This window comes from Pinus tabuliformis, chromosome 9 (genome assembly GCF_031772625.1).
Source record: "Pinus tabuliformis cultivar Carrire ecotype Pingquan chromosome 9, CPIR1, whole genome shotgun sequence".
Taxonomy (NCBI): domain Eukaryota; kingdom Viridiplantae; phylum Streptophyta; class Pinopsida; order Pinales; family Pinaceae; genus Pinus; species Pinus tabuliformis.
The window spans coordinates 2,017,825,562-2,017,969,740 of record NC_142307.1 but is presented as its reverse complement, the minus strand read 5'-3'; the positions used below and the strand labels follow the sequence as shown (position 1 = coordinate 2,017,969,740).

Below are 144,179 nucleotides of genomic sequence, written 5' to 3'. Positions count from 1 at the left end.
GTGCTTGCTTCAGCCCATAAAGAGCTTTCTTCAATCTACACACTTTGTGCTCTTGGCCTTTCTTTTCATAGCCTAGAGGTTGTTCAATGTAGACCTCTTCCTTTAACACTCCATTTAGGAATGCTGACTTCACATCCATTTGGTAAACTTTCCACTTGTTTTGTGCTGCTATGGACAACACTGCTCTCACGGTTTCCATTCTAGCAACTAGTGCAAAAGTTTCCTCATAGTCTCTCCCATACTGCTGCTTATATCCTTTGACAACCAGTCTTGCCTTGTGTCTTTCTATTTTGCCTTCAGTATTACTCTTGGTCTTATAGACCCATTTAACTCCAATGACTTCTTTTCCTTTTGGTAATTCAACTAAATCCCATGTCTTTTTTCTTTCTATGGCATTGATCTCCTCATCCATAGCTTCTATCCATTTCCTATCCTTAATTTCCTCTTCGAAATGAACAGGGTCATCAACATGACAATATAAAGCAAACAAAGAGTTCATACCTTCATTTGCTGCCTCTTGTTCATAAATGTCACTTAAATTTCTGAACTTTTTACCTCTTTCATTTGGTGTGCAAGTGCTTGAAGAAGCACTTGAATTTCCTCCTTTTGGTGTGCTTGGAGAAGCACTTTCATTTCTCCTCAAGGGTGTCCCTTGTTGTCCTTGTGTTGGTGCTGCTATTTGGGGATGTATTTCAGCCATCTCCTCATCATTTTCATCATGTGACAAAGAGCTCTTAACATTGACTGTTTTCTCTATGCTTCCATCCCAAGCTTCCTCCTCAATGAACTGAACGTATCCACTCACAATAAGCTTCTTGGTGGATGGGTTATACAACCTGTAAGCTTTGGATTCCTCACTGTATCCAATGAAAATACATTTCTCCCCTTTGTTGTCCAACTTCTTCCTTAGCTGATCTGGAATGTGTGCATAAGCCACACATCCAAAAACTTTCATGTGGGTGACTCCTTGCTTTCTCCCACTCCATGCTTCTTCCGGGACTTTGCTCATGACTGCTTTTGTAGGACACCTATTCAAAATGTACGGTGCATAATGTACAACTTCAGCCCAATAATCATTTGGCAAATGCTTTGCCTTTAACATACTCCTCGCCATATCCATGATTGTCCTATTCTTCCTTTCAGCAACTCCATTTTGCTGCGAGGTGTACCTAGTTGTAAACTGCTTATGAATTCCATTTTCTCTACAAAACCGTAGAAATTTTTTGGAGATATACTCACCTCCTCTATTAGTTCTCAGAACTTTGATATGCAGCCTGCTTTGGTTTTCCACAAGTGCCTTGAAATTGCAAAATTTTTCAAACACTTCACTTTTGTTCTTCAGGAAATAAACCCAAGTTTTTCTTGTAAAATCATCAATGAATGTTAATATATAGTGGCTGCCTGCAAGTGATGGAGTTTGCATCGGTCCACATAAATCTGAGTGAACAATTTCTAATGGTGCTTTTGCCCTTATGCTTTTCCCTGCTGGAAAACTTTCTCTGTGTTGTTTCCCCAAGATACAATCTTCACAAAGGCTGTCTGGTTTTTCTATCAATGGTAGTCCTCTTACCATTCATTTTTTGTTCAACAAGTTAAGACCTCCAAAGTTGAGATGTCCAAATCTCAAGTGCCACAACCAATTTTCATCCTTTGGTTCGCTTTGGAAAGCCCCTTGAGCCATTGCTGCAATTACTTCTTTATTTTTCAAATCTGCCTTCATTCTGAGAGAGAACATCCTGTTCCTTGTCATCTTCACTTCAGCAATACATTGTTTGCTGGGTGCTCTATCCATGATGGTGCATACATCATTCACAAAGAAAACATTGTAACCCTTTTGAACAAGTTGTCCAATACTTAAGAGGTTACATTTCATTCCAGGAACATAATAAACATCTGCTATGGTTTTCCTTTCACCTTTCTTTGTTAAAACTTTTACTTCTCCTTTTCCCATAACAGAAACTTTGTTATCAGTCCCAAGTGTGACTTGTGACTTCACACTTTGATCCAACATAGAAAACAGGGCTATGTTTCCTGTCATATGGTTACTGCAACCAGAGTCTAGAAACCATACATCTTCACTCTTTTCTTCAGCCATATTACAAGCTTAAAACAAATAATTTTGGTTGATATTTTCTCTAGTGAAATTTGCACTAGTTCTATTATTCATGTCATGTTGTTTCTTCCTACATTCATTTGCATAATGCCCATGGTTTTTACAATAATAACATTGGACATTGGATTTTTCATACCTTTGTCCTTGAGCATGATGTTGTCCACTTTGTTGGCTGCTGGCTTGGCCTTGGTTCTGATTTGGATTGCTGCCTCTTCCTTGAGCATTTGCTAGACTATTTCTTCCACCTCTATTTTGGCTTCTGCCTCTTCCTCTCTTGTTTCCTCTGCCTTGACCTCTTCCTCTTCCAAAGCACATCTGAGTCTTAAAGGCATGTTCTAGAGATGAGTTTTCATTCCTACTCAATCTCTGCTCATGTGTTATCAGTGATGCATGTAGTTCATCAACTGAGAAATTTGTGAGATCCTTTGTCTCTTCTATGGTGGTGACAATCACATCGAACCTTAAGGGTAAGATCCTCAATAATTTCTCCACAATCCTCCTTTCTTCAAGAATTTCTCCATGAGACCTTATCTGTGTGACCAGACCAATCACTTGTGTGAAGAATGAGTCAATATTGTCTGACTCCTTCATGCATAGATTCTGAAAATCTCTCCTCAGCAACTATAGTTTTGTTGTCTTCACTTTCTCCATGCCCTGATAGGCTGTCTTGAGGGTTTGCCATGCTTCTTTGGATGTCTTGGCTGCTACTATCCTTGGAAACACACTCGCATGCACTGCTTGATACAAAAATAAGAGGGCTTTAGAATCCTTCTTCTTATAGCTCTTCAACAGATCTTTCTCTGCCTGTGTCAAGTTATTAAACTCATCTTCATCTGCTGGCTCTTCAAATCCATCCTCAACAAATTCCCATAAGTCTTGTGAGGCAAGCAAAGCTTTCATGGTTATTGCCCAATAGTTATAGTTTTTCCCATTAAACTGTGGGAGCTGAGTATTAAAGATACCCATGCTAGTGCTCGCTCCAGCCATTCTTGCACTCTTCAAAATACTTGACCGTGTATTTAAAATCACTGACTGTCTTCAACAGTAACACAAAGATTAACTTGAGAAATACCTTGAATTTTTTTTTTTGGCTGAGTCTTCACTTTGCTGGAGAAGCTGCTGCAGCAAGAAATCCTTCCTTCAGCTTCTTTGACACCTTCAAAGAGCCTGGAAAAGCTCTGATACCACTGTTGGGAATTTTCTGTTTAATTCCAAAACAAAAAGGAACAGAGAACAATGCTCTGTTTTTACACAGGATCTTAACACAGAGAAGCTAAATTTTCTTTCTGAAGAACTGAGTCTTTCACACATATAAAAAACTTTTTGTATTCATTAATAAAAGACTGCCTGTTACAGACTTCTTCCTCTCACAGAGGGATCTACACAAAAACACTTTGGTTCCTCACAAAAAAAATTACTCTGTCTCCTTGCAAACTTTACTCTGTCTCAGCTGAAAATTTTTACACTACTGTGTGTAAAAATAAAACTTACATTTACTGCTGTAAAAATCTCTTACATTCGCTTGGTGATTCTATTGCATTTCATATGCAACTACAAGAAAAATAATTACCTTACAATTGCGCTACTGTGCATTCTCTTTTGTTTCAACGAACAACACAAAAATCCCATTTACGCTGCTGCGTCTATTTTTCATTACATTGCATATATGTTCTCTCAAAAAAACATTTCCCTTACCTTCACACTGTTGTGTGCATTACATCCAACCTGCTGGAAAAATTCTCCTTTCACCTTCGCTGCTGCGAGTTTCATGTTTCATTTCATATACAATACAAAACATAAAACAACCATACACTTTTACCTATCATACTCCCGTGAATAATTAAAAACAATAAAATTAAAATACTTCACCTACGTTCTACCAAACAAAATTAATTTCATTTATTGTTTTACTGGCGGTCAAAATGAAAACTTCAAGTTATGTCCATGGTGCAGGCCTGTATGTAACTTTAGTTTCAATCAACGGTGGTCAACCTTCCTTTCAATCGAACGGATATTGCTCGGTCAAACCACACGAGCATTATGCTCCGATGAAAAGAGATTTTGGAAAGTTGCTGTGGACACGCGTCAGGCAGTGAATGTGATCGGAGCCATTTGTGAAAATACCACCATTGCGAGAAAGGCGGTGCGATGGAGAACAGGCGGTTTTGTTGGAAAGTATGCGGTCGCTGTTCAACTTGGTACTGCAGTTGAAATTACATTTCAACATGGATGCCAAGTATTTCCGTGTCGGACAGGAATTTTTTTATAGTTGTTGGGAATATTGCCTTGTCAAGAGAATCAACACTCTGTAATATCATATTTCCAAGCATAGAATTATGTCTGAGCCCATATACAACTTGATAAAAGAGTCAGGGACCCGAGAATGCCTGTCATGAATATCCTTTCCATGGGAGCGAACAACCTCCACAAACCATATAGAGAAACAAGACAATCAAAAGGAGGCATAAAACTATATCCAATGTAACAACAGCTACAAGAATCCCCATTCCCAACTTCTGCATGAAAAGCGAACTCAAGATTATATGGATCAATAAGGTCGCTTCAGATAACCAGACAGTCATCAAGTTTTTCAGCTATGATTGTAGATATCTTTGAAGGGGAAGAGAGAACGCAAATCAGTCATCGAGTTTTTCAGCTATGATTGTAGGTATCTCTGGAGGGGAAGAGAGAACGCAAATCCAAAATGTGCAACAATGAGTAACACAATCCAAGAGCATTGTAGGTAAACACCAAGCATATCGTACGGTCAAACTCCAAAAGCTTGATCACACATTGCTTGGAGGGTGCTCCCTATTCCCAACTTTGTCCATCAAAAACTTAAATATACATAGTCGAGGGTGCCTCTTCTATTGCATCAATTTCAAATATTCCCTGTCATTATGGTTCAATATGCCTGGCTTCACTGAGCTGGTAGGTATCTTTCCATTGCAAGTAAATACAATATGGCCATCCTTAAGTAGATTGTAGATTTTCGGAATATTCCAGGATCCGACGGACATGGGCACAGTCAATTTTTTGACCACGCCCATATCCGTCGGATCCAGAATATTCCAGGAATCTGCAATCGAATTAAGCTCACCAAAACCGGCTATGGGTCGCATGTGCGAGTCATTTTATATATATATATATATATATATATATATATATATATATATATATATATATATATATATATAATGGATGAATACGAAATATCCTACATGGATATTGGGGAGGTACATTACATATACATGGCTGTTGGTATCACTTTTTCAAAAACAAGTTCCTCCTGAGCAGTCCGCAGGTCGTTTGGGTGACCTTAGGGCTTTGACATGGGTGCTCATGTGATTGAGCTATGAAATCTAGGCTGCGAATTTCTTTTTTGCATGTGATAACAGTAGGTCCGAAAGAAAAAGGCTAAGGCACAGGCTAAGATATAATAAGGCACCCCTTTAAGCATAGAATAAAAGAAAAAGGCTAACGCACAGGCTAAGATATATAAAGGCACCCCTTTAAGCATAAAATAATAAGCTCAATACTCAAATATTCTTAACTCCGACCTTGAAGAAGAAAATTTAAGTCAATAGCATGAATGTATGGGGAAAGAAAAATGCTATGTGATATCAGTAGGCACGGAAGAAAAAGGCTAAGGCACAGGCTAAGATATATATAGAGGCATCCCTTTTAAGCACAAAATAATAGGCTCAATACTCAAATATTTTTAATTTGCGACTTTGAAAAAAAAACTGAAGTCAATAGCATGAACGTATGTGGAAAGAAAAAGGCTAAGTTATATAGAGGCACCTCCTTAGCGTAGAATAATAGGCTCAATACTCAAATATTATTAATTGCAACCTAAAGAAGAAGAGTTTAAGTCAATAACATGAATGAATGAATGTAGATATGGATATTTAATAACATAAATGTGGATATATGTTTCACAAGGAGGGCATTTTACTTTTTTTTTTTTTAATAGTGTGAATTTTTAAAGACTTTGCAATGAGGGGTAAATTCCCACTTTATTTTTGACAATGCTAAAGGGGGTAGGCATGCAATTCTTCATGATAAACCTACTGGTTGTTTAATGATAGGTCAGGAACTTTAGAGAAGGGAAGGGAGTCTATCTTTTGTTTTGATTTCACCAAGTTTCATGATAGATAATTTAATTAGAAGGGAAGGGAGTCTATCTTTTGTTTTGATTTCACCAAGTTTCATGATAGATAATTTAATGAAAATTAAATTAACTCGCCTAGATTTATTTTAATTCCGTCTCTACCAAGTACAAAGAGGGATCAAATCTCTATTCACTTTAAAAGAGGTTTGCACGTCAAAAGATTTGATCCCTTTGAACATTATAGATCTAAAGTTAAGATGAATGTAAGATGATTAACATAAACATTAATGTAGTATTAGGTTAAAATGTGATTAAAAAAACATGATAACTTGTTAAAACAAACATTTTATTTATTATATATGTGATGTTAAAATAAATATTTTATCTCTTATAATATATATATATATATATTTTTTTTCTAATTAGATTGTTTTGTTGTTTCTATAATTGATTATTTATTATTTTTATTAAATAATAATAATTTGATTTAAAAATTGTAATACAATTAAACATATATAAAACTATTAAAAAAAAAAAAGAAAAAAAAAAAAAAAATTCTATTTCTTTATTAAAATTTACATAAATATAATTAATAAACCCAAAAATTCCATATCATCCTCCTCTAAAAGGGCTGAAAGGGCATTTACTAGCCACTCAAAGTTTTGCTAGGTTAAGCTTTTTGGGCCACTCCCATATCATCCTCCTCTAAAAGGCATCTAACCACTCAAAGTTTTGATAGGTTAAGCTTTTTGGGCCACTCTTTGTTGATTTGTTGTGGCTTTCACAGCTCCCTACTGATTCACTTTTTAAATAAAAAAAATATGCTTTTCAGAAAGCTAATGCAAAAGAGGAGTTATAGGTGGAATAATTTATTTTAATAAATTATTTAAACAGTTTGAAAATACTAACCCACTTCTTTCTCTTTATCCCATGTCAACCTTTTAAGAAAGCTAGAAGCGAGATGTTGGAGTTCTTGTTAGCTCCCGTGCACATTATTAATATAAGTATGGAGAATGCTTTCAGTTTCAATCCATTCCCTATCAATACACATGATTAATAAAATCTGCAGGTTTAGGACGAGAAGTTTGCATCTGTGGCTGATGATTGAGGTTTCAACAACTTGACAAATAAATCTTCAACATCCTTGGGGCTCGACCATCCATGCACTTGAGCCTTTACAACGTCACAATTCTCGTGAATAAGCTTCCACAGGGGATACCTGCCAGGAAAATTGATCAGCACCACATATTTCTTCGTACCCTGACAAACATTAATACCACGCCAGGAACAATGGAGACAGAAATTTAGTTCAATGATCTCACTTACTCTTTTCTAGGCAAAACGTGATCTCCATCCCTCAACTTCAAGGAAGGGCAGAAATCTCCACTCCCATCTCCCAGATAAATGAATTGTTTCTCATAAACCGATTCTCCTTGCAGTGACTTGTGCATCATCTCATGTATTGGTACTCCCTGCAAGACAAAACATCATCACCATGCAATATTTCAACAGCAGTTATTTGCATTTAGGGATTTGAGATGCATTCCACAATTAATTGATAATTTTTATTTAGATTGCAGATTCCAGAATATTTAGGAGATTTGATCATTTTTATCTAGATTGCAGATTTCAAAATATTTAGGAGATTTGACTAATAAAAATAAAAATGAAGTGAATTCACTTTTATCTATCAAATTTCCAAAATATTCCAAAAATCTACAATCCAATTACACTCATACTCCAATTATCAGTCATATATCAGTGAGGTGATTGGTCACTTCTTTGGGTATTTCTTCCTTGGGTATTTGGATATATTCATTAGATACATTATCCATTGCATCAGCAGGACAAGCCAAAGCAATAGGTACTCTTATTCAGATTACAAGTAAATTTTGAAATATACGAGTGATATTTTTGAAATATACTGACATTTTTTTTCCAAATTAAAAATATATTAATGGGGATTCAAATTTAAATTTGATAACTATAATTATAACCGCATATATACATATTGATAACTATAATTATAACCTCATATATACATATTAAACCCTATTGACATGTTTTAATGTATAGTAATATGCATATCAAACCTAAATTTAGATAAAAATACAACAATTCCTTAATTAAAAATATTCCAAGTAGAAACTCGAATTTGAACTTTATAACTATTATTATAACGAAATATATACATATTAAACCCTATTGACATGCTTTAATGTGTAGCAAGATACATATCGTGCTCTACTGTGCAGCAATATACATCTCAAACCCAAGTTTAGATGGATGCTCGCTAATGTGTAACAGAAGAGAAACATCAATACCTTACACATATTGGGAGGGCAGAGGGGGCAGCCATGAGGAGGCCCTTCAGTAAAGGGATGAAAAGGCTGAATCCTCAATCTCCCAGTCTCATCAACAAATGCGGGGTTCGTCTTAATTTCAGTAAAGTACTGGAGCAGGTCATGGGCTTGAAGAATAGTCTTTATGAAGAACATATTAGCATCACTCACGATTCGAAGTTCATATCTGCACAACAATAACAACCAAATTTAATAACCTGAAAACATGAGAAAGAGCAATAATATATCACAAAAATCTTCTATCCGAATCCCTTACATTACCTCCTTAAATTTTACTGTACAACTTTTATTCAGATTGCAGATTCAAGAATATTTATGAAATTCAATGGATAAGAGTGAAGCGAAACAATTAACTTAGTTCCTATCTATCCAAAATATTTTTTAAATTTTCAGAAACCTGCAATCTAGATAAAAATAAAAATGAACGATCATTACCCACCCCAAAGAGAAGGCGAATTTGATTGCTCTTATCATTTCTGGGTGCAGAGGAATTGTCTTCAAACTCTCTTCAATGTGGCTTATCGTCTTCCCCTGCTCGTGCAGCTCCCCCATAATTTTATCCTTACCCCACCAAACAATATACAAATTAATACTAATACCGATTGCAGAACTTAAAACCTACAAGATATAAAGATTAGAAAATCAATAGTAATTAGTTACCATGAGAGTATTCCATGGAAGTGTAGGGATCAGAGACTGGAAGAGCGGAGTGGCTCCAAGCTGTTCGATCACCCATGGATCGCTGTCAAAGTCTATTATGGTTTGATCAAAATCAAACACAATCACAGTTTTGCTACTGATCTCCATAGTTTCAACCCAAAACCCACTGCAAAATAAAATTCAAGGTAAAGCTGTTGGAAGAGAGGGGTATCCCCTGCGTGCTTAATATAGTGGTTGGCAGTGGAATGGGCGTTAAATTGTTGGAATCAAAAAACGAATAAGGGTCTGCTTTATTAAAAGGGTGGGCGTAGACCGGACGTTAAAACATGCGAATCGAAAAAGGAATTAGGGTTTGCTTTATATAGAGGGCAACTCATGTAGGGTCGACTGTAGGATTTGTTTTTGTTTTTCATGTTGGTTGGGCGTGCATGCTGTGCATGCCGCGGCATGCAATTCGTATGTGGTGTAGGCAATCAGAAGTCTGCAAAGGATCGGCGTTTCGCATGGAGCACGAGCATTGGCTCCTTGGATTGTGGGAAGTTTATTTTGGGAGTTTCCCTTCACATGATATGTAGTGGCAATATTATATTTTAAACCACGTACACGACCAGTTGTAGATTGTTGGTGTTGAGTGGAGGTGGCCATATAATTACCATTGATGTCTTTCTATTTTAATTTTTATTGTTCAGTAATTTAGTAGTTTGATTGTCAATTAGATTTGTCTAATAGTTTTCCAGTTACCAGAGTGATTATAACATAATAAATAAAATAATAATATTAATACTAAATTTTATAATTTCATTTATTATTAAATTCTTGAAAACCAAGTGATAAGAGGTGATATAGATGAGATTATAAAATATAACAAGAAGACATAGTTTAACTTGTAGTTTAGCTTTTATAAGAGGTGATATACATGAGATTATAAAATATAATAAGAAGGTATAGTTTAAATTGTAGTTTAGTTTATAAATGAAATAGTTTTTTTCTAGGGTGTTTTGTTTTTTGTTTTTAAATTTGGTGGAGATTTTTAAAAACTTGTGTTTAAGTAGTTTAATTTATAGAATTTAGGTGCTTGAGGTATTTTTTAAAGTGTTGAGTTTATTTATGTATTCGTAAAAGTATTTTAAATAATAAAAAATCACAATTTTAGTTGAAATTATCAAGATTCTAGTGAAACTATAAGTCGAGCGTGTTTAGAACCAACTAGTGTGGTTAGATATTTTAAATTAAAAATAAATAAATATATATGTTATTAAAAAAAATAGTAGTGGACAGGGTCACCATTATATCCATGCAGGGCCTACCTTGTGACCTTCCAATTAGCAAGATACTTAGCAACTAGAACTCAATCAAGTGAGCTAACCCTTGGAGCTGTCATTAAAAAAATTAATTATTTCTCAAAAAAACTATTTATAATATATCAAATGTTGTATAAATTTAGATATATATTGTTAGACATACATTCTGGATATTAAACATTTAAATTCAATAATATATATTTCAATCTGTACAACATTTAAGTTATTAATTTATGCATATTGTTTACTTGTGATTAATATTATATTTATAAACTATTTTTTTTAATTATAAATTATAATTTATATCTAAAAATAAAATCATATTTATAAATAATTGAAAAATTATGATTAAAAAATATATAAAAAATAATCATATATGAAATCTTAATTATATATATATATATGATTAAGAATATCTAAAATTATAGTTGGAAGTTGGAACATAAGTGATTGTGACTAAAAGTTAACATAATTTCTTAAAAATATTAAATTTAGAAGTGAACAATTATGACTAGCACAACTACCTTTAATAAATGTGGTCGATATAGGCTCATAGGCATATATCAATTATATGCACAACCAAATGTGAAGTAGAAGAAATAAGTTATTTTAACATTCTTGAGGCTAAAGATAGCTTATGGGACAGATTGCTTCTTCATCTGTTTGATGTATTCGGCTCTCTTTCTATGAAGCTTCACAATAAATGCTCCAAGCTTCTCGACAGACCCCTCACTAAATATATTATCCCAATATCTAGCTACCAGCATATCTGCATAACTTTCCCTGTTGTCTTTGAAGGCCTCACATTCTAAATTGAAATGTTTTTATGTTTCCACTTTTCCGGAAGAACAAAAAATGTACACTCTTTCCTCCCACACTTATTTTGGCCTTTTCCAGCACCCTATTTCACAACAGAGTTGTTGAGAATTAGTCCTTAACTGAGCAATAAGAATTTTGGCTCTTCAAGAGATATTGCCCTCTATATATGCTTTTGGTTGATGACTATGAGTGGGATTTAACACTTCAATATAGTATTTTTTTCTTTCTTCCTAGCTCCTTATCCCAAGTACGCTTGTGGAACTTATCCATAACCAAAGCTTTTATCTATTTGTTGTTTATGGGACATGCGTTCAAGAAAATACCCCATTTACTAAACCATTTGTTATTTTGCTGCATCCAATTTTTCTTTTTCAATTGCACAATTTGTCATTAAAGGCAACCTTAGGCCATCTACTCTCTTCCTTATGACTCGCATCATAGCAATTGATTCAATAGGAGTAACCCCTGTTTCTCTTAACAAGATAGCATAAGGAACTGCACTTTTAATCTTGAATTAATATGTAATCAAATGCTTCTGAATTTTCTCAATTTGTCTCCACTCCATGTCGGATGTACTACTCGCCCATAGTTCACAACCATAGAGAATCACTGGAATTACTAGAAGCCCAAAAAGAGTTTGAATGGTTTTCCAATCCCATAACTCTGCCTCTCTACACCTATTTTGAAAAGTATAAAATTATTTCCAAACCCCCAAAGTTCTTTTTTTTCTACAACCTTCCCAACTTAGATTTTTGTTGAAGTCAATTCCGAGGTATTTGTAATCCATAACTTCTTCCAAAATGTTGCCTTCAAAGTAGAACTTATGCTGGTTATGTTTTCTTTTCTTAGAGAAAACCACTACTTTCGTTTCGCTGATATTGACTTGCATCCCCACACTTCTACAAAAAAGCTCAAGGATAGTAACTGCTCTTGAAAACTAAGAGCCAATTTAGCAACCAGAATAAGGTCATCTGCATACAAAAGAAGTCTTATAACAAACTTGCCCAAATAGATACCATCACCCCTTGCGAATTGAACCACTCCTCAGTCTTGTCGATATAAAAACCAAAAAGGGTAGGAGATAGTGGGAAACCTTTCTTGACCCGATATTGCTACCAAAACTTTCAGAAATGCCTGCTTAAGTTCTAATTTTGAATTTCACCTCTTCATACAGCCTATGCACAACTGCTCTCAAATGTTTAGGAACCCCAAGTACCTCCATTCTCTGACAAAACTTATCCCTAGGAACCGAGTCAAACGCTTTTCTGAAATCAATAAAGCAACAAAAGACTTCTTCCTTTTTCTCCCAAACTTTTTCAATGATGTGCCTTAAAGTTATACAATGATCAACTGTGGAATGTTTAGGTCTAAAACCTTATTTCCCCTTAGCACACTTATCTCTTTCTTCGACCCACTCGCTAATTTTATTTTCTAGCATGCTTCCAAATAGCTTCGCAAACAAAGGGCTTATCATGATGGTCCTATAATTGGAGGGATTATTGACGTCACTGCTCTTGAAAAGAGGTATTTCCAAACTAGTTTTCCAATCTGTGGGGAGCCCCTATTGTATGATGTTGTTGAATTTTTTTGTAATGTGAGGTTCAAGGATCTTTGAGCCCCAATTTAGATATTCTTCTTGGAGTTCAACTAAGTCTTTTGCTTTTCAAATGCCCAACTTCTTGATACCCTTCTCTACCTCTTTCACCATGAAGAGTTCAGTATCAGTGTTGACCAAGGGGGGGAGGGTCAACCTTGGGATCCTACTCATAGAGTTTTCTTGCATACTCAAACCATTTAGAAGATGTAATACTATTTCCAATTTGTATCTTTTTCAGTTGGAGCTCCTTCCAAAATAATTTGGGATTATTTTTCCCAAGGAAGATTAGTTCTTCCCTCCTTGAAACCATGAAATCGACAGTTTTCCTGCATAATAGCTACTTGTAAGATTTGAGCTTTATTTTATCCTTGTTTAACTCTTTCCACATTCTCCTTTTCTTTTTCCATTCCTCGTCAAACCAAGCATTAACCGGAAAGAAATTTTTTTCAGGCTTCTTAATTTTTGCTCTTTTTCACTTTGCAAGTGTGCATTGAATTAAATGTGTTAGTTCATGACAATGAAGGTCGTGAATTGTGATTTTATCCTTCTCAAAGAGCCTCTCTAGCTTCATTTTGAAGGTATTACAATTTTCAGGAGTCAAAAGAATTCTTCCCTGTGGGAGATTTTGTTGCACATGTTGAATTTTTGACTCTAATTGTTTATTTCCAGTCCAAGAGAAACATAAATAAATTGGCTTGTGATCTGAATTTAAATCCCACAGCTGATCTCCAATAAAAAATTCCTCCATTTTCTCACATAAACCATGCGAGCAAATTACATAATCTACTACACTTGCTCCATTGTTGGCTTAATGGGTCCTGACCCAGGTTAAGAGTTAAGTTTGTCAAACAAATCCCTACACTATTGGCCTTTTTGGCATCAGTCCGCAGAGCACAGGCTGAAGTTTAACCCAAAACAATATGGGGGGATCCTGGAACCAAGTTTCTGCACCTAGAAATGGCTATGATGTTGTTTTATGCCCTAAACCTTCCTCCGCGTAGATTGATAATCCCTTGAGGCTTCGATATAACTCCCTCTTACTAGCCTATAAGCCTTCGTGAAGTTCTACGACTATCTTTCGCGGATGCTAAACAGGTGAATCAACCACTTACATGCCTTTGTAATCAGTCCTAAGTCTATTATTACCTAGATCAACTTAAGTGTATGATATCTTGAGCATACATTAAGATATTCTTCGTGTAAATAGATATTATTACTTGTGTTCCTATAACAATGTAAACCATGCAGAATCGCGCATCAATACAATATTAAATCATAAACCCAATATTCATCATAACATAAACGAATTCATTCATAACAGAAGTAAATGGGAAAAACACAGATATTTCCAGAATAATCTCTTTATTGATGCTTCAGATTTTCTTAGAGACTCAAGACTACCCTGCGCACTCAGTTGCAAGGGTCTGTGCACACAGCTGCAGACTCTACTCTAGGCCTCTGCACACACAGCTGCAGAGCCTCTCTTCTACTCTAAGACTGTTCGCTCTTCAATTCTAATGACCCATTACATTCATTCTTTGCTTATGACTCAACTCCCTTACACTCTCTAAGACTCTTCTTTTTATAAAATCCCATGGTCCGCAGATCATGGGTAGGTCTATACAAGTCGACACAACTTACATGAAAGAAGGGAAAATCCCTTTATGACACTTACTATCTACGCACTCCCCAACCATAACTTGCAGAGACTTTTCACTTTACATGACAAAAACTTTGGCTTTCTGCCCCAAAGCTTGACCGCAGGGGACCCTGTCTCAACAGGCCCCCAACACAAATATCGTGACTCGCACCCGAGTCACTCTGTTGGCACATATATCTTGCTACAGAGACCTCCCATCTCAAATTTCGCTATTGCTACCTCGGTCGCGCTCTGCATGGCTGCCTGCTTGAGCAGCTCAATCAGTTGCTCGGTCGTTGGTCCTGCACTGTCTTCTTTGACCTTCTGCTATGTGGCCTACCAGCTTTTCTTCAATGGAGGCAGTGATAACATATGCCTCTTCCAACCAAGGCCCCAATCTGGCCTTGAGGACCGCCTCTTTTCATTGCGTTTCCTCCACCTGTTCGAGTAATTGCTTCACCTCATGCAGCTTAGCCAGTCGCTGTGATGTAGCAATGGTGCGCGCTGTTACTCTTTCTTCGTCATATTGCTGCTGCAATTTCTGAGCCTCTCTATTCAACCTCTGTAGGTTAGGATCCTCCTACAGAGTCGTAACAACCTCCATCGACTATTCAAATAGCGTGGTGCAATCCACCACCGCGGCATCCACTGTCGCTACTGCATCCTTTATAACTGCCTTGCGCTGTTCTCTAACCTCTGGTGGAGTTGAAGGTTGTGACTTCAACTTGAGATCTATGATTTTAAGGTTCAGTTCAAACTAAACCTTGACCATATTTGTCTGTGCATCGTACACTCCTGCAGCCAACTTCCTAATCTTAGCTTCCACTAGTGCTTCTTCTGGGATATGCAGCTTTGGAACAGTTCTGCATGCTTCGACTACCACTGCTGCAGTGCGCTCATTCTTCTCCTGAACCTTCTTCCAGGCTTCTAGCACGGCTATCTTTTAAACGAATATATGTTCGTTGTTGACTTTCTGCTCGATGATCATGCTCAACGTGCACTGCTCTTGGGCTTTAGGCTCTTCAATCACACCTGCTTGTAGTGTGTGAAGGAATTCACTAGGGAGCATGGCCAAGTTGAGGCCAATATTCCTCAGCGCGCTGACAGTAGCCTTGTCATCTTCCGCCTCTGCACTCAGAGCTCCATCTGGTAGCGTGACTACCCATAGATCTAAGGATCAAACCAACTCTACGACTTGAGTGTTCCCCGGCGCCAAACTAGTTGATGTCGCACTGCTCTGTCCTGCACCTGCATGTCGTCTGGTTGTTTAGATCTACAACTCACACAGACCCGTTTGTATGGCATTGAGTGCCTGCTTCTACTGTTGTAGCAGTTTCGCGATCGTATCTCTTACCTTGTCTCCAATATCGTCCAAATCACCCTCCATCAAGGTGATTGGATCGAGCGATGATTTGGATGCCTTGGTCTTCTTTTGCTTCCCCTCCGTTTCTTGTTCTTTATGTCATTTTGCATGAAAAGGGGTGCTCTCGAGATTGCCACCTCCCTGTTCTGACTGTTCGTCATCCTCCGTTTGGGGTGAACGAGACTTTTGACTACTGTCAAAGTCGCACTCTTCCTGCTTCACTTTCTCCTTTGCGGTGCGATCTACTTCTACGCGAGCCTTCTCCTCAGTCTCCTTCTTTCTCTTTTCTGCCAACTGCTACACCTTCAGTCGAGCGGCTTCCTTTTTCTACTTTTCCGCAGACTTGCTAGTCCCGACGGCCAAATCTAAGGGTGTGTTTCAATTTTCTGGCCATCGCTTAGAACTTCAATGATAGCATCATCTATAGCTAATTAAGGAAGATTGTACCACTTTTGATCTGGATCCTTCAGCGCCCTAATGTACACTTGGTGGAAGTCCGCTTTGAACTCTACATACCCAACTAACTGTTCAAAAAAGGTTGGTGACAATTATGGCTTGTGGTTGATGGCTGCGCGGATGCTTGCCTCCATCCGCACCCAAAAGATTTTGCTTTTGCGAACCTACATAGCGTCCTTTGTGGCCCATAACAAAGCAAAATTTGCAGCTTCTGGTAAATCTGTCTAGATCGGAGGAAATTGGCTATCCTCTGGAAACTCCCATGCGACAAGCACAATTGATAAGAGTAGCCATGAATAATGAAATGTCCTTCTTTGGTCTTGTGCCTCCCTGCAGTTCACGAAGAACTCGCTGCACAGGTAGCATGTCCAGTTGAACTGTACGCCCTCCGCGCACTGAGCTGCTAATGAAACCACTAGTGCCGACACCTCATCTGCGTGACACTTTCGCATTATCTTGCCAACCAAAATTTGGGTGGCCACCTTCAATGTGGGGTCAGTAATACTAGAGATGGAATACCCACGTGCTTTCTTGACAAGTTTGAACTTGTTCTTCATCTTCTCGGTGAGGTCGCACTCGCCCATCTTGCCACCAAATGCCTTTGCAGGATTCAGTCCAGAGTGAGGGAGTAATGTGATCCTATGGATCAACATATCAGTGATTGGGATCAGCTCACCCAACCATAAGCACCCACCATGCACAAGGCACAATAACTGCTTGATGACCGTCAAGTTGATGGGTGCACGGTGGTAATGTGACACCGATTGGAGGTTCAATAATCCTACCTTGTTTACCCCCCAAATCCATTCCATTAGCTCCAGCACAATGACACTGGACTCCTTGTATAACACGTGCTTCATGAATGTATCGCTAGCCAGGTAGGGCAACGCTCAATTTCCCCTAAGTCCCAATCCTCAAGCTTCAGATGTGGGACGCGCGCCAAGCGCGGTCCTTCAAATGTTATGTTTTCTGGGAGTAGAGGGGTGTTTAGGAGGAATTGTCCCTCATTTGGGTCCTTTGGGACCTTCACCTTTCCCTGGCGCAGAGGGATGTACTCCGGCAGCTTCGAAATAGGGTCTACCCCCTCAACATCTATGTCTTTCGCACCCTCATCATCCTCCAAGTCTACCACTTTCCTTTATCCTACGCGGTGGGCTTTTCTTTCCACTGCGCCTGTGTAGCTGGATGTTTCCTGGGTGACTCGCGCACTGGAAACGTCTTCTTCTGTTTATCTTTATTGGGCTTGGGGACCTCCCTTACCGATGTAGTCTTCGGCCTAGGCGACCTCGGTGACTTAGGCATTGCTGCGGAAACCTCCATACTCACAACCTCAGGGGCAGCTCCCTTAGAGGAAATAGACCCTCTGGCACTAGTGGTCTCAGCAGGTGTAGACATGAAGTTGTTAATGAGTTGCTAGGTTTCCTCAGGTAACCTATCAAATATAGAACTAGCGACCAATTCCTTAAAGAATGCATGGTTCATGCACACCATACAACACGACACATAAACTCTCGGAATGCAAAGTGTCTCTCATTGGACGACCATCTATAATTTATAGGCAAATTCGAATTCAAATTCGACTGTTCCCCCCAAAAGCCGCTCATAAATGCTAGATTGGTGGCAGATTTTCAAAGATCTTACCCTTAAATTCAGCCTTAAATGCCGCCCCCCGCTCCTTTTAGCCATTTTCTGTTAGGGTCCCACCCTAACCCCCTTATTTATGTAATGGGATCACGTCATAGTCAAGAGTCAATAAAGCCCATATTAATAATTGTAAGTGGTTAATCTGCAATTAATGACGGAACCACAGTTAGTTGCAAATGGGCCGTAGTATTAGATAGATGGTATTAATAAAACCCACGGTATTGGCCTGTGGTATTGCATGTATGAGTCATATATAAAGGATAGAGACTCCCTGCGAGGAGCATCATGTCTTATTTTGTAGTCGAGCTCTGCTCTATTGGAGGTTGCCCCCTCGAAGAGGCAAGTGAACATTACTCTCTGAATAATAAAATCATTGCTATTCTGTGTTCTAGGTATCTTTTCTTCGCATATTTTGTATTTGGGTATCATTTTGCAGGTTAAGAGCATAACAAGTGGTATCAGAGCATTTTCCAGGGCCGGTGGGATCTCCATTCTTAGCAAAAAAAAATTTGCTAGAGACGTGTTCTGGCGTCTTTAAACCACGGGATCTGTCGTTGAGCGCATAAACCTGCGAATTTGGGGAGGCATGCACGCAGGAAATACAAGAGGTGGTCACGTCTGTTGGACTCCCTTGTAACCCCTGTGGGTACCCCTTCGAGTAGTAGCGCATTAGACAGAACCGCGCACGGATTGTCTTCCACGTACCCTCTGGGTATCTCGGAAGCCCCCTAGGCTCCCTTGAAACCTCACCATAGATAAACCGTCGGCCGTCTTGCGGCTACAGTACACCAAGAACAGCACTCGGGGAGATTACTCGCCCGTACGATAGGGTAGTCGGGTTGTACGGCTAAGGGTACGGTCGATCCTCCTTAGTTAGAGCCCTAAAACATTGGGTCGAGTACTACTGCCAGACCCTTATGTATATTGCGATCTGTAGCACCTGACACTCCTCAAGACCATAGTTCCCTTTTTCTATCGGGGGATCACAGCATCTCTTCTAGACCCGCTTGTGCAAAGGGGTGCAGCAGCAGACATCAGTCTCGCAGTCTCGAGTTTGCAGATCAGTCTGTTCCGCCATCAGATCCGCCATTCAGATCTCTCAGATCCACCAGATCGGAGTTGTTGTGAAGGGTTCCTATACCGGGGTATAATTTTTGCAGGAATTTTGGCCGCATTAACATTTTGAAGATTTGCCCACTGCAGTATTGATAAGGAAGGAGTAAAACTCCGTTAGGAGTTTTCAGAGAAAAAACAAAAAAAAAATTGAGATCTTCCGGGGCGCTTATTGGTGATCTAGCCCATCAGAATCAGGACGACGAGCTGAGCACGGTGGTACCATTCAATTATTAGTGAAAAATTTTAAGCGGTCCCAAATTTTCATCAGGTTGGTGTATGGTAGAAACTAGAGCTCAAGCGATGGCCAATGAAAGGATGGACAAACTTGAAGAATCCATGCACACCCTCAGCCTTCAGCTTACCGGACTATGTAGCCAAGTCACGCAACTCATCCCGAAGGACAAGGAGCAAGCCCACGAGGAAGCGTATAATGGCAATGGATACAATGAGGGTGAGTCTAGCCACTCTCCTCACGTCTGGCACACCCACCAACCACCCAGTCAGTGACCTCCCAAGTTGGATATGCATAAATTTGACGGTTCTCACCCGTCAGCATGGATAGCACAAATGGAGCAGTATTTCAAACTGAATCGTATCTTAGATGATGCAACTCAGCTTATGTTGGGGAGCATGTACTTGGACAATGAAAGGTGGCAATGGTGGGAATGGCATCAACGTTGCAATGGACCTTTTAGGACTTGGACCCAATTTACAAAAGCTCTTCAAGACTGCTTTGAACAAGAGGACTCTTTTTTGGGTCATCTTACTAAGCTCCGACAGACTGGTACAGTGGATGAATATATTACAGCTTTTGAAGCCTTAGCCTTCTGCACTTGGGGTCTCTCAGATGCGTTCTACACGGAATGTTTTATCAGCGGTCTTAAAGAAGCCATCAAAGCTCAAGTCCTACTGCACCACCCCCCCACATGGACGGAGGCTTGCAAGGTAGCTCATAACGTGGAGCGTGCATTAGCAGCCCAATACAGTCGCCCAAATTTCTCCGCTAAAGGTCGCCCCCCACAGGCTCACAACACGACTCAAATACTTAAGGTCCAAAAGGTGTCACCTGTGGAAATGGCCGAAAGAAGAAAGCAAGGACTATGTTACTACTGTGATGAAAAATACTCCCCAGGTCATAAATGCAAGGAGCCCAAATTTTTTCAAATAGATGCCACTGACTACAGCTCAACAGAGGAAGATCCACCACTTGAGGACCATGAGGCGCTAGAAGAAGACAACCAAAAGGAAAATGTCCTTGACGAACCAGTTATTTCGCTGCATGCGTTGGCAGGGATTTCTTCCCCTCAAACTCTCAAAATCAGAGGTTTTATTAAACATCGCCCAGTAGTAGTCTTGATTGATAGTGGAAGTACACATAATTTCATCCATCAAAAAGTCGCAGAAGCAGTGCATTGTTTTGTATGCGCAGTTTCTAACTTCCAAGTTCAAACTGCGGATGGAGGCACAATGAAATGTGAAGGCCGCTGTGAAAATGTCAAACTTCAAATGGGGGATTATCAGTTGACAACCCACATGTTTGCCATACACATGGGGGGTTGCGACATTGTCCTCGGCGCTGAATGGCTTCGCACTCTTGGGCCAATCACAATGGATTTCCAGGAGTTATATATGAGTTTTAAGCAGAACAACTACACACATACCCTCCGTGGACTCCAGGTGGGAGCCCCCTCTATCATTAGCTCGCATAGGATGGAAAAATTGTTAAAAAAAGGGCAATCATGGAGTTGTAGCTCAATTTAATGCCATCCAGGCAATCGAAACAAAGCCTCTGCCAATTCATCCTGAGATGCAACAGATTTTAAATAACCATCTGTCGGTCTTTGACAAGCCTCATGAGCTTCCACCCTCGCGAGGGGAACATGATCATAGCATCACCTTGGTTCCAGGGGCCCAACCCCCAAATGTGCGCCCATACAGATATCCGTTCACCCAAAAGAATGAAATAGAAAAAATCATCAAGGAACTTTTGGAAGCAGGTGTCATTCTTCCCAGCATTAGTCCATATTCATCCCCAGTGGTCATGGTGCTCAAGAAAGATGGGGAGTGGCGGATGTGTCCCGACTTCAGGGCCCTCAATAAGTTGACAGTCAAAGATAAATTTCCCATCCCGGTGGTTGATGATTTGCTGGATGAACTCAATGGGGCTCAATTCTTCACTAAGCTGGATCTTCGCTCAGGCTACCACCAAATTCGCATGAAGGAAGTCGACATCCCCAAGACTGCTTTCAGAACTCATGAAGGCCATTATGAATTCCTGGTCATGCCATTTGGTCTTTGTAATGCTCCCTCTACTTTTCAGAGCCTTATGAACCACATTCTCAAACCATATCTCAGGAAATTTGTCCTTGTCTTCTTTGATGACATCCTCATCTATAGTTGCACTTGGGCCGCACATCTTCAGCATGTAGTTCTACTCTTGTAACTGCTCCGCAAGCATAAATTATTTGTCAAGATGTCCAAGTGTTCGTTTGGCATGGCAGAAGTAGAGTATTTGAGCCACATTGTGGGGTGTGAAGGTGTCAAGGTGGACCCCAAAAAGATCCAGGCAATGCAGGAATGGCCTCAACCTAAGACCTTGAAGAGCTTGAGAGGATTTTTGGGTCTCATAGGCTATTATCGTAAATTTGTCTGCAACTATGGTCGCATAGCGAAGCCCCTCACCCAAATCCTAAAGAAAAATTCATTCTTCTGGAATGCGGAAGCACAACAGGCCTTTACAGCTCTAAAAAATGCCATGTGTTCCACTCCAGTCTTAGCACTCCCTCACTTCACCAAATCTTTTGTCATTGAATGTGATGCTTCGTGTACAGGTATTGGGGCGGTCTTCATGCAGGAAGGGCGACTGTTGGCCTTCACAAGCCAACAACTCAGTGGGAGGAATCTGGGCCAATCTACCTACGAGAAGGAAATGATGGCCATCTTACATGCAGTCGAGACCTGACGACCTTACTTATTGGGGCGATGTTTCCAAATCTGCACAGATCATCATAGTCTTAAATATTTTTTGGAGCAACACCTATCATCCCCACAACAAAATAAATGGCTAGCCAAAATGCTAGGATATGATTATGAGATTATTTACAAGAAAGGGAAAGACAATAGTGTAGTAGATGCATTATCTCGCCAATTTGAGGAGGAAAGTACTCTGCTAGCAATTTCCCTCCCCATTCCAGAATGGATTGAAGAGGCTTGCAGGGAATGGTTTTCACACCCCGGGCTCTCCCAACTCATTTCTCAATTGCAGGTAGATCCAAATTCCACCAAGGGCTACTCGTGGCAGGATGATATTCTTCGCTACAAGGACAGAGTCATAATATCACCAACATCCACCCTCAAAAGTCGCATTTTGGCAGAATTGCACTCATCTCCCATTGCAGGACATTCGGGCTTTCAGAAGACGTATGCTCGCACCAGAAGATCATTTTTTTGGACAGGCATGAAAAAGGACATCCTTACTTTCGTAGCAGAATGTGATGTCTATCAACGCCACAAAGGGGAAACTGTCAACACACCAGGTACATTACAACCATTGCCCATTCCGGCATCAATTTGGACGGAGGTTTCTATGGATTTCATTACAGGTCTTCCAAAGTCAGGGAACAAGTCAGTCATCATGGTGGTTGTGGACCGACTGTCGAAGTATGCTCATTTCTGCGCCCTACCCCACCCGTTTACACCAACTTTGGTTGCTCAATCTTTCATGGATCAGATCTTCAAATTGCATGGCATGCCCACTTCTATTGTGTCCGACCGCGACCCGATCTTCACCAGTAATTTTTGGCAAGAACTCTTCAGAATACAAGGCACTCGACTCAAACTCAGTACTTCCTATCATCCGCAAACAGATGGTCAAACCGAAGCCGTCAACAAATGTCTAGAAACCTACCTTAGGTGTTTCACTTCAGAAAAGCAACACCTTTGGGTACAGTGGTTACCTCTGGCTGAATGGTGGTATAGCACCAACTATCATGCCACCACCAAAATGACTCCCTATGAAGCAGTATATGGTCAACTCGCACCTTCACCTACTTCGTATCTCAAGGGATGCTCAAAAGTACAAGCAGTGGATCAACTCCTACAACACCGCGCAACCATGCTCGCCCATCTTCGAGAGAATCTTCATCAAGCTCAGAACCGCATGAAGCAACAGGTAGACCAACATCGCTCAAAGCGCCAATTTCAAGAAGGGGATCAGGTCTTTTTACGGCTACAACCATATAAGCAAACATCACTCAAGGACAAGGGGTGTCAGAAACTCTCTCCCAAATTCTACGGACCATATCAAGTACTTCAGAGCATTGGAGAAGTGGCCTACAAGTTGGCCTTGCCACCTACTGCAAAAATCCATCCAGTTTTCCATGTCTCATGCCTCAAGAAAGTGATTGGGAACAATTGTAGAATTCAGACCAGTCTACCTGAATTGGACGAAGAAGGGTCCATCTGGCTTCAACCCGAACAGGTCCTAGACACATGAGACAAGCAACTGCGCGGCCGCATGATTAAGGAAGTCCTCGTCAAATGGAAAGACACCTCTCCCGAAGATGCAACTTGGGAACCAGCCACTATTCTTCAGCAGTTTCCGCAGCTTCAGCCTTGAGGACAAGGCTCGTCTTAAGGGGGAGGGCATGTTAGGGTCCCACCCTAACCCCCTTATTTATGTAATGGGATCACGTCATAGTCAAGAGTCAATAAAGCCCATATTAATAATTGTAAGTGGTTAATCCGTAATTAATGATGGAACCACAGTTAGTTGCAAATGGGCCATAGTATTAGATAGATGGTATTAATAAAACCCACGGTATTTGCCCGTGGTATTGCATGTATGAGTCATATATAAAGGATAGAGACTCCCTGCGAGGAGCATCGTGTCTTATTTTGTAGTCGAGCTCTGCTCTATTGGAGGTTGCCCCCTCGAAGAGGCAAGTGAACATTACTCTCTGAATAATAAAATCATTGCTATTCTGTGTTCTGGGTATCTTTTCTTCGCATATTCTGTATTTGGGTATCATTTTGCAGGTTAAGAGCATAACATTTTCTTACTGTCAAATCATGAACGGTGATGATAATGGTCACTTTCTAGCTACACTGCATGGTCTCTCGTCCTATAGTGCAACTCTCTTTGCACATCTGCTAACACTGTGACACTCGTCTATTCCACGCATGCCCCTCATCGCGCAACTCTACAACCCAGGAAGTGTAGTTTATAGTCTCGTGCCTCCTTACAGCTTCTTGGAGCACTAAGACTATGCTACCGTCATATAGTCATCTGGCCAGATCCCCGGTGTATGGCTTCAATTGGCTACCATTTACCTTTCTGGGAAATGGATCTCCATTCAATTTCACAAGCTAAACTGCTCCACCATCGGTAATCTCCTTGATCACATATGGCCCCAACCAATGCATCTGAAATTTTCCTGGAAATTTATCAAACTTGTTGTCATATAATAAAACTAAATCGTTTACCTTGAAGGTGCGCAGTTTGATGTGCCGATCATGCCATGCCTTTTCATGCTCCTTCTGAACTTGTTGATGGAATCCAACCAAGAATCTATCTTCCTCCAACTCTGTCAGCTACGCGAGCCTTTCTTCTAAGGCTCTGCAGTCCACCATTCCTATGAACACCACTATCCATAGGCTAGGCACAATGTACTCCATTGGCATCATAGCTTCTATGCCATAGACTAGTCAAAAAGGTGTATGTCCAAACAACTTCTTACAAGTAGTTCTATAAGCCCATAACATCTCTAGTACACACATGTCCTAATCATTCCTCTGCACATTGCAAACCTTTGTTAGCACATTCTACAATATCTTATTAAACGCTTCCACCATCCCATTAGCCTGAGGGTGATACATCGTGCTCTTTTGATGATAAACTTGGAATTCTTCTGTCAGCGTGCTGATCGTTTCATTAAGGAAGTGCGTACCATGATCACTCATCAACACCTCCAGGTAACCGAACCTGGTCAGCACATATTCAAATAGGAACTTCACTCTTGTTACCCCAGCACAATCCTTGATAGGCTGCGCCTCTGCCCGTCTAGTCAAATACTCAATTGCTGTGATGATATACCATGCACCCGTCTTCTTTCTTGGAAGCTAAATCGGTCCTACAAAATCAATTGCCCATTTTTCAAATGGCTGCAACAACACTTGCAAATTCAGAGGCAGCTCATCCCTCCTCAATGGCCTGCCCATCCTCTGACATGCATCGCATGCCCTACAATATGCTTTTGAATCCTTATGCACTTTTGGCCACCACAACCTAATGCATTAAATCTTCTACGTTGTTTCTTTTCCTGCATAATGGCCTCCCTCATCCCCTCCATGAGCTTCGGCTAGGATGCTGCTTCGTTCAAACTCAGGCACATAATGTCACAATATCTCATCCACTCCCATCTTATACAAGTGACCTGCAATAAGAGAAAAATATGTTGTGCGCACCACCAATTCCTTCTTCTGTTGACTAGTGTACCCCTCTGGAGACGTTCTCATAGTCAAGAAGTGGATGATATCTACAAAATTATTGTCTACTACATGCACCAGAAAGATTTACGCGTTAGGTAGTCCTTCCTCCAAATTAGTGGGCTCCTTACCTGTTTCAATGTGCAACAGATCATCCGGTCTTGCATTCAATCTCCCTGGCTTCACAATGACTTCGAAATCATATTCCTGAAACAACAACAACCATCTACATATTTACCTCCCCAACACAGGCTTGTTGACCAAGTATTTTAATGCAGAATGGTCTATATACATCTTAAAGTGTCCTCCTAACAAGTAATGCTTGAACTTCTGGAGTGCATACACCATAGCCAACCCTTCACACTCCATTGTCGAATAGTTCTTTTCAGCCTTCGACGACTTCCTTCTTGCAAAGGCTATGGGGTGATGTATTTCTCCTTCACCGGCTTGTGTCAGTATTGCTCCCAGCTCAATACATAACGCATCCACATGCACATGAAATTCCTTCTTCCAATCTAGGAAAACTAGGATTTGTGCAGTAACCATCTTTTATTTTAATATTTCTAGGCTCTGCTGACATTCTTCATTCCAACAAAATGTAGTGCCCTTCTTCAACAATTTTTCCATTGGCACGGTAATCTGAGCATAACTCTTCATGAACTTTTGATAATAACCAGTATGACCTAGTGTTGCACGCAGTTGTTTAACACTTCTTGGCGCCTCCAAATTAACTATAACCACGATCTTAGCTAGCTCCACCATTAATCCTTGTCTACACACTACATGACCCAACAAGATTCCAAAAGGGACACAAAATAAGCACTTTTCAAGTTTAGCGCGATCTGATACCTCCGGCACGTATCCAACATCAAGCGTAAACTAGCTACATGGCTTTTGACAAATCCAAACATCGTCCAATCATCAAAGTATACCTCTAGAAACTTGTGAATAAACTCTTTGTACGCTGCAATGACTACGCGCGAAACAATTGCTGACACATTCTTCAGTCCAAAAGGCATTACAATATACTGAAAGAATCCCCACTCAAACATGAAGGTAGTCATACTCTTATCTTCTGGCATGATCTTGATCTGATGGTACCCTGAGAAATCATCAGTGAATGAATACGCTTCTTATCCTCCTACATTATCCAACACTTCATCGACGAATGGAGTTGGAAAAAGATCATGTACGCAAGCGTCATTCATCTTCCTGAGATCTACGCATATCCTTATTTCTTCCTTCTGCTTCTTTTCCTAAACGACCATCAAACTTACCTAGTCAGACTCCTCCATTGGTTCAATGAAACCTACTACCAAAATTTTGTCCAAATCTAAGTGGAACTTTTCCTTATACATAGGATTAAGGCGATATGACCATTGCTTCACAGGCTTCGCATCTGGTTTCAATGTTATCTTCATTACTCCTAAATCGCCTATTATCCCTTTCAGGTCTGAAAAATCTGTATGGAACAAATCCTGCTACTCGCGAGCAACTCAGTGACCTTATCCACCATAGCATCATCCCAGTAGTCCCCAATCTTCACAAACTTCAGCTCCAACTCTGTCCCAATGTTCGCTTGTCAAGTTTTCAGTGGCACGGTGATATATGGATTCTCTATCTGGGGCTCCCCAACTTTGCAATGGTGTCCTGGGTGCAGGCGATATGGACAAATGGACGAAACCTGATATAATTTCTTCTAACACTGCTGAATTTCTCCTTCTTCTTGAATTGGTGTATCAGTCATCTAATGTTAGCTTGACTGCTTCATGGGTTTTTCCTTTTGATCACCCCCAACCTCGTTATCGGACACAAATCATGCCATAGGCCTGTTTTCCTCTACCGAGACTATAATCCCATAGGAATTATAAAAATAGACTATCGTTGCTTTAAAACAAGGAAAATTCATTTTAAACGCAAAATACACAGTCAACGAGCTTTTGTTCCAAAGGAACAGAATAACACTTTCAACGCTTTAAAACCACTATAGTGTTAATTCTAAAGAATTACACTATCGGCATAAGATTTCAAAGAAATGCGTTATACGCAATTAACACTATCGGCAGTTAACTATCGGTCCTTCCAATGCTCCTGCTTTAAAACCACTATAGTGTTAATTCTAAACAATTACACTATCGGCACAAGATTTCAAAGAAATGTGTTATACGCAATTAACACTATCGGCGGTTAACTATTGGTCCTTCCAACGCTCCTTTCTCTAATGCAATAACACATAGTATTATTGGAGATCGCAATCGGCAACTCCAATATTCTAAAGGCTTGGCTCCTCTCGCTCTGCCCTTATGATGCAATAAGCCTCACAGACCTGACAACCTATTCACCCTACTCTATAATATTTCAGTTTCGAGCTATCAGAGTTTCGGACTTCGGTGGTTCCAAAGGTCTTTCTCGCTCCACTTGTGGTTCTGCGATGTGATAATGGTTCAGACCCAATACGGGTAAGAACTAGATTTAATAAGATATTAGGTCCAGAACTCCGTTCAAGCTAAGTCTTTCACGGTTTTCCTATGCAAAACAGAGTTTCCGCAGTGGAATTCAACAACGCATGTAAGAGGAACAGGCACACCAATATGGAAGGAAAACAACCCAATAGGCCTAAACTTAAGTGTTAATTGGAAAACAAAGGCTGAATCACCATTAATAAAACTCAGAATAAAAGAACCGAAACTGATACACGCATAAATACCAGTGAACAGAGAACCGTAAGTTCAAATGCACAGAGAGAATTCTTCAAAGATCACAATGCTTCCGAGATCAACTAACTCAAAGAAGTCTCGTTATTTCCTTTTCAAAAGAACAGATAAAGCCCACTCGGTCCTTATCCCTTTACAAAAGCATGCCAATTACATAAAATGATTAACGCAATTATCCATAAAGCTTACTACAACTTATCCATAAAGCGATTATTACAACATGATCTTATTCTTAAATTCTATCCCTATCCTAAAGTAGAAAAGCATGGAAATTGATGGCTAGAGGACCCCACTCCTTTGCCTGTAGATTTTTTTATTTATTTTTGGGATAATTTTGAAGATTTTTCCCTCCAAGTCACATGCTCCTGCATCAGACTCCTGAGGACAAAAATCTTCATGGGCTCCTATCCATGAGCTCATCTACAGAACTGCCTAGTTTCTGTAGCATGTTTTCTGTAACCCAGGTAGCTTCAGCGGTTGGCTGATCCTTCCATTTTACCAAATACTAGAAGTACTCTCGTCCCCTTGTTTTCTTAAACACCTTCTTGTCCAGAATTCTTTCTGGCTGCAATTCCTTTGTTGTGGGTAACTGTTTTACCCAGTCAATCTCTTGGTTCTCTTGATCCTTTTCTGTATCATTTGCAGTTTCACCTTCATACTTGTACAAGTCAACAACATTGAAAATTGGTGATATTCCAACATCAGGGGGTAACTCAATATCATAGGCATTTGCAGAAAATTTCCTCAATACTCTGCACGGTCCAATTTTCTTGAACTTCAATTTGTTATACTCCCTCTTTGGAAACCTCTCCTTTCTGAGGTGTGCTAAAACTAGATCTCCAACTTCAAAGTTCACCTCTCTTCTTCTCATGTCTGCTCTGGTTTTGTACTTGATGTTACTATCCTATAGCTGTTGTTTTACTCGTTCATGTATTACTTGCATTTCTCAAGCAAAATCTTCTCCCTTTGCATTTCTCATCTCATCTTTTCCCAAGTTTCTTAACTCAGATACTCCTCTTGGATGCATTCCATAGAAAATATGGAATGGACTCTGTCCTATACTCCTATTAGGTGAGTCATTATATGCATATTCAGCTTGTGCCAACACTTGATCCCATTGCTTTGGATGTTTTGTAGTAAGACTTTTTAAAAGATTGCCCAAACTCCTATTTACAACTTCAATCTGTCCATCAGTTTGTGGATGATAGGCAGAGCTGAAACTTAGTTTAGTTCCCAACTTCTTCCATAATGTCCTCCAGAAATGTCCAACAAATTTGGAATCCTTATCTGAGACAATACTCTTAGGCAACCCATGCAATCTTACAACCTCCTTAAAAAACAAACTAGCAATGTGAGAAGCATCACTAGTTTTATAACATGGAATAAAGTGTGCCATTTTTGAAAATCTGTCTACTACAACAAAAACTGAATCATTACCTCTTTGAGTCTTTGGTAAGCCCAAAACAAAATCCATACTTACCATATCCCAAGGCCTATCTGGAATTGGTAATGGAATATACAAACCTGTGTTTTGGCTCCTTCCCTTTGCATATTTACAAACTTTGCAAGTTTTCACATACTTCTCCACTTTAGATTTCATTTTCGGCCAGAAATAAAATCTATTTAACTGCTCATAAGTCTTCTCTACACCAAAATGTCCTGCAAGTCCTCCACTATGTTTCTCTTTGATTAAGTTCTCCCTCATAGAACAGTTTGGTATGCACAACTAATTTCTCTTAAACAATAGTCCATCTTGTAAGAAGTAATCCAACCATTTACTCCTATCCACCAAAACAAGATTTTTACAAGCTTCAAATGCCTCTTTAAAATCTGGATCTATTTCATACAATTCTTTAAGAAAATCAAAACCCAACACTTGGATTTGACTCTCTTGAAATAATACACTTCTCCTACTTAAGGCATCTGCAACTTTGTTTGATTGGCCATTTATATGCTTCAAGACAAAATGGAAACCTTGAAGATACTCTACACATTTAGCATGTTTATGGCTAAGCTTTGGCTGCTGCATAATATACTGTAGTGCATAGTTGTCTGAATAAAGTATGAACTCCTTTGACATTAGATAATGCCTCCATTTCTTCAATGACTGCACAACTGCATAGAACTCCTTATCATAAGAAGAATACTTTTTCTTTGAATCATTCAGCTTTTCACTAAAATAAGCTATAGGTCTATCTTCCTGACTTAATACACCTCCAATAGCTTCTCCGCTTGCATCACACTTCACTTGGAAAGGTTTACTAAAATCAGGTAGAACCAAAATAGGCTTTTCAGTGATCTTCTTCTTTAACAACTGAAATTTTTTTCTACTTCAGCAGTCCATCTAAATGGTTGTTTATCTTTCTTTATGGTCTCAATAATAGGAGCATTGATCTTACTAAAATTCTTTATAAATTTCCTATAAAAACTAGCAAGACCATGAAAACTTCTTACCTCAAAAACAATTTTAGGTGAAGGCCGCTCCATGATTGCCTTGATCTTCTCTAGATCCATCTTGAGTCCTTCAACAGAAATGACAAAACCCAAATACACTAGCTCTTCTTTCATGAATGAACACTTCTTCAAATTCAGCAATAATTTTTCCTGTTGTGGCCTTTGTATGACATAATTCAGATGTCTCATGTGCTCATCCTTAGACCTGCTGTAAACTAATATATCGTCCATATATACTATTACAAATTTACGAGTAAACTCTTTAAGAACTTCATTCATGAGTCTCATAAATGTACTTGGTACATTTGACAACCCAAAAAGCATTACTCTCCACTCATACAATCCCTCATTTGTCTTAAAGGCAGTTTTCCACTCATCCCCTTCTCTTATTCTTATTTGATGATACCCACTTTTAAGATCTAGTTTTGAAAAATACTTTGCTCCACTCAAGAAATCCATTAAATCTTCAATTCTAGGTAAAGGAAAACTGTACCTGATTGTAATTTTATTGATGGCTCTTGAATCTGTACACATTCTCTAGCCTCCATCTTTCTTTGGACTCAACACTGTTAGTACTGCACAAGGACTCAAGCTTTCTCTGATCAACCCTTTGTCAAGCAATTCTTGCACCTGCTTCCTAACCTCTTCATTTTCTGTAGGAGTCATACTATAAGCTACTTTGTTAGGTAGACTTGCTCTAGGAATCAAATCTATATGATGGCTAATTCTTCTAATGGGTGATAACTCATTAGGAAAATCATCAACAATAATATCACAATAGTTCTCCAAAATTTCTTGAATTTCAATGGGTAAATCAGAAACTTTAGTAGAAGATTACCTTGGGCTTGCAAATTACAGCAAAATTTACCTCATTCTCTTCAATCTGCTTCAACTATTCCTTTCCTCCTAGTAACAGCGTTTTTGAATCAGTCTTCCTTCTTGATGCATCTTCTTCTTGCAGAGGCAGCAACGTATGATTGACACCATCCTTTCTAAACTTGTAGGTGTTTCTTTTCCCATTGTGCATAGCTCCTCTATCCTATTGCCAACGTCTTCCAAGCAATATGTGACACACATCCATTGGCATCACATCACATACAATTTTATCTTTATACTTGCCCAACTGAAACTCCACTTCACACTGTTCATTCACTAATAGTTGATGTCCCTTTTGTAGCCATGACACCTTGTAAGGTGTTGGATGTTTCATTGTTTTCAGCGTCAATTTCTCCACCACTTTTGTAGAGACCAAATTATTAGTACTACCACTATCAATAATCATCTGATAGCATTTCCCTTAAACTTTACACATTGTTCTGAATAAAGTCTTTCTTTGTGATGGTTCAACTATCTCCTTTGCTGGCTTGAGCAAAACTTTATTAACTACCAAAGATTCTCCTCTCTCTGGTATATTTTCTTCTTATATCACTACTGTTGTTATTGCTTCTCCCTCAACTTGAGCAACAATGGCATTTCTCTGACTTGTTTCTGCTTTCTCTGGGCACTCAAAAGCTCTGTGTCCCAGATTGTTACATCTGTAACATCTTACTTCTTTTCCTCTTTCTCTGCCTCCTCTTCCTCTAGAAAAACTCCCTCTGCCTCTTGCATCACCTCCTGTGGGTGCATGCTGGGTTGGGTTGCTGCTAGCTCCATCTTTAGGTGTTGTAGATCTTCCTTGACTTCCCCTTCCTCGGAAAGTACCTCTACCTATGGCAGACTGTTTCCTTATGAGTTTTTCATCAGCTCTCAGTGCCATCTGATAAGCTTCTTCTACTGTTTTAGGAGACAGTATACTCATCTCATCTTGAATGTCCATCCTAAGACCATTGACATATCTAGCCACCTTCTCATCTATATCCTGAATTTGTCCAGCTCTTATGCTTACCTTATAGAATTCCTCTGTGTACTCTTTCACTGTCATAGATCTCTATCTAAGATTTTGCATCTATCTGAACAAGGTTCGCTGACAATTACTTGGTAGAAACTTACCTCTTAACTTTGCTACCATCCGGCTCCAATTCTTGATAGGTTGCTTTCCAAGTATCTTTCTTTCTGTCTGCACACCATCCCACCAAAGCACTGCATGGCCTTTTAACTTGGTGACAACAAACTTTACTTTCTTCTCATCTTTTGTTTCTTCATAGTCGAAGAATTTCTCCATGCCATTAATCTAGTCTATCAATTCTTCTGGATTCGGTCCTCCTTCATATATTGAAACCTCGGTCTTTGGCCTAGCTGTGGATCTCAAAACTGACTGGAAGAATCTCATCTCAGGAGTAACTGCTACAGCTTCCTCCTCTACAGCTTCAACTTCTGGCTCACTAACATCTTCATCATCTATATTTCTCCCTGTTGTTAATGCATCCAATCTAGCTTGCATCTGTTGCACAGCTTCCATCACTTCAGCATGTTATATACCTAGGGGGGATAATATGGGGTACCAAGGGAGGTACCCAAGGTAATAATGTAATAATGGGATGGGCCATAGTAATAAATAAGGTGGTTAACCCATGTCATGTAAGGGACCACAAGTAGTTAATAATAATGTAATGGGCCCATGGTATTAGTTGATGGTATGAGGGAACCATGGTAATGACCCATGGAATTGTATGTATGAGGCCTATATAAAGGTTAGAGACTCCACATGGAGGATATGAAGATGAATAGAAGTATTCTTGTATGAACAGGCATATGGCTTGTGGAGTGTTCTCCTTCCTTAAGGAGTGAATGTATGGTGTTGCCCTACCTTAAGGGTTTGATAATAAAGAAGCTTTTCTATCTATTTCTATCTTGTTATTCTTGGGTTTATTTCTGTTATCATATATCTTTTGGATCAGATCTACAACAAGTGGTATCAGAGCTCTTTCTTGGGCAAACCGTGGAGAATTTTTTTCATTTTTGCAGGGATTTTTTGGGTGGCGAATTTGCAGATCAGATCTGTACATTTTGGTGTAAGATATGCAGAATCTAATTGCAGATCTGTATTCCTTGTGCAAAAATAGCTGATTTCAAAAAAAAAATCAGTTGAATCGGAGCCCAGATGAAGAAGATATCGCTGATTTAAAAATCAGTGGGGTTGTAGACAATTTTCAGGGCAGCGATTTTGCGGCGCAGATCTAGAAGTCCTGGTGCCATATCTGCAAGATCTAATTGTAGATCTGGAATCTTTGTGAAAAAACACATGATTTCAAAAAAAAAATCAGTCGAATCGGAGTCCGGATGAGGGAGATATCACTGAATTAAAATCAGCTCTTCTTGTAGAAATTTTGGGTGACGGCGGGAGAGTAGCAGCGCAGATCTGAAATTTCAAGTGCCTGGATCAAGATTTCTACCACATGGGAAGATGCAGAGAGGTTGTTCCATTTCTAAAAACAGGTTATAATAGAGATTCTGAGCAATATTGACGGATCTGTGACCATTTCAATTTTTCACCAATATTTTTGTGATGGCGGGCCTAGATCGGAGTTCGAGGGATTTGTATAAATTTGACGGTTCTCACACGTCAACATGGCTAGCACAAATGGAGCAGTATTTCAGATTGAATCATATCCTAGATGATTGGACTAAGCTTTGGGAGGGGACCATGTACCTGGACAATGAACGATCGCAATGGGCGGAATGGCATCAGCGTTGCAAGGGACCTTTTCAGAATTGGGATGCCTTCAAAAAAGCTCTTATAGAGCGCTTTGACCGTAAATCAAATCTTGTGGATAAGCACACACAGACAGACACACAGCCTATCAAAGCTTTTATTTTTACAGGAAAGAAGGAAACCAAGGAACCAAAAGGGTTATTTTTGGCTGGTATCTCTGTATTGCAGGTTCATGGATTGATTCAGAAGGAAAAAATCATTGTGTCTATCAATCCGAGTTGCAAACAAAATCTTATAAATGTCAACTTGGCAAAGAAATTGCAAGTCCCAGTAAAACAAATTGAACATACAAAGGTTGATGATAAGGATGTTCAAATCTATAAGGATTTGAAGCTTTCTATGGATAAGTATGTGTTTCATGGTGATTTTTATGCTTCAGATATGGATAACATGGATGTTGTTTTGGGATACCCTTGGATGGAATCCGTGGGTACTATCAATATTAATGTGCAGAAGAAATTCCTGAAGCTATGGTATAAAAAGAAGAAAATTACATTACAGGATATTTCCATCCATAAACAGGTAGAACACATGGAGGCTGAAGCAGAAGATGTTCAAGGGACTGACATATCAGATGATGAGCAGTTGATGGTCGACAATCAAACACAAACAGAGGCTGAAGAAGAAAAGGTTACAGGTGATGATACATCAGAGGAGGGCTCAGTGGTTGAAGTCATATTGAAAAAGAAGACACCACAACAGGCACCACAACAAGGTGAAGTAAAGAAAAAGCCATCGTGGGTTAAAACTTCAACATATCATCACCCACATCACCCAGCAAGACAACCATCAAGATGGCAACCAATTAGCCACATGGACAACAACCCCCGCATGACAGATCGAGAGGAGCGAAGATCCACCTACTACACATCCACACAAAAGAGCTACCACAGTCAACTTCCATCTCAAGCGAGCGAGGCACCAGCGAGATCGAGGGTTCACCTTTCTCTTGGATGGCTAGATGCACGTGCATGGTACCAGTGGACTACTCTTTTGAGTAGATCTTATTATTTGTGTTCTTCCCATGTTTCGGGGACGAAACATGCTTAGGGGGGTGGAATGTTATATACCTAGGGGGGATAATATGGGGTACCAAGGGAGGTACCCAAGGTAATAATGTAATAATGGGATGGGCCATAGTAATAAATAAGGTGGTTAACCCATGTCATGTAAGGGACCACAAGTAGTTAATAATAATGTAATGGGCCCATGGTATTAGTTGATGGTATGAGGGAACCATGGTAATGACCCATGGAATTGTATGTATGAGGCCTATATAAAGGTTAGAGACTCCACATGGAGGATATGAAGATGAAGTGAAGTATTCTTGTATGAACAGGCATATGGCTTGTGGAGTGTTCTCCTTCCTTAAGGAGTGAATGTATGGTGTTGCCCTACCTTAAGGGTTTGATAATAAAGAAGCTTTTCTATCTATTTCTATCTTGTTATTCTTGGGTTTATTTCTGTTATCATATATCTTTTGGATCAGATCTACAACACAACATTTGCAACTGGCCATCCTCTTCCACCATGTGTTCATCCTCTTCCAACTCTGAAAGCCATATTAACTTTCCTTCTCCTGCTTCTGAGATTCAATTCAGTGTCAAAAAGTTGCTCTGATACCACTAATGGTGTCCTGGGTGCAGGCGATATGGACAAATGGTCGAAACCTAATATAATTTCTTCTAACACTGGTTGAATTTCTCCTTCTTCTTGAATTGGTGTATCATTCATCTAGTGTTAGCTTGACTGCTTCATGAGTTTTTCATTTTGATCACCCCCAACCTCGTTATCGGACACAAATCATGCCATATGCATGTTTTCCTCTACCAGGACTATAATCCCATAGGAATTATAAAAATAGACTATCGTTGCTTTAAAACAAGGAAAATGTGTTTTAAACGCAAAATACACAGTCAGTGGGCTTTTGTTCCAAAGGAACGAAATAACATTATCGGCGCTTTAAAACCACTATAGTGTTAATTCTAAAGAATTACACTATCGGCACAAGATTTCAAGGAAATGTGTTATACGCAATTAACACTATCAGCGGTTAACTATCAGCCCTTCCAACGCTCCTTTCTCTAATGCGATAAAACATAGTATTATCAGAGATCGCAATCGGCGACTCTAATATTCTAAAGGCTTGGCTCCTCCTGCTCCAGTGTTACGATTCGATAAGCCTCGCGGACCCGACAATCTATTCACCCTGCTCTATAATATTTCGGTTTTGAGCTATCGGAGTTTTGGACTTCGACGGTTCCAAAGGTCCTTCCTGCTCCACTTGTGGTTCTGCGATGTGATAATGGTTCGGACCCGATACGGGTAAGAACTAGATTTAATAAGATCTCAGGTCCAGAACTTTGTTCAGGCTAAGTCTTTCATGGTTTTCCTGTGAAAAACAGAGTTTCCGCCGCGGAACTCAACAATGCATGTAAGAGGAACAGGCACGCCAATATGGAAGGAAAACAACCCAACAGGCCTAAACTTAAGTGTTAATTGGAAAACAAAGGTTGAATCACCATTAATAAAACTCAGAATAAAAGAACCGAAACTGATACACGCATAAATACTAGTAAACAGAGAACTGTAAGTTCAAATGCATAGAGAGAGTTCTTCGAAGATCAGAATGCTTCCGAGATCGACTAACTCAGATAAGTCCCATTATTTCCTTTTTAAAATAATAGATAAAGCCCACTCGGTCCTTATCCCTTTACAAAAGCATGCCAATTACATAAAGCGATTAAAGCAATTATCCATAAAGCTTATTATAGCTTATCCATAAAGCGATTATTACAACATGATCTTATTCTTAAATTCTATCCCTATCCTAAACTAAAAAAGCATGGAAATTGATGGCTAAAGGACCTCACTCCTTTGCCTATAGATTTTTTTATTTATTTATGGGATAAGTTTGAAGATTTTTCCCTCCAAGTAGCATGCTCCTGCATCACGCAGTGACCTTCTGTCTCTGGGATATTAATGTTCCTTGGATCCTCCTCTTCTTCTTCAGCAATCACATTGCAGCACTCCAACACATGGCATAGCTGGGTGGTCCAATCTGGTTGAATCAAATCCAAGGGATCCTGAGAGATTCTGAAGATCGTTGCTTTGACCTCCTGCAGTGCTTCATTAATGCACTCAATCCATCTTCAAAGCTGAATGTCATCAGGAATCTCTGTCTTAAAATATCCCATTCATTTGTGCCATGTAGGAGCTCTATTTCCAAGTACCAATTCATTCGTATCACGTCTAAAGTGTGACAGAACAAATGCACCCACTCCGGTTGCATTTTTGCTCCATAAGCATCAGTGCATTTTTCCAAGTGGTCGCGCGGATCACTCCCATCATATTTCTCTGTCAATCACACCTTTGGACAACCAAACCGCACCGTCATTAGTCTTTTGTAGTTGCACCATCCATCAAAATTGTCTTTATGTGTACCCCACCATCTTGCAGGCGTAGCGCGCAGCGCCAAGTCTAAGGCTTGGAAGCGATGCTTCTTTGGCACTTCCCTTTCAAATGCATCCAAAATTTTATCAACGTCAGTTAAATCATCATAATAAGGCAAAATTCTTACCTACAATGATACATAGCACAACGATTTGCTCATCATGTTACAATGTAGCATAGACACTTCGTGTAATCGATTCTGGCAGTGTTCCAATTCTTCATCTGAATCTGATGTGTAGGAGCTTTCGTGGTCCCATGCAATAGGTCCATTTACTGTCGAATTCAACCAATCTTGATCTCATGTCGTTATCTTATAAATCTGGTCCAAATCATCATCACTTTCGTAATCGCAGACTGGTTCAGTATAGCGCGGTCTTTCTGCAGGGTCCAAAGGTACTACTACAGTGAGTGATTTTCTTTCAAATTACATTGTCTACTTCTTCAAGTTGATCACCCCGTTCATGTCGATATCTCAGTCAAACCCGATGAATGCGGGATAGGGATTGTTGTCATCGACAATCTCTATTACTTCGAAATTTGCCAACGCGCTCGTGCCTTCAATATCGACTATCACTCCCTGCAATCCTCCCATGGGGATAATCCTTTGTTGATTCACCATCCTTAATTGAATAGAAGAACACTACAGCGCAGGTCTCCCCATTTTCTCCCATGTTCATTTCGGGAAAACATTCGCATTTGACCCAAGATCCGAAATAACTTGGTCCATTTCATATTCTCCTATTTGCGCAGTGAGCATCATCTACACTCTGTTCTTGCCTTATTTTTACAAATTTTCCTGACCACGTGTGGTCCCTCAGGAGCATTACTAGCACATTTATTGATCAACTCCTGTAATCCCTTTACGGCCTTGCTATCACGTAGCAACTTCATACAAGTCTCTAAAAAGGTAGTAAGCATGGATGTGTTCATTCCTTCAGACTGCTTATCCTGACTTCCTGAGGTAGAAGCTTCAGCGAAGATTTTCTTTGCTTCCATGAAGGTTTCCTTCACGCACTCCAAATCAAAGCCAACCTCCTTTTCTGGAGCTTTGTGGACCCATTCACCTTCTTCAGAACACTTTCCCTTATCTTCACCAGCCATCATTCCACTTCGCAGCACAATATTCACATTGGGATGCTCTTTGCAGGGTTCGCCCTCATAATCTATAGGTTCTATATAGGATATTGAGGCTGCATCCCCTTTTCACGCATCTTAGCTATTAATACAGGGTAGTCTTCTGTTGCGTGGTCAAACTAGGTACAGTATCGGCACGACAAGCGCATCGGGTTCGTGCATTCTCGCGCATGGTGTCCTAGACCTCCACAATTGTAGAAAATAACTTGTCCCCGACCTCGTGCAGGTTCGCCTCTGCCTTGGCTTCGTTCGTGCCCCTGATATCCTCCTTGTGCTCCCCCATCACCCTGATCCGGAGGCCAAGTTTCTATCTGCATTCGATACGCAGGCGTTATTTCCATCATTAACTCGTAACTACGGAAATTGCACTCCTCGTGACCTACTAATTTGCAGAAGTTGCAGAAGAGCTGTTGCTGTGTCTGTACAAATTTCTGCAGCAAGTGGTAATTATCTGTCGCATGTTTCCCAACTACCTGACAGATAACACACCACAACGCGGGCCTTGTACTTGACCCTGCTTGTGCTTCCTGCCTTAGGGGCATCAACGCTCCTCCTGCAACATAATTCGCAAAGACAGGGCAATGATCTTTATCATGCCCTTGACTCTTACATTTCAAACACCAAACTTCTTCGTGCACTTCTGGCCATGTTGCTCTATCCTTCTTCGGACTCTGGAATTATAGGCAAAGGTTCTGCAACTTCGCGTGAATCTGCAGAACTCCCAAAGCAGTGCCTTGAATTGGTGTCTTGTGCAGTCTCATCGCAATTTCCAAGGCCTCTGCTTGGGTCCCAATCTTTTGTTGTGATAAAGCAACCCTTAGATGAGGCAAGAGTGAAGCCACAAACCATTCACGATGCTGCCCATCCGTAAGATTTATCTTAGCTTCATAGATCTTTCACTTCAATCTCTGATCCAACTCCCATGGTGTCTTTCCAGGGTTCATCATGATCTCCTTGAATCCAACGATTGATTGCGCTTCAGACTTGGGCCTACTGAATACCTTATTCAACGCAGTCTGAATGTCTGCCAACGCAGCCATCGGGTTATCAGTGAGTACTTAACGTAACATGTTAGCGCATGTTCCTACAAAGCAGTAACCAAACATTGCTTTCTTCATCTGATCGTCTGTAATGCCCTGGGCTTCCCACACAGCCTTTGTAACAAACCAAAATTGGTCCAGGTCCTCATTCCCCAAGCCCTTGAAAATGGGAAATTTTACTGAATTTGTCATATTGAATGGTGGTGGAGGTGGTGGCGGTGTGGGCGAAGGTGTATGCGGTGGAGGTTAAGATGGAGGTGGTGTGGGTGGATGTGGTATTCTCGGGAACCCCCGCCTTATTAACTAGATAGTGCTCTGCGAAGAATCCTGCTACTTCTTCGTTGTCACTCAAAGGAGGCTTGATCAGCGGGCTATATTCAGGTCCTCTTCCCCTTCTATCCCTGAATAAATTTCCACTTCATGTAGCTCCAAACATCAAGGTAATTGCATAACCCGCTTTTCACACAAGAGAATTTTAATCCAAGTATTCAAAGATCTTAAATACTTACCTCATGGTCCTTTGAAGAAGTGGCACTCTGCTTCGTTGTAGTTGATCGAGGTATCGACCGTGAACTCTGTCTCAAACCCTCTGAGGATAAGATCAAGCCAGTGATCGACAGCATGTGCGATCTTATCTTCAGAGACTTCCAATCTTCGCACTAACTCCGGGGTCCAAACTATTGGACCGTCAAGCCTCTACCTTCCTTGGCCGTCTGCAAATTTAGCGATCCACTCGTATAATTCGATCGGGAAAGAACTGAAGAAAATTTCGTGTATCTCTGTGTACAGATAGCTGTCCAACCATTGTTATTTTGTCAATTGCGGGTTCCTGTTCTCTTGTGCCGCGAATTCCTGGATATTTCTATCCAACTAATCTTCAATTTCCTTCTTAGTTGGATTCCAGTGATGCGACATCACACTCTCTTTACGCAGATCCTGGCCCTAGCAACGGAACCATTTGTTGGCTTAATGGATCCTGACCCAGGTTCATAGTTAAGTTTTCCAAACAAATCCCTACGGTATTGGCCCTTTTGGCATCAGTCTAGGGTGCGCGGGCTGAAGTCTCACCCGAAGCAGTATGGGGGGATGCTTGAACCAAGTTTCCGCACCCGGTGATGGTTATGATGTTGTTTTATGCCCTGAACCTTCTTCCTCGTAGATTGATAAGCCCTTGAGGCTTATCGATATAACTCCCTCTTACCAACCTCTAGACCTTCGCGAAGGTCTATGACTGTCTTTCGTAGACCCTAAACAGGTGAATCAACCACTTACGCGCCTCTGTAATCACTCCTAAGTTTGTTATTACTAAGATCAGCTAAAGTGTTTGATATCTCTAGCATGCATTAAGATATTCTTCGCGTAAACATATATTATTACTTGCATTCCTATAACAATGTAAACCATGCAGAATCGCGCATCAATACAGTATTAAATCATAAACCCAATATTCATCATAACATCAATGCATTCATTCATAACATAAGTAAATGGGAAAAACACAGAGATTTCCAAAATAATCTCCTTATTGATGCTTCAGATTTGCTTACAAACTCAAGACTACCCTGCGCACTCAGCTGCAAGGGTTCGCGCACTCAGCTGTGGACTCTACTCTAGGCCTCTACACACACAACTGCAGAGCCTTTCTTCTACTCTAAGACTCTTCGCTCTTCAATTCTAATGACCCATTACATTCATTCTTCACTTATGACTCAACTCCCTTAGACTCTCTAAGACTCTTCTTTTTAAACAATCCCATAGTCTGCGGATCACGGGTAGGTCTATACAAGCCGACACAACTTACATGAAAGAAAGGAAAATCCCTTTATGACACTTACTATCTACACGCTCCACGACCATAACTTGCGGAGAATTTTCACTTTACATGACAACAACTTTGGCTTTCTGGCCCAAAACTTGACCGCAGGGGAACCTGTCCCAACATCCATTGTAAGTATTGCAAGTGAAATTACCGAACTTTGCCCATCTAGTCAAGCCATTACAAATGACTAAATCAAAGGCCCCACATAGAGTAAGCAATTGTTCACCAAAGAGATTGCAACCCTTGTCCTCTAAAATTCTTTCCCACTGATGATTACTCTCTTCTGTAACCCAAATAGGGTCGCAATCATCTTTACAACAAATAATGCTATCTTTCTCACTTGCAGTGCTAGCATTGAAATCACCCACTATAAAAACTTCACCTAGATATGAATAGGTTGCAATATCTGCTTTTAAGGCTGCAAATGGATCTTTGTGGTCAAGCCCTCTACCTTTGTATATTTTTGAAACTTGTGGTGCAAAATAGCATGTTGCAATTCTGATGTGGTTTCCATTTTTTGATATTTTAAACCAAATGAATTGCTTATTTGAGTCATCTTTTTCTAACTGAATGAGACGACCTCTTTCTCCTTTACTAAAACCATGATACCTTGGTGCCCTTTGCCATTCCCTACTGCCTTGTTCCACATTTCCATCTTCCAGTATCCTTCAAACAAATGTGTATTGCACCCTTCATGCTCATGTGTTTCTATGAGGCAAACTATGTCTTTATCTTCTGCAATAGGCCCTAAACCAAGTCCTCGTCTCCATGTATAACCTCTGCAGTTCCAACAAACTAATCTTAAGGAAACCTGGGTATGACTTGATTGTTAGTTATTTTGACATGTAAGACTCACATTTGAGTCTTTTTCCCCGCTTTCCCATACTGAACTTGCTTCCTGATTTCCTGTTGAAGAGTTTGTTGCCTCTTCTTTATTACCATCTTGCTGCTTTGTTTTGGAAGGAAGTCCAAATCGCGCTATCATAGCTTTGCCTTTATAAATCCATGTTCTCTTGCTGCCCTACCCTTTAACATTTCCTCCCTCATTTCCTCTTGTTGTTTTATAGTTAAATCTTCTTTTAAGAAAAAGCAAGAACCCCTCAAGAGATGCTTCTTGCTTAGAATGATATATTTATCACGCAAGCTAGGCATGATGACTTTTATGGGCCTATCTCTATCACCGTTAAACTTACCCACCCTCCATGCTTCGCATATTTGTCCTTGCCATAGCAACTTGTCTTTCAAGAAGTATCTTACAAGGTCAAGAGTACATTCATTTTTCCCATAGTCTTTCACCCCATTAATAATTATGTTCGCTGCTCTATTTTGTCTTTCCTTGCCTTCTCTATCTTGCATGTTGTCAACCTGGATGTTTGTTTCTCCTTCCATATTAACCAAATTGCTAATAACTTGAGCCGAAGTTTTGGAAACTTTGGCGAAATCTCCTTTCCTTTCTTCTCTTACTTTCTCTTCATGGTTGTCTATTTGGGCAATCATTTTCCCTTTATCCTGAGATGATTTCACATCCACCACCTCTGTACTTTCCACTACAGATTTCTTTATGTTTTGCACATCTGCATTCATGCGTTGCCATTCTGTCTTCCCTATCAGGAGAGCTTCCTGTAGCAATGCCACTTATTCTTTTAAAAATTTATTGCTTTCTGCTAAAGCAGCAATGCCACTTATTCTTTTAAAAATTTATTGCTCTCTGCTAAAGCCTTGTTCTTAGCTGTTATTATATGAATTTTATGTTCTCATTCCTGCACTTTGGCTTCTAAAATCTCCAACCTTTGTTTTGCATTTAACAATTCTTTCACATAGAGATCAGGTGAGAGGTGTAGATGTGGGACTATATAAGACAAAATCATCAATGACTTTTCCTCTGGACTTCTTGTTGCCACGTGCTTGTAGAGGGCACTTGTTTGAGTGCTTCTTATGAAAGGATCGAGTACTTTCCTTTTTAGACAATTTTTTCCTTGTCTGCTCCCATTTTAGACGGACTAATCTTCATTTTAAAATTCCTCGATATTGTTTAGCATTAACCCAAACCCACTTCCAAGCTTTGGAGAATGAGGCAATTTTCACTTGTCCTAAATTATTTGTCTCCACATGTTTTGAAATTTCTTGTCCTATTGTCATGTTTGAATGCATTTGTCGTCCTACCTATTTCTAAAAAGATATATGTATATAAAATGCCAATATTACTTCAGACTGCTCCCCGTTGTTTAAGTTATCGCTGCTCCTTGTTTAGGCTACAAGCTGCTCTTTGTTTGTTGCTCGATACTTATGTTGCATAAAAGCTCTATGCTCTCACACTGCCTTTCAATTTTCATTGTTCACTGCTCTCACTGGTTACCAAGCTGTTCACATTGTTGTCCATGCTGCGCGCTACTCGTCAATATTAAAACTTCAAAGATAAAAACAACAACCAATCAGACGGCCATCCTTCTTAACCCTCGCTTCTCAACGATCCCAGCGTGGTTAAAGCACACCACTGTTCAATTTCTAAGAGCTTGTTTTCAGTTTTCAAAACTAAGAGCCCACACCAAATCTGATACCCGCTCCAAAATGACGTGCAAGTGAGTCCAATCCGTTTGATGGGCTTCGATACAAACAAACTAGAAAAAAGAAATGAATTTTCGCTTGCAAAATGTGCGTGGAAACGTAGGAGACGCCCACGGTGATAAATCTGTAGCAGTTGTTGGGTGATTTGTTTCTTCAGGCTCAGTTCCACGCGATAAAATTGATACGGTGGGATTTCTGACTCAGACAGTTGAAGTTTGATTAGTAAGAAATCAATCACGATATTCCTTTATGCTGCCCTCCTCACCCATCTTCAAGTAACCCGCACACTGAAATCAAGGGTTTGCAACTGCATTTCTTCTATTTTCTTCCGCACCAAAACAGCTCCTTGATCAATTTATCGTTTTCCCCCAATTCCCTCGTCAGGACAACTTGAAGTTGAGTCTCAGCCACCAAAAGCATTGCTGCCGAACGCAACAGGCACCATCTTTGTTGCGCTAAACCACAATTAGTATATCTACCTTCTCATAGATTACGCTCCGCCAATTCGGTTTTGTTCAGTAACTGAACCTACACTGCCACATTTCTCAAAACAAAACATTTACATATTTCCATCTATCACTCTGCCTTTAACATTTACAGTCTCACACCAAATCATTGTGCCTTTAACATCTATGTTGGACCAGCTAGGGTGATCGAAGAGACCATGGAAGTTGGGTTGCCTAGTGATATAACCATATTATTAAATATGATTGACATGAACCGATATATGGATTCAATATTAACATTATTAATAAATATATAAATCTAATAATAATTATATTATAAAATATTATTATCAATATATTATAAATATAACCATTATAATAATTATTATTATATTTTAATAATATGACAATATTATTGATATTATAAATAAAATAGACTATTAATATTATAATTCCAAAGAATTTATATTAAACTCTAGGGATTTATATTAAGCAGAAGAAATTTATATTATAAATCTAAGGGATTTATATTATATGCTATTGATATGGAATTTAAATTTTTAATAATATTATTAAATTAAAAATTGAAATGATGTATTATTAATATAAGATTGGGAATTATGAAGGTTTGTTATTAAAATTTAAAAGATTGATATTTTAGAGAGTATGATCTCTTTCATGTTAGAACTATAAGGCTTTTTGGTTTGCTTTTTGTTTTTAATAATATGTTGTTTTTATAATTTTTTAGAAATAGAAATGGATAATTTTTATATGAAAAATGAAACCTTCAATACATTACCATCACTAAAAAAATTTAGAAAATATAATTCCTACTTGTCTTAGTTGTGATGCTTTCTAAGTAATGGAGTTTGTTCCTATTCTTTAGGAGTTGTTTAGATCTAGATGTTTCTTAGATGGGTGAGTGGCTGAGATATTCTCTCAACCAAGTGATTGTGTCCAAGATAGTTTGCTTATTTTGAGACAACACTACATGTATTTATGTAACATAATTTGAATAATAGATATGATTGTTTGGTATCAGAGCCTATAGAGTAACTCCCTCACATGAGGGGGCCTAAGGGCATAGGGAGAGTAGAATATATTTTATATAGTGAATGTTTTGTCCACCATCCAATATTTTAGTGTGTGTGGTGCATGTTCCTTATGATGTACGTGCAAGTTGCATGGGCGTTTGCAAGCTGTTGTGCCTGTGAATGAATTTTTGGAGCTGGTCACTACTACATGTAGGGGGGTTTTAAGACAATATTTGAGTCAATTGTCTTAACTTAAGACAAAATGAAACTTGTGTATTGTCTTAAATATTGTCTCTAAGCGGGTGTCTCAAAATATAATGTCTCAAAAATTTGTCTCTATAAAGACAATATAGAACACATATTATTATTGTCTCTATAAAGACAATTTGATTTGTCTCTCTAGAGACAATTTCATTTGTGTCTCTTTAGAGACAATTACATTTTTGTCTTTTTAGAGACAATTCCATAATTCAAACTATTGTCTCTCTAGAGATAATATAAAAAATTATTTAAAAAAAAATAAATGTCCATAATTCAAACTATTGTCTCTTTAGAGACAGTGAAAAAAAAATATTTAAAAAAAAATAAATGTCCATAATTCAAACTATTGTCTCTCTAGAGAAAATATAAAAAAAATATTTAAAAGAAAATAAATGTCCATAATTCAAACTATTGTCTCTCTAGAGACAATATAGAAAATCATTTAAAAAAAATAAATGTCCATAATTCAAACTATTGTCTCTCTAGAGACAATAAAAAAATTTATTTAAAAAAAAATAAATATGCTCAAACTATTGTCTTGGATTTGCTCCTGCCAAAAATTATTTAAAAATAAATAAATCTGCTCAAACTATTGTCTCGGATTTGCTCCTGCCAATCTATCTGTGTATCCATCTCTATCTACCTATCCATCCATCCATCCATTCAACTATATGCATGTCTGGATATACATATGTAAGCCTGCAGATCTATGTTTTATAGTGTGTGCTCTCCTAAAATTTGGGATATGCGTACACATTGCGTTTATAGGGTGTGCCTTGGGAAGTATGTATCCATTTTGACTTTTTCTCCATCTCATTTGCAAGGAGAAAAGATACATCGAACTGGTTAACATTAAATAACAAGGACTTGACAATTACTGTACAATAAATAAACTATGCTCATCCTGATTCAGGGACCAAATAAATTCCCTGGTCCATTAAATCAGAGAAACATACACCAGAGAAAATTCAGGAAGGTGCATCCTCAAAACTGTCAGCGCTCTAGTTGCACCTCTGCTTCAATTAGGTCTTTCTGAGCTTTCTTCCTACGATAAAATATTGGGCAATCACGACTGCAATAAGGATAGGACATCAATGTAAGTATAAAAGAGATAGTAATTGTAAAAAAAAAAAAAACATCCTATTAATTAAAAACAAATACATGATCACACAAATGTTATAAAATACATCCATAATGTAAATTTAAATCATGTTATGAAAATGTAATACTTGAAATACAACATTCAAAAACCTTGTGCAAAGAACATCTTGGTGCAGAGAGCCTTGGCACCGCTGACATTGTGTCCATAGTTTACCAAAGAGCATTTCTAATTCCCTCACTGACATTGATCAAATATTAGTGTCATATGATAGAAAATCTAGGTGAGAACAATAGACACAAGGCCTACTTTAAATTCTCCAAATAAAGAGTAATGGTATTAGAATACCAGCTTACCATTTGCAACTGTTTTCTGATACAATTCTGCTTTTCTTCCTTTGCAATGTGAACAAAGTGTCTGATCTTCTTTGTTGCAATGGCAACATGAAATCAGGTAACATCATGAATTTCATTATGAAGCAACCTAACCAAACATTCTTATTATAAGAAAGCTAGGCAGTTTCTTACAAGGAGAGCAAGCATGGAATCATGCAACCTCATAGATTTTTCCACATCAAAAAGATGAACCCTAGTAGCTTTCTAAAGCACCAAACTGAAATAATAGTTACTCTCAATTGTGCACTACTATAAGCAAGGAAACCACATGCAGGACACCCTCTACTTGTATTAACTAGATACCTGATAGGTGTTTTACAACCAATACAACTGAGTTGTTTCTTGGCAAATTTCATAATTCCACTATTTGAAGGAGTTGATATGGAAACTGCTCGTGTGTGACTACCATGAAGAAGCTCCTTGCTTGCATTCTTCAAAATGGGCTCAAATATTCTCAACAGCGGCTACAGAGCAAAAACAGGCACTAATCAAAAACACTTAGCTGGAAAGAATTACTATCTATCAAGATATATTTGAAACACTGGTGAAATTTTCAAAAAGAGCATAAACTACAAGTGATGATGCTTTGGTCTTTCACCTTGCTCAGTTGATTCTCCAGATAATATTGTGGATCAATAGGGATGTTATTCTCCAGTACGTAAATTGGATCCTCAGATTTCTCATATGCCTGAGCCCAAGTAAACACATTAGTCATTATATCCATAATCCCTCTGTAAATTATGCCTCCAAATAAAACATAACAAAATAATTAAAATAACCATTTTTTAGTGCAATATCGAGACTTATGCTGAGTACGGAAGGGGTTAATTATTACCTTGGCACATTTTGCAGCCTTTATGATGACATATGGAACACGATCACCCACAGTTGGAGCAGTTGCAGCATCCCTCTGTAAACCAGGGGCAACTTGGCTTTAAAACACGACATCAATTTAAAAAATCCAACAATGGACTCATTGTCAATAAAAAACAAAATATTACAAGAGTCTTTAGATGCACTGCAGTAATAAAAATAGAGAGATAGGATTGAAATGGAACCAGAAGGCATTGCACCATTCATTATACTTGTTCTGAGAAGTTATTTCCAGTATTTACCTTCCGCATGCGCTCAGCTAGTTCCATGTGTGCTGCCTTGACTGCATAATCATCTCCAGTCTTTGTCAAACCTTGACTCAACAAAGAGATTGTTAGCACAGGAAAAAAACAATGCCCTTAAGAATATGCTGATAGCCTTGATAAAGGATATGACCTGCAAACATCTGTTCCTACCGCAGCTAAACAGTAATCAATTTTTCTCAGCATGAGATTAAAATGCAGATATATTATATATTGCCATGTTTTGATTCTCTTCAATTGTATAAGAGCCTCCCTTGACACTTCTTCCTCCCATTGCTAGCAATAAATATTGACTGAATCCCTTCCAAGTACAGAATGTAGGGAGAAGAAACATGACAGACTTAAAAATGAAACTTCCATGGCCTGCCCCAACTAGGTATATAGTATATACTTCTAACACTTGAAACCAGGAATATGTAATAAGTGACTTGCTCGCAATGTAAATCTCCTCTTCCCCCTATCATATTTTCTCCATTTCAAAAGTAACAAATGGTCAAACAAATTTGGTCATAAACATGCAGAAGGATTCAATGTTCTCACCTTAGTTATCACCAAAAGTGACAAATCCATTCTGTTCATTAACAAGTTAGAAATAGTGTTCTTGACATACTGCACTGCACCAGGTATGTCACGATCAATGAGTATTTTGTGAAGGCACTCTGTAACCAAGTTCTTCACCAGTAGGCAATTGTCCCTTTGCACTGTTTCAATGCCTGTCGATATGGAATATTTAAAAGATCAGGAATATTTAATAATTAAGAAGGTATCAAATAAATTATTTTTCTAAGAGCATTTTGAACCTTCACAAACACTAAGGCCTGTCATTGAAACAAAAAGATCAGGTTTTTCACCTTTAGTATCCATTTTGTCATAAGCATATGGCTTTGTCCACAACAACCCAGCATATCTTTTCTTGCTGATCAACAAGTATGGGTAGTATATTTTTTCAATTTCTAGTTTAATAGGCTGCATAAAAGCATATGTTAAATAACACACTGATTAGATGCCAAAGATGCACCAAACAGATGCAGATAAGCCACAGAAAAGCATAACTAATCATCTTGTCTTGTGCATATTTACAAAGATCTCATGGAAGTGGAATGTCAAAAGAAGATTAGTTTTAAAAAGAAAGGTGATATTAAAACATTCATCCCTACAAAAACATCATTAACAACTCTAGAGGCTTCACGGATATTTAAAATTCTTGACACTGTACCTTTGTAAATGTACCACTAATATAATCTGAGGCTTCCCTCCCTAGCGTCATGGCCTCTTCTATATTTGGTACACCAAACTGTATCATAACTGAATATGTATCTCCATATACAACCTAGATTCAAATATAAAAATATAATATCAAGCTTTACAGTAGAAATCTTGGTTAGGATCAGATCACCCATTATGATTTCAAGAACTTGGACTATCACCAATACAACAAGTGTACTTCCTATCATTACTAATCCAATTCAAAGGTTAAAAATGCCTTTAGTTGCTAAATAATAGCCTACCTCAGCATTGTACTGGTAACCACCAACTATTGTGAACCTTTCTTCAACTAGCCTCTTTGTATGCTCTATCATTTGACGGCCTGACAGGTGGAAAAAAAATGAGATGATTAATGATATGAAATTTTAAAACAATACGTAAAATTGATATTGTCTGATGGAACAAAGAATGTGTCAAAATATCAAATTGGACTTGTAATCAAAATATAATAAGAGGGCCTAAGCATATCATCTTAGTTGTACAAGTACACATGACTAATTAATGCAATTCAAGAACTCGATCTTATTTGTACAAGATTTTCAATTACAGTTCATACCCAAAACATTATGCCAGGAGGAAGAAAAGAATTACATGGATATAATTGATGCCCAAAATAATCAATGTGAATGGCTGATACATGCATATATAGAATAAGAGATGACTGCAAGCATCTCTATCTTGTAAGTAAAAGAAGCACCAATAACATTACAACTAGGAAAAACAAGGGGAGAATCAAGGTGTCCATGGATTTAATGTTTTTTTTCCATGGAAGAACTGTGAAATTACCATAGCTCATCACACTCGACGAAATCTCCAAACAAGGCAATTGCCCAACAATGGCACTAGTAAACCCATAAACTGAATTCGCACTGATCTGCAAGTGCACACAGTCAAAACTATTTTATGCATTTCACCAGCATACCTAGTTTTACTTTTATTCCATGTCCAAGCCATAATTAATACAGACTTGACAAAGCTGTAATTACCTTCAAAGCCAATTGTGAGCCGTCCAAGACAGCCTTTTCAAAAGGATCTTTAGCCTCCTAAACAAGATTACAGGAAATTAAAAACTGAGATGCTAAGTGGAAAAAATACAAGCATGTAACATGAACATAGGAAGCACTTAGTTCACCACCTTTAGGTCTGCCTTGGCTCTTTTCCTGGCAGCCAGTAACTCTTCTAGGATCTCTGGTAATATGCCCTAGGAAACAGGGAAAAGAGCATTCAATTTAGCATCATCGAAAATGGTCAGCATATGATGGTTAAAAAGTAAATAATGAAATAAGTATCAGCATAGTGTTTGACATGCAAAGACAATAAGGTCTTATCATCCTACTTTACTTTTAATCCTTTCTAGTAGCATAGCTTCTGGTGCCTATGTTAGTGTTACAATGGTACAACTATGCATTATACAGCTGGGATGACTAGGACATTGTATTGGGATCTCATCCACATAGCAATTTGACCGCTGAAGTCTACCATAGATGTTAGGGAACCTATCTACTTTTTGTACATTGACGAATCAACCAAATCTGAATCTGAATCTACTTTTTGTAATTTGACTCCAAGACTATTGAAGATTGGAGAAATGCACTTTTTCGTGTTGCAGACATTAGTGGTTTCGAGCTGGAGGCGTGCAATACTGGGTGAAAACTCAACCTTCACTATCAATGATAATATTTTATGTTTGATAAATAGACATAGACGTTTGTTTCTCATTGTTATATTTATTTTCTTCTGAATAACTAGCAAGGAGCTGGAGATGGAGCTGCTAGATAAGGTGGTTAAATGTCTATCAGAAATAGTGAAAAAGCCAGAGTTTCCCATGGCCGATTATCCAACAGGCTTGAATTTTAAGCTTCAAGATTTTGAAGAGACAGTCCTGTTGCAGCAACAGCAAAGGGGGAAATCTCAGATATTGGGGATAGTGGGGTTAGGTGGCGTAGGAAAGACAACTTTTGCAAAACATTGAAAAAAGATGAGATTTTAACCCTGTTTTTCATGTGGCTCCATACCTTTTAAAATTGACAAATATATTTGGTGTAAACATGTTGAAACCTTTGCACTACTCTACTAGGAATGGAAAAGAGTATATATCAAGACTATTGCATACCAAACAACTAGTACCAAAATGATAATGTTGATTTCACTAAGTTCTAAACATTGAAAATAGATACAATGAAAAGACAAGCACCTAACTCAATCAATATTTCCATACTATTGAAATATATGTCCCCAAAATCTAGACTAAATGACCTAAATTCACTACCCAGTGATAGATAGAGAAATAGGTACTTTGAGGCCAAATGTTTTAGGAAAAAACTAGATGATAACATGGGTAAAAGTATGGAGAATATTGTGAACCCATATGTTAGAAAAATGAGATAGGGAAACTTGTAGTAGAATTAGTGTTGGTAATCTTCCAGTATGAATGTCACTAATAAATTTAGCTCCGATTGTACTCAAATGTTTTTATAAATATCCTCCATAATATTCCAAGGAATTTAATAAAAAGTTTTGAGATCAGAACTAGTTTCAGAAATCAATTTCAAGAGACAAAATCCAATAGTCGTAAGAATAAAAAAGACAGTCCAATTCCTTCCTTGTATTTGGGGATTAACACTATCTTCAGGTTGAAATAAATTTACATTTTTCCAATTCCCAAGTGAAATTTCAGATCCATGTTAGAAAATTTGTAAACTCAAATACATGTAACCAGTATGATGTTTGCACCAAAAGAGCCTAGGTTCCTTCTACAACATTCATGGAAATGAGATGAGCCATCATCTCTTTCATGGAACATTAAATAAGGAAACTAACACAATCTCATGTAAATCAAGATCTAGAATGCACCTAGACATAGGAAACTCGAGGATGAATATCTATCTTGAGTTCACACAAATGGTCGATGTATGCATTATTGTAACTCTAAATATCCAACCTAAATTTAAATAGATTTGGCTAATGTATATGTTAATTTATAGAAATGTACTTCAAAGAAAACCCAAGTGCCTAGAGAGGCGCTAATGACATAAAATTGAAAACCCAAATCATGGTTACAATATTTAAATATAAAATGCTATGTTTTTTAGTTTGAACATATAAAGGAACTTACAAGCATATCTTGCATGAGAAGTGTGGGAAGAGGTTTGAAAGAGGGAAATATGGCATCATTTAAAACAATTCTTTTCTCAGAAACCACTGCATGCAGATTGTTGCATCTTTGAAGCTCTCCTCCTTTCCATTGTCCAGAAAACTTCATAAGCCATTTTTTCCATCTATACATAACCATCCTGAGAGACGAAAATAAAGATGGGACTAGACCTTCCATGTACTACCAACTTCAATTCTGCCCATTTTGTGTTGAATTCATGGAAGACCGAGAGGCCACAAAATTGGTGCAACCTAAATTTTTAAAATGGGTTTATGAGCAAACTACAGAAAAACCCACAACAGATTGAGAATGAGTAGTTATGTAAGTATAAAGGTCCCCAGAATACAAGGTTCCCATTGATAAACAAAACGAAACCTCAATACCCTTCGAGGGGCTAATAATAAGGTAGAAAAGCCCCCAAAAATTTAGATTGAGATAGTAAATTGGATTATCACAAATTTGTCTCATAATCCATGATTCAACTGTAGAAAATTATAAGTTTCTTCCATGGAAATAAATCGAGTACTGCTGGAAACACGAGAAAGAACTTGTTGACTCAACAATAAGGTAAGATGAACAAAACACATCCAAAAACAACCAACTCCATCGAAACCTTTCGAGAGGACACGCGGGATTCTGGGGGGTGCTGCTTTGGAGGTCTGTAGTAGCATATGTAGGAGGATCAGCCTCGTGACATTTCTCTAACATTTCCCTGAAACGTTTCATGACCTCCTCATACTTATTAGGTGGATCAAAGCCGTGGAATTTCTCTAACATTTACCTGAAAATCCTCATGATCTCTTTATACCTATTGAGCGTAAAATGGGCCTTCATTAAATGATTAAAAGTCAATGTACTCAGTGTCATCTCAACCTTGTAGATGGTTTTCAGCATATCGAACCAGGCTTCCATGTCCAACCTAACAATGAGTGCTCAAAACTATGTTATATGTAACGAGATTCCATATAACACCAGGTTATTTAATAAATTTACAAAGAGAAACAACATTATGCCCTAATAAACATTATTTCCCTAAATTTACACTCAAATTCAGGACGAAAGGGTTAAATGTCTGTCGGAAATAGTGAAAAAGCCAGAGTTACCCGTGGCCGATTATCCAATAGGCTTGAATTTTAAGCTTCCAGATTTTGAAGAGACAGTCCTGTTGCAGCAACAATAAAGGGGGAAATATCAGATATTGGGGATAGTGGGGTTAGGTGGCGTAAGAAAGACAACTTTTGCAAAACATTTCTTCAATATGAAGAAATCATATTATCACAGATCCTACTTTTTATTTGAAGTTAGAGATAGTGCAACTAAAAACTCTTTAAATTCGTGGCAGAGAATACTTCTTAAGGCCAACATCTTTGCAAGGGAAATACATCAAATTGAAAGGAAAATACTTGTGGAAAATAAACCCTTTGCTGTCTTCCTTGAAACTTCTAGCTCAGCTTCGAGTTCCTTTGTAAAATAACAGTGAAAGCCCCAACATATAAAAACTAAAACAATTTAGTGCCAAAAAGATTTTCGACCTCTACACCAAAAAAGTTTCAGTGGTTTCAGTGGTCTTGTTTCCATTTTAAGATGGCCTAGCCCGCTGTTTCCTGCTATTTCCCACCCATGTCTCCCACTTTTAATAAGAATGAGGGTCTTAATATCTATCTCCCGCCACCCACGAATAAATGAGTATGTACTCTGCTGTCGTTGGGCCTCATGCCCTTAATGCCCATCACAGAAACCCTAGTCTCGTGGCTTTAATAGATCAATAACTTAACACAAGCGCATTCTTGGCAACAAGACTACAATTTCATAACCAAAACCAAAAGTCTGAAAACGAGGAATTATTCCTATGAGTTCGGCCCAATCCCTCTGAGTTATTATAACAAAACCCTCAGCCTTAGGCCAGAGAAACCTTTTAAAAATACATTACAGGGATAGTATTCTGTCTAGTTCATGGATGATGGATGTTAACTAATATCCCTAGCCTAGTTCGACAAACAAACACATACCTAGTAGTGGGCGCCAAGAAACTGGGAGACCCAACCGCAATTTGGCATGACTCCGAGGACCCACACCATAGCCAACCAGGGTTGCACATTCAAGTAGAAAACAAGATGAGTATGTGATGACAAAACAAGAGAAAAGCTATAAAACTCAGAAACTATTTAAGTTTAACACCTAAAATGAATATGCACTTACCTAAAGAGACTATCCAAGCTAGAAACCCTTTCTAAAAACAGAGACTGTGTCTCAGTGCACATTGTGTTATACCACTGAAAAGAACCAATTTCGAAGGCAACCAGAAGTGAGCAGCTTGATCAAAGGCAAACTGTGGTGAGGTAAAGCAACGGGTAGAGAACCATAACAGAGAAAGATAGAAGTGAACCATTTGAGGACTCGACGGACTAACACTCACGGCTCGACAACCCTGAGAGATCACCTCAAGGCACACAATGTACCAGGATCTAACACCACGACTGTTGGATTTGGAAGAGGCATCTGCACCATAGAACCGATGCATATTCCCACGGAATGATTCCAACTGGAGGCTCCTTGGCAGTCAAACCATGCATAACCCTAGGAATACAACAACTAGGGTACCAACTGGAGGCTCCTTGGCAGTCGAACCATGCATAACCCTAGGCATACAACAACCAGGGTATTAATGTAAGGTTGAAAGGAGGCGGTATGGCCATAATTGCCATAGCACTTAAACATTTATGGAAGGTTAATAAATAAATCCGGTTCACAGTGTCGTCATCTTTCCGGCGTTAATAGAGAAAGCGAGAACAACTCAGGGAGAAAAATTCAAGCCGATCGCATTTATTGGACTTCCTTCCAAGGGTCTCTGTAGCACAAAATCTTTGTTTCATTGGCAGAGTAAAACGCTCAGTAAATCAAATCCTGTTAAGTCTGAAGTGCCTTTAATTATGGCATCTACAAAAGCTAGGAGCAGTAGAATTTAAATAAGGAGGAGGTGCGTCCATGTGTAAGATGTACTGTGAATTGCGTGGATGCATCGACGCGTTTCTCATATCATTTCTACAGAAACCTGTATGTTGTATTTGATAGACATGTACAAAATTGTTAAGACGTAGGATTAGGATATGTGGTTTCGTTGGCACCTCTCCATAAATTTAATGTCGGTTCCACGTTCCCGTTTGCTCTTTGCGTTCCGTTTACTCCTTGCCTGAGAAAGGAGACCTCCGAACACACGGGGAAAAAATAAAAAATCACCTAAATATCCACTCGGTGGTACGTTCCCGTTTGCTCCTTGCGTTCCGTTTACTCCTTGCCTGAGAAAGGAGACCTCCGAACACATGGGGAAAAAAATCACCCAAATATCCACTCGGTGGTAAACCCTTATTAAACTATTACACGTATATTAATTTTAAAAATTTAGCAGACAACTTTGTTATGTGATTTTGTAAAGAAAATTATATCAACACTGCATATTCGTTAATTTTTATTTTAGTTTTAAATATATAATAGAGTTTTGTAAAATCTAGATTTGTAGGGTGGGTGTATTTTAATTGTTTTATATTTTGAATTTTTATTTTTATTTTTTTTAAGTAAGATTATATGTCCTTTTGAATGTATAAATGGATTTAGGATTTGAAAATTTCCAAGATATTTGAATTGTGTAGACTATAACATTTCCCATCACCAAATTCTTACCAGTATTTCCAACGGATTTACTAATTTCCCCACTGCTAAAAGCCCTTCTGTTGTAATTCCCCCCTTTAATGTGGAGCATTTGCAAGAAAGAAGGGCACATTTTGTCCAGTTGCTTAACAAAGACACATCTCTGGAAGACCCCCCTTTAATGTGGAGCATTTGCGAGAAAGAAGGGCACATTTTGTCCAGATGCTTAACAGAGACACATCTCTGGAAGACTTGCGAGACAAATCCAACAGTGGAAAACTTTGACAGATCCAATGGTCGAAAATGAAAAGGTAGACGACGGGTGGTGGCTTAACTCATTCAAAATGTACACCTTTGGTGTAAAAAAAATATCATCTGCTATTTCTGGTGGCAAAGCGGACTGGCCTGCCCTGATGTGCACAATTTTGAATGATTGATTGGATTTTATTATATAAATAATTGAGAGAAAAGAAAGATAATAATTTGTATAATTTTGATTAAGGATTTATTTTATTTTGGGAAATTTATTGACAAGGTTTAGTTTGAATGATTGAATTATTATAATATTTATTATTTTGAACCAAAATACAATTCTTTCAATTTAACATTTCTAGTTTGAATGATTGAATTATTATAATATTTATTATTTTGAGCCAAAATACAATTCTTTCAATTTAACATTTCTATCGGCCTCTCTTTGCACCTTTTGGAGCAATTGCTAGTAAAATATCAGGTTATACGTTAAATCACACCAATAAACGTGAAGTTGCCAGCCGGATTATGGAACTTACAGTCATGTATAATGGTAAATTATATATGTGCTGAAAAACCATAGTCCAACATTTCATTGCAATTTAAATTAACGAATTACGCCATGTTCTTTTGAAAGTGAATAACCATAATGCTATTGGTAATTCATGGATTATTATTAATATAGACAAATTTTATTTTACTATAAGTTACCTTATTAGTTAGATGTGTGACATTAATACTTTTATTGTTTTTATTGTACCATTAAAAATAATAAAACTATGATTGAAATTACACTAATTTTATATATTTATATATTCTCTATCTATTTTACTATTTACACTCAATTTAATAATAATAATTAATAATTAGCACATATTTAACTTTATATATTTAGTTTATTTTCACTTATCTTAATACTTAATATATTTTAATTTAAATCTTTTATGTTAAATTTATTAATAACAAACATATATTTAACTTAATTTGATTTCTTATAGGTTTAAGAATATTAAATTCCATAAGAATTTTAAAATGTTATGTTATTTTACATAGGTTAAGGTTCCATAAAAATAAGGTTTGAAGTTGCTTTTTTGAATTGACTTATTATTGATCTACTTGTTGTACTATAGGTAGTGTATCTATTTTATAGTAAGTAATCATTGTACAATAGGTAGTGTTTAGTAATTTTTTAAGGAGCATTCATCAAAACAAAGAAATCTAATGAACCATAATAAATATCTTTTTTATTGAAGGGATTTTATCATTATAAATTACCAAAATGTAATTTGAGTGACTAATAAAATTCTACTATTACAAATAGATAAAAAAATTCATTCCACATTCATATACACTTCAAGGTGGAATGTGCTATTCTTTAGTAATTACACCTTATTATCTTGACATCTTTGCTTATGTAATGACTATCAATCCTTCACTCTTTATTTGATTATTGTGATTTATTGTAATTGTTTTGCATGTAAGTAAATTATTTAAATAGAAATGCCTCCAAAAAGGAAGAGTCAATCAACTAATTTTTTTTTATGTATATTTTAAAACATCAAAGACTTATAATGTTAAAGATATTCCATATATACCTCATTTGAATGATGATGCTAATGAAGATATGAATGAAGAGTATTTTGTTGATATAGAAATTCTTGGCAATAAAAAGGAAGGACACGATGGTGGATCTAATAGTTCGAGGAGGAAGGCCTTCTCAAAACGTGAATTCCAAGAAGAGTGGATGATAAAACATCCTTGGGTGTATAGTATCAATGTTGAATATCACAAGACTCATATGAAGTGTAAAATTTGTGAGAAATACAAGGCTCAAGGTCCATGGGGTATTGGAGATGGATTTAATACGATTCAATATGATGTTGTGAGAACTCATGCAAAATCCATTATTCATCAAACATCAACTCAGATAAATTTGTATGACACTGAAAGGTTTGAAAATCCCATTAAAGAACACATAGTGGCTATAAGTGAGGCTAATAAGGAAATGGTCAGAGCTACCATTTAGTTAGCATATTTTATTGCAAAAAAGGTATTTCAATTTTTACTTATGAAGATCTTTGTCATATTCAAATGCATCTATAGACGCCTAATATGCCTTCTCGAGTGGAGTATTCTTCCTACATAAATATAAAAGAAGCTACTGAATTCATTCACTCTATATCAAATTATCTTAAAGAGGTGCAAACTAGAAAAGTGTTAGAAAATCCCTTTTTCTCTATAATGTTAGATGAAAGTATAGACAATGGTTTGGAACAACACCTTGTTGTGTATTCTACATATCTAGATTTAAAAGGTTTGGGCCCTCCAGTCACACAATTTATGAAAATGATTATTGTTCCTAGTGGAAAAGGAAAGACTATATATGATACCATCATTAATTTAAAGGAAACAAGGTAGTTGGAAAATGAGAAACTAATAGCGGTTTCGACTGATGGTGCTTCATCTATGGTTGGATGTGAAAATGGATTTGTCACACTACTAAAGAATGATTTAGCCAATTTGATTGGCACTCATTGAATTTCACATATTGAAGCACTTGTAGCATCATATGCTTTGAAAAAGATACCTAAGTATTTGTATGTTGAGACAATAACAAACAAGGTATACTCATGGGTTGGAAATTGTAGTGTCCTATCTAGGGTGCTAGATTAGGCTATATTTATTATCGACCAGGGTCAGTAAACTTCGAGGCATGCGTCTACAATCTATAGACATAAAGGATTCCTAACTAAGTGTTCGTGATGGTAGGTTACAGAACTTCCTTACGGAAGGTTGAGGTATGCTCCCTATCACCTGGACACTCAGATCACTCAATTCATCTACCTATTTTAAAAACACTGTGTATTACTTAAACCAAGATTTCAATCCCCTTACGAGGATGCTGTGCATAAAACCCCTGTTCAGTGAACACTCAACATTCAATGTTTATCATTCATGAAAGATTGAAACATACTAAAATCATAAGCACACTTAAAATTCAAATATATGAGAAACAGGGTTCATGAATATGCTTTTAGAAATAACGAAAGATCAGATCCCTTACAGGATACAATTCAACGATCTCAGCGATGAATCCTTCAAGCTATCATCATAAACATTACTCATACAAATTTCTAATTAAATCAATGAAAACATAAACCAAACTCTAATCACTGTGCATACTATTGAATATTCAGAAGTTGCAAATGAAATGAAATGACAGTATACCCATTCCACGCAGGGCCCGTCCGCGTTTCAAAGGTATACTGGACTGTGCTCAAGCAACTATAGAATCAACGCAACAATGAAATCGTGACTGCAACCATGTTTTTGGTATTAAGTTCAAAAACTCTGTTTTCAAAATGATACAATGATAACCCTTACTAACAACACATAACTGTGTTTACATATGTTTTACAACGTTTACATTTCGGAATGAATGTACATTCGTTATGCGGTTGTTGCCGCTTTTGCTATGGCATAGTTTTTAAGTTGTTTCCATTCTGAACCGATTCCAAAAAGGAACAAAACTAAATCGGTTTAGAACCCTATGCTGTTGCTGCTTTTGTCGCCAACATGTTGTGCTTTGACCATCATTGACCGCGCATTCAGGAGCGTTGGTTCTGCTGGAGGATAGGTGTTTGTCCATGCTTGTACATTCTATTTTTCATCCCTACCCTTTGCTCTAGCTTAGTTGTCATGCCATATGTCAAACAATAAACCAATTACAGGATGTTGCAACTTCCTGTAGTCTTTTTATCAAAAATCCCTAATTCTTTAACATAAAACTCATAAATCAATTCTAATGCATTTAACAACTATAATATTGTTAACTAATCAATTTCAAGGGGTCTAAGAGATGTATGAAGGAAAAAGGTAGGCAAACGATGTGTTTCAAGAGGAAAAAGGAGGTCAAGGAATGGTACCAACATCTCTCCCCGACTTAATGAATTAGCATGACCTCATGCTAACCCCGATGTGCTTCCTTTGAACTCTGTCCCTGCCTGTACCTCTGCTGCCTTCAACAATGTATCCACATTCTTCTTCACCTGCGCATCTTTCTGACCATGGAGCTCATGCTTTAAACTCTTGTACTTTTCCTTAAGGACCTTCTTTTGGTTGTACCATTTAGTGGCCCACTTACAAATATCTGTTTGTTCAGCTTCAGGTTCCTTAATTTGTTCCCTTAACTTTTCTTTTTTCTGTTGAGTCTCTTTACTCTGTGCTCTGAGCATTTCATTTTCTTTCTTGATAACTTTTTCCAGCATATTGGCCTCCATTAGTTCTTCCTTTAACTTCTCAATTTGCTTCTCCAGTTTCTTATGTTTCTTTATGGCAGGTGGTGAATCTTTTTCTTGCCTGTTATTGCTTTCAACCTCCATCTCAGCTCCTGGTCCAGGTTGTGAGTGGGCACTACTTTCAATATCTATCGGCATAGGTGCATTTGATTCAGGCTGGTCCTCTTGTAGCTGGGCCTTTGATGTTCTCCTGGTTCTTCTTGAATAGGTGGTAAAAATTTTATCTTGCTCTGCTTTCCGAGCATCCTCTTTTCTCATTTTCCTCGTCCTTATACTACTAACAGGTGGAGGCACCTTGCTTGCTTTGTGTATAGGAATTTCTTCATCGATATCATTCGTAAATCCTGAGTTTTCCTGTGGTTCTTCCTTCTCCTCTTCGTCTTTAATTTGGTTAGCAGCCAAGAACTCCTTCCACGTTTTCCCTCTTTTCTGTAATTCATACTCAATAAGAATTTTAATTAGCCCAAAGTGATATAAGCTCTTGTTGGATGGTCTTCGACATTTTGGTTAGGCTTTGCAAGAGGAAGTATGATAGACTGATAACACATTTCCCTTTCAAATGTAACAGTAACTTGATATGGTACAAGTAAACAATACTGTAGCGGCCTTCACAAGTTACAAACTTTTGGATGATATAGACCATCTCGTCCCAGGGATGCACCAGCTAACTCCTTGGGACGCCTTTCTTCCAATTAACGGATGAAACCCTGGATCTGGACATAAATTGAGTCCATGATTTCTCTTTAAATTGCTTTGTCTTGAAGTACTTCTCCCCTTCTGGGCTGATCCCTAGGGACTGAGCTATGGTGTCTTCTGAAACTCTGAATGAAAAATTACCTATCAGAGCTTTCTCTCCGTTGAATGTAAAAGCGAACTATTTGGTGACCTCTTCATTACTTCCACGAAATTTCTCTAAAAAGGGCAGCCACTGTATTTCTTTAAGAATTGAAATGCAATCTTCGTGATACTGGGAACTGTCGAATATGCTTGGTTCGACCCTATTGGTCATTTTGGCAGAGAGTTGTGCTCTAACTCTTCTTTGTTTATGTTTTGCAAATTCAACAAAGAAGTTTTGATTTGTTACCTTTTGTCTTCCGCCCAATACTGCTGACCTGGTGGCGTCCTCGGCTCTTTAACACTAGCTCCTTTAGTAACCCAAGCGATGCTCGATTGACTGTCTTGTAATTATGGTGGAGGTCGAACCCAGTTAACTACATTTTCCTTTCGTGGCGCTTGCTACTTTCAGTCTTTACTGTTGAAGTCACAGGAGTCGAATGCTAACATAGAACAACTGAAAATGATAATGAAATAACCGGCTTAACTCAATTCATAACATATTCATCTTTTGAAACAGAGGAATGGCTGTACTGGTCGTATGGATGCCATCATAGAAGCACTAGAAGCATATATGAAGTACTGGGATATGATTTCAGGTAGTCGTTTGCATCATTTGGCTTCGTCGGGTGGTTAAATCATAATTCGGCCGTTTCAAACATAATGAACAAGCCCGCATGACATTTGGTTTCCACACAATTCACCACGTGTCCTGCTTCTATTGGTACCCGGCCAAATAGAAATGTTGGGATGGCTGTAGGGTCTAATTGGTTGGTAACAGAGATTGAAAAGGTGATATGAGAGGGGATTAACAAAATCATATAAGTATGAGATGGGTTGGAGTATTGGAAGATGATAGGGATTAACAATAGGATAAGGAGTGATAGGTATGGAGGTGTCTCTGAAATTGATCGTAGCAGTCACAGTTATTAAATTTAACATTAAAAATTAATCTAAGAATTTAAATGTTAAGAATAAGGAATACATTACACTTTTGATGGTTGTTCAAGCGTTGCATTGGCATGCTAGGTAGGACAAGTCTCTTTTGACTATTCTTTGTTGTTCATAACAGGTCCCCTGAGATAGATTCGAATGCAACAGGTCCCTCTGAGATCTAGAAAATGTTCATGCAGCTTCTTTGAAATCCGGAAAAAGAACTATATGTATACAGGTTCCTTGTTGAAACTCGATGAAGCTTTGTTGAGGTAATCTTGAAGTAACAGTCTCTTAACAGGTCCCTTTTATGTGTCTTGAACAGGTCCCATTACTGCTGGTGTTGGTTACATGGTCTTCTAGACAGAACAGGCCCCCCTGCATAATGTTTTTAACCAGGTCCCTCTGAGATAAAACAATGACAAAACAACTTCTTTATTGAAATCTGGAGTGCTGAAACAAACTTCTTTGGAAATTTATAGTGAGGAGATAAGAAATCTTTAAGAATTTACAATGGGGAGATAAGAAAACAAAATGCTGATGCTTCTCTCCCCCACTAAAGTTTTGACTTGTCCTCAAGTCATTATTCAGTTGATAAATCAAACAGGAAACAAAAGAAAAGGAATTCTTACCCGCCAACGAATTGGTTTTCAAGTAAGAATTCGGGGTTAGAGTGTGCCAGAGTCTGGTTTTCACATCTAACCCATTTTTATTATTTTTTTGTTGTGTTTTTTTTTAGATTTTGTTTTGTTTTGTTTTTTTTTTTTTTTTTTTTTTTTTTTTTTTTTTTCTAAATTGAAATGAAATGAACTAAGGCAGGGATACTGCAACTGGAGGCTGCAGTATCTCAACCTCTCTTTGTTGAGATACTGTTTGGAGAAAATTTTGCTTGCTGATGGGCTTAGTGTAAAGTTTCAGGCGATGACCGTTGACAGTAAAGTAATGACCTTCTCCATCAATAGTTTTGAGCTTGACTGAACCATTGTCGTAAGCCTAAATAATTTGGTATGGGCCCATCCAATGTGTGGTAAACTTGGCTTTATGATCTCTGAATTTAGAGTCAAAAAGTAAAGCCCAGTCTCCTTCCTTGAACTGCTTCTTCTTGATATGTGCATCATGCCACTGCTTCCTTTGTTTTTGCATGAGGATTGTGGTTTCCTCTGCTTGCTGCCTCATTTCATCCAGCTAGTTCAACTGCTGAATTCTTTCTTGTTGTGATTGGTCCAGGTCAATTTGCAAATCTGCAGCCAGTTTAAAAGTATGTATTTGAAACTCAATAGGAAGCATTACCTCTTTGCCATACACCAACTGATATGGTGTAAATCCTGTAGTATTTTTCCACGTAATTCTGTAAGCCCAGAGTGCATCTTTGAGCTTCTCTTCCCAATTCTTTCTGTTCATTGCCATATTTTTAGTGATGATCCCTTCCAAAGTTTTGTTTGTGGATTCCACCTGCCCATTGGCCTGTGGATGGTAAGGTGTACTTCTTCTGTGCTTGATTTGGTATTTGTCTGTGATGTCCTTCACTAACTTTGAAGTAAATTGAGTACCTTGATCAGTCACTATTTCCCTTGGTACTCCATACCTTACGAAAATATCTTCAAAAAGGAAATTTACCACTGTTTGTTCGGTGGCTCTAACTAGTGCTTTTGCCTCAGCCCACTTTGTGACGTAATCAGTACATACTAAGATGTACTTCTTACCATTGGAGGTTGAGTTAATGGGTCCTATAAAGTCTAGAGCCCATTTTTCAAATGGCTCTAGGTGAACTTGGGGCTGAAGTGGCATCTCATCTGTAGCTGTTGGCCTGCCCATTCTTTGGCAGCTATCACAACTCTTCACGTACCTCTTGGAATCCTTAAAAATGGATGGCCAGTAGTATCCAAGACTAAGAATTTTGAATGCTGTTCGCTTAGCTGCAAAATGCCCACCACACGGTTCATCATGGTAAGATTTTAAAATATCAATTATCTCATCATTTCTTACACATCGTTTAATAATCATATCATAACCAGTGTAAAATAAATCGACATTAATCCATGAGTATCGAGCACTTTGTTTGACTAGTCTGTTCTTTTCCTTTAGAGTAAAGTATGGAGGTGTCCTTCCTGTAGACAAATAATTGGCCAAGTCAGCATACCAAGGATTCACTATGGAAATTGCAAATAAATTTTCATCTGGGAAAGAATCTTCAACCAGAACAACCTCACCTGGATTTTGCAGTCTAGAAAGAAAATCTGCCACCTGATTCTCTTTACCTGGTCTATCTAACACTGTGATGTTAAATTCCTGTAACAATAATAACCATCTGGTAACTCTGCCACTAGTTATTGGTTTATTCATTAAATGTCTAATGGCAGAATGGTCAGTATGTACAAAGACTTCATAACCAGTTATATAATGTCGGAATTTATTCACAGCATATATGATGGCAAGTGTTTCCTTTTCTGTGACTGTGTAGTTTGATTCTGCAGGCGTTAGATTTTTGCTAATGAAATAAATGGCATAATTACAAGATTCCTCTTTTTGGCCTAATGAGGCACCTACTGCAGTGTCAGATGCATCTGTAAAGATATGAAATGGTAGGCTCCAGTTAGGCCCTCTTAAGACTGGTGCGGTTGATAACTTCTTTTTGAGTGCTTCAAATGCTTGTTGGCAGTTCTCATTCCAGTTGAAAAGTACATCTTTTGTTAGAAGCTTAAACAAAGGTAAAGCTATTTTACTAAAATGTTCAATAAACCTCCTGTAATAGCTTGCATACCCAAGGAAACTTCTTACTTCTCTTTGATTCTTTGGAATTGGCAAATCAACAATGATCTGGATTTTTGCTGGATCAACTTTAATGCCTTGAAAAGAAATATAGTGGCCTAATACTATCTCTTCGTTTAACATCATAAAGCACTTTTCATTGCTCAGGGATAGATTAGCTTCAATACATATTTTCAAAACTCTTTCAAGGTTCTCTAATGCATGTTCAAATGAATTGTCGTACACTGAAAAATCATCCATGTAAACTTCAACACAATCATGAACTAAATCAGCGAAAAGAGCTAATACGGCTCTCTGAAATGTAGTTGGAGCGTTGCAAAGTCCAAATGGCAAAACATTATAAGCATAAGTGCCCCAAGGACAGGTGAATGTGGTTTTGTCCTGGTCTTCTGAGGCTATCCTGATCTGGTTGTAGCCACTGAAACCATCAAGAAAAGAGAATGATGATTTCCCAGCTAATGTGTCTAATACTTGGTCAATAAATGGTAGTGGGAAGTAATCTTTGAGCGTTGCTTTGTTCAATTGTCTGTAATCAACACAAATGCGCCACTTACCATTTTTCTTGGGCACTATAACCAATGGGGATACCCACTGACTATCAAAAATAGGATATATAAAATTAAATCTCAACAGTTTTTGCAATTCTTCTCTGACAATATCCTGGAGCATGGGGTTCATTCTTCTCTGTGGTTGCCTCACTGGTTTGATAGTACTATCTGTATAAATATGGTGAGTGCATGTGTCGGGGTGAATCCCATGCATATCGGTGTAGTCCCAAGCAAATGCTTTCTGATATTTTCTCAATAGTTGAGTCAATTTCTCTTGCTGAGATGAGTCTAGGTGACTGCCAATGTTCAGAGTTTTCCCTGGACTAATCTCCATGATCTGACTCTGTGTGTTTGTGATGGATTGAACTGGAAAAATATCGTGGAATGTGGTTTGCAAAGATTGAATGGTGCATGTTTCTTGAAAATTTTGGGCTAAAAGTACATCTGCAGCATGATATTGGTCGTTTCTCAAATTTTCGGAAATATCAGGTTGAGAAAGGAACAATTCTACCAAATCATTATTATTTTGTTCTTGGAAATCATAGATTTGGTCGATGCTAAAAACAGATTGTACTTCTTCTTTATCATTGTATTTATCATCAAGCCATAAATTGTGTGTTACTGCTGGTGATTGTGCCGATGGATAAAGAGTGAGTTGTTTTCTTTCGGTCCCTCTTGAAATGATCATGTTGCCTGATCGACATCCTATGAATGCATCAGCAGTCGCTAACCATGGTCTACCAAGAATGATAGGGTGCCCTCCTAAATTGGATTTGGGTTGAAGAACTAAGAAGTCCACTGGGTACTCCCAAGAGTCTAGTGAAACAATTATGTCCTCCAAAATCCCTTCAGGAATCACTTTAGATCTATTAGCTAGTTCTAGAACAATCGTTGTGTGTTGCAAATTTATAAGCTGGAGTGTTCTCATGGTTTCAAGAGTCATGACATTTATTGTGGCCCCAAGATCTATTAAAGTGTTTGGGATCTGTATGTTGTTAATGATTGTAGTAACTCTGGGGATACCAGGATCAACATACTTCTCCATTGAGATGGTATTTGTCATAAGGCCAGCTAAATGTCCTATAACATGAATGGTTTGTGGATCAATCCTTTTCCTAGTGGGCTTCTTAAGGCACATTTCTCTGATTGCTTTAGTATATATGGGAATGTCTTTTATGGCTTGCAGTAGCGGAATTTTTATATAGACATTCTTGAGCTCATCTAAAACATCAAACTGTGGTATAGACATTGGAAGTTTCATTTGGACCAATCGGTCTGGAAAAGGTGGATGCAATGGTTGCATTTGCTTATCTTTGGTATCATCGTTTAGTTTTCTTTGATTTGTCGTTTCGTTTTCATTTTCTGTGTTTTCTTCTTGTTTATCAGTTATTGGAGAATCTTTGTGGAGTACCTTACCAGACCTCAAGTTGATATTTTGCAAGGGTAGTGTGGGATATGAGGTTCCCTCTTCTACATTGTAGGTTGGCCTCTCTGCTCTGTTATTTGGATTTGGGACAGTTTGAGCAGGAATTTGAGTAGGTCTGGTAGGTTGTGAGTTAGATGGAAATTGTAGTTGTGGTGGATTTATTGATGGAGGAGCAGGCAGTGCTTGTTGAGTAGGTTGAGGTTAGTAAACAACTTCCTGCTGAGGATACTGCTGATATGGTTGAGGATGTGATGAGTATGGCTGATGATATTGTTGATATGGCTGCGGATATGGTTGGTATGATTGAGGATATGTATGATATGATTGAGAGTATTGTTGAGATGGTCTCCATTGTTGCTGTGGGTGATTTTGGTGCTGCCATGGCATGGGTACATTCCATGAATTCTGAGCATACATTTGATCATTTACAGGAAATTGCAAATTTTGATTTGGAAACATACCTTGAGGTGTTGGCCTTGGCTGCCATGGTCTCTTTGTGCCCATGTAATACACATTTTCCATCTCTGCATTAGCTGCCATATTACAGTTCTGCAAAACCTTAACTTTAGGACAATTAAATATATCATGATTTTCAGTACAGAAGGCACAAACTTGGATGTTTTCTAATGGGCAGTCTTTTAAGGCATGTTTCTTCCGGCATTTTGGGCAGAAGATAGCCATTATCTGATCTTCATCTTCTTGTTTCTTCTTAGCTTTTAGAGTGTCAATTTGGTTCCCTAAGGTGCTTAACAGATCTGTTTTAAATTCTTCTAACAGATTCCCTATTTCAGCCCTTGTGACACTTGCTGAAGCAGATTTTGTGACTTTGGATGACAGGGTTCTTTTGCCAATTTTAGCTTTGCTCCTTGAATACTTTTCGCATAATTCAGCGATTTCTTCAAAAGGTAAGGTAGAAATGTCACCTTTGCCCATCAAATTAAGATCATCCATGTATTCCTCTCGGATGCCTTTCAAGAATATTATGCGAATCAAATCAAGAGGCATACTTTGGTGTTTGGATTTTTGTAAGTTGTAGACAAACCGTTCTAAGTATTCCTCTAAGGTTTCATCCTCTTGTTGGCTCATTCTAAAGATATCATCTTTGGAATCTTTGGATCTACAATAAGGTTGATATTTCCTTAGAAATATTCTTCTCATGCCATCCCAATCAATTATCGCATGCTCACCAAGCCTCATGAACCATCTTAAGGCTGATGCCTTTAATGTTGCTGGGAAGAGTCTAAGCCTATGGGCATCATCTGTGTAACCGTATGTTCGACATACAATGTCAAACTCGAACAAGAATGAGTCTGGGTCTTCCGAAGCCATACCATAGAAGTTTGGTAGCACGAATGGAGGTATGTTTTTCATTTTGATCTCATCATCCTCTTGTGGTTCATGAATAGGAAACTTAAAGGTTGACTCTTCTTCATCTCTTTGTCCTTGATTTGGTACTGATCCATCTCCTTCCTCAGCCATTTTAATAGGTTCCTCTGTGTCGGTGTCACTTGTTTTAAAGAGAAAATTAAAGAAAGATTGTTCGGTCACTGTGCTACTTTCTCCTTGTATAGAGGATCTAGGAAAGATTTTCTTCTGCGATTTATGTGCTACTAAAGTTTGCCTTTCGATGAGAGTAAGTATTTGCCCTGACTTTTGTTTATCCTCTAATGCTTGTATGGTGACTTCCTCAGCTGGTTTTGTATTTCCTAAAGAGTCTGCTCCTGATGATAGGTTAGTTTTTGGATGGGGGGTTTTTATGAATCTACCTTGATTATCTCTAAATCTAGGCATAAATGAACATGATTTCTAAATCTATGTTTTTTCTCGTTTTTGTTTATTGAATTTTTTTCTTTTTAAATCCTTTAACTACGCCTCCCCGGCAACGGCGCCAAAATGTAGTGTCCTATCTAGGGTGCTAGATTAGGCTATATTTATTATCGACCAGGGTCAGTAAACTTCGAGGCATGCGTCTACAATCTATAGACATAAAGGATTCCTAACTAAGTGTTCGTGATGGTAGGTTACAGAACTTCCTTACGGAAGGTTGAGGTATGCTCCCTATCACCTGGACACTCAGATCACTCAATTCATCTACCTATTTTAAAAACACTGTGTATTACTTAAACCAAGATTTCAATCCCTTTACGAGGATGTTGTGCATAAAACCCCTGTTCAGTGAACACTCAGCATTCAATGTTTATCATTCATGAAAGATTGAAATATACTAAAATCATAAGCACACTTAAAATTCAAATATATGAGAAACAGGGTTCATGAATATGCTTTTAGAAATAACGAAAGATCAGATCCCTTACAGGATACAATTCAACGATCTCAACGATGAATCCTTCAAGTTATCATCATAAACATTACTCATACAAATTTCTACTTAAATCAATGAAAACATAAACCAAACTCTAATCACTGTGCATACTATTGAATATTCAGAAGTTGCAAATGAAATGAAATGACAGTATACCCGTTCCATGCAGGGCCCGTCCGCGTTTCAAAGGTATACTAGACTGTGCTCAAGCAACTATAGAATCAACGCAACAATGAAATCGTGACTGCAACCGTGTTTTTGGTATTAAGTTCAAAAACTCTGTTTTCAAAACGATACAATGATAACCCTTACTAACAACACATAACTGTGTTTACATATGTTTTACAACGTTTACATTTCGGAATGAATGTACATTCGTTATGCGGCTGTTGCCGCTTTTGCTATGGCATAGTTTTTAAGTTGTTTCCATTCTGAACCGATTCCAAAAAGGAACAAAACTAAATCGGTTTAGAACCCTATGCTGTTGCTGCTTTTGTCGCCAACATGTTGTGCTTTGACCATCATTGACCGCGCATTCAGGAGCGTTGGTTCTGCTGGAGGATAGGTGTTCGTCCATGCTTGTACATTCTATTTTTCATCCCTACCCTTTGCTCTAGCTTAGCTGTCATGCCATATGTCAAACAATAAACCAATTACAGGATGTTGCAACTTCCTGTAGTCTTTTTATCAAAAATCCCTAATTCTTTAACATAAAACTCATAAATCAATTCTAATGCATTTAACAACTATAATACTGTTAACTAATCAATTTCAAGGGGTCTAAGAGATGTATGAAGGAAAAAGGTAGGCAAACAATGTGTTTCAAGAGGAAAAAGGAGGTCAAGGAATGGTACCAACAGAAATTTAGCAAAGAGAAATAATAAGCTCATTTCCTTATTAGAGATAATGGAATTAGAATCCTTGCAAGTTCTTCAAATCCATGGGATTCTATGGCTCTCTATTTTTAGTGTGTAGAAGAGAGAAAGAAAGAATTCATTGTATCATAAGGCAAGGATTTGTATCATAAGGCAAGGATTTTTTTAATTCAATTTTGTTTAAAAATGCTTGTTGGTGTTTTGAAGGAGTTGAATAATCTAAACAAAAAATTTCAAGAAGATAATGTGGATGTCACATTTCTTGGAATAGCTATTAACCATGCACTAAATACTCTTAAAAGATATTTTTGTATACCAAATTCTTTTGAAGAAGGTGTTTTACATCTTACTAAATTTTTGAAAGACTTCAAAGATGGTTTCCTTGAAAATGTTGACAAAGAGGGGAACACCCATAGACATGAATTTTTGTATATTTCAATCCATGATGAACAATTGTCACAACTAATGGTAGCTTGCATTGAGGGCTCCCTTCAGAGTTGCATACAACTTACAAGAAATTATGTCCAAGCATTGATTGAGAGTTTCGATTCAAGATTTCCAGATCTTCATCTTTTTAATCCAACAAGTTTGTTTATTCCTTGTCATTACCCGTCAGATATTTATGTCAGAGAAAATAGTGTAAAGCATTGGCTTGAAATACTTTTTCACATTTGCAACATAAAACATGTAATGAAGGTGAAAATGTACTAATGTTTGATATTACAACTTGTAAAAGAGAATTATATCAATTTATTGACGTGGTTTATTTGAATAGAGAAAGATTCTTAATGGAAGATGCATGGAAAGTATTTTCTCAAACAAAGATTGGCACTTTAGGTATCCAAATATGCTAAAATTATGGCAAGCAATGCTTGTCATACCAATGAGCACCGTCGCATGTGAATGAGGGTTCTCCAAGAAAAATATGATCAAAGATATAAGGATAATAAGACTATCAATTAACACACTTGATGCATTGATACATATATCATTAATAGGTCCTAACACGACAGAGGTGAAATGGGAACAAATTTATGAGATTTGGCAAGTTGCAAAGGAAAGAAGGCTTTTTGACATGTGAGGATTATTAAGTTATATGTTTTTTTACTTTGCACAAAGTTTATGTATATATATATATATATATATATATATATATATATATATATATATATGACTTTTGTTGTCCTTTACTATATGTATATTTTTGATATGAAATTTTAATATTCTTTGTGTATTGATGGAAGGTGGAATACATTCATGAATAATTACATGGATGATGGCTACTATAAGAAGAAATTGAAGATATCATTTGAAAGTTTTTTCATGTGCTATTGTTATTGGTTGATGACACATGAAAAATGCCATCAAGTTTGAAAAATGTCCACATCTTACCAACCTTTTAGAAAACGTAGTAAAAGATGTGATGCATTTGGATTGAATCATTTTGGTACTATGGCATAGCTTTTCTCCCTTTATGCTTCTCAAGATGCATTTAAATATGAGGAGATTCTTTTGCACAAATATTCAATTCCCCTCTTTCTTTGGCTTTAATGCATACCTTTCATGCAACTAGAGGCATTTCATTGCTTTCATTATCATTGGAGCAATAGAATTTAGAAACTTGTAAGTTGTGACATTATTTTGGTGTAACTGGATTTTTTAGTAAACCATCATTTAGAATAGTATGTATATGTATCAATTAATAATTTATTTCCTAATTCCTTTCTCTTATTGGATGGATTTGAAAGCTAAACGTTGGTGGCATGCTATTTTTCCTTCTTAGGGTGTCATATATTTATATTTTGTATCAAATATTATATTAGATAATGTCAAAAATTATCTTTGAATTTTCATGGAACTTAGTATTATTATGAATCTAAATATTTAGGTGACATAATATAATTTTTTGGTTTTAAATGATGATTTAAAGATATGCAATGGATAACCATCAAGTATTTTACCTATGACTAATTATATACTTTCAATAAGAAAATGCGTTCTTCTATGCTGAGTTCACTGACATTTATACTTCTCAGATTCTTAACTGAGATGATCTCAAGGGCAAGACTCCTTGCCTTGGTGCAAAGGCTTCTAACAGTCGAGTCCTTATCCTTAAAAACCTTCCGATTTCATGCCAACCAAATATTCCATAGCATATTGCGGGGAAGAATGTCCCAGACTCTCTTCACTGTGTTATTTTTCCTGTGCTGCCAGGGGTAGTTTTTTTTCCATTTGTAAAGAATTTCTCATATGGTGTTTTGGGTGTTCCATGGGATTTGATTGTTATGAGACAAGTTCCTCCAACAGTTGATGGCAAAAGGGCATTCAATAAAGAGATGATGCATTGATTCTTTAGCTGCTAAGCAGTTAGGACAACGAGAGGGGCCATTAATTCCCCTCTTTTGCAAATTTTCAGCCGTGAGGGTTTTCCCTTTGAGGAGGGTCCAGACAAAAAGCTTGATTTTTGGAATTGCCTCGGATTTCCAAACCACCTTCCAGTGGTGCCAACTTGGCATGGGGTAGCTGATGTTGCAAATATAATGGTGAGCAGCTTGGATGGTGTAAGAGGATCCACATGGGTCCCAACGAAACACATCAAGATCGTTATTTTTGACAAGGGATATACTATGCAAAAGGGATTGAAGGACAAAAAGACTTGCGTTAAGACTATTGGGTATGGCTAGGAAGGCCCAACCTAACCAAAGAAGGGTGTGAGGATCCCATTGGGAGATCTGGTCCAGGTAATGAATGCCTGTTCTTTCAAAAAAGGAAAGGATAGGGTGGACTCCCCCCTGTCTGTTTATTGGCTGCTGACCCATGATTTTGTCTGCTCCAATATTGATGCTTGCACCTCCCTTGGGGATTTTTGAAGTATTTTGAGCAATTAGTGGAATTTCTCTCTTGCATAATCGCCAAATTTTGGAGGATTCTCTATTGGGAATATCTCAATCAAGAAGTTGTTGTCTAGGAAAATTGAGGTATTTAATTTCCAGAACTTTTTTCCACCATGCTGGGAGTCCAGTAATGAGTCTCTAGACAATTTTTCCTCCAAAGGCTAAATTGAGAAATTTAGGAGATCTAATTCCAATACCTCCTCAGTCTTGGGGTTGGATCACCTGCTTCCAATTAATCAAGTTGAATTTCTTTTTATCATTTTCCCCCCCTGCCATAGGAATTGGTGAAGGACGATTTCCATTTTGTTGTGGAAGGAGGCCGGAGCTTGAAGAAGAGAAAAATGATATAGGGGGAGAGAAGATATACCTGACTTAAGAAGAGTGAGGCAACCAGCTGGGTTGAGCCAAATAGATCCCCACTGCTGCACTTTTCTTTTCATTTTGTCGACTACTGTGTCCCAGACTTCTGCTCTCAAAGGTCCAGCACTTACAGGCATGCCCAAGTAAGAGAAGTGAGTCAAATCATACTTGCATGTGACTCCAAAGATGATGGCGATATTGTGAAGCACCTGTACTGTTGTGTTCCAGCCATATATGTAGCTTTTCAAATTATTTACCATTCCACCAGAGTAGCTCATGTATTTGTCAAGGAGAGATTTGAAGCGCTTGGCTATTGTGGTGGAGGCCCCTCCAATCAGTAGGGTGTCATCGGCAAATTGTGAATGATTTATGTTCTTGACCCCGTCCCCAAATTTTATTCCTGTGATTAAGCCAACCCTCCGGCTGAAGTCCAGTGCTCTGCTGAAGGATTCAGCCATTAGAATGAAGAGATAAGGTGAGAAGGGGCAACCTTGTCGGAGGCATCTGGAGGATTAGAAAACTTCTCCAGGTCTGCCATTTACAAGAGGGGAGATCCATGGCCCCAAAATGCAGGCTCGAATGAGGTTGAGAAAGCGGTCATCAAATCCCATCTTCTTCAAAGCTGCCAAGAGGAAGGAGTGTCTCACTCTGTCAAATGCATTGGCCAGATCAAGCTTGAGGATAAACCCTTTCTCATTTCTGGTTTGACTCGAATGGATGGCTTCTTGCACAAGTAAAATGGAATCAGTTATTTGTTTGTTGGCTAAGAATCCCCCTTGATTTTCGGAAATGAGAGAAGGGAGCAAAGGCTTTAGGTGGGTAGCAATGATTTTTTTCAAGATTTTATAGGAGGAGTTACAGAGTGATATGGACCTAAAACGAGCAAAGGAAGATGGCCTATTTTCTTTGGGGATGAGTGCTAGATGAATAGCATTGGTATATCCTCCTATTTTGCCTTTTCTTTGGATCCAATTGAGCATTTTTGTCAAGTCCATTTTAATAATTCCCCAGAATGCTCGATAAAAGCAGATGGGAAAGCCATCCGGTCCCGGGGCTTTATCAGGTTGAAGAGTCTAGATTGATCTCTTGATTTCCTCCTCATCTATCTCCTTTCTTAAAATGTCATTCATTTCCCTACTTATCCTTGTTGGGAGATGCTGCAATAAATCTGTATAATCCTCTGCTTCCTTTGTTTCAGTTAGCAGGTCCCGATAGTTATCTGTAGCAGCTCTTTGAATGGCTTCCTGAGTGCTTTGTCTATCACCTTCTGCATCTAGTATGGAGCTAACATTATTCCTTATCTTTCTGGCTGTCGTTTTCTTGTGAAAAAAAACTGAGTTCTTGTCACCCCCTTGTAACCATAACTGTCTTGACTTGAGCCTCCATTTTGTTTCCTCTTCTCTGTTAACTCGGTATAGCTGTAAGTAGAGTTCATTTTCCTGCTGTTTGTTCTCTTGGGAAAGGCCATTATCCTCTATTTCTCTTTGGATACTCTCCAGATTTTTGTTAATTTCTTTTTTTACCTTCTCTGGTTGTTGATACTTTGTTTTAGCCCATTCTTTGATGGCTTGTTTTGTTTTCCCTAGTTTTGTTTCCCAAATGAAACCGGGAGAGCCTTCCATATGCTAAACTAAACTCTAACTCCTCCACCTCGAATTTATTAAGTAATCTAGGTGACACAAGCCATGTCACACAAGTTAACGTCATCCAAGTTGTCCGTTGATGTGGAAAATCGAATTTTTTCAATTTAATCAAGGAAAAATCAAATTGATAATTTCTTGTTGCATTTTTCAACACATAGTTCAGTGGGATATATTACTTTCACTATGAACTTGGCATAGTTCACATGTTGAGATCATAAGTTTTTGGGACGATGTAGTTCTATGTGTTGTGTATATAAAGAATAGGTGTCCATCTCTTGCTATTAGAAACAAGACTCCCTATGAAATGTGGTATGGCCACATTCCTTCTGTGAGGCATCTCAAGGTTTTTGGTTCCTCCTGTTATGCCTTCATACCTAAGCAACAAATAAAAAAACTCATGGCAAGGAGTCACAAATGTATCTTCATTGGGTAGTCATACCTCCAAATCATACCATCTCTATGATGAAGTGAATAAGAAGTTTATAATATCTAGAGATGTGCTCTTTCTTGAGTCTTCCAATATTGACAATGTTGTTGAGTGGCAACTTAATTGTTTGAATAGGTTCAAACATGAAAAGTATTTTCAAGAGTTTGATAGTGATATTCCACATCTCATTCTCTTAGCTCTATACTTTCTATGAAGAGCCTTGAAGAAATCAGGTTGAAGGAAATTCCTACCCTTGCTTTGTTAGGAAAGAGCTAAGAGACTACTAGTAGCAGGTAGCCAACTTTGATAAGTAGTGAGGGTACATGCCAGGTACAAAGCAAGGATTAATGAAAAGGAGTGTACTAACTATATACATATCATTAAACATATTTCATCCCACATAGGATGCCTTGCATTGTGCCTGGTTAGTCGTAAGATCACGTTGGTCACAACCTCTGTAGCTTAAATAAACAAGTGGTGTTTCTCTTCATCTTCTAAGCTATGTAATAAACAAGTGAAAGGGAGCAAGACACGTACAGGAAACAATGGAATGACTTTCAGTTCTTGCAACCATGCATTGCATTGAAGACAGAATGATACGACAACGATAAGCAAACTTTTAAGCTACAATAAGAGGTGTATTTCAAAATATGTGCTTTGTTTTCCATACCTAGCCTCCAAAGGGTTATGCATCAGATGAAGTCTTCATGCGGTCCCGATATTCTATCATACCTTGGGTTCCTTGGTCTGCTTATTTTTATCCTCAGCTCCTTGAGAGTCATCTATCATGTCATCTTTCTTTGTGGCCCCTGAGAGACATAATTGTATATTTTCAGCGAGAAGTGACCGTTGCGGAATGAGACCCTAGGAGGAAACATTTACAAATTTTTAGCTGGATGAAAGGCACTACTATTGGATGAGGTTGTGGGAGGACACATCTATGCAATTTCAGGATGCAAGGCAGACTGGGTAGTCAAGGGAAAGAACTGCACAGTTTCTGGAGACATTGGGTTCTAGCTGAGGGAAGGACATTGGAGGAAACCACTCCACAGCTTTGAATGCTAAGGTAGGTTGGGATTTGTGTGTGTTGCACAATTCCAGTAGGCAAGGGAAAATCTTGAGGGTTACGTATGTGAAGTGCGCAGTTCAGGAAAGTTGGTTGAGGCTAGGTTGATAAGGATACTCCGAAATTTGGCTAAGTGTGGGAGTAGTGGAACTGATGTGAACAATGATAAAACTTGACTACGATCACACACTTGAAAACTTAGCGATACAACATAGACCATCTAGAACATATAACACATACTTCGCTTAATGAAACAATGTTTGTGGCATCTTACGACAAGTGTGGCTCCGATGATAGACTTTGGGATGATGATAGATTGTGTGAAATGAGTTTGAAACATGTCTATGTGGTGAGGACAACCCATTCTCATAAATATTTCCGCTTGAATCAAAACAAACCTCCCTTTGCATGACAAGCGATAACCCACATGCCCAAAGATGACAGATTCTATGTAAAAATAAAAGCATGAATGACTCTTAAAATCGAAAAGGGGAGATTGAGATCATGATCAACTTACAAATAAGTGACTAAGGAACGATTGATCACAATATCCATATTAGGCTCCAAAATTTAAGTGCAAGCCAAAATTTTCAAGGGTGTTGCGACCGCTACAATTGAGACTTCACCTTCTTGGTAGCTTCTTTTTCAACCAGTGCCTTGAGTTCTACGAACTTGGAGAATGTCTCATCTTTCTTCCACATGAAAAATATCCAACACTTACGTGAGAAGTCATCAATAAAAATGACAAAATATTTGTGTCTAACAGTGTATATTGTCGAGAAAGGTCCATAAACATCATAGTGGATCCTTTCTAGGACTGCATGTGCTTTGTTGTCCTAATCATGGAATGTGGATTTTATGTACTTTTGTAATGTACATCCTTTGCATATATCCTATTGCTTAAGTGCTCCTTTAGAGAGGCGAGTGGTTATTTATTCTATAATATTCAAGGTACCATGATACAAATGACCAAGTATTTTGTGCCAAAGTTCATCGACATCGCGACCTTCACTTTCTCCACCTTAGTGCTTAATGTAGCACATTCTTCCACATCTAGCTTATACAGGTTCTTCACACGAACCCCGATCTGCTTCACCTGCCCCGTGGCTATGTGTCTCAGGAATGCTTTTCCTTTGTTGAATATCACTTCACAACCATGGTAAACCAACCACTCAGTGAATGCTAGTAGACAGACCCCTAATCCTTTACCTTTACCTTTTTTTACTATCGCCTCATATTGAAATTTTGAAGACAAAATATTTCTTTTCTCTTAAAAAATTGTCTTAAAGTCCCCCTCTGTGTAGTAGTGCCGAATGCAACAATAGACAAGTTGTCTCTAATCGTATCAGCATATATGAAAGGGACAGAAGAGGAATTGATGTCCGAGAAATCTTGTCAGTAAAATTTGTCGCGTTCTTCTTAGTCAACTACCCCCACAAAACAAAGAGCCCAACAAATCATTGTCTTTATATAAGATAACGTGAATGGTAAGTAAAATAAAAACCTTGGTATAGGCGCAAGACAATAGTTGTCTACAAGCTGGCCGACTTAGGGCGCACTGTCACAGTCAATTTTTCAGTTGTAATTAGATAATATCATCTTAAATTGATATGTTTGTGTCTTAATTGTTAATTGTATTAAACATAGGTTTTTTTTTTCTAAGTAGTATTGATCTATTAATATAATACAAAAAAAGTTACAGAGAAACCTGATCTCAGAGATGTTAAGCATCAATCATCATCACAAAATGCAACTGTTGGTATTGGACTACCCCAACAGAGGGGAAACCAATCCAAGAAGCTTTGAAGACTACCCCTGTTATGGGGGAAACCAGCCATTGAACCATAATAACTATTTCAAAGTAGACCTTGGTTTTCCAAAATGAACAAAGAGGAATGTAATCCTGAACCAAAAAGACAGGGACATAACCAAGTAGCAGTATGCCATTTCCACCTGGTAGAGAATCAACTAGAGAATTCAAGACACTTGGCGTGAAGACAGAACACATCCAGACCACAAAACCACGAATCATAGAAACATATCCGCCTGCAAGCCAGACACCTTTGTGAGAGACCAAAAACCACAAAGTGAGACGAATCCACCCAGGATCCGGAGACCTTTGCATGAGGCCAAGTGTTAGGTTGGTGGTTCCTCCGGAGCTGACTCTTCCTCAATCCGGCAGGCAAACTGATACCAATCGTCATCCTCTTCAGACGCACCGCGACCTTGAACAGTTGGAGTATCTACAGTGCCTTCAGCATCCATCTGTCACTTACTAGCGTCCCCAGCTTTATCTTTGTCATGCAGAGCCTTACTGCTTTCACCTTGCTGCTTGTTGCTGATCCCATAACTACCTGTCTCTTCCCTGTTCTGCTTGTTCCCACAACTGGACAGAGTAGCTTGCATCACAGACTCTTCCTTGAAAGAAATTGTGATGGTAGCAGTGATTGTAGGCCTATTTAGTGAACTGCAGAAACGAAATTGTGTGTTGTGAGGGCCAGAAAGAGGAGGAAGTGGGAGATCCACAGTGTGGACAGCATTGTCCCTCCAACCTCTCCCACTTCTGGTATTCGGGTAGCTATGAGTGGGGTTAATGAGTGAGTTGGGAAATTCAGTAGTTGAGTCTGGGGAGTCAAAGGTGGAACTAGTAGAAGCTCGCGAGCGGTTAAAACCTCCACGCGAACCTCCACGCCTACTGTGCATGCAGTGCCTGAGGCGAGCCATGGCTGAATTGACAGTGGAAGAATTGGAATGAAGACGACGATGAGTAGGAGCAAGGGTGGGAGAACCACAATCAAGAAAATAATGACGGGAATGCGAAAAATGAAAACCATTACCAAAATCCTGACAAGGGAGAATTAGGCAGCGACTGCCTGTAGCAGTTCTGAAACACGGTTCAACCGCTTGTGGAGGACAAACACCATGGAGAAGGGGAGGAGTAAAAAAACAGTTTGCAGGGGCCATGATGTTGAAGGAGGTGAGCTCGTCACAGCTTTCGGAGTCAATAAATGTCACCTGTAAGGTTTTTTTAATGCATCTGCGATGAGCTCTCAGGACGAAGCACTTAGCCAGATGGCTTCCCAGCCCGTCGGTGATCTGTCTTGTCATTTAAATGCCGTTGTTGACACCCGCATCTGGGTGTGTTTCCTCTGCATTTTCCCTTTCCTTTTGCACTAGATCATTGAAATCCTGCAATTGATGAGTATTGGCTATAGTGCCAAGAGCTCCTACATGAAGAGTCTTACCACTTTCAAAGCCAATGTTTGCTAGGAGGTCTGCTACTTTGTTACCATTCTGACAAGTGTGCCTAATGGTAACTGCTCTATGAATGAGTAGCCACTGTTCAATCTGTTCTAGCCTTTCCGCCAATCTCCAACTGCTACCCACTTTATGTGCTGGAGTTCCCTGTAAGATCTGGTTGATCATGTTAATTAAGATCTGAGAGTCCCCTTCAATTATGAGTGGGAAGAATCTATTGTTCTGAGCCAAGAGAAGTCCTTGCCAAATTCCTTCTAATTCGACTAAGTTGTTTGTATCCCAACCTATTGACCCCGTGAATGTTTGGAGAACATTGCCCTTGTGATTTCTGAATATTCCCCCAAATCCTGCTTTACCTAGATTTCCCTTTGACGCTCCATCAAAGTTGAGCGGTACCATGTGTGGTGGGGGTGGAGTCCATTTGTTAGGTGTATCTCCAGAGGGAGGGATTTTCCTTAGGTGTACCTGCTCATGGTTCCATTGAAGGTTCCAGTTCAGCCATATATTTTGTTCCTGTGGTGTGGATGGGAAATCATCATCAAGCCACGTTTGGAGCATCAAGGTTTCTCATATGTTTTGACATATATTGATCCATAGAACTTCTATGGGAGAGGAATGGTCTTTGATGATGTGGCTATTTCTCTCTTTCCAGATTGTCCACATTAGGAAACCTGGTATTAGCTTCCATAAGGCATTTAAGATTTTGCTTTTATAAGGGTGAGGTGCCCAAGAACGAATAGTGTTGGTTGAATTCTCCTTATTTCGTCCATCTCTTTGACATCTGAAGCTAACCTTCTCCCAAAGTCGGGTTGCTAATAGACATGAGTTTAGGAGATGTTCCTTAGTTTCTTCTACCTGTTTACAATTTGGGCAGATTGAAGGTCCGTGAAAACTCTGTTTCCTTAGATTATCCCAAGTAAGGATTCTATTTTGGCACAGCAACTAGAGAAAGGTGGAGATTTTTGGCCAAATTGGTGGTTCCCAAACTTTGTGCCAAAGGATATCCTTGACAGTATGGTCCCTTAGTATTATATGACATGCTTCCCAAGAAGTGAAGGTACCTCTCGTTTCATAACCCCATCTGATGATGTATTTCTTATTTGATTGGTGAATTTTCCTGTTTGAGAGTTCTGTATCTAGGCTATCTTTGATGGATTGCGTGGCTTGCCCAAGAATGAGGTTCGATCATAACCATTGCCTATAACCTTGGTTGTGAACTTCCTCCCAAAGTTGATTTACTTTGATCGTCAGTTGCTCTACCAAATCCTGAAGCTGGTGGGGCGTGAGTAGGTCCTTCAATTTTGGTCTTTGCTTCCAGGAGAACTCCCAAAACCTCGCATTATCTCCATTCCTGATTTCCCAAAAACTGTGTTGTTGGATTAGATCTTTATGTTTTTTGGCAGCATTCCAAATTAGAGAGCCTGTGCCAACTTCTTTGAGCCGAATTAAATCATCCACTGGTCTATTATGAGCATACTTAGCTGTCCAGAGGATTTCCCAAGGAGTATATGGGTTCGAGAGCCATCTCCACCAGATGCACACTCCCATGACCTCGTTGCTATGCTGAGGATCCCGTAATCCAGTGCCTCCAGAGGATTTTGGGTGACAAACTGTTTCCCACTTTACCAGAGCCCATTTTCTTTTTTGTTTCATATTCCCCCATAAAAAATCTCGTTGAAGATTTTTGATTGCTTTAAGAACCCATTTGGGTGTTGCCAGGACCGTGAAGAGGTAGAGCGGCATAGATTATAGCACTGCCTTGATTAGAACTAGGTGACTTGCCATATTGAGAGCTCTGAAGGTCCATGAAGAGATACAGGCTTCTAGTTTTTCTAGGAGAATTTTCCAGGATGAGTGCTTTAAGGCAGAGGCTGTCATTGGAGCTCCTAGGTATTTGGAGGGCAGAGATGCAATTGAGAAGCCCAGAATTCTGGCTATGGAGGCTTGAGTGATGGGAGGTGTGTGAAAGAAGAAGACTTGATATTTTGATTTGTTAATGCAGGCGCCAGAGGCATCCGAAAAGTCAGATAAAATTGATTTCAGCTTACGGGCTTCCTGGACCAAAGGATGACCAAATAACATATTGTCACCCACAAATTGCTGGTGGGTGAAAGCGGGGGTATTATGGAAAGAAAGGCCACGTAATTGTTGGTTTTGAAGGGCATCTTTGATGTAACGTCCAAGACCTTCCGCCATAATAACAAATAGAAAGGGTGAGAGAGGGTCCCCTTGTCGGATACCTCTGGACGGGTGGAAGGGGGTGGAGGGGGTCCCGTTGACAAGAATTGAGAAAAAGGTAGAAGTGATGAGACTCATAATCCATCTTACCCAAGGGGGGGTAAAGCCAAAGGCTAGCAGTATTTTTTGAATATATTTCCAGCTTAAAGTATCGAAAGCTTTTGAGAGGTCGATTTTTAGGAGCATACCTACCTTTTTGGTTTGCTTTAGGGAGTGAATGATTTCATGAGTGAGAATTATGCCATCGGTGATCTGCCTTCCTTCCATGTAACCTGATTGCTCTAGTGATATAAGAAGAGGAAGTAGGGGCTTGAGGCGTGTGGCAATCACTTTAGAGACAATTTTATACAATACATTGCATAGTGCAATAGGTTGGAATTTGTCCGGAGTCTAGCTATTCTCCTCCTTAGGGATGAGGGCGATGAAGGTGGCATTCAAGGATGGAAGCATCCATCTGTTAACTCTGGAATCCTCGACTACTTTCCAGACTTCCTCCTTGATTAGATCCCAGAAGTTGTGAAAGAAGTCCAAAGTGAAGCCGTCTGGTCCGGGTGCTTTCCCAACTTTGAGTTGTCGCATAGTTGTCTCCACTTCCTGTAAAGAAATAGGCCTGAGGAGTATTTGATTGTGTTCCTCAGTTATGATATTAGGAATAATCTTGATGATCTTCTCTATAGTTGGCAGCCGATCAGTCTCTGTTTCTTAATGCACCCTCCGAAAGTGGGTGAGGAGTTCCTGTTCTATATCTTCATGCTTCTCTAGATGTTCCCCTTGTCGATTTTGGAGGTGAGTAATGTTGTTCTACATTCTCCGTTGGATAGTGGTATGGTGGAAGAAATTTGTATTGCGTTCACCCTCTTTAAGCCATCGGATCCTCAATTTTTATCTCCAAAGAATCTCTGCCTGTCTTGTTGTTTCTGAGATCCACATTTGTAGTTTACATTCCTGTTCTGCTATGGTTTCGGATCTGCCTTCAGCTATGATTCTCTGGTGTAATTTTTGCATTTCTTGTTCAAGAGTGTTTTGTGCCTGAAAGATATTGCCGAAGGTAAAGTGATTCCACTGTTTTATTTTTTCCTTGATATGTTTTAGCTTTTGTTGGAGCTTGTACATTTTTGCACCTTCTGGTGGTGTGAAATTTCTCCATGTCTCTGTTATCAGGTTATGAAAATCGGGGTGATTCAGCCAAAAGGCTTCAAAGCAAAAGGGCCTACGAACATTGTCTCCCAGTCTTCGCCAGTGAAGCCTAATAGGCCAATGGTCCAAGCCAGAGAGTGGAAATATAGAGGCCAAGAGATCCTCGCCAAGATGTATTGCGTTATCAGAGATCAGGAATCTATCTAACCAAGATGCAATTTGGTGGGCATCTACACGCTTGTTGTTCCAAGTATAAACGCCATTGTTGAATTCCATATCTATAAGCCTGTTGTTATGAATATAGTTTTTGAAGTGCGTGCTTTCACAGTCCAACTTGATCTGTCCTCCTCTTTTTTCCTCCAATCTTGTAATCATGTTGAAGTCCCCTCCTGTGATCGAATGTGGGTGGGATATTTCTGAGTTGATCTGAGTTAGGGTGTTCAGTATGTCTACTTTGTTTGTTGCCTCTTGGGGAAGTAGACATTAGTTAAGTGTCCATGAACATTTGTCCCTGTTAAATGAAACTTGGCTTGAATAAAGTGCTTACTGGCATGTATGTTGGTAAGTGTTATAGCTCTATCATCCCAAACAATGGCTAGCCCTCCTGAGGCTCCCATGGCTTCCATTGCCACTTCTTTGCTTCCTGGCCACGCTTTGGCAAGGATCTGATCCAACATTGTGGAATTACACTTGGTCTCCTACAAGAAGAGAATTTGAGGCTTTTCTTGTTGTAGAATGTTCTTTATTAATCGTCCCTTCCCCAGGCTGTTGAGCCCTCTGATGTTCCATGAGATGAGCTTCATGATTCACGATTGGGAAGGGGATTATAGTATTTGGTGAGCTTGGAGTATCTTCCAGATTCCACCAGAATCTCCCCTATGCGGATGGTTCTCTGAAGATCAGTTTTCCGTCCTTGTTTCTTGTTGTCTTTGAAGATATTTCTTCCATCCCACTGACTACTAGTTTGAACGCCTAATGATCTTTGCTTCTGTGCTCTTGAGAGAATTACTTCTAAGTTCTCTAGCTGTCGCTCAAGAATTTTGCCATATTCCTTTTTCTTACAAGCCTGTTCAAGTCCCAGTATATCTAGATCTCCGATGTTGAAGCTCTCTGGTTCCTCTTCCATGTGTTGTACTATTTCCTACTCTACCTCTGTATCATCTACAATCGTGAGCTGCATCTAAGTGCTATCTACCTCCATACCTTGAGCAGTCCTTTTCTGCATGTTACTGGGAGAGGGCATTTTGGTGTTCGCGGGTTGCTTAGAAGTGAGGGCTTTCTTTGAGCTTGATGGAGCAGAATGGGCGGAAGTCTTAGGAATGGCTTCAGGTTGTTTCTGATTATCTAAAATATGAACCTTTGGCTTGAGCAGGATTTCAAAGCTGTTTCTTGTTGAAGGTAAGGAGGTGTTGGTGACAGGTTTTTTGACTGAGGTAGAGGGCTTTTTATGGGTCTTTTTGCGATTGGGAACTTTTGTGAACCCATCCGAGTCAGATTTGTCCATTGAAGGGGTGGTCATGGATTTCATATTGGAGGGACAGTCTCGGAATAAATGGCCCAGGGTGTGGCATTTTTGATAATGGAATGGTACATGCTCGTAATCTATTGTTTGTAACCATTCATAATCATCATGGTAGAGGCTTACCGCGTCCGGGAGAGCTTTGTTGAGGTGCATGTATACACAGATCTGCACATAGGAGGTGTATCGCTTCAGCTTTGTCTCCTTTGCCACTTTGATGAATTTGCCTAAACCATTCCCATTGTCTCGCAAAGATTCCTCGTCCCAATACTCCAGAGGGAGAGAATAAAGGCGCAACCACACCGGGGCCCAACTCAGATCTTCTTTGTCCGGGTTAAAGCGCTCGATCCATCCTCTTAGGTATAGCCCTGCTGCATTGAAGAAATATGGTCCTCCATCCAATACCCTGTTTCGATCCTCTAGACAATTGAAAATGGCAGTAAAGAAGCCCTTAGGCCCTAACTGCAGTGTTATGTGCCCTTTTGGCTTCCATTTGGCTACGATCCAGCCGTGCAAAGCTTTCTCCGTTGGCCAAAGGCCTATGAACTTTCCTATCAAAGCATGATCCCTCATAAACTGGATCTGAGTGTTGATGCACTGACTTGGGAGCTCAATTTTGGGTCTGTCAACTGCTGCCGGTTTGCAGGTGTTTAACGTCACTCGTGGTTCTTCATTTGTGTTGTTATTCTTTGGCGTATTTTCATTCTCTGTTGTTGTATCTTCTGGATGGTCCATCCTGACATTTTCAGTCTATTGCAGGCCGTTTTCCGTATCAGCAGGGGGAGGCATCATTTCCGCCCCCTGAGGGGTTTCCATTGTGCGATAGTTGTTCCTTATTGTGTTGTAGCTGCCTTATGGCTGAAGGTTAATGGCAAAACAACGTAGTCTGTGAAGGTCTGCCAGTTGCAGAGCAGCATCAAACCCTAAGCGCTCCGCTCTCCATTTTCTTTCTTTTTTGACATAAGCAGTTAGTTTTTATTTAAAATTCAGCAAATCAGCTGCCGAGGACTTTAACACTGAAGCCCTGTATTTCCTTGTTACAGTCAGCAGGGAAATAAGATTTTGCTTTTGAATAGTCCATTGAATGAGTTACATTGTGAATGCAGATAGAGGCTTGAAAAAGAACTTGAATTGGTTTCAGAATGGTGCCTTGAAATTTCGTTGCTTTTCTTTCCGTGACGTAGCTCTGCTTCCTAGCTTGCAGAGAGGAGATCCAATGCGCTGGAGTGCCGTATCATCCCAAGAATCACTGTGTTTTCTTTTTGAAATGTCTGTCAGAGTGTTATATAGTGTTCAAGAATGCCAAGAGTGGTAAATTGGCCTTGAAGAGGCCCTCGTGCACTCCCCAACACCTACCCGGACGTAGTAGTGAGTTCCAATGACGAACAGAGATCGAAAATGCCACGGTTGCATTCTGAATTTTCCCTTGTGGATGAGTCTGTGTTTCCTAACAGCAGCCAACTCAAAATGGTTCGGTCCCGAAGTCTGGATAATCTGAATCAGCAAAATGCTCAAAGGAACAGAGGCCCAGACAACTCCAAAATTAAGGAATGTTGCAGTCCGATTCAACATCATTTACTAACAGAGATCTCCTGCTCCTGAGAGAGCCTAGGTTGGCTGCCAAGTCTGCCTGTGAGTTTAACCTCCTCAAAAAACGATAGAAGGAGATTTTGTGGAACTTGGGCAACAGTAGTCTGATTTTTTTTAGGATGGTGGCGAACTGCACCTGAGAAGGGATCTTTTGAGAGTTCATAGCCTGTATAATTAGTCTAGAGTCTCCAAAGACTGAGATGGAGAGGATATTCCTCTTGATAGCCAGATTTAGACCCTACCACAGAGCAAGAGTCTCTGCTCTGTTGTTTGTTTCATGCCCCAGACCCCAAGCAAAGCACAACTCAGTTGAGCCACCTGGGCTTAAGATAACTCCCCCGCCACCTGCCTTTCCTGGGTTACCTTTAGAGGCCCCATCGAAGAATAGGCAGTGATCATCCAAAGCAGATCTCCATTTGATGAATTCCTGTTCTTCTAGATGAATTTCCCAATGATAAGGGGCTTTAGCAGGAGGAATGGATCTATTCTGATGATTTGGAACAAGCTCTTTTAACCATTGATCTTCCTCACTGTCCAGAATCATGCCATTTCTTATGGTGGGTTTGGTTTCTAAGGCCTCCCCCAACAGAGCTTTGATCTTAGTGATAATTCTGACCGGGTTACAACTCTCCTCCCTAAATATTTTGTTGTTCCTCTCCAACCACAGTTTCCAGCATGTGAATTTGGGGATCCACATCCATCCAGTCTTGAGAAGGCTTTTTTTGGAGAGACAGAACGGGGATAACTTGGCCCAGTTTCTTAGCAGGTCCTGAATATTTCCTGGAAGCTCTATTTTGTCAGGTCCTAACATCAGGACACCCTTCCAAACTTCTTGAGCAAAGGGGCACAATAAGAACAGGTGGTTAGCCATTTCTTCATCCAATGCACAAAGAGGGCACCTGGAGGGACCTTCCATTCCACACTTCCTCAGGTTATCTCTAGTGAGGATACTTTTATGCGCCAGAGTCCAGCAAAAGAAGTCAATTTTGGGGAGAGCAGGAAAAGAACAAATAAATTTCCATTGAGTTGGCTCTGGGGGGACGCTAGGGACAACCATAATACTTTTTTAACCTTCTGCTACTGAATGAGAGCCTGAAAGAGAACCCCACCCTCTTTTGTCCTTAGAAGAGGCCTTTAAGGGAGATTTTCCTTGGAGAAAATCCAACAATAAATTGGCTTCACCATCCAGCCAATGAGGGACCTCCCCCAAATTCAAACCATCCCATAGACTTTCTGCATCATTTTTCCAATTGGAGATGTCCCAAAGGGTTTCCATATTCCCGCCCTGAAGCCAAGCTCTAATATTTTCCAGTTCTGCCATCTGATTCAAGGGCTTTTCTCCAAGAATCGAATCTTCCCAAATTTTTATTTTTTTCCCATTACCTGGGATCCAATAAAGCTTATGACTGAAAAGTTTCAAAGCTATGAGACAGAGTTTGAAAACTGGTGATCCTTTGGAAATTCTAGGAGGCTGGTCCAAGCACCTCAAACGCTGCCCATGAAAATATTTTTTCCACAGAACTCTATTGCTCCAACTAGGATTCCTAGAAACAATGTTCCAAAGGAGCTTGGAGCCCAGAGCAAGATTTTGGGCTGCCAAATCCCGCATTTAGAGACCTCCTTCCAAGAATGGCTTCTTAATAGTGTCCCAATTAACTAAATGGAGCCTTCTTCCATTATTTTTCCCTCCCTCCCACAAAAAATTTCTCAGGAGACCATCCACTTTACCAATAAAGGTTTTAGGGGCTAGTAGAATGGAGTTCTGATAAACTAGGAGACTTATGAGAACAAATTTCATAAGGATTACCTTCCCAACATTATTCAACCATGAGGCTCCCCAAGCTTATATTCTGATTTTTAGCTTGTCTAGCAGGGGCATCCAGTGAGCTACCTTAGGATTTGATTTGAAGATTGGGATCCCAAGATACTTAAATGACTCCCAGGTCAAGGTTCTTTCCATTTCTAATAGGCTTGCTATGTCTGTCAAATCTTTGATCGAGCAATTCCATCCATAGATCGTGCTTTTTAGATAGTTAATCTTGCTGCCCAAAACCTCCCTATAAATGTCTAGCTCCTTCTTGAAGGTTCTAGTAGAATTTATGCTAGCTCCTCCAAGCAATAATGTATCATCAGCAAACTGGGCATGATTTATGTCTTTAACATTGTGAGCCATTCTCAAGCCTGGCAGAGTTTGGATCTGTTGACAGTAGTCTAGCTGGAAGCTGAGCACCGAAGCTTGAATGGTGTAAAGAAGCGGGGACAAAGGGCAACCTTGTCTTAGCCCCCTCAAGGCCTAGAAAAATTCTGTTGAACGACCATTAACCAGAGGCACTATCCAAGGGGAGGCAATGCAGGGTTTCACCCAAGTTATGAGAACTTTTGAGAAGCCAAATTTCTCCATCACAGAAAACAGTAAATCATGTCTCACCCTGTCAAAGGAATTTGTCAAATATAGCTTAATCACCATGCCTTTCTCTTTTCATTGACAGCTTGAATGAATTGCTTCTTGCACCAGCACAATATTGTCAAGAATCTTTCTCCCTTTTATGAATCCTCCTTGGTTTTCAGGGATGATGACCGGCAGAATTTTCTTAATACGGTTGGCTATTATTTTTGTAATCAGCTTATAACTTGTATTACACAAAGAGATGGGCCTGAATCTGCTGAAATCGGTGGTGCCTTTGTCTTTCGGAATCAAGGCAAGGAAGGCCGAGTTGGTACTGCCTCCAATCTTGGTGCAGGTCTGAGATTTACGGATCATTCTCAGAAGGTCTTTTTTAATTGTAGGCCAGCAAGTCAGGTAGAACCTTGCAGTGAACCCATCAGGGCCCAAGGCTTTATCCGAATCCATGCAATCCAAAGCTTCTTTAATCTCATTCATACTGATCGGAGCAGTCAGCATAATATTTTCAGAATCTTGAACACAGTGAGGAATAAGATCAATCGGATAGGCTTGAGAATCGATAGGAGGGTCTTCCAGGGCAGAGTAAAGATCTTTGAAGAAGGAGTGGGCTGCTCGCTTTATGCCTTCAGAATCTTTAACCATAGTGTTTTGATAGTGAATTTCATTTACTGTTTTGAAGTGCTTGTGTGCTTTAGCTTGGTTATGGAAGTAGCTTGTATTTTTGTCTCCGGCCTGTAACCAAAGAGTTTTGGACTTCTGTCTCCAGAACTCTTCTTCATCCCTACTTGCTCAATGGAGATCCTTTTGCAACTCTACTTCTTTTTGAAGAAAGATTTGAGTTACATCGGAATTCTCCATTGTTAATTGATGGCCTGCTAAACTATCATGCATCTCCTTTCTTTTGGCAGTGGGCATTTTCAACCTTTTAGCCCACTCCTTGAGCTCCCTTTTAAGTCTCCTCATTTTTTCTTCCCACACAAAGAAAGGGGATCCTTGAACTTGTCGGTTCCAGGCCTTGAAGACCACCTCCTGGAATCCTTCTTGATGAATCCATAGAGAACTGAATCTAAAGGGAATGGGGCCAAGATTTCCATCCAAGGAGAGCTTAAGCAGAATGGGTTTATAGTCAGAGGTGTAGTTCGGCAGAATTTTAGAGGTGGCCATTAGACCACAAGTCAAGAAGGAGGATTGGACTAGAAATCTGTCCAGACGAGCAGCAATGTGGTCGGGGCCTATCCTTTTGTTTGACCAGGTGAATTTCCCAGATGTGGACTTGATATCCTCTAATTCCCAATCTAAAATGAGGTCTTCAACCCATTCTCTAGCTGGGTCCCTAACCAGCGAACCCCCCTTTTTCTCTTCTGCAGCTAGCATAACATTCAGATCACCTGCAATAATAATATTTTCTGGGTTGTGCAAGAAAAGATAGGACTAGAGTGAGTCCCAACAATTTTTTTTCTCAAATGGTAAGACTGGAGCATAAATATTGAACATACTTACTTGGTGGCCAAATTCTTTATGGAGGAGCTTAGTGAGTAGCCAATGGGGGCAACATTCTTCGTGAATCAGATCATATTTGGAGCTGTCCCAAAAGGAGGCAATCCCTCCAGAGGCGCCTCTGGCGCTGACTGCTCTCCCTTGGCCTTTATGCCAGAATGCTTTGCTTGCTTGGAGGAGTAGAAGGTCCTCCAGTTTTGTCTCCTGGATGAGAAGGATTTCAGGTGAGTACATCCTTACAATGTCTTTCAGAGCTTCTTCTTTCAACCTGCTGCCTAACCCTCTGCAATTCCAGGAGACGTATTTCATTATTTACTGGCTTGGAAGGTTGTGGCTCCTTTTGGAGCCTGACCATGCTTGCGCCTAGATCTGGTATTCATCATTCCTTTGAGAGTTTTCTGAGAGCCTTGGAGAACATCCAGATAAGTTTGTTCCTCTCTCTGTTTCTTCTTGGAATTTCAACCCCTGGCCGACTTCATAGGAGTGACTTGCGAGCTGTCTGAATCTGAGACTCCATCTTCTGAATCTCCCTCAGAATCGGAGCCCAAATTGATGCATTCCTTTTTTTCTTCTTTTTCCCCTTGTTCATCCTCTGATGGAAGAAGAGTTGACTTTGCCTCTGCTTCTTTCACTTTCTTCGACGAGTCTTCTAGTTCCTCTTGGGTTCCAATGGCATCTGTCTTTACCCCAGAGGAAGAACCCTCTTTTGGAACTTCTTTGGCTTTTGGTTTAGGATGGGGCTTCACCAATGGCCCTGAATTTTTCTTCTCAATTGGTTTTGGGACTGCCTTGCCCTTTTTGATTTCTTTCCATCCTTCTTCATCCACTTTGTCCCCGGTTGGAGCTTTTAGGAAATTTCATTGGAAGTGTCCATGTTCGTGACAGGTTCTGCATTTGAAAGGCAGTTGCTCGTAATCTAATTTTTGATAGTGATGCCATTCTCCGACTGTAAGTTTTACCGCTTCGGGCAATCCAGCTTCCAGATCAACTTCCACACAGATTCTTGCGTAGGGATATTGGCCCTTGTTATCTGCTTTGTCAATGAAATGGCCTAGGTCATTTCCAATCTTCTGCAAGGTGTGATAGCTCCAGCAATGGATCGGAAGATTGGGAAGCCGGACCCAGATCGGGACCTCTTTAGGGGTATCAATTGAGGGATCGAATTCAGGGGTCCACTTATTAAGATACAAACCCTGATTTTCCATAAAATACGGACCGTTTTCGAAAACCAAATCTCGATCTTCTTTGGAGGTGAACAGGAAAATGAAATACCCTATTCCGAAAACATAGCAGATCACATTGTTTTCCAGCTGGGGCCTCCAGTTGCGTTGGATCCGGTCAGCTATTGTTTTTGTAGAGGGCTAGCATCCCATAAATTGTCCTACCAACCCTCTGTCAGCCAAGGCTAGGGCGATTTTTATCGGTTGGTCTTTTGGCAGGGCGATCTCAGGAAATTCCTCCAATATTTTGATGAATTTCGGGACTTCTGAAATCAAACGTTTCTTCCCTTTCTGCGAGAGCAATCTTCTGAATGCTTCTTCTGAAGAGATTGGTGGGGTGGGAGAAGGCTCCCCACCCCCAGGCGCACTCATGGCGGCGGAAAAACCCAGACGCGGACGGTGTGCTAGCAGCAGCACTGGCCGGAGGATGGAGGCAGAGCCCGATTGCAGGGATGCCGGGAAGGATTGAGAGCCCAACAGCAGGGGCTGCCAGGCAGGGGGCCTGCGGAGGGCTGCAGAGGCCGAGGAAGCAGGGGCGCGGGAGCTCCAGTTCAGAACACGCGCAGATCACCCTGAAACTCAGTGCTGCCCTCCATTTTCATTCAAAGTGAAATATCGTATTAAACATAGGTTTGATCTAAAGTGGTCATTGTATTAAATTTAAAGTTTTGTCTTAAAATATTTTTGTCTCAAAATGCTTTAGTCTTAAATATAAAGTTTTGTCTTAAATTGTTTTTGTCTTAAAATAATTTTGTCTTAAATATAAAGTTCTGTCTTTAAATTTTTGTCTCAAACTACTTTTGTCTTAAATATAAAGTTTTGTCTCAAAATATTTTCGTCTTAAATTATTTTTGTCTTAAATATAAAGTTTTGTCTTAAAATACTTTTGTCTTAAAATACTTTTGTCTTAAAATATTTTTGTCTTAAATATAAACTTTGATCTTAAAATATTTTTCTCTCAACCTATTTTTGTCTTAAAGTTTATATTTAAGACAAATCAATTGATATTAATTTTTAATGTAAAATAACTAAAATAAAAAATGAGTTTTTGAGACAAAATATTTCTTTTGTCTTAAAAAAATGTCTCAAAAGTGCCCTTGGTGTAGTAGTGGGTGGACCTCTATCACCCTGCTGAATTATAATGGAATGTTGCAGTGGTTGTGTGAATCACTATCCATGAGAAGGAGACACAAGAGGCATGAATTGACTGTTGTAGAACATTGTGTTGTGGAGCTAATCGTCTGGAGAGATCTATTGCCAAGACGCACAAAACAAACCAGTGGGAAAGGACGCCAAGTGACTAAAGGTCATGTGTGTGAAAGAAATAGTGTCCTTGGCCAATGGCGCTCTACCACCACAGTTTTCAAGACAATAGAATCAGATCATGCCTAGAGTTTAGCTAGCTTCGATGTTTCCTTCTTTGGCACATCATTTCATAAAATCATGCACACCGCTTGACTCTTTGACAACAAATGAGAAAGTTGAAACGGTGGATAAAACTAGTGGATGGAGGCTTGTTGTATTGAATCTATTGCATGTTAACAAAAACAATCATAAAATTTGTTGGGCATTTCGCACTACTGTTGAGCTTGGCGAGGACAAAAATCAACAGATCATCCAAAATGTCATCAAAGTGATTAACACTAGGTGAAACACCATTATGTTCTCGTTTAAGTTGTTTTTCAGTCATTTCCTCCCTGCCTGTCATTTGTTCTTTCTGCTCACATTTATCCATTGCAAATTCAAACGAATAATAACAATCTGCTCTAATCTGCATCCTCCCTTGGCCCAAAAGAAGACCTCTCCACTATGTGCAGAGTTCTCAGTAAATGGTAGATAGCGTGGTGCTGGAAGGAATTTGGAGTGTGCATAGGCACATAGAAACATAACATCATTTCCGGGCCTCCTTCAACTCTGTGAAAAGGAATTTTTTTGCGTGTTTTGTAGCTTCCACTCTCCTTTCCTCTTGGTAAAAGATATGTTAGAAGTGATTTAAACAAATATTCAATTATTCTAAATTATGCTTATGATTTGTTAATTTGGTGTATTATATAATTGTCATCTCATATTTATTCAAGTGACATTTAGTTTTGTTGAACTATTTTCACGAATTTGAGTCTGTGTTGGAACTAGCCATTCCAACAATAGACATGTTTATTTGTATTACAAGGATAGAAAAATAGTGAAGATGACATCAAAAGATAGTATTTGAAGCAATAACAAAGATTAAATGACAGTGGAAAAGATTGTGTGGTGAGTAGAATAATAAATAGACTCATTACCATATTAGTGTGTGTGTCACAAATTGTAATTTTATGCAAGTTTATGATGTTGTATAGTGGTTCTTGAAAAAATGTAATAGTATGCACTTGAGTCAGTGGTGATGTAAGTGTACCTTTGTAAAGTTTGTGGTTATCTTAAAACCACTTTATAAGTGCAGGGTTGTGGTAAACCGAAAACCACTTTTTAGTGTAGGTTTGTGGTAAGTCAAAAACCACTTGCAAGAGAGAAGTGAACAAGGATTCCTGTAGCATGGTTGAGGGTCAAATGACAAAATCCTGAGCATGGTTTAGGGTAAGTCGATAAAACCCAGAGCATGGTTATGGGTAATCTAAGAAAACCCATGATGATGCTAATGGAGAGGGATTTGTAGGTACAAGTGTAGGTATGTAGATATAATGATTGACTCAATCCATGTACATGAAGGAAAACCTATTGAGGGTCAAATGACAAAATCCTGAGCATGGTTTAGGGTAAGTCGATAAAACCCAGAGCATGGTTATGGGTAATCTAAGAAAACCCATGATGATGATAATGGAGGGGGATTTGTAGGTACAAGTGTAGGTATGTAGATATAATGATTGACTCAAACCATGTACATGAAGGACAACCTAGTAAACTGGTGGTTGTAGCGACTGGGTAACCATGTATTTCGATAGATGGTTGTTATTTTATACAGACATCGACATATTTTTTTATCATGTTTATAAATACCAGATTAAACCACAACTAGACTTTGATGATTGAGATCGAGACAAGAAGTCATTAAGTGGGGGACCTAGAAAATATAATTCCTACTTGTCTTAGGTGTAATGCTTTCTAAGTAATGGAGTTGGGTGAATGCATGAATCTCGATTACACTTTTTGGCAAGCACAATAGTTGGGAGGGGGAAAAAATCTTGATTGAGTAATATTTTAGCACTCAATCGAGCTATTGGAGGGCTTAACTATTGCTCGATCGAGGTTCTATGTAACCCATGGTTACATATTATCTTTATCAAGCTATTTTTTTAAATTCCTGCCCAAAAAAAGGGGGAGTATATGGTTGGAAGGGCTTGATCGAGCCCTTGTTTAACTATGTCAAAAAATCTCGATCGTGTAACAAATTCAATTAAAAATCCATGTAATAAAGTTAATAAAGGCAAAATAAGACCAAGATCATGGACACATATTCCAAGCTGAATGTTGGACAAAAACATAGTGATGGGGATCATTTACGAGTCCTCTTAAAAAAGGGTACTCTTGGTTTTTGAATTTATTTAAATAGTAGAAAAAAATCGTATGTGAACGCATGTGTATGAAAAATGCAGTTTAAATACTAATTCACTAACTTTGAAAAGCAATAAAAAATATAATTTTGCATAAAAGAATAAAGTTTCAATATGCATAACTTATTTATCTTTCTGTAGATCATGCTCATATATATATATATATATATATATATATATATATATATATATATATATATATAATTATACATTTTAGACTAAGTTATTGTACATGAACACATACATACCTGTTAAAATGTGCGAAAATTTGCAAGGAAAAGAATTTAATTTAATGGAAAATTGATAGATTAAATGACACTAATATTTTTTGTAAAATTATCATTAATAAAAGAACATGATTCTTCACAAATTGTCTTTTTACTCCGAATCAAAATTTACAAAGCTTATATGAATTTTGAGGGCTTCAGTTCAATAAAAGAGTAAAATTTTGGAATTTCATCACCACATTTGGCCCAAAAGTGTAACCCATCTTCATGCATTCACCCAGTTTGTTCCTATTATTTAGGAATTGTTTATATCTAGATGTTTCCTATATTGGTGTGTGGTTGAAATATTCTCTCAACCAAGTGATTGTGTGTCCAAGATAGTCTGCCTATCTTGAGACAACACTACATGTATTTATATGTAACATCATTTCATTAATAGATATGACTATGATCATTAGACTTAATTAAAATTACATTAAATTACGCTTGATTGGGGATTCTATGCCAATTTGATATTTTGCTTCCATATCAATATAGTGATATGCCTTATTACCCAGAATTGATGCATTGACCATTCCGAAAAGAAGATGTTGACATGGAGGACAAAGGCACTGAACCACTATTAGCTCCTTAGTCACTTTGGGCTAAACAATATGAAAAGAACGTATAGAGAAATTTAAAAGAAAAGATTAATATTATGCAAGATTTTAGGAGAAGTGGATGGTCTCAACTATTTTTTTCTCCAAAGGGCACAAAGATTTTTGACTTGGAATCCATGAGCAATTCTTTTTTGTTATTATTTGAGCTTCTATAAATTTCTCCAAATGCTTCTCTTTATCCTTTCTTGACATTTTGAAGCTTGTAATTCCTTAGCAACATTGTACTCCTACTTATCTTGCATCCAAAACCATTTATTTTTCAAAGAGAGGAAGTTCCACTTTCGTCATCATTACTTGGCTCATGCAACTCTTGGGTCCACTTCTAGTCTCTACTAACGCACACTAGGTACACCAACTAAGATGACATTTACAACTCTCCATCCTATTGAAACTTCCTACTCTAGGAAGAAATATTTCCGAAGGCACTTTCACTAGAGTTTTTTAAATGCTTTTTTTCCCCAAATATCCCAACAGGATCACCTAGATTACTTCCTTTATCGAGGGGCACTAGGAGCCCAAACATTGAGAATACTTAACCAACTGCACCAAAAAGAAAGAGAAAACAACTGCACACAATTATATGCCAACCCATCACTAATCAAATTGAGTGTGAAGTAACCATGGTACTTTTGGTTTTCGCTTTCCCTCACATGATTGAGATGATGAATGGAATTTTTTAGACAAGCACAAGAGGTGTTAGCCTTAAGGGTTACCTCAAAATTTCATGAGCTAGATGTGAGAAATCTCCCTTAAAAAGTTGGGGAGGTCATAGGTTCAACTCTCTTAGATCCCTTAAGGTTACACTATGTAATCAAAGTGAACAATTTACCTTGTCTACCATCCTAAATGGATCATGTGGACATACTCAAAGGGTTTTTTGCAATGTTTTTTCCTTGGAAAAAATCATGGGAAGTGATCCAAAAATGGATGTTAAATCAAGAAGAAAAGGTATTACAGACTCATGTGTAAGAATGCCTATATTACTTAGTGCAACGAATCGAAAAAATTGCGAATACTATAGACAATTAACAGTCAGAAAACATAATAAACACACACATCAACACAACAAATAATCAAGGAGTTCACCAGACTTCTTGGCTACATCTCCTGGTCTAGCTTTCAGTGTCGACCTCTATATTAAGTCTTTAAGAACAGATTATTACAAGGGTGAGCTCAAAACAGAGTCTCAACCAACAGTGACATCAAAGAGGGATCTTCTCGAAAACCTCGAGTCTAAAATAGTGCACAGACTCTCCCTCTGTCATGTTCCTCTATTCAATTTGCCTTAATCTGACTGACTGACTGTCTTTCTATGACTATCTTCAACTGAACTTTTCTATGCTACCATTGAATGGATTTTAAGGTTATCAGCTCTATCCGTTCATCTACATTCTTGGGCTTTCTGGCTCCCAGATGCTATCCGTTCAACTCCCTGTTGAGTGTTAAACAATCATTGTAAAACGCTTAAGGTATGGTGGTCACTTGTTTTCAAACGGAAAGACTCGCACGATGAAAGATCCCAAAGAATTGCTTCTTTGTTTACATAGAGAAATACACATGAAAAATTCTAAAACAGAGGAATCGAACGGTTTTTATGTCTCATCCGTTATCGGTGGTTTGGCATCCCACACCATAGATCTGTTTTCATCCAACGGTTCACATCCATCCCAATCATCCAACCTGCTCGTGCATTCTGCACCGTTGATCTGCGACCATTTGATCTGACGGCTGATGTGCATTTCGAATGACTTACTTGCACAGAGATCACCCGCCCGAAAAAGTGGTTTTCTCTCTCCTTGCTGCGTGCTACGTGTCGGTCAGTGTATGGGATCAGGCAGAGCCCGTCCAATACCACTTACCGCCTGAAGCCCGCCCGAAATACCATTTACCACAGAACCCAAATAACATAAAGTTGCATTCATAAATCCTTTCAGGTCCGTGTTTTATCGCTATAGCGCCATATGCCATGTCTCCTTTGTATTTCGGTTTTATAATGGAAATACACCAATACACAGAAAAATCCCGACAAAACACTTTTATATCAGAACTCAAATTTTATAGAGCCGCATTTATAAACCATTTCAGGTCTGCCTTGATTGCTATTGCAAATCACACGAGCTATGGGTCTTCGCCCCTTTGTATTGTTGCGATGCGATGTATCGCAATTGCATATCGCATGGTCTTCGAGCCTTTGGTAAGTCCTTCCCTTGGAAACCTGCGATGCGATATTGTAATCTCGGCGATTGATCTGCGCGCTCGATCAATGGTCCATGTTGTGTCGCTGGGTCGCAGTCGCATTTCCCATAAGGCTGCCTCTGATACACTCCGCCGATGCGATATCGCCGATTTGATCTAGACTGTTAATCGGTCCGATCCAACGGCTCTAATTCAACGATACTTCAACCTTCGATTTACTCTATTTTCCGCCATTCTTCATGGTTTTTCTTCTGCGATAGTGTTTTCCGATAATATTAAAGACTTAGACTTACAGGTTTAGGATCCATTTTGGATCAGGAAGGGAAATGGATGATCTAAAATTAAAAAATGAAGGTCTCGTAAAATTTTGCAATATAGTTTATGTCTTTTAGGCAATGGACCGTGATTGAAAAATCATACAAACTAAGTTAAATTTTGTAATTTTTTTAACAATTAAAATAGACAATAAGAAACATCTAAACACAAAAAATTGATGATGGAGCTCACTCCTCCTAAGCTACATCTCCAGGTCTAGCTTCCAATGGTGGCCCTTTATATTATATGCTCAAATGTTTAAATACATCAACATATAATGCTCAAGTTGCAAAAATAACGCTTCCATTACATCCATAATGCCCAAAAACCCTTGTGTAGGCTCTTCTTGGGCTAAAAAAGGCTGAGAAATGGAAAATTTAGGCATCTTTCTCCATTGTACCTGCAAAACGCTCTACAAAATTGCCCACATTGCAAAAAATGTCAATAAACAGGTTCTTTGGCACATTGGTAAGACGTAGACTTGGTAACTTGCAGGTATCAGGTTCAACCCATGAATTCCACCACGTTTGGTTCATTTTGTTGAAACACTAAATAAATTTTTTAACACGTGGACCTTAGGTCCCCTTCCAAACCCCGCGCTCCCCGTCATGTGGTCCCATATGGCTTGGGGCTAAGTATGGGTGGGGTGCCATGTGCCCACAACCCCTACCCATCCACTGATGGTTGCAACTTCTCAATAGAATCATGGGATGACACGCAACTATAGTACCCTTCTCCTACGCACCCGTCACATCTCCCCCATGTGGTCGCCACCATTACACAAAATCATGGATTGAGGCATGGGAAGGATGCCACACACCCTGCCCCTCCAATCTTTCACCTTTGGTCACAGAGCTGTTATAAAAACTGGGGCCCTCCCCCCAATAGCAAAACAATATGACAATAAATAAAACCATGCCACCTATGTATAACAAGAAACACCATGGCATGATGGTAGATCGGTCCATTGCAAAATTGTAGGTCAAAAGTTCGAATCTTGTGGAGATTAATTGGTTGACCTAACCAATTTTTACCTCATCTAGAGTGCCACAGGGCACCCTGGAATTGGGTCACGTGTGACTTCGTGATTGGTCCATATCAAAACAACTTCAACCAATAAGAGTGCATCATGTCCACATAAGACTGACTACATGTCAATTCCTTATTGGTCCCGTAGTGATTGGTCGTTTGGCTGACATCAACATTATGTCATCATACAAACTTCCATGTGTCATCCGTACATTTCCCATTCAACCCTGCAAGTTGACTTTTTAACTGTTTCACAAAACTTCAGAACATGATAACTTCCTCATATGACTTCGGATTGAGGCAATTCAAGTGTTGTTGGAATCAGAACGACGAGATCTACGATTTTGCGCTAGTTTCAGGATATTCTGATAACTTTCATTTTTTAGTATAATTTTTTTCCACTAGATCATTCCTCCCCACTGTAAGCTTTTGGACCACCAAAAGTCTTTTTTACTCAGCAAGTAATTGAGGGTACAACTCCCTCATTTTCCTGATATCTATCCACCTTGCTTTACTTGGATTGGTACCTTTGAGCCCCACTTGAAGATACTCCACATTCACTTTGTGTGAAGTCCTTATCCTCTTGTCAAGAATTGAGTCTTCCTACAACTCATTTAAATATTCAAGAGAAAAATATTCTATAGATAGAGTCCGAACATTCTCTTCTTGATCATCAATCATAGGAGGCTCATACAATCTCAAGTTTTCCACATTCACAATGTAGATATTATGTGTAGATCTGAAATTGCTCATGAAAGTTACTAAATCACAAGACTCAAATCTACTCTACTGCTCTGTGGAATTCAATTCACAATCTAGAACACATATCATAAACATGCATCAATAAATAACACAGATACACAAATATTTATCTAGCGAAAATCAACTGATCAAAACCCCTTCCTATATGTATTGCATTAATCAAAGAATAAAGATGAATACATATGATTTCTCAAGCCTGAGCACAACCTACAATTTTATAGTCTATCCCTCTGCCTGAATGACTGACTTTATCCAACCCTTAGCCAATTTTTAAGCCCTCCAAGCTCCTATTTCCTTGCATTATTCCTTGAGGAATTAGGCCCCTATTAATTAGGAATTTCCCTCAATTGGATTGTGCAATTCCTTTAAGCTGATCCTCTGACTGCATGCACCACCTATACACCTTGGAATAGTCTTCCAACTCAATTTAAATGAATTAGTTTGCTACAAATTAGCAATCACTCATGCTTAATTGAACTCAAGTCTTCCAACTCGAATTAACTAAGCTAACAAGGTGACACAAACCATGTCACTCAAGTTAACTCATCCAGGTTGTCTAATGAAATGGAAATTCAATTTTTCTCTAGTTTGACCAAGGGAAATCAAACTAAGATTTTTCTTGTTGTATTTTCAACACACAAAAAAATAAATTTGCATGTAAGGTGGAAAATCTAATCGGAAAGCTTTGTTACCGATATTTGCCAATATTTTGAAAGGACTATATCTGATTGACTTGAGCTTTTTACCTTCACCTTGTAGTATTTCCTTGTTGATGTACAACCAAACTTGATCTCCCACTTGAAAATCATGATTAACCCGATGCTTATCATGTCTTTCTTTGTACTTGGCTTTGCTTTGATCCAGTTGTTCTTGTACCCTTTGATGCACTAAATGAATTTGTTCAATGAAAATCTTGGCTTTGTCCACATCACTATGTCCATCTACTGCAATATCTTTACCAAAGATCAAATCCAAAGGAGACTTTGGAAAATAGCCCAAAAAAGGTTCGAATGGAGATACTTGTGCAGATGAATGCTTGGCACGATTGTAGGCATATTGGATGTAATTCAAATTCTCATTCAAAAGTTTAGGATGCTTACCACAATATACTCGAAGGATATACACTATTGTTATATTCACTACTTCTGTCCGTATGTCGGTTTGTGAATGAAATGTTGCGCTCTTCTTCAACTTTGTGTCCATGAGTTCCCATAAACTTGACCAAAAATTCTTGATAAATCGAAAATATTGATCTGAAATAATCAAAGTAGGTAAACCAAAATGAACCCATGCATTTTGGAAGAACATCTTTGCAGTCTATTCAGCTGTAACATGTTTCTTACATGACATCAACACGCACATTTTGTTGAAACGATCCACTACAACATATAAATAATCACGACCTTTCCTAGACATTGGTAGTCCCCCGCAAAAATCCATAGAAACACTTTCCCAAGGATGAGAAGGGATATGAAGTAGAGTGTAAAAATCCAATTTCCTTTTGCTTGGCTTGCTAGTAGCACACATAAAACATCCTTTTACATATCTTGAGAAAGTTTCATTCATGTGATACCAATAACAATACCTATGTAATTGAGCAACTATTTTGCCTACAACAAAGTGACCAACAATAAGAGAAGTGTGAGATTCCCTTATTACATTGACTCTTTCACCCTTTGGAACACATAACTTTCTAAAATGATACAAAAACTTGTTATGAACATGATAATCCAACTCTTCAACATGATTGCCTTAACTCAAAGTTGCATGAACATCTTTAAAATCTTCATCTTGAGCATAATGTTCAATATAACTTTCATGCATGACTTATTTATGCTTAAGAATAACATATGCATTAGCAATAGGCCTTGATAACATATATGAAACTTTTTTGTATATACCTTTCTTATACCTGATTACCAAATGAAATTTCTATAGGAATCCCATCCATTTGAAATGTCTAGCTTGTTGTAGCTTGTTTTGCGATTGTAAATATTTAAAAGGTTGATGGTCAATATGAATAATCATTTCTTTACCCATCAAATAATGCTTCCTTTTCTTCATGATTTGTATCAAAGCATACAACTCTTTATCATAGGTTGGATAGTTAATTACTGAATTGGTAAAGGTTTCAGAATGATAACATATTGGCTTTCCATGCTGCATCAAAACTACCCCCATATGATATACGCTTGCATCGGTTTGAATTTCAAATGGTTGCTTAAGATGTGGAAGTGCTAAAACTGGTGTTGTATTGATTTTATCTTTCAAAGTATCAAAGGATTTTTGTTGCTTTCCTCCCCACTGAAATACCTACTTCACACTTTTCAAAGCATGTAATGGTGTTTCAATGAATGAGAAGTTAGCGATAATTTTTCTCCAATATTGGGTTTCTCCCAAAAAGCTCTTATCTTTTTTTACATTGTTGTGTTTAGGCCTGTTATCACCCCAAGAAACTCTCCTAGGTTGTATCTCAGAGATGCTCGGAAACATTACAAACTCAACAAAATGTTGGAAATGGATGAATGGAAGGTATGATGCATATTCAAGCCAGATAACCACTTTTACTATGCTTGACTCCAGACATGGGTGAACATCCCCAGACTACAAGGCTTTAGACCACCAATTACCCACAGTTTGAGGATTAAGTGAACATGGAGAATATTGACCACACCAGCAGATGCACAAGACCATGTGATGGCCGGAAAATTCAATGATACATACTAGATTCTAACACAGAGGTGGGATGACAGCCCCTCTAATGCTAAACATCAAGAGCACATGAAAAATACATAACAGGAACAGCCTAGAACAGAGTAGAAATGGAAAGTGAGCAATTAACAGCAAAAGAAGCTTGTATTAGCTGAAAATGAAGACCAGACACTGCAAGTATCACAGTAGTTACAGTCTCCAGAAGTTGAACCTTACATCAAAACAACAACCATCAACCCCCATTACATCTGTGCTCTGGGTATATATAGAGGTTGATTACAAAAAATTCTCTGTTATCCTATGCGTGGAGAGGTCATAATGGACCACCAACCACAATAACTATCTAAAATGGGCTGCTGCTACGATCTGCTACTTTAATGAATAAATTTGACATTCTCTAGTTCTCGGTTGTCCTTCTTGAACAAGTGGAGTGTTGTACAGAAGATGTTACATAACTGATAAATGCTTTAACTGCTCGAGGTTGTCCTTTTCTTCTCGTCCATCCTTTCTTGCTAAATGCAGTTGTTGTGGATTAACTGCGCAAAGTACTAGTAGATGGCCGCTTCTGTCCTTTGGGTGCATGGCATGGCCAAGGGTGGGGATTGCATGGCAGGTGAATGATCTGGTCAGCAGAGCAGGATTGGCCTTCGAATCGCGCAGATCGATGGTGGAGATGCTTTTGCAGGAGGAATCGGGCAGCAGTGGGAGCGGGCAGTCGTGAGCCGTTAGATCTGGACGTGGCGGATCCAACGGTCATCGTGCAAGAAAGGTGTGTGGTCGTTAACGAGCAAGGAACGGTACAATGGGCGGTAAGCGGTATTCCCTGCACTGCTTACGGGGGTGAGCGGTAAATGTACAATGGGCGCGCGATTCCATTCAAGTGATGACGCGTGGCGGATGTGACAGGCGGGAAACCACTTTCCCTGAGGGCTATTGCGTGTGCAGCTTGCGGGATCGGGAGGTGCGAACGTCATCGGATCATGCGGCAGGAACGATTGGACGGTGGAAAGCGATAACGGGTTAACGAGCGGGAAAAGCAACGGAGACCGTTAGATCGGGATGAAATGATCGAACGGTGCGGGTTTAATAACACGGGTTACCATAGGAAAAGGCACGTGATCATGCTACCATGGTTACATGGGTTTAATCCCTAGCGCCTAGGGGGCCGAAAGAACATAGGCTTTCATAGCAATTTAGAGGTGAAATGGAGGAAAACACATGCAGTGGGGGCTATGGGAGTACAAAAAAATGGAGGAGCAGGAGAAGAACAACTGATGCACATCCCTTTTTGAGAGAAAACGACCCGATCAGGCCTATAGTTGATCCTTGAATGTTGAAATCAATAGCAAAGCTAACACTGGCTCCTTCTGGGGATGAGATCCTCCCTGTGAGTTCTCAAGAACCTGCAGATCAATGCCTTTCCGATGAAAACAAATTAGCAACATTCCTAGTGTTCCATTGGGCACGGAGTCTGGCTGAACCTATACTAAGACTGATAAAATAAAATATTTACAACTTTAAGGCCACAAGACCTTAAATCACATAAATTTTCAGAAATCGCCCATTAACTGGGCCATCAAAAACTGCCTCTCCCCCTATACTTTTCAGTATGAAGGTGTTGTTCCCTTGAATCTGAGAAATCATAAAAGGCCCTGTCCAGAAAGCATCAAACTTTCCATGATTTCCTTTCTTTTCCTTTAGTGCATCCCACTTCAGAACCAAGTCTCCAACCTGAAAATAATCTGATTTTTTCTTTCTGTCAAAAACTTCCTTGATCTTTTTCTGATGTGCTGCAGCCTTTTCAACCAGCTATTCTCTAATCTAATGTACCTTTGCCAAATCAGTGATCCTTTTTGCCATGTCTTCTTCCTCATTCTGTTCTGGTTGCAGGAACTTAGAATCCCAATTTCTTCAGCCAATAACTTGGAAAGACCCTGACCTCTGACAAGTTTGGTGGTCTTCATCTCTATATTATATTCAATCAACTTTGCAATCCATTTAGCCCTTCTTCCATCAGCATCAAGTTGTGTTAAGACGTCTTTTATTGCAGCAAAAGGTACATATGCAATTATCTTGGAATGCAGAATGTAAACTCTGAAAGCTTTCAAAGATTTGATAAGAGAATATGCTTGTTTCTCAATAATGTCATACCTCAGTTCAGCATCCCTTAATGTTTTGCTGAAAAATGGCACCGGATGCTCTGAACCTTCTTCATCTGCTTGCAATAAAACTGCTGCAATGGTGTCTTCAGAAGCAAATGAAAATACATGGAACTCCTTGCTGTAATTCGGACTTATTAAAGTGGTAGCCTTCATAATATCCTTCTTAATGGACTCGAAGGATTTTCTTGCTGAATCAGTCCACTTATTCTCTGACCCCTTTTTAAGCATGGAGGTAATATGCTTCAGCAATTCTGCAAAATTTGGTATAAACCTTCTTACAAAATTAATCTTGCCCAGAAAGGACTGGATGTCCTTCTTTGATCTCGGGACAGACAAAGTTTGTATTTCTCTTACTCTTTATGGGTCAATTCGGACACCTGCAGCAGAAACAACATGTCCTAACAGCTTGCCTTCTTCTAAAGCAAATTGTGATTTTTTAGGATTGACTGAAATCCCAAACCTTCTGCACTTCAGGAACACTTTCTTCAAATGTTGCAAATGATCTTGATGGCTGCTGGAGTATACTGTTATGTCATCAAGGTAGATAAGGACAAATTTATCCTTCTCTCCCACAAATGCTATATCCATAGCTCTTTGAAAGGTATCTCCAGCATTCATCAACCCAAAAGGCATCTTAGCATACATAAAAGTGCCCCAAGGAGTGGTGAATGCAATATTCTCTTAATCATCTAGATGCACAACAATCTGGTTAAACCCTGAAAATCCATCCAAGAAAGACATTACTTTGGCCCCTGAGACTTTCTGCAGCAAATGCTCCATCTTGGGTAGAGGATAGTTGTCTTTCTTAGAGCACTTGTTCAAGTTTCTGAAATCAACACACGGTCTGATTTCTCCACTCTTCTTCCTCACCACCACCAAGTTGGGTACCCATTTTGAATATCTAAGAGGAACTATGATTTTGGCAGCCATCGACTTTTTGATTTCTTTTTCAATCAAAGGGAGGAGCATAGGATTTATTGGTCTTAGCTTCTGTTTGAAAGGTATGGTGTTTTTCTCTAGAGGGATTTTATGCTGAATAATCTTTTTATCATAGGTTTTCAGGTCACTATATTCCCAGGCAAACACATCAGCAAATTGCTTCATTAAATTGTAGTATTTAGAACATTGATCAGCAGACAGATGAGTGGACAGATTTATGTCTCTAGGCTGATCTAGACTCCCTATATCATGCTTACAGACTACAGATTGATCTTCTTTTTGGGCAGCCTTGTAAGGCACATCATTCTGGTCAAACAATATTTCTAGAGGAGTTAAACCCTTAGGAATATGATTGCTAGGAAGCTCGACAATGCTAGGAATATGATTGTTTCTAAGCTGGGATTGGGGGTTTTCTTCCAAGGCTTCATTTTCTTGGTCAATTTGCATTTTAGAAAACTCATCAATGACTTGGAGAAACCTATTTATTTCATCATCATCTTCAAAAACTTTCCAATGCTGGACATTATCAGGCAATGATGGTCTATATTTCATTTGGACTTCATATACTAGTCTGGGAGGCATGGGAGGAATAAACATGCTAGCAGACACAACAAGGGAATTAGCAAGCTGATTTTGGGCTCTAGGAATATATGAAATACATAAATAATTAAAAGAATCTCTGATTCTCCATACCTCATCTCTGTATGCTTTCAGCCTTGGGTGCTTTGCCTGAAATGGTTTATTTACTTGCTGAATGATCAAACCAGCATCTCCAAATACCTTTAGGTTCTTGATTCCTCTGTCTTTTGCTGCATTTATGCCCAATAGCAGAGCCTCATACTTTGCTATATTGTTGGTGACTTGGAAAGCCAACTTAAAAGACAGTTGTGTGCTTTTTTGTTCTGGAGATATCAGCACCACCCCTACTCCTGCAGTCTCCCTGGAACATGCTCCATCAAATAACATCTCCCAAACCTGACTTCCTTGCTCTTCCTCAACCTGGTTTACTGGTTTCCTGATCTGCATTGAGGCCTTCTGAGATTCTTCTATTTGGAGAATACATGCTCCAAAATCACTGTCCACAGCATATATGGGATGATTAGTAGGATTCTTCTCATCACTAATGATGTATGCCAGTTGTGCTTCTCTGTACAATCTCCTACTTTCTCCTCCAAAAACTGGGACAGTGGCATAAGATAGATCATTCTGTAATGTCCCACCTAGCCTCTTAATCCATCCTCTAGACAGCAGCATGCCAAACTTAGTAGGGACATCTGCTACCACAATATCCATCATCATACTCTTCATGGGCAGTTGAGTTAGGGTAATGGCCAGGTCTTTGATTAATCCTAGGCATTTCACTTTCCTTGAATCAAATGAGAATAAATCATGATATGGTCTAGTGATGTCAAGGCCTAACTCTTCCATGACAGCTTTAGGCATCAAATTGTGGCTGGCCCCTATGTCTAGCAAGCAATTGTGGAGGATTTTGTCATGAATGGTCAAGGAGACATAAAAAGATAGAAAATTATTATCAGCAGGTTCAATCATGGGGCTTAGCACAACGGCAAGCTTGTCATCTTGCAAATTGACAGAGTCAGTGGAGGTTTGTGTGGTTTCCAGCTCAAGAGCCTCAAGGATAGGTTTTCTAAACACTTCACTCTTTACCAACTCTACCAGAGGCACCGATATTTTTAACTTCTGGACCTCTGACTCAAAGCTAAAAGAGGAAGGTAACTTATCAGAACTTCTTACCTCTTGAACTGAAGCTTTGAGGATGACTGGATCAGCTGTTGGTCTTCTCTGTCTAATATTTTGTGACTCCATTTGGACAACAGTTCTTTGGGCAAGATTCTCCTTGACATTTTTTGCATTTGACCTCAGATTATATCTTTGTTGTTCACCAATCTGCAGAATAGCCTCTCTATCCCACTCCTTACTATCTTGTTCCTGCAGCAATGATTCTTCATATGCAGCCAATGTCAAAAAAGCAGCATTGCCTTTATCTTCCATGCAGTGAATTTCATCCTCATCTTCAAATTGTTCCTCCTCCATGACTACATTCTGGAAAGGAGCTTAAACCTTTTGTTCTTCATTTGTTTCTTTACCCCTCTGAATGATTTGCAACTGTCCATTTGCTCTTCTGAATGGATTTGGATTTCTTAGAGCAAATGTGTTCTGCTGCCTTGTCTTTCTTGAATTCTACTCAACCTTCAGCTTAGATATTTCAGCAGCCAATGACTCTATCATCTTAGTCATTTTATCTAATTTAGGCTCTGAAGATGAGGTAGAGGAAGAAGAAGCCTCACCTCTTTGCCTCCTTCTTTCAGCATGACTTTTAAGCTTTTCTACAGCCATAATATTGGATTCCACCTCCAGTGCTACATCCTGCATGTCAGCTAGAGTGGCACATCTTCTTTCTCTCAATAACAGGAAGAAATCAGAGTCAAAAGCATTGGCATAAGTGAGTTTGGCAGAGGTGGGGGTAGGCTTTACCTCAGCTGGTATCTTACTATACATACGATTGAATCTCTTATTAAAATCAGGCATTGATTCCCCATTTTCCCTCTTCAGGTTACCAAACTCAGTATGGTACTATAGCAAATCTTTTTTTATCTCCCTAGTGCTTCAAAAATGCATCATCTAAGGCTTCAATATCAGCAATAGATCTAGGGGCTAGTTCTCTGAACCACTTTCTGGCCTCTCCATCAAGGCTCTAGATAAAAACTCTCATCCACACATCATTTTCACTTATATCTAAGTTATCAGCATAACTATAAAAAGCCTCAAGGTGTTCTTCAGCTGTTACCCCTTTTGTACCAGTGAATTTAGGCATATATTTATGATATTCTCCAGCAAGCATAGCATTCAAAGGAACAAGCAGAATCAAAGGTCCATATCTAGCAGCAACGATTCTTTCTATCTTCGTAGGTGCTTGTTGGTCTGCCATGACTGGGGTATGTGGAAGGATACAGGCAGATTGAGCAGTATGAAACAATGAAATGGACAACAGAGACAAAGGGATGTTATGGACTGTATCGGAAGCTTTCTTTGGACTGAGATTCAAAGGGGAACTAACTATACAAGGAGCTGTATGAATCTCTAAAGGAAGTTTCTCACTAGCAACACTAGGCTCAACATCTTCAAATTGTATATTCTCAACTACAGCCTTATCCTTCAGAGATGCATAAGTTTTCTTAGGCTTACCTGAACCTGATGCTCCTTTCTATGATGCTTTCTTCAACTTGACAATCTTTTTAGGGTTAGGCACTGGATCAGCTGGTGATTTCTGAGGATTTCTTCGAGTATGCCTCACAAACTGAGCTAGAACTGTGATGTGGAGTCGCCAAAGGTTGGTCTTCCTCCAATGGAATCGCCAGATAGATGATTACAACTAGAAATGTGCCCAGACCTTGTCTATCATCAAAATCTGGAACTGTGTCGTTCTCCCAGGGAAGCTGAGCTTCAATCTCCTCTTCTCGGAAACGGTGCCAATTAATGTTATCACCCTAAGAAACTCTCCTAAGTTGTATGCTCGGGAACATTACAAACTCAACAAAATGTTGGAAATGGATGAATGGAAGGTATGATGCATATTCAAGCCAGATAACCACTTCTACTTTGCTTGACTCCAGAAATGGGTGAACACCCCCAGACTACAAGGCTTTAGACCACCAATTAACCACAATTTGAGGATTAAGTGAACATGGAGAATATTGACCACACCAGCAGATGCACAAGACCATGTGATGGCCAACTGCAACCAGTAAAGAGGTCTGCAAATCTATTTCCTAATGCACAGACAGGATGACAGCTCTCTGGCACTAAGTAAATAGAAACCTGCATAGCAAATTCAATGGCACATACTAGATTCTAACACAAAGGTGAGATGACAGCCCCTCTAATGCTAAACATCAAGAGCACATGAAAAATACATAACAGGCACACCCTAGAACAGAGAAGAAATGGAAAGTGAGCAATTAACAACAAAAGAAGCTTGTATTAGCTGAAAATGAAGACCAGACGCTGCAAGTATCACAGTAGTTACAGTCTCCAGAAGCTGAACCTTACATCAAAACAATAACCATCAACCCCATTACATCTGTGCTTTAGGTATATATAGAGGTTGATTACAAAAAATGCTCTGCTATCCTATGCGTGGAGAGGTAATAATGGACCACCAACCACATTAACTATCTAAAATGGGCCTCTGTTACGATCTGTTGCTTCAATGAATAAATTTGACATTCCCTGGAGCTCAGTTGTCCTTCCTGAAAGGTGGAGTGTTGTACAAAAGATGTTCCATAACTGATAAATGCTTTAACTGCTCGAGGTTGTCCTTTTCTTCTCAGCCATCCTTTCTTGCTAAATGCAGTTGTTGTGGATTAACTACGCAAAGTACTGGTAGATGGCCGCTTCTGTCCTTTGGGTGCACGACATGGCTAGGGGTGGGGATTGCATGGTGGGTGAATGATCTGATCAGCAGAGCATGATCGGCCATCAGATCACACAGATCGATGGTGGAGATGGTTTTGTAGGAGGAATCGGGCGGCAGGGGGAGCGGGCGGTTGTGAGCTGTTAGATCTGGACGTGGCGAATCCAACGATCATCATGCAAGAAATGTGTGCGGTCGTTCATGAGCGAGGAACAGTACAATGGGAGGTAAGCGGTATTCCCCACACCGCTTATGGGGGTGAGCGGTAAACGTACAACAGGCGTGCGATTCCATTCAAGTGATGACGCATGGCGAATGTGACAGGCGGGAAACCGCTTTCCCCGCAGGTTATTGCGTGTGTAGCTTGCGGGATTGAGAGGTGTGAACACCGTCGGATCGTGTGGCAGGAACGATCGAACAGTGGAAAGCGATAACGGGTTAACGAGCGGGAAAAGCAATGGAGACCGTTAGATCGGGATGAAATTATCGAATGGTGAGGATTTAATAACACGGGTTACCATAGGAAAAGGCGCGCGGTCATGCTACCATGGTTACATGGGTTTAATCCCTAGCGCCTAGGGGGCCGAAAGAACATAGGCTTTCATAGAAATTTAGAGGTGAAATGGAGGAAAACACATGCAGCGGGGGCTATGGGAGTACACAAAAATGGAGGAGCAGGAGAAGAACAACTGATGCACATCCCTTTTTGAGAGAAAACGACCCGATCAGGCCTGTAGTTGATCCTCGAATGTTCAAATCAATAGCAGAGCTAACAAGGCCAATTCACAATAACATCAAATTTGGAGGGATCAATATTTAATTCACCCCCTCCTACAATATGACCTAAATAAACCAAAGAGGTTTTCCCAAATTCACATTTAGACATCTTCAAATACAACTTTTCTTTTTTCAAGACATATAAAACTTATTTCACATGCTTGACATGCTCTTCCCGAGTCTTACTGAAAATCATAATATCATGTAAGTAGACTGACAAAATTATCAAGGAATGGTCGCAATACATCATTCATAACTCTCATGAATGTGGTAGGCACATTGTAAATCCCAAATGTCATAACTAACCATTCAAACAAACCTCGTTTTGTCTTGAAATCAGTTTTCCAAATATCATCTTCAAAAATCCTTATTTGATGATAACCACTTCTCAAATCTAACTTAGTAAAGTAAACAACTTCCTTTAATTGATCGAGCATATCATCAATGCAAGGAAGAGGATAGCGATTATTTACATGATCTTGTTCAAAGGTCAGAAATCCACACACATGCGCCATGTATCGTCTTTCTTCGGAACCAAAAATAGGAGACCCACAAGGATATGTACTAGGCCTGATGACCCCTTTGTCAAACAGTTGAATTTTCTTCTTAATTTCTGCATTCTCCAAAACTGACATTCTATACATGCCAATATTTGGAATTGGTGCATCCTACTGCAAGTGAATATCATGTTGGATTATTGTTTTTGGAGGTAACCCTTCAGGTTCCTGAAACATATTGTCATAAGTGTTAACAACTTTAACCAATTCATGTTTTAGTTTAGAATCACATCATGTGAAAGATTCAAATTCAGCAATATCTTTAGCTTTAATCATCAACAACACGAAAATCTTACTAGAATTTACAAGCCTTTTCATTTTACCAACACTAACAAGAGATAAGTTCATCTTCTTACGATGTTCTCTAACAATGTACTCAATTCCATCTTTAAAAATATGATACTTTTATCATGACGATAAAATATGGATTCTTGGTCATACAAGTATGGACTCCCTATAAAAATCCTGCAAATATCAAGTGGTACAACATCAATCTCTACCTCATCTATAAAATTAGCAGTGATGGAAAATTTGAGTTTACATTTTCTTGTCACTTGTAATTTGGCATCATCACATACCCAACCCAAAGGGTAAGGTTTTGTATGAGGTGTAGTCTCTAAATTAAGTTTCTTGAAAATTGCTTCAGAGATAAGATTGACTTGGGATCCACTATCAAATAATGTATCAACCTTTGTATGTTTTGTAATGACCCTGATATGGAAAATCTCACTTCTTTCTTTATCATTTTGAGATTCAATAGGCTTACTAGAAGAACTAGTACTTGCATTAGAAGCTATACCTTTCATTCCCATGGCTATGATTTTGGTTTCATCACCTGAATCAGATCCTAGATCTTGTTGAGTTATAGCAACAATCTTTTGTTTCTCCTTGTTATTGAACTTCTTTGATCTCAATTCTGGATGTAATTTCCAACAATGGTCTTCATCATGACCATCTTTTGAACAATATTTATAGGTAAGTTTCTCCCCCTCTTTCTTGACAATAGCATTTTCTTATCCTTTTCCTTTAAACTTCCCCTTTTCTTTGTCACCAGATTTAAAAGGTTTCTTGTTGGTCTCTTGAGGAACATTCTCGCCTCTTTATTCTAAATGAGTTTCCTAAACCCATACTTCATCTAGATTGGTGGGATTAAACATAAGTATAGTATGTCTCAAATAAATATGTAATCCACCTATATACTTAAGGAGAGTATCTTGTGAAGTTAAATCAGCACCCAAGATTAAAGCTCTTCTTCTAAATTCTTGTGTGTAACTTTGGACACTTTGACCTTTAGCTTGTCTAAATTTTTTCCAACCCTTAATTTCTTTTTGCATATAAGCTAATGAATAAAATTACCTTCTTAATGGAACTATAAAAACAATCCAAGAAGAGATAATTTTACCATTTTTATTCAAATCTTCTTGAGTTTTGGCCTCCTGTTGGATAATTTAATTGTTCTTAAATTACTTCATTAATTGTCAACCATGATTTGTGTACTTATGAAATGTATGTGCACTATATATGCTAAGATTCTTTTTGTGAATTAATTAATTCTAGAAATGAAATTAATCCTAAGTATAGAAAAATGTTTTAATGCAATTTAGAGAATGATTATGCAAATGTTCTTTCAATTTAAAGTTATATCAAATCCTAATTAACCAAATTGAAATTCACTTTTTTGCAGAAATTGGAAATTTATCTAAATTGAGGAATTCTAACTTACTTCTAATGGCATGAAAGGAAATGCTAGAAACCCAATTTCAAGAAAAACAATCTAGTTCTATTTTGAAAAATTGAAAACATTCTACACTATCTTGCAGAAATAAACTTCTACACTTAATTGCAGTAAGGAAATTCTATACTAATTGCATGAAAGAGAAATAGAAGTAAAATGGATCTAATTCCTACTTGTAGAAATGGAAAAGTTATTGCTTTAGAATTATTACTTGTGTGCACATTTAACCTCTAAAGGGTATTTCGTCATCATTTAAGAAATCGAATTAAGATCCAAAACATTTAAATGATGGAAATAAGATGCATTCAAGAATCATAACTTTTTAGTGTTTTCGTGTTTATGAGTACTCTACAATCAAAATGAAAATTATAAAAAAGGTAACTATGATGAAAATAAATTCTTAAAAGAAACTACAATTCTATAAATAAGTCAGAAATGAAAAACAAAACTATAAAAAAACCTCACAACTTGACAGGGGGCCCTCTTGTGAGTGTAGGTAATTGAGAACATAGTAATTATATTATGTTGGAACAAATTATCACCGATTTTCACTATAAAACAATTATAAACTTAATATTCGAACTTGTTTTTCAAGTCTCGGCATACAACCTTTATACGAACTTAATGAAACGATTTTGAAGAGTTTTAAGCCAACACAAAATGAGCTAATTCGACATCTACGAAATAGATTCACTTTGAAACTCAATCTATTTATGACTTTCTACTAAAAGAGAAAGTCATATGAGATTCATATCAATCCATATTGTAATAGCTGAACAAATCTTCAACACGCTCACTTGATGTCGTTCTATTCCTTTGCTGCCTCTATTTGACCGCTACACGTTATTCTCAGAGTTTGACTGTAAATTTGACTTTTATATTTCTCAATCCTCGTAGCTTGCCAAGTCATGTTGATAGGTGGTCATCCATATGGTGGACATTTTTCATCTCTAGGTAGTCTTCATCCTTTTATTGAAGTGCTGCGACCTGTCTAACCATGAATATTGTTGCGAAAACCAACATTAGCTGCAAAATGTTAATGATTATGTCACTGTAAGAATGTTTTCGTTGTAATTCATTAAGAAACAAATATTCTAATTATGAATGATAAATACCCTTTTAAGAGTTGAATTTTACCTTGAGCATGCTGATATTTCTATAAAATAGTGACAAAAAGGTGAAATGAGATGGTAAAAGGATAGTAAAAAAGAAACAATTCCAGACTTCAACACCTCCTAATAGATGAGAGTTGCACCTTCCAAGCAAAGAGAAGCAAGTTGGATCTTTGTGACATCATGATCAATCCTTTGAATCCTAAAATAGACTTCAATTTTAGGAACCCAATTATCCAACTTTTTAGCATTTACTTCCCCATTGTACATAGGCAATTCAAACTTGACATCAAGCTTAATCAAAGGAGACTTAGCATTTCCTTTTGGAGATGGAGGAGGAGTAGGTCTATGGGATGAAGGAGGTGAGGATGGAGGTGTAGATGGAGGTGAAGGAGGAGGTGAGGATGGAGGTGTAGATGGAGGTGAAGGAGGAGGTGAAGGTGGAGGCTTTCTCCCATTACCACCATTACCTTTTGGTTGATTAGAACTTTATCCTTACAACCTTGTTGTTCTCTCATTGTACAACACTTTCACCATCTCAAACATATAATAGAAATCCTTTCTAAAATCTCTCTCATCCTTATACATCAGTTCTTGTCCTTCTTCATGTGCCATGACTTTTGGAGTTTGTGGCCTCGTTAAGCCAATTTCAGGGTTTGGTTATTCAAGTACTCCTTCTCCTCTTCTAAATTTAGACCTTGTAAGCATTAAAAAAAAACACTTGCAAATTCTGTCAAACCTTCATAAAAACCATGCTCTGATACCAAACTGATCTAAAATTAAAAAATGAAGGTTTCATGTAAAGTTTTGCAAGCTAGTTTATGTCTTTTAGGCAATGGATCGTGATTGCAAAAGTACATAAACTAAGTTAAATTTTGCACTTTTTTTAATAGTTAAACAACATCAAAACACAACAAATTGATGACGAAGTTCACCCCTCCTAGGCTACATCTCCGAATCCAGCTTCCAATGGTGGAAATTTATGTTATATGCTCAAATGTTCAAATACATCATAATAAAATGCTAAAATTGCAAAAATAACACAACCATTGCGTCCAAAATGCCCAAAATCCGTCATGTAGGCTCTTCTTGGGCTCAAAAAGGCTGAAAAATGGCCAAGTTAGGCCTCTTTTTCCATTATGCCTGCAAAACGCTTTACAAAATTGCCCGCACTGTAAAAATTGGTATCAAACAAGTTCTTTGGTGTACTGGTAAGGCATAGAGTTGGTAACCTATAGGTCTCGGGTTCAACCCACGAATTTTGTCACATTCGGTTCATTTTTTCAAAACATTAAATACGTTTTTTAATGCTTAGGCCTTAGGTTCCCTTCCAAACCCTGCGCTCCCGATCATGTGGTCCCATATGGCTTAGGGGTGAGTGCGGGTGGGGTGCCACACAACCACAGCCCCTACCCATATGCTAGTGGTCATGACTTCTCAATAGAACCATGGCCTGACGCTCAACTGTGTCTCCCTTCTCCTACGCACCCACTGCATCTCCCTCTCATGGTCGTCATTTTTAAACAAAAATGTGGGTCGGGACGCGGGCAAGGTGTCACGCGCCCTATCCCTCCAATATTACAACTTTGGTCACAGAGTTGTGATAATACCTGGGGCTGGGTCGGTCGGGCACGCCTACCATACCGGCCCTCCCCCCAACTGCCAAACGATATGACAATAAATAAAAGCTTTCCACATATGTATAATAGGAAACATTGTGGCATGATGGTAGAGCAGTCCGTTCAAAAGTGTAGGTCAAGAATTCAAATCCTATGCAGGTTAGTCGGTCAACCTACCCAATTTTGGCCTCATCGAGAGTGCCACGTGGCACCCTGGGATTGGGCCATGTGTCACTCCATGATTGGTCCATATCAAAACACCTTTAACCAATAAGAGTGTGTCATTTGTCCACGTATGACTAGGCCACGCGTCAATTCCTAATTGGTCCCATATTTCTCATTCATCCTACTAATGTTAGCATGACATCAACATGATGTCATCATACAAACTACCACATGGTGGTCGTACACTACCCAATCAACCCTGCAAGTTGACTTTTTAGTTGTTTGCTAAAAACTTTAGAACATGATAACTTCTTCATACGATGTAGGATTGAGGCGATTCAAGTGTCGTTGGAATCAGAACAACAAGATATACGATTTGGAATAGGTTTCAGGAGATTTTGACCACTTTCATTTTTTAGCACATTTTTTATCCACTGTATGAGTGGAAAATGGTCTTCCTTAATTGTTATGCACACTTCTTCACCCAATTTAATTCCTTCATTTTATTTTGAGGTGACTAAGAAATTGAATTTATGGGGAACTTATAAGAATGATATAGCTTCAAGTTCCTCTATTATAGGTTGAGATTGATGATGATCCTTGGAATGTGGTTGTCCTTTGTGGGTTTTTTACAAGAGATTATGACCAATGACAATGTAGGAGTCTCCAATCATAGTGACATGACTAACTCCTTTAGCCATGAACAATACCCCATGTAAGGCCAACACCTCGGCTTCATGATCTGAAGTTTTCCCTAAACCACGTGCAAAGTTTGCTTCTAGATTTGATTTAAGATCTATAAAGGTCTCCCTACACCTACCCCCTTTAAAATTTGAAAGACATGGGAGTGGGATTTGATCCACTTATGTACACATGGATATGTTTATGAGTGCATATGGCTAACGATAATTGAAGAGTCTCAAATCATAGTGACATAGTTCTAAATCCTCTAGCCATAAACAAAATCAATGCTTGAAACAAGGTCAATGCATCTACTTCATTGTTCTAAGTTGTTCCTAGACACCATATGAAGATTGCTTCTATATTTCCATCAGGATTTAACAAGATCCCCCCACACCTACCCTCCTAACCCTCCATTTAAAATTTGAAAAAGATTGGGGGGGGGGATATTTGATCCACTTATGTGTGCATGTGTCATGATATCATTTAATATAATCCCATTGGGTGGAACCATATGTCCAACCACAACCTCAAGGTTACCCCATGGATTTGGGAGAATATTTTAGAATAATTGAACATTTCCCACACATTAAATAAAACCATACGTAATTTCAATTATGGAAATTTTCCCTCAATAATTTTCATGTTATGATCCTATGAAGTGTGCATAATAATTAGGAAAGACAAATTTCAAGAATGATCCTATGATCCTATTAGCAAAACTATAATGGATAGTGGTAGACTTAATTCTAATCTTCCCATGTCAGAAAAGACTATTTTAGAAATAATTCTATTAGTAGATAATTATGAGAGGATATATGGGGATGAAAAAGGAAAGTTTTTTAGATCATTAGAAATACTAAGAAAGGTTTCTATCAAAATTACTACTAATAGGGAAAAAATTGTCAAAGCTAAAATTACCTTTGAGTTCTATTTTCAGAGAAACTAGTAGGAAAGAAATATCAATGATTTGCATAATCTTGGGCTATATTGACGATAATTTTGAAGCTAAAGTAAATTTAAGGTTTATCCTTGGAATAAATCTGTCAAGAAGATTAAACTATGTTTGTTACTTATATAATACCATCGTTGAGTAGCCAAAGATTATTTGGAGGTGGAAAATTTTCAAACATGAGCCTTACCTAATTTATCTTCTAATATACGATCAATTACATATTTTCCTCATCTTATACCACAATAGGGAAAGGGTCTTCTAGCCTTTAAATGGACATAGGTCTGGAAAAGAAACAAGCAACATAATGATTCCAAGCTATTTGTGGATGATTTCATGTTTATTATGTACATTCTCTTTTATAATGAGTCTCCTCATAGGATCTTTTCTGAAAGTAAACAAATTTTACAAATAAATCAATTTTATCCTAATTTAAAGGTTGGAGATTAATATATCTGAAAAGACTATATAGTTCTTAGAGTTTATGGTTCTAAAGTAAAATCTTTCAGACTAACTATTTTCCTTATAAAAATTTTCTTTTTGGAATTTAAAACATAAAAGTTGAATGCTAATCACATACATTTTATATCAAGAAGAAAAAATGTTTGTTTTCCTTTATCAACATATATATTTTCCTTTATTGTTAAGCAAAGAAATGCATACAATATTGTTGAAAATATGTTATTTTTTAAATTTTAAGGAGGATAGTTTTGGAAATATGATCCTATAAATGTAATATTTGAAATAAGGATTGTATTAGGTGATTCACCATATAAACATTTTTAACATATAGAAAAAGAAATATTGGATAACAAAGATTCATAGCCAAAAGTTAAAAGGGTATTATATGTATAAAAAATAGTCATTTGAGGAGCAAATTTATGAAATGGTAAGATGGATATTGGAATGAGAACTCTACAACAATATGATCAACACAAAAATGCATCAGATTATCCTATGTAAGAAGATACACCAAAGCCATTATTGAAAATGAGAAAAAATTGAATATGAATCCACGAAGTTAAATAATAAAGAAAGATTAAAAAATGAACCTTTAAAGAAAGCCTTGTTTGAAAAATAAGTGGTAACTATCACAAAGGTTCCATCGAACTCTTAACCTTCTCAAGTAACCGATAAAGTTCCAATGGGACGACAAGTTTCTAAAGAAATTCAAGCCATTGAGAAAGACAAGGATGTATTAACTGAAATGGCTTTAAATAAGAAAATGGAAAAACATCCAAAAATAGGTTATATTCATATATTAGGAATGAAGATATTAATGCCCCAACTAGATTATTAACTACTCTAAATTATGATAAAGGCGCTATGTAGAAGGGTATATAATAGAAAAATTTTGATAAACTAGAAAACAATCTGAAACCTCATGACTATGAAACTAAAGGTTTCTTTTGTTTTAAATAGATTGCCACCTAAAGATAAGATAGAATGGCAGAAACAAATTTGGGAATCTAATAGAAAGAGATCTCATCCAAACAAAGTTTGAGACACAATTGAAAAAGTTACAAATTAATCGACAATTGAAAAAAAACAAACGTGGATAGAATAATAATAATAAATGATATTCCCCAAAATATTTTCACTCTAGGTGTTATCACATTGTTTAGTCTGAAATTTTTTTAAAGCATTGACAACGAGAGTGTCAGCGTGAATTTGTAAACAAGGTTAAAGTGTTGACAACGACAATGTCAACATTATTGTATTTTTGAAAATTTATAATTATGTTGACAACCAAAGTAGCAACACAAATTTATGAAAACAGTCAATTAAATTCCGACAACTGGAAAATTAGCATCAAATGTAAAATTCAAACTTTTCATGACCAAAGAAATACATCAATGGAATATCATGTTTAATCTCAAGTGTTTCCGGATGGTGGAAGTACTTATATTACCATGAGTTAAAAGTTGTGCAGAGTTAATCATTTGTATTGTTTTATTCACTGAAGTAAAACAATTGTTATCCCACATTCTTGTAATAAAATCCCACTCCCATCTCCATTGCCTGTGTTTCTGGACGGTGAAAGTTATGACACAAGCTCAACAATAAGAGGGAAAAGGTGGCAACACATATTTGTTTTTACTTGACAAAAAACTCTGTTTTTTAAAATTGTTTTTCCTGTAAAAGGCAGTAAATTCAGGAACGGTTTTCGAATAGAAGGAAACCAATTTTCCAAATCTAAAGGAGGTTTTTGTCCACAACAGACTCATTTAAAAAATAATCTCTCGGTTTTCTAGCATCTATCACCGTTTTGGAGTTTTAAAGGGATCACTAGACCCTATTTTTCAAGAATTTGTGACGAGAAATCTCATGGACAATTGTTGACATGGATGCCACCTCATCAAATTTGACTTGTTGATCCTTATCTCCAGCGATGACTCCAACAACAACATGATATTTAGATCCAAATAAGATTATGAAGTTTTCTATATGCATGTATTTGATAAAGTATGTTATTGTTTTTAGATTTTGTAATTAAGTTTTGTTAGAAACTTGTTTTACTTTGCAGTCTTTCCTATAAAGAAAATTTCTGAAGAATGAGAAAGGGTTGGGATTTTTATCATAATCTTATTGTGCCTTTTGTATTTTCTGAAAGTTTAAGAAGGAAGATTAATTCTGCAACAAAGATTCTTGCGTTGAGAGAGTTTGGATATGTGTTTTCCTGTTTTTGTTTTCCTTCTATGTTGTCATATGCATATTCTTCTATGACTAATAAGAATAAATAAACATAAATCATATTTACTATGCTTTGTTTATATGATCAGTTTGTCACAAATTTCTAACTTATGTTTTAAAGTATTCATCCTTGTGGTGCTCTTATCAGTATACGAACGTCTTCTTATTTTGCATTCCATCTGAACGTTTTAAAATTTCAGAGTGTCTTAGCTACACTGCCTCTGTGAAGGTTTTAGTTTGTCTCCTTGTTAAGCCAATTATTTGACTCCATGCCCAATGGAAATCTATCAAACCCTACCACAATTTTGAAATCCTATTACAATAGATCTAGTCATTGTGTTAAGTACATAACCATTCATTTTGACTCAGTTATAGAAGGGATCCCCCCTTTGGATTGAAAGGGCTAGCTTTGAATCCAAGATATTGGTTAGAAGCTACCTTAGTTATTTCCTTCCACAACCAGGGAGATTTCTGAGTGAAAACACTAGGAATAATTTTAGAAGATTCTTATAGTTTATCTCCCATCAAAAAGAAAAATAAAAATGAAATTCAATCACTTAGAGAGACTTAAATTACCTATCACTGAACATTCACAAATCACGTAAATAGTTGTCTTGGAAAAAGGAAAAGAAAATCCTTTTGAATTAAAATGTCAAATTTGAGAAAATCATTAAACAAGTTAATGATGAAAGTGAAGTTATATTATCAAATAGACTTGCTGAAAAAGATAAAATAATAGATGTAGAGCAGGTTCTAACAAGCTCAAATCAAGAGCAAGTTACTATATTGAAGAAACAACTATCAACAAAGCAAGAAGAGTTATAGAAGGTTGCAGTATAAATTCAAAGCAAGGCTTCAAAATAACAAATTTACAGGGCTAATAAACGCAAAGAATTCTTTGATTGAAAATTATTTAGCTAAAAACATAGAGAAAAATAAGATAATTGTTGAGACTCATTAATTAATCATTCAATTGGAAGAAAAACAAAAAATGATAAATAACATTTTTTTTGCAAAAAAACTATTTAGTTGGTGCAAAGCATTATATTTGGGATGAAATTATAGTGATTATGAAATTTTTCAAGGACATTTTATTGTTCTTCAAGACATAGAGAATTTGGAAAAAAAAGTTATTTTTGAAGTTAGAAAATCATGGAAACAAGTAGGAGGGAAAGGTCTAGATTGAAGCTCATGTCATAAAACTTATAACTAGTAGATCTAGAGAAAATCTAGGATATACTATAAATCAAAGACAAGGATGCTTTTATTATTCCCATAAACATAGTGCATACAAAACGCAATTTAATCACACCAACAAAAGAGAAGTGCAAAGCCGTTTTACAATTTAGTCATGATTTTAGGAATCAATTTTCAAAAGATTTTTAGCTTGGCTCAACATCCCCATGGAATAATGGAAGATGGTTATATAGCCTTGAAATTTAACTTAGAAAAAACATTTTTTACAAAATCAAATATCAAATGAAAAGTAATTTGATGATGTTAATGGTCCATTGAGAGAGATCATTATTTATGAAAAATTATATAAAGATTTTATGTTATTGGTCACTCTTCATCATATTTAAAAGACATTACGAGGAAGAAAATCCTTCATATAATTTATATATAGATTTAGATATCACTAATAGTAAGAAAATGAAATTCAAGATTTTAAAAGTAAATGAATAAAAATATATTTCTAAATTATAAAATAAAATTTCACTATTTAGTCCGGAATTAACCGCAATTCAACAAACTTCATCAACACGAATAACAACTGGCTTCAATTCGACAAACTTCATCAACACAAATAACAACCACAAAAAAAGGAACAACTCAAGCCCAATAAAGCCAAAAAAAAGAAAAGAAAAAAGAAAAATATAAATAGATAATTATATCTCATAGAGAATTCATCCCATGTTTAACTAACTTTATAGTAAGTTAAATTGGATTTTATTTACTTTATAAAAATCAAACTTTCATGTCAAAAAAAACTTTTCTAGACTTGATCTCAAAATAACTTATTTATGTATCTATTCAAAGTTTTGAATACAACAAGACTTTCTGTTCAAAGAGCACCTAATATTTCTAAACACTATTATTGTTATGTTATTATATTGTGACTTATTTTCAGTGGGCATAATTACAATATTTGCTACAAGATAAAGAATATCTAAATAAAGAATATAGAAGTTTCAATTTTTTTTGGTTGTTTTATGAATTTCAGGAATTAGTTCCATCTTTATGATTATGTATTTGTGTTTTTAGATTTTTAAAGTTTTTGTTGTTTTATGAATTTGAAGAATTAGTTCCATCTTTATGATTATGTATTTGTGTTTTTAGATTTAAAAAAAATCGTGCTTTATAGTTTTAAGGTATTATATACTATAAGTATTGAACTTAATAAACAATCAAATTTTGTTAAAAAAAAAAATTACCAACTTAAACTACTTTTGTGATAAGAAAATTTACTATTTAGATTACCAAAATTTTTTAATTAATCTAAAATTACACAATGCAAAAAAAACTTTATTAATAGTGTTCATTATTATTATAAACATTTTATATAATTTAAATAATAAATTATTTTATATATATGTAAATTATCTCGTTCATAATTTCCATGACACCTCTCTCCACAACAACAGTCCAGCTTCAGCTTTAAAATCACAATGCAGCTTCAGCTTTAAAATTTGGATATTGGTTGGAAAAACGTTCTGATAATTATAATTAATTTAATTTTTAAATAATATATTTTAATCATTTTGTTTTTAGTAAGATTTTTTTGGAATTTTTTTTATGGATTTTTCTGGTCTAATTTTTTTTTAATTTAGTGAGAATTTATTTTAATCACAAACTTGATGGGTAACTCGTACAATTGAAGTGCCCTAAAAATACCAGATTCCAAAACACCAAAAAATCGCATTAAAAACAACTCTTTTTTAATTAATATAATATATATATTTCATTATTAAATATTTTTATTTTAAAATAAATAATAAATTTCTTATTATAATAATTTTATATATTAAAATAATAAATTATTATTATTATGAAGATACTCTCTCCAACAATAGCAATGCAGCTTTAAAATTTGTATCACTTTTACATTTAAAATCGGGTTCATTCTCATTGAACCGCAGTATCTCTGTTAAATTACGCTTCTTCCTATGGGTTTAAGAGAGTTGCGCTCCTTGTAAGTGTAAACCATCACAGCAATGATACCCATACTTCGCTCGTTACCAATTTCCCACAAAACCAAGATGAGCCTCAGCATGCTTCAAGAAACTAATTTGAATGGCAACAATAACATCGTTAGCATCGGCATGGAAGCAGGGCCGAAAACTCAAACAACCCTTTTTTCACTGTAATAACTTCCCACTGTTTAGATGACTCTGCTTATGTCTCCCTTTTGCAGGACTGCATTGACAAAAAATCTCTGTCAGCTGGCAAGCTACTGCATGCCCACATAACCCAGTCCGGATTTAAGCCAGACAGATATTTAAACAACACACTTATCAATATGTATGCCAAGTGTGGATGCCCCGGAGAAGCTCGCAGAGTTCTGTGTCAGATGCCACGGCCCAATGTGGTCTCATGGACTGCTGTAATTGCAGCTTATGTCATTAATGGGTATACTGAAATTGCATTGAGATTGTTTTATGAAATGGTTAGAACAAGCGTTCAGCCGAATCACTTCACAATTGCTAGTATTCTCCCGGCATGTGCTGAACTAGCAGCTCTGGAGAATGCGAAGGAGATTCATGAAAATATTGTGAGAAAGGGGTTCCAGTCCGATGTTTTTGTAGGGAGTGCTCTGGTAGACATGTATGCGAAATGCGGGAGAATTGAGAATGCACGCCAAGTATTTGACAAAATGTCTCAACGAAATGTGGTTTCGTGGAATGCAATGATTGCAGGATATGCAGAGAATGGAATTGTGGAGGAGGCAATAGAACTGTTTGACAAAATGCCTGAGAGAGATGTAATTTCGTGGAATGTGATTCTTGGGGGATGTGTTGCAAATGGTCTTGTTGATGAAGCTCTGAAGTTCTTTGATATAATGCCGGAACATAATCTGATTTCATGGCATTCGATGATCACTGGTTGTGCAAATAATGGGCTGAGCTACAAGGCTGTCAAGCTTTTTGAACAGATGCAAATGGAGAATGTTAGTGTGCACTCGGAGATAATTGCCATCGTTCTGCCAGCCTGTGGAAATTTGGCAGCATTGGAGCAAGGCAGAATAATCCATGGAATCTTGACTATAAGGGGATTTCAGTCTGATGCATTTGTGGGGAGTGCACTTGTAGACATGTATGCCAAATCTGGAAGCATTGAAGATGCTTGTAAGGCGTTTGATAGAATGCCTAAACAGGATGTGGTTACATGGACGGCAATGATCACAGGGTATGCCATGCATGGGCGTGGAAAGCAGGCCCTTCAGCTCTTCAAACAAATGCAGACTTCCGGTATAAATCCCGATCGTGTTACATTTCTCGGTGTTCTATCTGCTTGTTGCCATTCAGGTTTAGTTAAAGATGGCTTGTGGTATTTTGAATGTATGAGTAAGTGTTTTCACATTACTCCTGCAATGGAGCACTATTGCTGCATGGTTGACCTTCTTGGCCGTGCTGGTCACCTCAGTGAGGCGCAAGATTTTATCAACAAAATGCCAATAAAACCTGATGCATCTGTTTGGGGATCTTTGCTTGGTGCCTGTAGAATTCATTCCAATATGGAACTTGGATATTATGTGGCAGAGCGGCTATTTGAGTTGGATCCTAAAAATCCCAAACCTTATGTACTGCTATCAAACATGTATGCTGTGGCTGGCAGGTGGAATGATATTGAAAAAGTCCGAAAAGTAATGAAATTCAACAACGTGAAAAAGGAACCAGGGTGTAGTTGGATCGAAGTCAATAAGCAGATGCATGTGTTTGCAGTAGGAGACAGATCACATCCACAAAAACACAAAATTTATCAAAAATTGGAAAGCTTGTCTGGGCAGATGAAGGCAGCAGGGTATGTGCCAGACACAAGTTTTGTTTTGAATGATGTGGATGAGGAGCAGAAGGAACATATTATCTTCCACCATAGTGAGAAGCTTGCCATTGCATTCGGGCTTATGAACACACCCCCCGGGGCGCCCATCCGGATCATAAAAAACCTGAGAGTTTGTGGTGATTGCCACTCTGCCACAAAGTTCATTTCCAAGGTTGTCGAAAGAGAAATAGTTGTTAGGGATGCTAAACGTTTCCATCATTTTAAGGATGGACAGTGTTCTTGTGGGGATTTTTGGTGATCCCTGGTGAGAAAAGTTAAAAAATGAAAACGGCTTAGTTATTTTGTTCTGATTTTTAGCTGGCTAAGTTCTGCACTAATTGTAACTTCATGGTTATTACACATCAATGTTCTTGCCATGGCTTTGGAGGTCTGCACTGGCCATTTAACATGAGAGGTTTTCCTTATTATACTATCAGCCATTAATCTATTGGCAACCCATATGTTAGATATTATCCCTTCTCCTCTGCCATAGTCAAAGTGACTTTGCAGGCATGCTAAGGTTTTTGACCTATTTTCTGATGGGATTTGTCGGGATTACGGTTGACCTGTTTGTATTCTTTATTTCTTTGGAGCCTGTTTTCCGAGCCAGGACTGTAAGCAAACTCTGCAGAGAGCATGCAAAATTCAAATGAGGTGATTAACTAGGAAGTCAAATAATCATTAAGGTGATTAGGTAGAATCGCTAGAATCTAGAGTTGATCAAAGTTAGAAGACGATCATTATTAACCTTATTTTATTAATAATACTACTTTATTAACACTACGTTAGATTTATTTTAATTTTGGATTTACTAAGTGCGGAGAGGGATTAAATCTTTTTCTTGATGTGTAAACCTCTTTTAGAATGAAAAGGGAGGGATCAAATCTCTCTCTTGAGGTGTAAACTTTCTTTTAAAATGAAAAGGGATTTGATCTCTCTCGGTGTTGGGTAGATCCGGAGTTAAGATAGATCTAGACTGGTTCAATTATTAGCCTTTAAAAAAGTCACATTAGAAAAAAAATACCATGGGAAAAAAACGATAAATTAAAAATATAATGAAAAAAACCATAAATTAAAAAATTATATATCTTTTATTTAAATTTTATTTTGAATGAGGGAACGTGTTAAACATTAAAACATCTTTATCATACTCAGTTGGACAGCACCTTTATGATACCATTAATTTGCGAGAAGATATACGCCTTCGCATGGGGTCAATTTTAAGAGTTTCCAAACTCAAACACTGGTTTTTTCCTTAAGAAGTTAGAACTTGTATGGAGCTACAAATCTATGACATTTAAGTGTTTTGTCAAGATTTGCCCATTCTACAGATAAGGGAAACCACATTGTTGCTGGTTCCTACCCGTGAAGGATGTTTTTATATCGACAAGCTTGAGGAGTGGTTAAATTCACAAGGGGGTGATGGTATCTATTTGTGCAAGTTTGTTATAAGGCTTCTTTTGTATGCTGATGACCTTACTCTGATTGCTAAATCGGCTCTTGGTTTGCAAGAGCACTTACTATCCCTTGAGCATTTTTGTAAAAGTGTGGGGATACAAGTCAATATCAGTGAAACAAAAGTAGTGGTCTTCTCTAAGAAAAGAAAACATAACCAGCATAAGTTCTACTTTGAAGGCAACATTCTAGAAGAAGTTGTGGATTACAAGTACCTTGGAATTGACTTCAACAAAAATCTAAGCTGGAATGGTTGTAGAAAGAAAAGAACTTTGGGGGGTTGGAAAGCATTTTATGCTTTTCAAAATAGGTGCAGAGAGGTAGAGTTATGGGACTGGAAGATCACTCAAACTATTTTTGGGCTTCTAGTGATTCCGGTGATTCTCTATGGTTGTGCAGTATGGGCTAGCAATACCTCTGACATGCAGTGGAGACAAATTGAAAAATTTCAGAAGTGTTTGATTACAAACAAATTTAAGATTAAAAGTGCAGTTCCTTATGATATCTTGTTAAGTGAATCAGGGACCGCTCCTATTGAAGCAATTGCTATGGTGTGAGTCATAAGGTATTTAAAAAAAAAATGAGCAAATGGAAGAGGGTAAATGGCCTAAGGTTGTCTTTAATGATAGATTGTGCAAGAGCAAAAAAACTTGGATGCAACAAAATAACAAATGGTTTAGTAAATGGAGTATTTTCTTGAACGTGTGTCCCATAAACAGCAAAGAGATAAAAGCTTTTGTTATGGAAAAGTTCCACAAACGCACCTGGGATAAGAAGCTAGGAAGAAAGAAAAATTACTATATTGAAGTGTTTAATCCCACTCATAATCATAGAGGCCAATATCTCTTGGAGAGCCAAAATTCTTATTGCTCAGTTAAAGACTAACTCTCATCAACCCCGTTGTGAAACAAGGTGCTGGAAAAGACCAAAGGAAGTGTGGGAGGAAAGGGTATGCATTTTTTGTTCTTCTGGAAAAGTGGAAACAGAAAAACATTTCATTTCAGAATGTGAGGCCTTCAAAAACAACAAAGAAAGTTATGCAGATATGCTGGAAGCTAGCTCTTGGGATAATCTATTTAGTGAGGGTTTTGTCAAGAAGCTAGAAGCATTTATTGTGAAGCTTCATAGAAAAAGGGCCGAATACATCAAGCAGATGAAGAAGCAATATGTCTCATAGGCTACCTTTAGCCTTGTAGACATTAAAATAATTTCTTTCTTTTTGTCTTTCTACACGCCCTTATTACAAAAATTGCTTAACCCCTTTTTCTCATGCTTATAAAATCCTAGCCTAGCGGTAGAGTTTTAGCCTAGCGGTAGAGTTTTAGTTACGAACATAGTAGTGCTATATGTAAAAAGTTCATTTATTATAATAAGGGCTAATGGATTTAATAGTGACTTAAGTTTCAAGTTAATTGTTTGTTAGGGTTCATAGACATTTCATATATTATTATTGATACAATCATCCAACGTATCGTTATTGTTATTGTGAAAGTTTTCCTCCACTGCATGGATTTGAGGATGTAATCTACCCTTGTGTGAGTGCTTCCATTTTTTTTTTGTTTTTACATTCCTTTATTTTGTTTATATTTCCAATTATTTAAATAGTTGTAATATTAATTTCATTTTAAGTTTTAGTAATTGGTATTAAAATTTCAATTAAGTTTCATGTTTTGTGTACAATTTTGAAGAGAAATATGTTGACGATCAAAATTTTGCGCTTTGATGCCAACACCCTTGAATATCACTAGGTTAGTGAGATAATGGGACTAGGCTCAAGGTTTAAGTTATAATTAATTACAATGAATTTTTACATTGAAATGGATAGAACCTAATTATAGGAGGATGAGGAGGATCCAAATACCAAACTGGAATCCCCAATGTAATGTTAGGCAAATTAAACATAGCCATCACAAGTGTGTTGACTACTATTGGTGGTGGAAATAAGAAAGGTATTTGACCGAATGGATAGTGACTAGGCGGAACACCCCCAGTTGCATGAGTTGAATTTGTGGTAGCATATTGCTGAGAAGCCAACTATTGGGAGGAGGGTCCAAGTTGCTATGCAACTTGAGAATCGGCCCCCATGCATACTTGAAAGGTGCTAGGTGTAGTAGGCATAGGCGATGGGCCATAATATGTCCCAAGCAAAGAGGAATCTTTGTAGAATTTTGGACTGATCTCAGTGAGAGAAGGCAATATGCCATTGCCAACCATTAAGGAAATGAAATTTTCAAGATGAACCTAAAGCTTTGGATCATAGTATGTCAATTGGTGGATAGTGACAATCTTCCCATTATGGAGAAAGCTCATGGTACGATAGACGAATGAACAAACCACTTTCATGGCATACATGAATCTACGTACTAGAAGGAGATTATAGTCTAAAGGTGTGTCAATAACATCAACATCGATCAAGACTTGCTTATCGACTACCTCGATAGGGAAATTTTGGTTCAAGCGTTCAGTTTATGAGGGACGACCATCATATGCTCTAAATGTGATTGTGGATGGTTGGAGTTCTAGGGATCCGAGTTGTTTCTAGACCTAAGAGGACATCACACGTGGATGCCCCTTCATTAATGATACATCACTGGACAACGATGTTCTTGATGGATATGAGGACTTGGAAGGAAACTAACGGGGAGAGACGAGGAGAGTCTACTTTATCAACATCAAAGACAATCATTCAATCGTTGGACAAATCCAGAACACCCAAAGCAAAGATTAGAGCCTTTCATCGTAAACAAAATTTTTGGAGGGCTTCTAGTGCTGACATGGCAATAGGCGATTGCACCAAGTCATCTACAATTCTATAGTCGTGGGTGGCCCATGAAAGGGAATTGGTAGTGTTTCAACATATGGACCCATGGTGATATTGGGAGGAACCTTAATCGTTGGTCAATGGATCTATAGGGTTCCATTTATTGATGACAGAGGCTTTGTGGTGGGTTTTGGTTGCATCTCAAGGGGAGGTTCGTATTGATGCAATGAGTGGAGAGGTTGGATATCTACAAAATTCACCATTAGCATATGACATGTTCCATTCCTAGGTTGGTTGGAGTTGGAGTAGGAGGAGGATATTGGCCACATGTCCTTGGTTAGGGAATGGATTTTGAAGCACGACCAATTGTGAAGGGGGTGGAGCAAAAGTAGGAGGTTGTTACCCCTTTTTGTAGTCTCTTGATTTTTCCATAGCCTATGCATTTCAGGGAGGAGGGGACACTCATGAGTGTAGTGACCATATGTACCACAATAGGCACAAGGCTTGTTCATTCGAATAGCCTTGCTTTCTTCAAGTTGATTTCCATGTTGTTGAGTTGTGGTATTTGAGTTGTCATTAGGATTTTGGCCTTGATTACCTTGAATTTTGGCATTATGTTTTCCCTTACCCTTGTTCATTTTCTTTGGATTAAGGGGATTGGCTACATTCTCCTGGGCATACACTTTACCTTGTTGAGGAGGTGCATGGTGAGTCATGGGAGTTTGAGGTGCTAATACATGAGGGGTTGGAGCACTTGGCTATGGATACAAAAAGTAAGGGTTCACTACTAGATTCTAGTAAGTAGGTGGAGTACATGTTTTCCCAAGCATAAGCTGATATGGATGGGCATATGCATAAGAGGTACTAGTACCTTCTTGTGACAAAACACTAGAGGGATCCGAGGGAGGATAATTGTAATATGTATTGGGACCCCCTGGGGATGGCCATATCCCATGTGTCCTAGTAGGGATGGGGAAGGTTGATGATATGCTATAGACCCAATCACATCACCACTCGCATGAGATGCCCCCAAAGTGGAATGGTCACCTCGGAAAGAATGTGGGGCATCGGGGATGATAGTGTATAAATAGCTCGATTGGGCATAGATCATGTCATATTGCATGGCCTCTTCCTTGATTTATGGGAATGCTGAAGCAACATCCTTGATGATGGAAGGAAGGAGTTATGTCAAAAACCAATCCATGAAAAAGTGGTAACTAAGCTCCGGAGCTTTGCACAAGATCTTCCATCTACACCACTCCTGTATATTATTAGTGATGTGAGTGGCAGTGGTTTGGCAGCAGGTTGTTAGGATCTATGTTTCAGTGTCGTGGTAGACAGGGAATTAAAAATAATAAAGGAAAGTGTTTGCAATGGTGGAAAACACTCGAGGAGTTCCATGGGGTTGGTCGATGTATCATTTCACCAAAGCACTAGTCAATGTGCATTGAAACAAATGGAGATAGACCAAATCATCCATTATGGAGTTTGATGAACACCACATGTGGAATGATCAGACATGTTTGGTAGGCTCTTCTCCCGAGTTCTCAAACTTGGCCATATCCGAGGGAAGTTTTGTTGGCATTGGGGACCATGTCAAATCATGGAGGAGAGGATCATTAACGAGCTGGCTCAAATCTGGTAAGTTCAAGCTAGCCATGAAAGGAAGAAATGACTAAGCGATAGTGGTCCCAATAGGTTCTCCTACATTGGCTCTAGAATTAGGACTCGCATTAGTACCAACATTAACATTGGTATTTCCTCTACTATTAGCTCCCATAGTGGAACCGACATTACTGTTGGGGTTAACACCTACCATGGTAGCGAGTTGGGGTTGAATGGATTCAGAGGCAGAGAAACTACTAGAAGACTCAAAGGAGTTAGAATTTGAAGGTGGGTTAGGATCAGGGACCTTGACTCATCAAACAGGTGCAAGGGGTCATCCTAGAAGAAAATAAGGGCAAATGCCTCTGAATCTTTGTGACTAGTGCTTAATGAGTGCTATGGTGTCAGGATGAATATGAATTTAAAAAGCTAAAGGGATGAAAAGTCAAATAAAATCAACAAAGAGCAGGCAAAAAACTACATGGAGTGGTGTAATGTGGTTTTCTAACTAATAGCTTATGCTAATCTAATTCAAGCAATCTCGTCCTATCAAAGAAAAATTCTCTAGCCTAGGAGACGAATTTGCCTCAACAAGTCTTAAACTACATTTCAATATGGCCTTCCAAACAACCAAGCTCCTGGATTATTAGGGACGCGAACAAGGTTGTGTGAAGGTATGAAGAGGTGTGGTTGCTTCCCACAACCATCACCTATAGGGTGGTTTTACCTACAAGAATGGCCACTATGGTTACCTTCATCCAGTGGGGGCGAGAGAATCTTAGCTTTTGGGTGTCAACTCTGGACCTAGATTCTTGATAAAGAGTTGGAAGCCTCAAGCGGAATCGTCAGTGTCGGCAATCTAAACCTTACCCCCTTCATAGGTTTCTTTTGCGCACTAGTTTTTACCACTGGATGATGATGGATTTTAAGCTCCCTATAGAAAACCACTGTGTTTCAATGTATAATGATCGATGGGTGTTATTTAGATGCATATCCCACTAATCCTAACCTAACTAATATATTGTTTTGATGCCTAAGTGGGCTTAATCAATGTGTGTTAAGTTAGGGTTGATTTTAGAGGTTCAGTTTGGGGTCTTGAACTAAGCATTTTAACTTAGTGGTTTGTAGGTATGTCACAAGTGTATGTGTGGTACAACTTGAAATTAAATTACTTTGCATTAAATAACATATAATAAATTGCATATGACAATAAACAAATTGTTGTAATAAAACATAAATCACTTATTCATTAAATCAATACACTACCCACCCTTTGGAGACTTTTGTGAAAAGAGAAAGAGGCTCAAAAAGGGGAAAGAATGAGGCTTTAAATCGTGGAAAACAAATCAAGGATAAGAGTGGAATCAAATTTTCTATGCTATAGCCAACTTTATGTAGAGGCTACAACTAGGAAACAAAGGTTTCAAGGTTGCAAACAAGCCTAAAATAGATCTACCAAAATGGAGGCTCGAAAGAGGAAAACAAGAGGAGATTAATACTAGTCAAAAAGAAGCTTTCTTAATCTCAAGCTCTAATGAGGAAACAAGTTCTCATACCAGAGGGGGGAAGGGGAGGAAGAAGGGGTTCTAGTCCATGACAGTAAAATACCAATTCAACTTCCCAACCCAACTTGGTGGAGAAGTACTAGAAGCCCCCAATGGGTCTCCTTCTTCCTCCTAGGGTTTATAAAGTGAAGATATCAAGGCTTATAGATTTGAGGCTTCTGCGATCAACATTTTGTGTAGTGATGTCTTCCGGAGTCATCGCAATCATGTTTTATTGTATCGATGTTTCGAACCAACCTCCGTGGTTCATCCTCAGGATCAAATGTGTGAAAAAGTCAAATAATGATAGGGTAATAAATAGAGGAATGGTTGGAATGGTAATGTGAGGAGCCGACAGGTTTGATAATGTTCAAGAAATTAATTAAGTTTAATTAATTAAATTAATTTATTTTTTTTTACATTAAATTAATACCTAATGTTATTTGTTCTAGTATGATATAAAAAAAAATTATTAATTGATTTTGTTGACTTGCGACTATTAATGTTAATTTTACTATGTATTACTATTAAAGTTTTAAATATTGCAAAATAATTAAATAATGTACTATAATGACTAATTAGGTCTTAATGTAACATCGCAATATTTTGGTATTCGATATTTTTGATAACATAATTAATACTTAATGTTACTATTCTAGTATGGTATAAAAAAAATTTGTATTAATTAATTTGGTTGACTTTAGGATTGTTAATGTTAAATTTATTATGTATTACTATAATGTTCTAAACATTGTTAAATAATTAGAATCATGTAAATCTGCTGCTCTTCTTGCTATCCTTTTACTCGAAAAATCGAGAGTGAGGATAGCAAGAAGAGCAGCAGATTTACATTTTTTCTCTAAAACTATTTATCAATTCTTTGTTGCTCTTCTGCTCATCATTATTCTCATATCCTGATGATGGATCCCATTTGGGATTCGAAACGTTGATACAAAAATCTTAAAACTGTGGATTCTCCGGTCATGAATTCAAAAGATTCAACCCACAGATCTCTAAAATCCATAATCTTGTCCCAGTACGGAGGGGACATTTGGAGTGATATCCTTTTACTCGAAAAATCGAGAGTGAGGATAGCAAGAAGAGCAGCAGATTTACATTTTTTCTCTAAAACTATTTATCAATTCTTTGTTGCTCTTCTGCTCATCATTATTCTCATATCCTGATGATGGATCCCATTTGGGATTCGAAACGTTGATACAAAAATCTTAAAACTGTGGATTCTCCGGTCATGAATTCAAAAGATTCAACCCACAGATCTCTAAAATCCATAATCTTGTCCCAGTACGGAGGGGACATTTGGAGTGATATCCTCTTACTCGAAAAATCAAGAGTGAGGATAGCAAGAAGAGCAGCAGATTTACATTTTTTCTCTAAAACTATTTATCAATTCTTTGTTGCTCTTCTGCTCATCATTATTCTCATATCCTGATGATGGATCCCATTTGGGATTCGAAACGTTGATACAAAAATCTTAAAACTGTGGATTCTCCGGTCATGAATTCAAAAGATTCAACCCACAGATCTCTAAAATCCATAATCTTGTCCCAGTACGGAGGGGACATTTGGAGTGATATCCTTTTACTCGAAAAATCGAGAGTGAGGATAGCAAGAAGAGCAGCAGATTTACATTTTTTCTCTAAAACTATTTATCAATTCTTTGTTGCTCTTCTGCTCATCATTATTCTCATATCCTGATGATGGATCCCATTTGGGATTCGAAACGTTGATACAAAAATCTTAAAACTGTGGATTCTCCGGTCATGAATTCAATAGAATCATGTAATATAATGATGAAACTAATTAGGTCTAGGTCTTTTAAATTTTAAATTTTACTAATTGAATATTTACTAATTAATAATTTTGAGAATATATTGCTAGGGATTTTCCTATATTTTTATGCCAGCTGAGTTTTAAATAAAATTATTTGAATTTAATCTTAAAAAAGTTCTTTTAGGGATTGTAAGAGTGCAAGGTGGGGTTCTTGATTAATGTTATTTATTCAAATATTAATAAAAAGAAATTCGGGATAGGTGAACCTTAAGGAAGACTAAGAGATGATGGGGACGGGAGTACCTAGGAGACGGAAGAAACCCCAGTTAGTGTAGGAACCCAATTATCACTTATTTTCCAACCATCATCGCAATTGAGGTTATTGGGGTGTTTTCCTATTTCTATAGTTTCTCTAAATTTTTTATGGTGATAATGGTCGATCTTGGCCACCACACAGGAATTTTCTATGCAAATGTGATGATTGTTTTTACTAGAGTGCTCGGCCAATGCTGAGGTTTTGGAACAGTTATGCTTGATGTCAACAGCATGTTCTTGAATCCTTGTCAATATAGAACGGCTAGTTTCACCAATGTAGGCTTTGCCACACACAGAACTTGTGGTGTTTAGGATCCATAGGATCTTTTACCGATTGTAGGTATCTGATGATTGTATTCAAGGGTTTGAAAGTGGTTTTTATATTATTCTTTTTTAAAATGTGTGAAATCTTATCTGTGGTGCCTAGAATGTAGGGAAGGTGAACTAGTCCTACACAATCATCCAATGGTTGTTTATTTTTAGGATTTCTGCACTTTTGAACGCTTTGATTCCCTGGTGTCTACTATATCCATTCTTCTCAAAAACATCCAAGAGGTGGTTCTTTTCTTGATCAAAATAATCATGATCTGAAATACGTACCGCCCTGGTAGCTAGATCACTGAACACCCCGAGTTTCTGAGCAGGATGATGGTGAAAGTCGGCATGCACATAATGTTCTGTGTGGGTTTTCTTGCAATAGACCTAGTAAGATATTGAGCCATCTTGGTTTCTCTTGATTAGGATGTCAAGAAAGGGAAGATTGACATTCTCTTGCACTTCCATTGTGAACTTGATGGAATTTGATTGAATGTTAAGGTGCTCTAGGAATTTGTCCAATTTTTCTTTTCCATGAGGCCAAATGATGTAAGTGTCATCGACAAATCTCTTCCAAAGCTTAGGTTTTAAAGGGGAAGACTCAATGGCTTTGGCTTCAAAATGTTCCATGAACAAATTGGCAATAAGGGGGGATAGAGGTGATCCCATGGCTACACCGCAGGTCTGCTCATATATATCATCCCTGAAGTTGAAAAAGGTGGATCTCAGACAAATTTCTATTAATTTAGTTGTGTCAGGATCAATGATTTTGTGGACCACTTCCATGGCTTCATCTATGGGTATATTGGTGTAGAGAGATTTTACATAAAAACTCACCAAGATGTCATTATGGTAAAGTTTTATGTGCTTGATCTCATTAATGAAGTGATTGGAGTCTTTGACAAAGGAGCTAGTGTTCCTTACCATAGGTTTAAGCTTCTTGGCAAGATGTTTTGCAAGATGGTAAGTAGGACCTCCAATAGTATTGACTATGGGTCTAATGGGGATACCTTCCTTATGAATTTTAGGGGCTCCATAAATCCTAGGGGTGTAGGGTTTGGTTTCAATAAGATTCTTAATATTGTGTTCCTTGCTCATTTTTATTAAGTTATTAACTTTTTTTGAGATCTTCTTTATGAGATTCTTTTTTAGTTTAATGTAACATCCACTATTGGTTAGGTGGTCTAACATCTTATCATTGTAATCTTATGTGTTCATTATAACAGTCGCACCACCTTTGTCAGCGTTCAAGACCACAATGTTAGGGTTTTGGTTTAAGGTCTTGAGGGCAAGGTTTTTTTTTTTTTGGAGATTTGCTTCTACGTGGTTTAGCTTTTTTGAGGATGATGGAACAATCCTGTCTAATCATCTCTTTAATATTGTCTGGTAAATCCTTAATCCCATATTCAATGTTGCATAAAATATTTTCTTTCGGAGGGAAATAGCAAAATTTAGGCCTGTTTTAAGTAAACCTAAAGCTGCTTGGTCAAACTGGGTATTGTTTAATCATCTCTTTAATATTGTCTAGTAAATCCTTAATCCCATATTAAATGTTGCATAAAATATCTTCTTTCGGAATAGTGCGAGGGGAAATAACAAAATTTAGGCTTGTTTTAAGTAAACCTAAAGTTGCTTGGTCAATCTCGGTATTGGAAAGATTTATGATGCTTACTTTCCGAGCATCTGTTGTCACTGTCTCAGTGTTTCTTTTAATTGTGGATGTTGTCATATCATCTAGGGTGAGATTATTGTCTTCATTGGGAGCTTATCGTGTATATTGTTCTGCTTTCAAATACCACATGGGTCGCTGTTTCGTTCTTATTATTTAATATTTCCATCTCATTGATTTCTATTTCCGTGGGCCTAACACTTATGTTCCATGGTAGTCCCAATTTTCATAACATCGTTGTCTAAAATTACTGATTGAATTTTGTTGTTCTCGGGTGGATCTGTTGGTGTACATGCACTTAGACTAGCTGTAGACTAGCTGTGTTGGTGTACATGCACCTAGATTAGCTCTAGTTAACTTATTGCTTGCATGCATGTGGCACATGTACACATTAGCATAAGATAAAGCACACTTAGCTTTAGTTATTGCATGCACAACTAAGCTTAACTTAGTTGCTTTTGTGTATTTATTCTAAACCTCATATTGTAGAATTCACTTTCATTCTTTTCTCAATTCTTGTTCGCTTCCTTCCTTCTCTTGCAAGCTTGTTATTGTTTTGCAGATCTAGATCTATTTGTGTATCTCAAAAATCTTACATGGTATCAGAGCACAGGGATTTGTAATCAATGCACAAGCAATTTTATTTGCAGGTTCAAAAGATTGAAGCAACAACAAAGAATGGAGTCTAAATTGGAGTTTCCACAATCGGCAATTCTCACTCCATATAATTATTTCGAATGGAAGCCAAAGATTCAACTTCATCTTAGAAGTAGAGGCTTATTTCGAATAACCATGGGAACGGAAGTTGAACCAACATCGGTAGTGGAGAAAGCAAGATATTTCAATCGCATGGACGAGGCCTTCGGCATCCTATGTTTATCTATTTCTCCAGAACTGCTATTTCATGTTGAATCATGTTCAACTCCAAATGAAGTATGGAAAATTTTGGAAGAATTGTTTGGAAAACAGGATGAAATGCAAGGTCACATTCTCGAAAATGAGTTAAACTCATTAGATCCGAGAAACTTTGAGAACATTCAAGATTTTTTCACAAGGTATAAAGCCTTGTTGGTTCAGCTGAAAGGATGCGGGATCGACAAATCCAAGCAAGAAAAGCAGTTGATTCTTTCCATTTTATCAAAACTTGGTCCAGAGTATGCAGTATTCGTCTCTACATTCCACACAGTCAGATCTGCAACTGGTGCAGATTGGAAGATGCCCTCACTGGATTCTTTTATTCAGTCTTTGATGCATGAGCAAGATAAGCTCATCAAAATGGGCACACTTAAAAATTCCAAAGCGCATCCACTTACTGTGCATGCAAAAGGATCTGGCTCAAAGGAAAGGAAAGGAACGAAAGGAAAATCAATGTGCAATTATTGCCACCGTGGTTTTCATCCTGAATCTGCATGCATGAAGAAGACTATAGATCTTATGGCGCAGACTCTCCAGCAACACAATCTTGGAGACCACATTCCTGAGAATGCTAAGAAGAAGTCTGGAGAAAAAGCACCCGATCCAAGAGAAAAAGCACCCGATCCAAGAGGTAACGGGCATGCTTTGATTGCTCTTCATTCTGCACCACAAGAATGGATCATCGATTCAGGAGCTTCACATCATATGGCTTCTTCAAAGGAATCCTTTTCTTCTCTACATGCATACTCAGGTCCTCCCATCCTCATGGGGGATAATTCTGCAGTTGCAGCAACTGGACAAGGAAGAGTGCAATTCGAAGATGGAAGTTTTGAAAATGTCTTGCATACTCCAAGGCTTGCTGTGAATCTTCTCTCAGTGTATCAGATGACACACACAGGCAGCGGAAGGAAAGTGGAATTTACCCCAGATTCCGTGAGCATTTATGACATGCAAACCAATTTGAAGATTGCATCTGGCAAGGTAAATGATCAATCTCGTCTGTATACATTTTCTGATTTTGTTCCTCAAACCCCTGTTAGACCACCAGTTGTTGAACATCGAGATCAGACTTCTGCACAAAAATGGCGCAGCATGAGTGATATCCTTGATGATCCTGCCTCTATCCCTCTATTTGAGGAAGATCCGCAAGCACTCTTAGCTATGGAGCCATCCATGCCCATGCATGCTTATATGATGCATGGATCTGATCCACAAACTTATGCAGAAGCAAATGGGCATCTTGAATGGGAAGCCGCCATGGATGAGGAATATAACTCTCTCATTGAGAACCAGACTTGGGATTTGGTTCCGTTTGACGAGGAAGAAGGCGCGGCCAAGGCCTATGACCGAGCGGCCCTCAAATTCCGGGGTCGAGATGCCATTACTAACTTCAGTCCTGTAAGAGATGAGGATTCGGAGGCTCGATTCATGAGGGAGCACAGTCAGGGAGAAATCGTCGACATGCTCCGGAAGCACACATATGACGCAGAATTCGAGCATTATAGAAAGAGTCTCATTATGAGGGAAGCTTTGTAGGCCTCCAAGAACAACGCCGGGGCGTCAGGGCTGAAGGTTTCCGGCCTGAGAGCTAATGTCTGTCAACAAAACCAAGAAACCGTCCACGCAAACATGAATGTCTCCTCCTCCGCTGCCGTCGCCGCCAAAGAAATGGAAGATCCGCCTAAAATTATAAGATTCATCAAATCCAACAAGAGCCCAATTCAAATTGAGCCGGTCACGCTTGCTCTGATGCTCTTCAGCGTGGTCATGAAGAACTATCCATCTCAAGGATGGGACAAAATGAAGAACATAACCTTTGGCATAAGCGATCTGGAAGACTTTCTTGAATACCAAGAAGGATCCATGCGGCCTGATCTGCAAATTCTGGCCATAGACACGTTAATGATTCTTGCAAAGAAAGGTATATCGTTGAGCTCCTCTGATAAGGGAGCTCTGTGTAATCTCTTCTCTCTGTTTTCAAAACCAGAAGATGAGAGGTTCGTCAAGGAGGCAGGGGAAGCCCTGAATTTGCTTTCACGCGATAGTAGAGACAACTGTCGACTAATGATGAGCACTGAGCTGGAGCACAATCATTCGAATTTGATCGAGTGGCTGATCTCTATGCTGCACCACCCCTTTCAGGGCATTGTCGTAATGAGAATTCTTCGTAATCTGTGTGTAGACGCAAAGGCCAGGGAATTAATCTCTGCAGTTGTAGCAAGGATAGGTGCAAAGGTTCTGGGGTTTGTGATGAATGAAGACGGCGACCATCAGGAAGCAGCCATAGGACTACTTGCTGAGCTCTTCATAACCAAATCAGATTTCGATAGCATGCTCCAAGAATCAAGCGGTGTAACAACCATATCGTTGATTTCAAAACTTTTAGAGGTCTTCCGTCAGAGTCGATCAAACGAGGGTCGCCTGAGATTGAGCACCGGCCTTCTGAGAGCAGTTATACAGATGGACAAAGATGCAATATCAAACAGCATATATTGAAGCGACGGAGCTTGCCGCCAGACATCTTTTCTTTCCTCCTTTTTTTATTTTTTTATATGCATTGTATATGGGTACCTAAAATGGCCGTGTTGCCGGGACCCATTCATTATTGCATCACACTCACCTAAGTTATGCTTAAGGGGGGGTGTTGGTGTACTAGACTAGCTGTAGACTAGCTGTGTTGGTGTACATGCACCTAGATTAGCTCTAGTTAACTTATTGCTTGCATTCATGTGGCACATGTACACATTAGCATAAGATAAAGCACACTTAGCTTTAGTTAGCTTTAATTATTGCATGCACAACTAAGCTTAACTTAGTTGCTTTTGTGTATTTATTCTAAACCTCATATTGTAGAATTCACTTTCATTCTTTTTTCAATTCTTGTTAGCTTCCTTCCTTCTCTTGCAAGCTTGTTATTGTTTTGCAGATCTAGATCTATCTATGTATCTCAAAAATCTTACAGGATCGTTGTCTAAAATCGCTGATTTTATTCTGCTGTTCTGGGGTGGATCATTAGTCCCACTGCCCAAAGAGGTAGAGTGCTCTATTCCTACAGAATTTACGTTTGTAACTGCGTTAGTCTCCGGAGCGATTATGTTGTTGGCTATATGATCTGCGGATTTCGAATACACTTTTTATTTGTTGATATCGCTTTTTGATTCTCAGACTGTCACTGTGGGCTCAGCGTTCTTGTCCGAGATCTCATCGCTCTTATTACCAAATGCATATGACCTCTGTGACGTGGAATGCTCCATCATAGTGATGTGAGAACCTGCGCTGGTCCATGTAGTTTCGTAAGTGCTTCTGGAAGTGCTTCTGTGGGACTCTATTCCTGTAAATGCTATATCAGGACCTTTGTTAGTGTCCGGAGTGATTCTATTGTTCGTTATCTGATCTGCTGCGGGTTCCAAAGACGTTTTTGTCTTGATATCGATTTCTGATTCAGTGAAAGCTGTCACCGTGGGCTCAACGTGTCCGAGGTCTCATTGCTCCTATTCATCAACGTACTGCCCAACGCATACGTCTTTGATCTTTGTGACATGGAATGCTCCATCCTAGTGATGTGAGAAGAACCTGCACTGGTCCATATAGTTTCGGAAATGCTACTGTGGCATTTATGACTAGTGTTTTGATCCACGGATTCCCTATACGCTGCAGCCAAATTGTTCTTTTCAGGAACAACGTCAGAATTCTGCTTCATTGCGATGTGGTGTGACTTTTGTGATTATTTTCTATAGATATAAGTGAATTAAGAAAAGATATATGTGTAGGTTTAATTTTGGATTGGTTTGGCGCTGTCCAGGGATGAACATTGGCTTTTCTTTTATTTTTTCAAATTTTAGGGTTTGTTTAATTTTCTTTTGTTCTTCAGTTTTAAGAGATTTCAAAGTTGCGCATGAGTCTATTCGACCACAGCAATGGTTCAATATGGTTCTATAGAGTAAGCTATAGATGATGAGCCTTTTTGTTTAATAGGTTTAGTTCTGAATGTAATTTACTAATTTGTGAGGGGGGAGTGATTGGCTGGCTTTGGTGAAGGTGAAGATGTGATTGTTTCTGTGATTTTTAATGTTGTGTTTGATGGCTTTGGTGAAGGTGAAGATGTGATTGTTTCTGTGATTTTTAATGTTGTGTTTGATGCGGGCAAATGGAGGAATAATGGAGGCGTCTTTGTAGCATTTGAGAAAGGCGACGTCTGACTTTTTCATTGCAATTTGTACCCTGGATCGTTTCAATGCACGAATTTCTTGAGATTTCTCCCTTCCGTATAGGTTGAAAATTAAAGATTTGAGGCTTCTTCAATCAACATTTTATATAATGATGTCTTCCGGAATCATCGCAATCATGTTTTATTGTATCGACGTTTCGAACCAACCTCTGTGGTTCATCAGCAGGATCAGATGTGTGAAAAAGTCATCAGATGTGTGAAAAAGTCAGATAATGATAGGGTAATAAATAGAGGAATGGTTGGGATGGTAATGTAAGGAGCCGACAAGTTTGCTAATGTTTAAGAAATAAATTATTTTTAATTAATTATTTTTTTTGACATTAAATTAATACCTAATGTTATTTGTTCTAGTATGATATAAAAGTTTTTGTATTAATAGATTTTTTTGACTTAGGACTATTAATGTTAATTTTACTATGTATTACTATTAATGTTTTAAATATTGCAAAATAATTAAATAATGTACTATAATGACTAATTAGGCCTTAATGTAACATTGCAATATTTTTCCTGGATGCGGGTGTACACAACGGATGGCAGTGGAACGGGCCAGCAAGTGGCATCGCCACATGGCCACCCGTAAGCTCACACACAAAGTAATAAATCCGTCACACAACATTCGTAAATGCCATTCAATGCGGCACTCGAACCAATTCACCAGCGCCATCCCACCTCGGCTCTGCATCATGGAGACCTCAGGTAATATTCGGCCCACCTCCTATGTTTTTGCTCCTCTGCCTCTGAATTGCAATTGCCCCCTGGCTGCAGTGGAGCCAAGCACCCGCACTGCAACAGGCAGGCGATGCAATATTC

General features: G+C 38.3%; 1 protein-coding gene and 1 pseudogene across 1 annotated transcript; one reads left to right on the top strand and one right to left on the bottom strand.

Annotated features, from left to right (window-relative positions):
- Nucleotides 1–6,954: 6,954 nt before the first annotated feature.
- LOC149157179 (inorganic pyrophosphatase 1-like) lies at nucleotides 6,955–9,509 on the bottom strand. Its single transcript, XM_089445593.1, has 5 exons — nucleotides 9,251–9,509; nucleotides 9,030–9,151; nucleotides 8,552–8,756; nucleotides 7,554–7,699; nucleotides 6,955–7,446 (listed from the first exon to the last, which is right to left on the bottom strand). The coding sequence occupies exons 1-5, from the start codon at nucleotides 9,395–9,397 to the stop codon at nucleotides 7,299–7,301; spliced, it is 768 nt and encodes a 255-aa protein (XP_089301719.1). The 5' UTR covers nucleotides 9,398–9,509; the 3' UTR covers nucleotides 6,955–7,298.
- A 71,119-nt stretch (nucleotides 9,510–80,628) lies between these two features.
- LOC149157178 (pentatricopeptide repeat-containing protein At4g14050, mitochondrial pseudogene) lies at nucleotides 80,629–127,027 on the top strand (annotated as a pseudogene).
- The last annotated feature ends 17,152 nt before the right edge of the window (nucleotides 127,028–144,179 follow it).

Coding starts and splice junctions, on each gene's coding strand:
- LOC149157179 (XM_089445593.1), bottom strand. CDS start 9,397: ATGGAGATCAGTAGCAAAACTGTGATTGTGTTTGATTTTGATCAAACC. Junction 7,700..8,551: donor GCCCTCCCAATATGTGTAAG/GTATTGATGTTT, acceptor TTTGTCTTGCAG/GGAGTACCAATACATGAGAT. Junction 7,447..7,553: donor CACGTTTTGCCTAGAAAAGA/GTAAGTGAGATC, acceptor TTTTCCTGGCAG/GTATCCCCTGTGGAAGCTTA.